General features: G+C 47.7%; 2 protein-coding genes across 7 annotated transcripts; both read left to right on the top strand.

Moving 5' to 3' along the window:
• Positions 1–44361: 44361 nt before the first annotated feature.
• LOC144101941 (uncharacterized) lies at positions 44362–124594 on the top strand. Of its 5 annotated transcripts, none has more exons than XM_077635183.1 (6): positions 44362–44714; positions 52358–52603; positions 89834–90200; positions 108530–108689; positions 115983–116095; positions 117654–117821. In XM_077635183.1, the coding sequence occupies exons 1-6, from the start codon at positions 44563–44565 to the stop codon at positions 117669–117671; spliced, it is 1056 nt and encodes a 351-aa protein (XP_077491309.1). In that variant the 5' UTR covers positions 44362–44562; the 3' UTR covers positions 117672–117821. The 5 variants fall into 5 exon arrangements, with proteins under 5 accessions (XP_077491309.1, XP_077491308.1, XP_077491307.1 ...); XM_077635182.1 differs by lacking the exon at positions 115983–116095 and adding an exon at positions 124407–124594 and having other exon boundaries at positions 44365–44714; positions 117654–117853; XM_077635181.1 differs by lacking the exon at positions 115983–116095 and having other exon boundaries at positions 44366–44714; positions 117654–118285.
• Positions 124595–136921: 12327 nt separating this feature from the next.
• Positions 136922–141991, top strand: LOC144100449 (uncharacterized). Of its 2 annotated transcripts, none has more exons than XR_013307657.1 (3): positions 136922–136988; positions 138612–138842; positions 141822–141991. XR_013307657.1 is itself a non-coding variant. In XM_077633404.1 (3 exons), exons 1-3 carry the CDS (start codon positions 137155–137157, stop codon positions 141841–141843), a joined length of 345 nt encoding a protein of 114 aa, XP_077489530.1. In that variant the 5' UTR covers positions 137120–137154; the 3' UTR covers positions 141844–141991. The 2 variants fall into 2 exon arrangements, 1 of the variants encoding a protein (XP_077489530.1); XM_077633404.1 differs by lacking the exon at positions 136922–136988 and adding an exon at positions 137120–137270 and having other exon boundaries at positions 138612–138818.
• The last annotated feature ends 2188 nt before the right edge of the window (positions 141992–144179 follow it).

The raw sequence follows: 144179 nt of genomic DNA, 5'->3' as shown, positions 1-144179 counted from the left end.
AGGGAATTTCCTTTGAGACCGAAACAGCTGCACTCACTCAAAGAGTGTCGGAGAGTGTACGCAGCAACGAGTGGCAGCATCGGTAATAAAACTATATATATTATTAACTAGTGACATCGTGTAATAGCAGCACCCCTCTGAAACTTCGGCACATTCCCCGGCTAACTCTATAGTGAAGCGAAAGCTTCACTGCGCCATGCATCAACCAAGGTCATTCTGTCCGGCCGCTTGACCTTCAAGAATGCGGTGGGAACTTTTTTAAATTGATTCAAGACAATAATACATCATTGTCTTTGGGGACGTGACTACAGGCAGGAAACTGCCTGACGCGGTCACGCCACCGTGTGGAAATCAGTGACCTGATTAAGTGTAGGTCTCCACCATTCCATGGTTTTCGCCCAAAAGTATACTGCCCTTTCCTTTCCCCAAAACATAACTTAAAGAAAAAGTATACAAAAGTGACCTTGACCTCATTAAGTGTAGGTCACCCGGCGCCGGTCCTTCAACGAGCTGCTATCAACTACCGAGGTCTGCTTTAGTGGCTCAGGCTCGAAATCTGCCACTGTAACCACTTGCAAGAGTGGCAGATCGGGCTAGTTGGTAATTCATTATGGGATACAGCGCGAACAGAGACAAGGACGAAGAAGGAAGGAAGGAAGGAAGGAAGGAAGGAAGGAAGGAAGGAAGGAAGGAAGGAAGGAAGGAAGGAAGGAAGGAAGGAAGGAAGGAAGGAAGGAAGGAAGGAAGGAAGGAAGGAAGGAAGGAAGGAAGGAAGGAAGGAAGGAAGGAAGGAAGGAAGGAAGGAAGGAAGGAAGGAAGGAAGGAAGGAAGGAAGGAAGGAAGGAAGGAAGGAAGGAAGGAAGGAAGGAAGGAAGGAAGGAAGGAAGGAAGGAAGGAAGGAAGGAAGGCCTCAGACGTTGCTGGAACATGCCCACTACGTGGGAGTGGCCAAGGCACAGGCGGTTAATTGCTGGATTCAGGAAAGTTATTGACGGGAAAAGGAGTGGTAATAGGATGTAATCTGATCGCTTGGAAGACGAAAGGACAGGGGTCCTGTTAACTTGGAGATCGAAGACGGGACAATGGCTTAATGTGCATAACAGTTACAATGCCTGTAATTTTTCAATGTCGTACTGACTGAGAGCGGGAAAAAGAAATTAGAATGGGAGGCGCTGCGTTTCTTGAAGAACATTTTGCACAGCAGACCGCACACTCCTGTCGCTTCGTCCAAGCAAAGAAGCGCCAATGGAAAGAACAACCGCGGAGGACACAGGCAAGCCCAGTTGATGAAATGGAATTTGCAAAAGACGCTTCCTCAAATGAGAGAAGCGGCGGCAGAACAGCAGGAAGTGATCTATTTTCTCAGGTTCGGCACAAAAAGGGCACAGTGGGGAAGCTGCCAGGCCATATCTGTGAACGTAGAAATTTAGAGCGGGAACCCGGCAACGCAAGCGTGTGAAAGAGACCTCTAGTCTGCGTGAGCGCCAGTATTTCCTACTCCAAGGATGCAGAGGATGCTGATATTCGGGAGATGATGTCAGAGACGAGGCAGCAAATCCCTGAAATATTGTGTAGCTGCGAAACCTCACCGCAGCTGTATACATACAGCTTGGCAGGACAGCAATAATTGGGCCGCAGAGAGAGGCCCTTGCTAAGGAATCTGCAACCTCATTTAAATGAAAGCCCATGTGACCTGGTACCCAAAGCAACCTTACTGAATTTAGATGGAGCGGAATCAGGAACCTAAAGAGGCGTAATGCCTGAAACTTGGTGGGTGAGGATAAGGAAGAGCAAATGGACAAAGAGTCTGTCATAACCATGACCTGGGAAACGGTAGTTTCTAATTTTCGTAAGGGTACGATTACTCCTAATAATTCAGCCAGAAAAATGAGAGTGAAGTCAGGAAGACGGCGAGAAAAAGACCAATCCAGTGAAGGCGAAAAAATTCCCACACCTGCCTTCTCGCGATCCTGCGAGGCGTCGGTAGCAAAAGAACTTGAGAGGGAAAGGACCTTAGGTGGTCCTGCAACAGCCCCTGAAAAAGCGGGAAGGGCTGCAGCTTTGCATTCGATGGGAAAATGTCATCGAATTCAGTCTGGACAGATGAGTTGTTGTACAATTTGCGGACGTCTGTGAAATGAATACTTAAGGGACCAAGGAGGGACTGCACGTACCATATCTGCGGGGTATGATAACGAGACCAGGCAGCACTAAAAAAGGCGGAAGGTTGACTAAGAAATATTATACTGGAAGCATGAAGAGGTGAGTCACACAATTTTAAAAATGTTTGAACTGTTAAAAGACGAAACCTAGCTGATAACAATGGCATTCGCGCCTCAAGGTGCAGAACAGCACCTATTTTGGAAGCCCCAGACAAAGGCGCAACGCCTCATGCTCCAACAGCACAAGAGGGCGAACTTTATAGGCAGGAGCTCCTGAGAATAAAACACACCGATCTTCAAAATTTGGCGGACGTACATTTTATAAATCATCAGAAGTGTATGCCTTCTCATGCCTGAGCTAGAACAGCAAAGCCTGCGCAGGATTCCAATGGCCCGAACTCCTTTTGCAGAAACTTGCTCAGTGTGTGGCCGCCAGGAAAGGGTAGAGCCGTATATTACTCCGAGATACTTCGCCGTCTGAACTTGAGGTATTATGTTATTTCTATAGACCAGGCAGATATTTACAGGAACAGAAACTGGAAATACTAACAATGCGCATTTCTTCACATCAAGGGACAGATGAATTCTTCCTAACCAGTTGTCAAGAACATTGAGGTAATTTTGCAGGGTTCGATAAAGAGTGTGAATGTCACCTGCTGATGCAAAAAAAATGCAATATCGTCGGCGTACACATAAGTTTTCACATTTTGAATGCATGGAATTGAGCTTAGAAAAATGTTAAAAAGAACAGGTGAGAGAACTGATCCTTGCGGTACACCTCTTGTCTGTATAAATCTCCTTGAGGAAACACCACAGCGCTGTGGTGTCTTGTCTTTCTTCGTCCTTTTCTCTGTTCGCGCGGTATCGCATAATGAATACTGCAACCAATGCCTCCGCACGCATTCCGTGGTGTCCACACAAAAGTATACTGCTGCTTCCTTTCCCCAAAACCTAACAAAGACGAAAATTAAAAATGGTTATTTTAAAGGTGGGGTTACATGGGGCTAATGCGGCTACTTCAAAGGCGAAGTTGGAGTGTTCTCACTAATTCAAACGTCAAACCATGCATAACCATGCTTAACACATCTTTCTCTCGTATCACTAGGTTCAAGCGATGCTTAAACGTCCACAATTTTATACATATCCCTAAAGCTCTTTCTCTGTGCTTTTGTTCACGTTTCATGTTTTTTTGCACCCCATCCCATACAGCTAGGAACTCTGTCGCCGCCACTATCCGGTAGGTGCCGCAAGTTTCACACGACCTGGAAAGCTGGGCCTGTCAGAATCGCTGAGAATCGACAAGCGACTGCTGCCTATTCCGTAGATGACGTCGCTTCTGCTCTGCTCACTGAAAGCTACGCCAGCGCTGCCGCTGGGAGCGAACTATTCGTTCGATGTCCGTACAGACCGCGGCACTTAGCACATAAAAGCGATCGCTGTTTTTGTTCTCTCGCTTTCGGTGCTGAACTCCTTGTTAAAGAAGAAATATACCAGCCAAAAAGAGGCGAACACACAAGCAGAGAACAACACAGGACTATGCCTGGACTAACAACTGGATCCTTTATTGACTACAGACCGCCTAGTAGTCTCAACGCATGCGCAAAGCCAGGACAGACGCTCGAACATTGTCATTCAAATAATCAAATTATTTTGTCCTCAGCGCTATCGATAGCGAACTGACGCAAGCATCACCATATTTAGCTATTTGAAACGCCTCAAATATTTCACGAGCTTTCCGTGTTTTTCCATGGGCCAGAAAAGTGACATCACCGAAACGTGGGGAACAGTTGCCGGGACATCTACTGCAGTGCCAAGCAAGATTGCCATCTTCACCGGCACCAACTTTTGTTCTGTTCTTGCGCATCCTCTCGTTCACACAGTCCGACCTATGTAAAATTTTCCACAGGTCCGAGGAGTCTTGTAAATCACTTCGTTCCGGCACTTTCGTACATCCATGGTTCTATGTTTGGTCGTGAAACGCTTCTTAATTCCGGCAGGCATAATTCGTGCACAACGGCCTGAAAGCTTAACGCGAGCAGAAAAAATCAAATTGACCCTTGGCGCTCGGCGACTTTCTTAACATACTGCGCCACTTTGTGCAAGTAAGGCAAGACGAACTTTTTTCTTTTGTTAGGGGCGTCATTCTTTTCCTTCTTGACCCCACCGTTCATCTCCTTTCATACGGACGCAGCGACCGCTCTCAATATCTGTACGGGGAAACCTGCATCAGACAGGCTTGCGTTGTGACACTGGTTGGCACGGTGAGGCAGCAACTTTTTTTCAGAGCGTTCTGGAAACAAACCTTAGCAATACCTCGCTTGACTAGTTTAGAATGATTAGAGTAAATGAGTAAGAGCCCTTTTTGTTCTTGGTGAGCACCACCAGCACATATGGCCTTCTCCAAAAAAGGTTAGTAACAAGTCTAAAAAACGGATGGAGTTATTAGTCGTGTTGCGTTGCGACTGCTCCGATAGCGGACTCAACGGGTAGCGAAGAGCCGAGTCAGAAGTCGGGCTGCAGGCACTCGGACATCGCGTTTGACGCCGATGCAGAGACGAGTCGAGCAATAGAGAGACTTAAGAGAGATTTATTTGCATGGTGGTCAAGGAAATTTCGGTCCAGAAAATGAGCGCTGCGGCTCGTTTTAAAGGGGTCCCCTGCCCCCAAATCCCAAGTTGGTGAATTAGTTTAATGAAAAGCGTCCAATCACTAGCGTTTGGGTCATGTGCCCTGTCCTCGGGAACGACCCACCAGGACGTCCCCGACACACTCTCGCCACTTCCGGCGTCCAGGCTGTTCCTGCAGCAGTGATGACGAGCAGGGAATGCGACCCAAGTGGGGGCGAAAGTAAGACACCGGCAGCACAGCTCTCTGTGAGAACAAAATGTAGAAGCGGCACTCGCTCATAGGATTCCGCACAGGGGAAGAGGAGACGTCCCTTCAGAATGGCGGGTATAGAAGCACCGTGGCTCGCTATAAACAACTTCGGCTGCGTCCGCCGTGAATCATTCAGAACACCGGCGCCCGACGCACGATACTATGCCACTGTGGCTGAAGTGGACGGCCGTGATGAGCTTTGCTACGCAATGGAGAAGCATCTCAACGCCGCTCTCTCGAAGCACATAAAAATTGGAAACGTAAGAGCACCGCGAACCCGTGGGAGGAGCCGGGAGGAATTCTCTCAGACCAGGGGATATCCATCCGAAAACCACTGTCTCCAAGCTCAGAACATTTCGAAACTTAACACTGGCTAAGGCGTGAGCGAATTTCCATTGGGACGAGCAGCACCTAAAGGCCCCCAAAACACGTTCAACTATCATCTGACAGGAGTCATTTGGTCCGGTGTTTAAAAGCACTAAAAAGTGAGGGTGCGCAAAGACAGACCAGAAGTTGGTCGCGCCGGTGAAGATGGCAATCTTGGCATTGCAGTAGATGTCCCGGAAAATGTTCCCCACGTTTCGCTGATGACCCCATTTTGGGCTATGGAAAAACACGGAAGGCTCGTGAAATCTTGGAGGCCTTTCAAGTAGCTAAATGTGGTGATGCTTCAGTTCGCCATCGATAGCGCTGACGACAAAAGAATTTGATTTTTTGAATGATCATGTTTGAGTTCCCGTTCTTCCTTGGCGCATGCGTTGAGATTACTCGGCGGTCTGTACTCAATAAAGAATCTAGTTTTTACTTCAGCCGTTGTCCTGTGCTGTTCCCTCCTTGTGTGTTCATCTTTTTTGGCTGGTTACTTCTTCTTTAACATGCCATACCAACAGGCCCACCATTCTGCCCTGCTTCAACTCCTTGGTCGCCTTGCCTTCCTGTTACTGCTTTTTCAGAAAGCCGTGAAGAGCAATGAACAATGCACAGATATCTAATCAAGAAGGACAAACCTCCCAAAGAGAGTGACGAAAGGACACGCGGCTCCACATCTACCACTGTAACCATTGCCTCCGCAGGCATGCAAATTGTTTGTGACGATGCAGCTACTGCTGCTAAAGCACAACAGGGTCGACGTTACCAACCAACGTGGTAAACAGCCGTATGAATGGCTTGTTTATGACGTGTCAGTGGACAAGGTATTCTGTGAGTTTTGTCGCGCTGCTTGTGCTATGAGAATCTTTCTCGCAAATACTTCCAGGGATAACGCCTCAACTGACGTTTGTGAAGAGTGGTTTTACTAACTGGAAGAAAACTTTTGCCAGGTTTAAGAGTCATGAGCCATCGAATTTGCATCATGCGGCCATGAGCGGAACCGCAGCTATCAAAACGGCGGTGAACGTATCATCTGCCTGTGTAATTGGGAAGCAAAAGGACATTAAGGATGCAAGGAAACCACTGATAACGACATTGCAGTACTTAGCGCGCCAAGGACTGGTAGTGCATGGCAATTATTATGCAGAAAGTAATCTAAGACAGCTTCTAGAAGTTCGCGCCAATGACATTCTAGAACTGCAATAATGGTTTTCTTGAACAACGTACAGGTGGCTTTCGCGTGGCATTTTAAACAAAATGTTGGAACTACTGGATCATGATGTACACCGCTCATTCACAAATGAGGTTCGTGAAGCAGACCACTATGCCGTGATCATAGATGGAAGAGCGGACATATCTGCCATGGAGCAAATCCCGATTTGCTTTCGTATTGTTCAAAAGAACTTCGATACACATGAGCTGTTTTGTGGATTTTATAACACTATACTGACATTAGAGCGAGCAGTCGTTTTGCTGTTCTTAACGATGGCCTCTGTCGCTATAATCTGATCATTCGCAGTTGTCGCGGCCAAAGCTATGACGGTGCTGAAAACATGAGAGGGCAGCACGATGGGTTGCAAGCCCTAATACTGCAAGTGGAGCCGCCAGCATGGTACGTACACTGCCTTGCGCACATACTGAATCTTGCGCTGCAAGATATGTCTCAGCAAATTGAAATGTGTCGTGATTTCGTGGGCATGATATCAGAAATGATAAACTTTTTACTCGCTCCTCAAAAGGCTTAACTTTCTTCGAGGCTTTTTAGAAAGAAGGTGAAAGCATAAACTTGCGAAAGATTTGTCCCACGACCTTGACGCTCAGGGCCGCTTCACTGAGGTCGGTTGTTCAGAATCATAGCCACCTCATCTTGTTTCTTCATGGCCTAGCATTACAAGAACGGAACAACGCCGGAGACAAAGCCAGCGGATTTTTGAAAGCGCTGTCAAAATTCGACACATACTTCATGCTCAAGCTTCTGGCACTCGGATATTTTCGATTAGAAACAGAATCATGGCGTCGCAGCAGGCAGAACTGAGATTTGATCAAGCGGAAAAATGGTCAACACTGTCAGGGAGAGTCTGAGTGAACTTACGAGGAAAAAATTTTGCCGATTTTGGAACGAAACTCAAGCAGGGGCGCGTGAATTGGAACTGCATGCTTAAAAAAGCTCCTGCAATAGGGCAAAGGAAGGCTCCACGACGATATGACGATGGGTCTCAACCTCAAGTATTTCCTTCGTTCGAGCACATGCACCATCAGCGGTTCTACGAGGTGGTGGACACGGTACATTCCTCGCTAAACGACAGGTACCCACCAGATATGTGGCAGCACATGGCCGAGATTGAGCAGTTTTTAGCAGGAAATGGTGATACCACGTACCAGTTACAATACTATGGGCATGACCTTGAACCTGAACGGCTCAGCCTTCACCGCAGTATGCTCACAGATATTGCATGTGAGCGCAGTACACCCTTGAGGACATCTCAGGACGTTGTTTACATTCTTTCTGGCGATAACGGTGGGCAGCTGCGAGATCTTTTGCCCGAGGCAGCTAAGCTTGTAAAAATTGCTTTGGAAATTCCAGTCACGTCATGCACATCTGAGAGATCGTTTTCGTGTCTTCGTTGGGCTAAAACGTATCTCAGGGCAGCAATGGGACAAGTTCAATCAAATCATATAGCACTTCTCCATGGGCACAAACAACTAACCCGCAAAATAAATCTCAGTGACATCGCGGAAGACTTTATTCAGAGGTCTTCTATGCGAAGAAGCACACTCTGGATTGTGCGGTGGAATTTATATAATTCGAAAGACAGTAAAGTTCATCATAGTATAATAAACCAGTTTTCTGCAAGCTTCCATTGACCATGAGCTCAAATTAGAGCCTCCCATAAAGTCGGCCCTCAATTCCCTGTGTTGCCACTTCGCCATTACAACTTCTGCTCTTAGACTTCTGTTTCTTACTACGTTTATATCTTTGAAAGATGCATGAAGAGTTCATATTCCTTTTTAAACCATACGAGCTACTGAAGGTTTTCGTTCCTTTAGCAAGAACGCATAACAGGCACTTTAGCACTACAAAAACCTTGCGGGAGAGAAATTTGATGCCAGCATGTCTGGCAACACCCATAAATTGGCTACGAGCTGGCAGCGTTTACGACGAGTTGCGTGATGCGGTGGGCTGAGAGGTTGCACTAGATGCCTTTCACGCTGGCGGCGGCTCACTGTTTATAGCATATCTAGAGCCACGAGCATCCTTGCTGCGTTGAAGCAACACGCTAAGCTTTTACGCAGGGGTTAGTACCTGTGAGAAGAGGTGTTGCTTTCTGGTGTTATCCCCAAAACATAGCCGTTTCAAACCTTTGGCTTTACTAAATACTTCATGGCAGGCCGCCTCGCATAAACGCACCTCCTCGAAATCAAGAAGCAGTGAATCCAGCGCACCCGTTACGATGCCGGAGTGACCGGGTTCAAACCCGACGGCGGCAGCCGCGTTTCACTGGAGGCGAAACGCAAAACGCGACCCTGTGCTGTGGTATGTCAGTGCACGTTAAAGATCCCCAGATGGTCGAAAATTTCGGAGCTCTCCACTGCGGCACTTCTTTCTTCCTTTCTTCTTTCACTTTCTGCTTTATCGTTTCCTTACGGCGTGGAGTTCAGGTGCCCCATTTCCTTTCCTCAAAACCAATTTTCATTTTTAAGGCGAAAGTCTTTAAAGGCTCATACTTGCGGCCGTGACCTTGTACGGTCTCATGTCATCTCCTGCCTCATGTAACCGATGACGAAATTAGCTCGATAAGAAAAAAATCCTTGCGCACGGCGGGAATCGAACTGCCATCCTTCCGTTCCGCAGCCGAGCATGCTAAAGACTGCGCCATTTTTTTCTTTATTGCGTGGGAATAGTGCCGAAAAAAATCTAATCATGCTTACGCCACAAAACACCAGCGTACTGTAACCCTGCACATCCCTACTTTCCAAAACACCAAAACTCTGGGAGGGACACACATGCATCCAGATAGGGGAGCCTGCTATGCGGCTCTTCCAGGGCAGCATATCCTCCCCGCACCCAAGCGCACTGCTTGCGAAACAAAGACTTTGACGACCACGGTGATTCGGCGTGGCGGTCTATCATCCGGTTCTTCCAGAGGCTAAATAGATCCAGCAACATAAATAGATCATATGCCACAACACAGTTTTTCTCCACAGGCAAAAAATGGATACAGTAGGGTGTGAACTCAATGTCCTTCTTTATAGTTCATTGTAATTTCCCAGAAGTACATAGCATGAATGCACAGAATAAAACAATGGTCAACTGTCTCTGGTGCACCGCACAGGCAGCAATTCACCGTCCATGGCACAAGCATCTCCTTAGCAAGAAGCGATGCCTTCACAGGCAGCGTGGTTATGTGCAGTTTAAAAAAGAATGTTTTTGCAGCAGAGGAAATACACATTCGCCTAACACGTTTTAAACGCTGGTGCCAAGAAACTCAAGAAAAGGTTGCCGATACAACGATACAGGAAACATTCTGTAAGTGCCTGAGTCATCTGCCTTTTGGAGAGACTAAAGATGTAGTCTAAGGAAAAGCGCACAGTGAAGAAATTAAAGGTGTCAGCTACTTCCTTAAGGAATTCCAATAAAGGCACCTCACGAGTGTGTCCAGTCGGAGCGAATAGGAAAGGCAAATGAGCACTGAGACGCCTAATAAGCACAGCTACTAGAAAACGGTGGTTTGCCGATTTGCAGAAGAAAAAAACACGAAACAAACTGATGCAGAAATAAGTGAACAAGGCCTATTCCACCAAGCACTAGAGAAAGAAATAGGTTATCGCGACGCATGGGTTCCCATTGGGAACGCCATATGAATGTGGCAGATATTCTGTGCATCACTTGCACTTCCTTCTTCGCACAGTGGAGAGCCTGCAACACATCGGCAAGTTTTGCAAATAAAAAAATGTTCCGGACTTGAGCCCGAGCAAACACTGACAGGTCCCTACTCATGCAAGCCTAGGTTGGTCGCCTCATGAAGATTATCTGTGAATCCTAGTGGGCTCCACTCTTGCAAGTTTCATGAAGAGGAACCCCTAGATACTGAAGGGTCCCGCAGTTCCAGGTTACGCCACCAAAATGACGTGCCGTTGCACCCCAATGACCAAATCAAAACCCCTTCGATTTATCTAAATTAAGAGCCGCACCTGATACCTCACAAAACTGTTCAGTCAAATGCAATGACTCAAGCACACTCTTTTTGTCAGAACAAAAGAGGGCGACATCATCTGCATAGGCTAACATCTTAATTTCATACTGCGCCAGGGAGAAACCACGGATAGTTGCGCTGTTAATAATACTGAGGCAAAGGGGTTCAAGACATAGGACAAACAACAAAGGCGATAAGGGACAGCCTTGGCGAACAGATAATATTGCCGCGAATATTTGCAGTGTTTGTTCGTTTTTCAAATCTGCCGCCACACCACCTTATCGCTTTCCTTGCGACGCAAGACGCGACTAGATTTATCTCGATTGATCGCAGCCAGGCAGAGCTGATTCTACGTTCTTCCGGAATGTTCCAGTAACTTTGCAAGCTTTGTCCCGAAAGTTCGCTATCAGCTTTAAATTGAGCACGGCCGACAGCGGCGGACATTCTATTCGACGACCGCCGAGCACCATTGTCGCTTCGCGGCCGCCGAGTGATTCAGTCCATTTTGGGTGCAAGTCAGCCCAATAAACAGTTTTCTTTTAGAAGACCCTTTCGTCCGTCTTCATCACTGCTTCGACTGCCGTCACCACTACGTGACATCTGGTGGAGGTGCTGGGTAGCCTTCCCTGTTCCGGACACCCCCTTCAAGTCGTGAAGCCAGCCCTCAGAGCTTCGCACCCGAGGACGAGCCAGCAGCTCAGCGAGCCAGCCGACGTCTCCAGGGAGAGGAGCCTGAGTTCGGGAAACTGCCGGACCGCACCAGACAGCGAAAACACGCTGATACGAGCACCGCAACCTCGCCGAAGATGTCGACACCGATCATACTATACCAGCCGCGGGTGCTGCCAACTTTCAATGAATCCCTAGCCGAAGACCCTGAAGAATGGTTGGACCAATTTGAGTGCGTGGCGTCATTCAACAAGTGGGATGATGCGGCAAAGATTGAACACGTGTTTTTCTCATTGGATGGCTCCGCACGTACGTGGTACGAAAACTACGAGTCGTCCCTTACGACATGGGAGCTATTCAAGAGAGAACTATTGAAGGTATTCACCAGTGTCGTGAGGAAAGATAGAGCCGAATGACTGCTCGAGTCCAGAATTCAGCTTCCGAATGAGCCCGTCCGCGGTTACGTCGAGGGGATGAAGCGCCTATTTCGCCGTGCCGACCCCGAGATGACCCAGGAAAAGAAAGTTCAGTTTTTAATGCGCGGCGTAAAAGAACAACTATTTGGCAGCCTCGTCCACCAGCCGCCAAAAACTGTAGAGGAATTCATGCAAGAAGCCTGCACGATTGAGAAGACCCTCGACGTCCGAGCTCGGCAGTACAATCGCCCTTCCTCTGCCTGTGCGATCCGTTCGGACACGCCGGCCATCATCAGCGACAGCTTGCGGGAAGTTATCCGCGAAATCGTCCGAGAGGAGCTACGCCGATTACTGCCATCCTCCCCAGAGCCACAAGCAGCGACTCTGATGGATGTGGTACGGGAAGAAGTGCAACGGGCACTTGGCACCCCGACGGCCACATAACCCCAGGCCATGACCTACGCCGCTGCAGTAAGGACTGCTCAGCCCCAACGACAACCCCCACGTCCTCCCCGAGATCAGCCACTTATTCCACAACGCCGCCTCCCAGCCCCCGCCCGCCAAGCCTATGACCGACGCTCAGCCCCAGGAAATGCGACGCCTGGAGGACTTCCTACAACCGGCCGTTGTGCTTCCATTGCGGTGATGAAAGCGATATTCTTCGTCACTGCCCGTACCGACGTATCAGTCTTCGAGGATTTGCCGTTAACGCCCCACGACCACGCTTCGGACAACGTCCGCAGGAAATCAACGAGTACCTGCGTCGAGAAGAGTACTGGCCAAACCGCTTTTCGAGCTCACCATCGCCGTCAACCTCGTGCTTTGCGTCGCCATGCCGCAGCTACGCAGCCGCGGTACGAGGAAGGTCTCCCAGCCCCCGTAGGGGAAACTAAAGGCAGCAACCTCTTGAGGTGAGGTTGCTAACGAGCGAAACGCCGAAGATCCTCCACCGACCACGCCCCATGAAGACGCTACACCCGCGACGCCGCATGAAGAACCGACACTCGCTGCACCGATGCCGCACACAATGAGAACCTCGACGCAAGCTGCCTTGAAAAAGACGCCGCCACCAGAAGAGCTTTGACCACACGCCACCCCCCCCCCCCCCCGCGACTCGCTTACGCGACGAAGCCGTGACCCGACGCCGAAAGAGACATGCAATGCAAGAGCCAGGACCTCCGACTTAGCAGTGACTATTGACGGCCGGAAAGTTGCCGCTCTAGTCGACACAGGAGCCGATTACTCGGTGATGAATGGAACATTCGCTGCGCAGCTGAGAAAAGTAACAACGGCTTGGGACGGCCCACAAATTCGCACCGCAGGGGGCCACCTCACTACGCCATCAGGACGATGCACAGCGCGAGTGACTGTCAAAGGACATACCTATCCTGCGACCTTTGTTGTGCTACCGCAATGCTCCCGCGAAGTGATCTTGGGTACGGATTTTGTTAATGAGCATCAGGCGATCATCGACCTCCGATCCAAGGAGATCACGCTTTCGACGGACAAAGCCATCGCTTCAATGAAAACTGGGGAAAATCACGTTGCCCTGAGTGTCCTGGAGGAAGAAGTGAGCGTCCCACCCCGATCAAGCGTTATCGTGACCGTAGGCGCCACGAAAGACATTAACGCTAAAGCCATCATCGAGGCGAACATGCAGTTGCTTCTAGACCGAGGAATCAGCATCGCAAGAGGCATCGCACATTTCCGCAGTGGCTATGCCGAAGTACTGCTGACTAATTTCAGCGAAGAATACCGGCACATTAACAGAGGAACGACGATTGCTTTTTTCGACGAAATATCCGACGTACGAGACTCTTTCGCCCTCTCCGACCCCTCCGCAGAAGATTCGCCTGACCAAGAGAAATCGCCCACTTTCGTCATCAACCCAGCCCTGCACCGTAACAGACAAGACCAGATCCGTAATCTGCTTCAAAGCTACAGTGAGTGTTTTTCGACATCGCCGAAGGTGCGACAAACGCCAATTGCCAAACATCGCATTATAACGGATCAACTCGTCCGACCTCTCCGTCAAAGCCCCTACCGTGTGTCACCGCGAGAACGACAAGCCATCCGGGACCAAGTCGAAGAAATGCTTCGCGACGACGTCATCCAGCCTTCAAACAGCCCATGGGCGGCACCGGTTGTTCTAGTGAGAAGGAAAGACGGCGCACTTCGATTTTGCGTGGATTACCGCCGCTTGAACAACATAACAAAGAAGGACGTCTACCCCCTCCCCCGCATCGACGACACACTGGATCGCCTCTGCAACGCCAAATATTTCTCATCGATGGACCTCAATAGTGGCTACTGGAAATTGAGGTCGACGAAAGGGATCGCGAGAAGACAGCATTCATCACTCCGGATGGGGTGTTTGAGTTCAAGGTGATGCCATTTGGTCTCTGTTCCGCACCAGCGACGTTTCAGCGAGTAATGGATACAGTGCTGGCAGGCCTGAAGTGGCAAATTTGTCTGGTATATTTAGATGATGTCGTTGTCTTCGCCTCTAACTTTGAAGAGCACCTCAAAAGACTTCGAACAGTACTAGACGCAATCAAGTAGTTTGGCCGAACCTTGAAAGCAGAGAAATGCCACTTTGCCTACGAAGAGCTGCTGTTTATAGGCCACATCGTTAGCAAGGAAGGAGCACGCCCAGACCCGCAGAAAACAGCTGCTCTTGAACAGTTTCCACCGCCGGCCGATAAGAAAGCAGTGCGCAGATTTCTCGGACTGTGCGCATATTACCGACGATTTGCGAAAACCTTTTCGCGCATCGCCGAGCCCCTGACCCAACTGACTAAAACAGACGTGCCATTTAAAGGGGAAGCGCTGCAAGCAGAAGCCTTTAAGGAACTTCAAGCGTCGTTTACAGTCCCCACCGCCCTTGCGCATTTTGATGAAAACGCCGATACTGAAGTTCATACCAACGCAAGCAGTGTTGGACTAGGCGCCGTCCTCTTTCAAAAACGTGACAGGCTGGAGAAAGTCATCGCATACGCTAGACGTTCCCTTTCCAAGGCCGAGGCTAACTATTCGACAACTGAGAAGGAGTGCCTTGCCATCATCTGGGCTACGTCGAAATTCCGCCCCTACCTTTACGGACGACCGTTCAAGGTGGTCAGCGACCACCACGCGCTCTGCTGGCTTGCCAATTTTAAGGACCCCTCTGGCCGACTCGCTCGATGGAGTCTGCGTCTCCAGGAGTTTGACGTCACCGTCGTTTACAAGTCCGGACGCAAGCACTCTGACGCCGATTGCCTCACGAGCCCCCGCAGATGCACCGCCGCCGGGCGACGATGAGGACGCCTTCCTGTGACCCATCAGCCCCAGCTCTTTTGCTCAGCAGCAACGCTCGGACCCCTATCTAAAAGGCCTCATCGAGTACCTGGAAGGCAAGGTTTCTTCACCCCGCTTCATTCAAGCGAGGACTGTCTTCCTTCTGTGTGCAGACTGATGTCCTTGTGAAGAACTTTACAGCGAGCAAAACAGCCTACCTCCTTGTTGTACCTGCTCGTCTCCGCGAAGTTCTACAGGCTTCACACGACGAGACGACAGCTGGACATCTCGGGTTTACTCGCACGCTTCGCCGCATTCAAGTCAAGTATTACTGACCCCGACTGTCTGCCGATGTCGCACACTATGTAAAACCTGCCGAGATTGTCAGCGACGAAAGACTCCTCCCACACGACCAACAGGATTTCTGAACCCCATTGAACCTCCCTCAAGGCCCTTTCAGCAGATCGGCATGGACTTGCTTGGCCCTTCTCTAACGTCAACATCTGGAAATAAGTGGATCACCATAGCGACCGACTACATGACCCGCTACGCCGAGGCGAAAGCCCTACCGAACGGAACAGCAGCAGAAGTCGCCAAATTTTTCGTGGAGTGCATTCTTCTTCGACACGGCGCCCCCGATGTGCTCATCACGGACAGAGGAACAGCATTCACGGCGGAACTAACGCAAGCCATCCTGCGCTACAGCCAAACCAGCCACCAGAGGACACCTGCATACCATCCGCAGACCAACTGGCTGACCGAGCGCCTGAACAAAACCATCGCCGATATGCTCGCCATGTATGTAGATGCCGAACACAAAGCCTGGGATGTCATCCTGCCTGACGTCGTCTTCGCCTACAACACCGCAGTGCAGGAGACCACCCAGATGACGCCTTTTAGGCTCGTCCATGCCAGGGAGGCCACGACCACGCTAGACGCCATGCTTCCCAACGTTACAGAAGAAGAGAACGTCGACGTTGCCGCCTACCTTCAACGCGCAGAAGAAGCTCGAAGGCTTGCCCGATTACGGATCAAAGATCAGCAGCGGTCCGACGCCAGACGCTACAACCTACGAAGACGCAACGCGGAATACAAGCCAGGAGACCAAGTCTGGGTGTGGACGCCCTTTCGCCGCCTTGGATTGAGTGAAAAGGTTTTGCGCCGCTATTTCGGCCCGTACAAGGTTCTTCGTCGGCTAGGTGAACTGGATTATGAAGTCATCCCTGACGCAATGACTGCATACCAGCGACGCCGCGTACGACCAGAAGTTATCCATGTAGTCCGTCTGAAGCCGTATTATGCGCGCTAAAGGTCGCTGCATTTCCATGCTCTATTTTCAAAAGATCCGTTTTTTTTCTCTTACTAGTCGCATTATATGTTTTAATGCATCGGGTCGATGCTTCTTTGAGAGGGGAGTAATGCCGCGAATATTTGCAGTGTTTGTTCGTTTTTCAAATCTGCCACCACACCACCTTACCGCTTTCATTGCGACGCAAGACGCGACTAGATTTATCTCGATTGATCGCAGCCAGGCAGAGCTGATTCTACGTTGTTCCGGAATGTTCCAGTAACTTTGCAGGCTTTATCTCGAAAGTTAACTGTCAGCTTTAAATTGAGCACGGCCGACAGCGGCGGACATTCTGTTCGACGACTGCCGAGCACGCTTGTCGCTTCGCCGCCGCCGAGTGATTCAATCCATTTTGGATGCAAGTCAGCCCAATAAACAGTTTTCTTTTAGAAGACCCTTTCGTCCGTCTTCATCGCTGCTTCGACTGCCGTCACCACTACGTGACAATATCAATGGAATAGGTTTCGTTAGCTATTGGTTAACAATTACCCCTGTATAGGGCTCCTTATAGTACAGTCTTATACCACTAAGCAAAACATATCCAATATTTTCATGCTCTAATACAACAAACAAGAAATCGTAACAAACTTTATCAAATGTCTTGGCGAGATCAATCTGAATTAGAGCTACTTGTCCGGTCTCATCTGCAATACTGAACGTGAAATATGAATATGGGCTTGGCTGCTGTGGCCACTGATACCGCAGACCTGATGCGTACCTATTAAGCCAGCGATGACTAGCTGCGGACGATTGCAAGGAACTTTTGTAAAAAGTTTGTAATCTACATTACGGAGGGAAATTGGTCGATATCCCTCAACTAGTATCAACCGACTTGTATCAGTGCCTTTTTGGAAATAATATAGTATGCCCAGAACAGAAAGCGGGGGCAAAAAACCAACATCGTAAAAAGCCTGGGAACCTGCTAACATCTACTCTACTTCTTGCAAACACATATGTAGTTCTCCTTGTCTAGCGTAAGGACGCTGGAGAGTGTGTGCGGAAAGGCGTAGAATCAGACTGATGCCTTCCAAACGCCCTCCAGTGTTTAAGATTCACAAACAATTGTGTACTTAATCAGCATCCTAACCACGCATCAGTGACACATGCACGAACACCGCGCTAAAGGCTTTCGCCTCAACGAGCATTAGGTCAACAAAGTGCCCCTCGAATTTTCATGATAAACACGAAGCTTCGAGATTTGCATCGCATGTGTCCACGCTGGAGAAGTCTCCTTGACAACATTTAAGCATTTAAATGCAGAATTATGTCTCCAATTCTTCAGCTGGGACGAGCGCTTCCGCATTGAAGAGGCCTACTCGGTAGGGTTCTGACAGCCAAATGCAAGATCCCATTTCGGATCCCTCAATGGCCACATTTCTGCGTTCTTCTGCTCGGCCAGCGCAAGTGGTAACTGAGCCAGCTCCAGTTGCTGGAATCAACTCTTCAATATCGGCGGTGCAGCTCATTTTACATTTGCTGTTTGCTGCAGTTCGAGCTATTCTGGAGCTATTCTGGTTTCAAAACTAAAAAAAACTAACGAAAACGTCACAAGCACGCAGAGTAGTCAATTCTTCAATGTCTTCAATTTTCTCTCTTTTTCTTTTGCAGCCTTTTCAACTAAAACTTGATCATTTTTTTCTTTTACAAAGGTTATTTAGAAGCGTGTTTGCTGCTGCACTTAGGACATGGTGCATTACCAACTGTGGAGTGTGCCCATTCTCAAACACATCAAAGTCAATGCCGTCGTTTAACACATCATGTGTGAGTGCCAAGAGAGCCTCCTTTTGATTTGGTAGTGCATGAAACTGTGTCGCATGCTGTTCGCTTCTCAGTTTGTCAAGAACTATCTCAGCAGTAAAAACAGCATTTACTATGGCAGGCTGTGGAAACTTGAGACTACCACGAGTCATGATGGCCTTGACTAACTCCCCACCCTCTACTTCAATTTCATCTTCTAGCATTAAATTTTCTTTGCAAGTCATGCATGACAGCTTTTTGAACGCAGCGTGGGCACAATAGCCAGCAACGTAAGTGGCTGCTGGGAGATTTGGCGCCTTCGCATAATCGTCGTCCGTTACCTCAATGTCAAACACTTAAAGTACTGCCACCGCATCTGTTGCAGCCTCAAACTCTGGGAGCTCCAAAATGTTCTGCAGACGAAGCTTTCGCTCCGACTCATAGACTTGTCTCATGGAAATGTGGTATTGCGCACCGGAGAGTTGGCGGTATTTGCCAAACCTCTCTTCCAAGCAATCAGTCTGAAACTTTCCTAGAAGTACATACTAGAAGTTCATTTCATCTAGGCAATACCTAGCCACCTTTACCAAGGTGTCTATCGTGAGTCGGAGCGCACTGTGAGTCTCTCTTGTAAGTATGCCTGTGTCAAATTTGAGAGACTGCCACAGATCTAGCCACTCCACTATACTTAACAGAAACTGGATATGTGGACTTGACGCTGATGTAATCGGTGACTGCAGCTCATCACGAAGTCGAGTACCCTTGTTGCATGTCTTTACATTTACAATGTTCCGCCACTTTGTTATTGTTTCAAGGAACTGTGCAGTACCAGACACATGATCTAGCTCAAGTCTGGGCCCACATGCTCGCAGAGCTGCTGCCGTAGACAGGCTGAAAATCCTTAGCGCAAGCTTGACGTTCTGTCGCTCAATATTCGATGGGTTCAGAGATTAAGACGAAAGTGTTGGTGCTGATTTAATCAGCTGACCCTGTTCTTTCGAGTGAAGTTCTCGAAGTGTTTTAAATGAAGCTGTAAGTATAGGTGGCTTTATATTAGGTCCTGTGGGGCTAGGAAAGAACATGCATGTTCCAGCATTTCGCTGATTGATCCAGTTATTCCTGACGCATTTTATTAAATGTACAGGATCAATCAGAAAAAAGAGAGGACGTTTAGAGTCTGCAGGGTGTGGATACACACTCTGAAGTTTGCAGGGGGCCTCAAAAAGTGACATTGTTTTCCGGTTGATTGAGTTATTGTCAGCTATGACTGCGATTATACGCAACCCAACATCATCTAGCTGAGTAATGATGCTATGCAGGATAGTGTGAAGCTGCTGTGCGTTGATGCGCTCTACTGGCAGTATGTGCACAACATTCTTCTGACGCGAAAGCAAGCTTTGCATCATAAAAACATGGGCTGTTATTGCTGCATTAGGGCTATTTGTAGCCGCACCAACAATTACTCCTCCCTTATAATCAAAATACGGCTGCAGGTGAATTTCGTCCATCATGAGTACAACAATTTTTTCATGCTCCGTCATTGCTGCTACAAGCTTCTTTGCATACGATAGGAAAGAAGTGCCTTGCTGTTCAGCTGCCGGGCTTACGCTGTAGGAGTTACATATACGACGTATTGTAGATTGATGGGGTAATCTAAGGTTTCCGGAACTGTGAAGGAACCTATAAGCATGCGGAGAAACTGTAAATAAAATGCTTGAGAATACCAGCAACTCTGCAGAATACCGGGATGACCTGCTATGCTTGACAAGAAGAAGAGAAACTTGCTCTTTCAAAAAACTAACTGCATTGGGTTGTTCAACATCTGCCAGTTCACTATATATGGCATCTTCAAGCAGGGAAAGTGCCAACTTAAGCAAACCATCAATTTTTTCTTCATGCTTAGACAACAATTTTCCGTGAAACGACTCTACAGCATCCAGCAGACCTATCAAGCAACAGATATCATGAACTGTGTGAGGGATGGTATCTATGCCATCAATCCTAGTCAGCTGCACATTTCAGTAATGAAATTTCACCGTGAGGTTCTCTAATACCGTGACTGACGACAAAACACGAGGGACGTCATCAACAGCAAGATTGAGAAAAAGGACGCAGGCAGGTCGAGAAATAACATTCCAAAAATCAGAAAGCTTTATTTGAGGAAGGCACTCCAGTAGAACTTGGAAAGTGTCAATCTTGTTTTTTGCTTGTTCCTCGTGTGTCTGGAGTGACATGGCGATGGAATCTCGTAAAGAAGCTGCTTCAAGACGCATTCTCTTTTTAGTCGGTGCTTCTCGGGGCGTAGTGGCGGGCGCAGAAAGGTACGCGGGACAGTTCGGGAATACACTGGGAATGGCGTCGGAGCTGAGACGAGCGATCTTCAATTTTGCCTCGACGACTTTGCCCGTTTTTGAGTCCACATACTTAGAAGAAGTCCGAATGTCTCATTCTTTAAAGTGCCGCTCGCAGACCTGCAAAGCCCAGTGCAGATAAGGTTAGCATATTTAAGATGATTAATTCCATGGGTGCAATAGCAATTAGCGCAGTGAAATATTTCAAATTTAGAATATTTCCAGCTCGCCCACTAGGCCATGTTGTAGCGCATTATGTACACACAGCTACGTCGCGGAATAAATATCACGCTTTTTCCACTTACCACTGAGCGCTTTCCGGGTTCGAAGTCAGCACGTGGAATGGCTTTCAACCATTGCCTCCTACTGTCAGCATCAGCTGGGAAAGTGAACACGCGCACAGTCTTTTCTCCATCGTAATTCCCGCGGCAGCCGGGAACACAACAGTGTCCTGGCATTTTAACAAATGGCTCAGGAACTGTCACACGCGCACAGCACTTTCACAGACGTTTCCCAGGATTGCACTTCGAGTATTCCCAGCCCGCAAGGAAGCTTCAGCAAATGACACAGAAAGAAAGAACGGCGGAGGAACAGCATGTAACACATGACACGTGCAGCACATGTTCAAAGACGACGGTAATGATGTTTACAGCAATCGCGATGTCTCCTTTCAAATGATTGCTTTCAACAATTTACTAGAAAAACTGCACAAAGTAAGCTTTTAAAAGATTGAACAGTTTCCAGAAATGCGAACGAAGATTGTTACATTGAACCAGATATCTTTCATGTCTTTTAAAACGGTGAAATTCATTATCTTCAATTTGCTATACGCAAATACGCCTCGGAGTACTCCGCACATCAACAATTTGAAACAGCGCGGGAGGAGAACGGCGGCAGCGGCCGCCAGGAGGTGCTGCCGCAGCGGTCGGCGGTGGCTGCTCCCGCGTCGTAGTGCGGTGACGTCACGCGTCGGAGGAGAAATCGTGGAGAGGCCTTAAAAGTCTAGGTGGTGTTGTTCAGACATTCCGCGTTCGTTGCCTGAAAAGTGTCCTTTCGTAAAGTCGGCGTTACTGTTACAAGTATTTAGTTGCAAGCATCTTGTCACTTCTCGATGGATGCTCTGCTTAATATCTTTAAAACAGAGGGCTCTCATTTACTGATTAGCGGTGATTTTAACGCTCATAATATTGCTTGGAGTAGTGATCACTGTGGCCACCGTGGAAGGGTCGTTGAATTCGCCGCAGAGAAATGTAACTTCTGTTCCGAATGACGGTTGTCCGACCTTTCTACGTGGTTTCGTAATTCGAGCTGTATAGGTGCGGCTCTGCACTCAAGATCTCGTATCTTACGCGGGGTGGGCTAGAAACATTGAGACACGCTGAAGTGATCACTGTCCGACACTGGTAACATATTGCCAGGTTGCGCTGAAGCAAAAAAGACGTTGACGCTGCTGGCACGCGGATTGAAGGACGTGGGGGAAGGACGTGCGGATTGAAGGACGTGCTCAGCCTCTCGCAGCTCGGCAGTGACTCGGAAGACGAGGGATTGGCTAAGTATTGGGCGGCTGGTCCTGTTTTCCTTTTCCCTCTGTGCCTTTGCACCTTTTTTCTTGTGTGGATAACGCACGCGGCGAGTTTATAAATTACAGGTAATGTCTACGCAGTCTCCCGGCCAGGGGAGGTCCCCTTGGTCGGCTTCCCTACCACCTCATGAGATGCCTCTGGAAGCTTTTCAACGCTCCGGCGTACGCAGCATTCCTTTGGCGCTGGTGCCAAAGGATGTGTGTTCTATCAGACTTAACAATCCAGGGCCTGTTCGAGCTGCTCTCCAGGCGGCCACTTCCCTTTATGTGGCAGTCACTGAGGTAAGGCAGTTTGGACGTGGCGGGATTCTGTGCCGTTCACCAGACCTGTCGTGCGTAAAGGATCTTCTAAACTGCTCATCTTTTGGGACTCTTTCGGTAAACAGTTTCACTGCGCCTCATCTGGCCTGTACAAAAGGTTTGGTTCGCGGTGTGGACTCTTGCTCGTCTCCAGTTGAGACCCTCGACCCTCTCTCTGCAGCGGATGTTGTTGCTGTGTATCGCTGTAGCCGGGAGGTGAAAAATGAGCGGGTGTCAACGGAAACGGTTATTGCCACTTTTGCGGGTACTGCCTGCCCCTCAGAAATAAAAGCATGACCCCTAATTCTCCGTGTAGATCCCCTTCATTCTAAGCCACTGCAGTGCAGCAATTACTAGCGATATGGCCATAGTGCTCGTGGCTGCAAGTCCACCTTGCGCCGTTGCAAATGCGGCAATGACCATCCAGGAAATTTATGCTCTGATCAACACGAGAAGTGTTGCCTTTGTGGTGGATCTCATGCGGCAAATTTCGTGGATTGTCCTTCTCGGGATCATGAATTGCAAATTCTAGAAATCACCGACCGCAAACGCTGTTCGCGGCGCGATGCAATATCAGAAATTAAATAGAGAGCTCACGGCTATGCAGGTGTGTCAGCCCGTTCAGGAGTGACACTGGATTCGTCTATCTCACAGGCAATAGTGACTACTGTGGACGCCTCTATGGCTAAGATGGTTGACGGGATAGTGTCCACTGTCACAGAGTGCATAACTAATGCTCTGGCAACGTAGATTACCCAGGCCATGCAAATAGGAATTACTTCTGTTACGTCAGCCATGCCTTCGTTAATGACCCAACACTCCTTGCCTGAGCAGTTTCAGCCCCAAGAACAAGTAACTGCTGTTTCTCAACTTCCTAGGTCCACTAATTCAGATAATGCTCAAATTATTCATGATCAAGAGATGATGGATTCGGATACGCGAATCCTCAAACACAGCAGATAGCCCATGTCTAACCCTCCTTCTTCACATCCTCAGCCGAAATCAAAAAAGCAACAAATTGGCTCTAAGCCGAAAGAAACTATTTTAGGGCAGGCAGTTGCTGCTGCCAGGATTTCTCAACCATAGGGGTGTTAAGAGTTCTCCAGTGGAACTGTCGGTCACTTCTTTCAGCTTCAACTGACTTGCTGTACTTTATATCTCAACATAATCCAGACATACTTATTTTACAAGAAACTTGGCTTACATTTGTAAAACACTTTTATTTGCGAAATTTTTCTTCATTTCGACAAGATCGTCAGTCAAGAGGAGGAGGCTTACTCATACTAGTTTCTTCTAAATTTTGTCACAGGGCTAAGATTACTTTTCAGTCCTCTACAATAGACTCTGAGTTATTGAATTCAGACATTGAAATTCCAGGGTGCTATCCGTTTTCATTAGTAAATGTTTATTTCCCCTGCGGTGTGCAGGATACCAGGCAGCTAGATCTCCTGCTCCCTAATTGTCAGAAGTCAATTCTCTTGGCCGGTGACTTTATTTCTCATCATGTGTCGTGGGACTTTAGGACAGATTTCGGCGGTAAGTGCCTTTCGGATTTGGTTGCTGGTAACAACCTTTCGTTTATGAATTTAGGTTCGGCCACATTTCTCCGCACACAAATTCGATCTGTGTTAGATTTAACTTTCACCAGCCCTAGCGTTCCTGTACTCAATTGGTCGACGGTGGATTGTGGAACATCTAGCGATCACATACCTATTTTTAGGATGGTAATTGCCGCTTAACTCCGGCGTGCTCTCAGCTGAGGTCATATATAAACTATGACCAGTTTCAGTCCTCTTTGCGCTCCACTCTTGCTTCAGCGGTTAATTCTGCTGGAGAACATACAGCAAAAGGCATATGCTTGGCCATTGAGGAATGCCGAAAGAACTCCGAATTTTGGTACGTACATCAAAAGGGAACACTTCAGCTAGATGGTGGAATGCAGATTGCTCGCGGGATTACAGACGCAGAAAGGCTGCATGGAAGAAGCTCCTACACAATCAGTGCCAAAAAAATTGGCATGATTATAAGTTCATTGTGGCTACTTTTAAACGCACAGTCTCACAAGCGAAAGAAAATTATGAATTCGAGCATTTTGATTTCCTATCAAAATCAGGAAATCGTCGCGCACTTTTCGGTTTCTTAAGATCGCGGAAAAAGATTCCGGTTTAAGAAAATTCACCCTCATGTGTTTTGACCCCGCAAGAAGCAATACAAAGAGTTGAGACAATTGCCAAAGCATTAGAGCAGCGCTTCGCCTCTGTACTTCCTTTGCGCTCCGCGTTTGTGGCGTCAGTGGATTAGTTTCAGCATGTCCCCCTATTACCCTTCCCGATAGTGTTGAGGTTACCAACTGCTGCTCCTGGCCCTGATAGGGTAACATCAAAAATGTTAAGGATCCTCTTTGAGGAGTCCCCTACATCCTTATCGCAGCTGGTCAATTTTCCAATCAAACATGCATGGATTCCTCCTGAGCGGAAAATCGCAAAAGTGATCCCTGTACCTAAAAACAATGGAGGTGGCTATTCTCTGAATAATATTAGACCCATTTCATTGACATCAAACGTGGTTAAGTTAATCGGAAGGGTCATACTCCTACGTGTTTCAGAGTTTGTGGACCATAATAATATCCTTAGTCCCTGTCAAATTGGTTTCCGTAAAAAATGTTCCATATGAAATGCTCACACCGATCTTGAGAGTCGCATTCGTCTTGCGCGGCACCAAAAAATGCATGCTGCGTTGGTGACATTAGATGTATCCATAGCTTGTGACAGCGTAGAACACTACATATTCTGGCAAAGATTATATACTCTGCAGTTTCCGAATTACTTTCTTGCGTCGATATCTGCGTTCCTTGAAAACACTACTAAATTGTGTGAATTCTGCGAGAGATAAACAATCCAGAGGGGTTCCACAAGGGGCAGTCTTGTCGCCTGTGCTCTTTAATATTCTAATGGTCTCCATTCCCAGCCATAAAAACATTCGCACGTTAGTTTATGTGGACGACATTGCATTTTTCACTGCTGCAGCTGACATTCAATATATATGCGCCTGCAATCGTACCTGAATTTTCTTGAAAGTTGGTTGCGTGACTTACGTCTCACCTTAAATGTAAACAAGTGCGCTGTACTTGTTTTTCAAATGAAAGATTCTGTTCATCTGCCTCTCAGTTAACAGCAACAAAATATTCCTCAAGTTAAGTCATTAATATATCTTGGTGTCATTTATGATGACAGCCTCACATGGCGCTCCCACATTGACCATGTCGCTGCGAAAGGGGCTCGTGCTGTGGGCATGTTGCGTAGATTAAGTAATCCCCGGTCTGGAATGCGGAGAGATGCACTTTTTCTGGTATGTTTTGTATGTCCGACCAATTTTAGAATTTGTATCTGTGTTGTTTTCTGGTACAGCTGCTCACAAAATTCGCCCGCTCGTTCTTTTGGAGCGGGAAGTGCTTCGGTTGTGCCTTGGCCTCCCCAAATGTGTGGCCAATAATGTGTTTTATCTTGAAGCCTGTATTCCTTCTTTATCATCTAGATTTCAATTCCCAAGTGTTCAGACGTAACTAAGGATATATGAATCAGATTTACACCGCTCCCTGTCTGTTTTTTGTTGCCAGCCGACTTCCTTTTTTGGAGTCCACTGGCCTAGATTTCATACCCTGCAGGTAGTTATGGTACAAAATTTGCTTGAACCTTTAAATGTTTTTTTGTATAACATTATTCCGATGAAAAACAGTGGGTACTCTGTAGAAATTGTCTGTGATGATATTTTCCCGAAAAACGCTAAGCATTTACCACCCCACATTTTGAATGGGTTATTAGAGGACCATTTAAAAATCCTACCTATTAGCTTAACGATACCTACTGACGCATCCCAATGCGATGAAAAGGCAGGGGCGGGAATATATTGCCCGCTTCTAGAATGGTCATTTTCTGTGCGGCTTCCAGACTACACCCTACTTTTTCAAGCGGAGTTTCTGGCTGTGGTGCTTGCTCTTCGCAAACTAGAGCCAGCTTTCTCTTCAGTGGCTGTCATTACAGACTCTCTTTGTGTTCGCCCCTTGCTTCGGCTGTAGATTCGCCAATTCTATACAACTTCCATTCCTTACTCCCTCCGCATTTGAGCCTTGTTCATATGATATGGGTGCCAGGTCATAGCGGTGCTAAACCCAATGAAGTTGCGGACTGCCTGGCAAAGGCGTCCCTCAGTGGCCCCGTGCTACCTATCGTTCCGACTACAGCGTACATTACAGCAGCGAGGTTCCGGCGACATAATTTGTTAAGAATGACAACTGGATCTCTTTTCAGATCTGATTACCTGCGCCTGAGGTATTCGTGGAGCAGGCAATCATGCCATTAACGGCAGGTTGAGGTATCTCTATTTAGGCTCCGCTGCCGGATTCCACCCTTAAATTTTTATTTGCACAAGTCTGGGCTGGCGCTTAATCCCGTCGGCGTATTTTGTGGTTAGCACGAAACCATAGACCATTTCTTGTTGTTTTGTCGCCTGTACACCATGATGCGAAGACGGTTTATAGAGAAACCTCTACAACAGCTTGGCCTTTGTTTGAACAGCCTAGTCTTGTTATCGTTTGGAGCCACCACACTTGGGTACAGCCACAAGTCTTTACTGCCGTGCAAAATTTTTTAATTGAATCAAAACGGCTACCTTGTTAAATATTTTAATTTTTTTCAATATTATTTTTATTCTTACAATTATCATTATCATTTAACTACTCGGCTATAAACATCAGTCTCGATCTCCTGCGTGCGTTATGCATTTCCCGTTACATTTCGTTGTTCCTTTTTGTTTACTTCTTCCGTCCTTACCATTAATTTTAATTTCGTCCAAGGATTATTTACCTCAAAAACTCTCTGTGCCCCCCAATTCTTGGCCAATCCCTCAATGTGGGCATGTGCCATACTATGTGAACAACAACAACAACAGCGTTGAAGTTCGCCGTTTTCTCCCACCGAAGGACGTGCTGCCGAGCCCTCTCTTGCCGGGTCCCTGTCTTGTCGCCAACACCGTGACAAATCTGGTGGAGGTGGGATCGATCTCATGTCCCGTACCCCAACGGTTAGCCGGAGCTCCAGTCCTATACCCGTCAAGACGCCCGTCCACCGTGCGCGCCGCCGGATTCGAGGCTTACCACCTGAGCCTGACCCATCGGGTATGTCCTCGGAGCAACTTGGCGCCGCCTGAATGCCTGGCGCGACAACCCCAATGCCTGCCGCGACCGCCCCAAGGCCTGGGGCGCCCACACCCTACTTCGCGCTCCGGACCCCCGCATCCCGAAGTCCTTGCACGGCGCCATCTTTAAGGACGTGGAAGACTGGTTGCAGCACTACGAGCGAGTTGCCGCATTCAACCAGTGGGATGACGCCGCCCACCTTAGAAACGTCTACTCCAGTCTAGACGACGGCGCTCGGACCTGGTTTGAAAACCGTGAAGATCAGTTATCCTCTTGGAGTGAGTTCCGGCGTCGTCTCCTAGAAACATACGGCAGCTCGGATCGTCGCGTACGAGCAGAACGCGCTCTGCAATCTCGCGTTCAGCTTCCAAATGAAAATGTTGCAGCGTATGTAGAGGACATGACGCGTCTATTCAGGCGCGCGGATCCTGCAATGTCCGAGGAAAAAAAGGTACGCCATCCCATGCGTGGCGTCAAGGAGCAACTTTTTGCTGGCCTTGTCCGAACCCCTCCGAAGACTGTCGCCGAGTTTCTCACTGAGTCGTTCACGATTGTAAGGGTTCTTCAGCAAGGAGCGCCCGCGTACGGTTGACCCGTGTCCGCCGCCTCCGTTTCCGGCGAGTTACCATTCCACGGCACCGACGCTTCTCTGCTACGCGATCTCATACGTTTGATTGTGCGCGACGAACTCAGGCAGCTGTACGGGGCCCCTCCCGCAGCTCCAAGCTCCATAGCCACCTTTGTCCGCGAGGAGGTGCCGCAAGCGATCCGGCCGTCCTTTCCTGCCGATGAGGCTCGTCCAACCCCTCCTCCTGTCTCGCCTGACCGTCGTCTCACCTACGCCGAAGCCCTGCGGTGCCCTGCTCCGGCTTCGGCGACCTTCGTTCCGGCTCCTGCTGAAGTGTCGGGGCCGCCTGCACCCGTGCTGCAGTACGTTGAAGCCCCCCGACCATCCGCGCGCAATGCCGACTTGTGGCGCACATCCGACCGACGCCCCCTATGCTTTCACTGCGGCGAACCAGGTTCCCTGTATAGACCCTGCCCCTACCGCCGTCTGGGCCTCGAAGGCTTTCCCGCCGATTCTCTTCGACCCCACTATGGCGAACGACCCCGGGTCATCGCGGATTTCCTTGAAGACCAACGTTGGCTTCAGTCTCGTCACCGGAAGGCCCGATCTCCATCCCCCAGGGGTCGTCCTTCACCATCTACCGCGAGTTTTTCCCGGGCGGCGCAAGGCCGGTCACCCAGCCCACGGCAGGAAAACTGCAGCCAGCAACCTTAGGGGGTGGGCTCGCTGGACATCGTTGTGCACCCCCCATCGACGCGGACACGACATGCCGACGCCTCGACGGTTCCGAAGTCCGCGGTCAACGTTCACTCCGACACAGCGACGCTTCGACGGTTTCGAGGTCCGCAGTACCCGCTCGCTTCGATACATCAACGCTGACACAAGACGGCGCCTCGACGATTACGACGCGCCTGCGCTGTCCGGTCCCTCCGACGCACTGACCCCATTAGAAAGCATACACCACGCCGACGAATTCCCGGTGCCAAAGCCTGCAGACAACGACGCCTGTGCCCGATCATCCCCTCCGGAGCCTCCAACTCGCTAGCGGCTTTCCTTAGACATGCCTTTGATACTGGACGGTCACCACGTTCGAGCGTTATTAGATACTGGTGCTGATTACTCGATTTTAAGCAGCCAGCTCGCAACAATTCTCAAAAAGGTGCTCACGCCATGGGCTGGCACACACGTTCGCACTGCGGGCGGTTATCTGATTACACCTCCCGGCATGTGCACCGCCCGAGTTCAAATCCGGTGGTCCACATTTGTCGTCTGCTGTCTTGTTCTGAATAACTGTTCGCGCGAGCTCATCTTAGGTGTCGATTTTCTGCGTGAATATGGGGCGATTATTGACCTACGCGATAACGAGGTCACGTTTTCAACTGAGAATGCTGTCGCCCTCAGCAATGCACCGCGACCGAGCCAGACGCTTCGAGTTTCTACGGACACTGTCACCCTGCCGCCTCGAACAAGTGCCTTCTTTACGATTGAGTGCCAATCATTTCATTACGGCGACGCCATCGCCTAAACCAACCTTTCATTACTGCTGACGCAACGCGTGTGCGTGGCCCGCAGTCTGATCCATCTTTATAGCGGCCAGTCACAGGTACTTGCTACTTATTTTACGCACGAGCATCGGCATCTTTTTCGCGGCACTTCCGTGGCCTTTGTCGAACGCATCTCCGATGTTTCCGAGTGCTTCTGCTCAGAACCAGTGCAGCCTCCTTTCTCCCTCGAGAACCTCGATGTCAACTCCGCGCTGTCAACCAGCCAACGGGAACAGCGGTGTGCACTATTGCTCGAACTCATAGAGTGTTTCGCCTCCTCGACGGAAGTGCGTCAAACTACCATAGCCAAGCACCACATCGTGGCGTACGATGACGTACACCCAATCCGTCAACACCCCTATCGAGTATCGTCTACAGAGCGGGAAGTCATTAAGTCCCTTGTTAAGGAGATGCTCGAAGATGACGTTATCCAGCCTTCCAACAGCCCATTGTCCTCGCCGGTCGTCCTCGTTAAAAAGAAAGACAGCACTCTGCGTTTTTGCGTTGCCTACCGGAAGCTGAATGCAGTCACGGAGATGGACGTTTACCCATTGCCGCGTATTGATGACATTCTCGACCGCCTTCGGCGCGCTCGGTATTTTTCGTCAATCGACCTAAAAAGTGGCTACAGGCAAATCGAGGTCGATGAACTGGATCGTGACAAGACGACCTTTGTCACTCCAGACTGCCTTTATGAATTTAAGGTTCCACCTTTCGGTCTTTGTTCTGCGCCTGTTACCTTTCAGCGGATGATGGACACTGTCCTTGCCGGTCTTAAATGGCAGTGTTGCCTAGTCTATCTCGACAACCACCCGCAGGAAAATGGGCTGACAGAGCGGCTTAATAAGATCATGGCGGACATGCTGGCAATGTACGTCGATGTGCAACACAGGACTTGGGACATGATCATACCACACGTGACATTCGCTTATAACACAGCAGTTCAAGAGGCGACCCGTTTCACACCGTTCCGCCTCCTCTACGGCAGGGAGGTTCAGACGATGCTCGACGCAATGCTCCCTTGCGCGACTGATGACCAACTTTCTGCCGACGCTGAGGAGTTTGTCCACGAAGCCGAACAGGCTCGTCAGCTAGCACGTCTTCACATCACACAGCAACAAGATAAAGACTCACGCCGATACAACCTCCGGCACAGACAAGTTTTCTACAATCCCGGTGACCAGGTTTGGGTATGGATACCTGTTCGACTGCGAGGCTTGTCCGAAAAACTAATTTGCCGCTATTTCGGACCTTATAAAGTCTTGCGGCGCGTCAGCGACGTTAATTGCGAAGTACTACCGGACGCGGCACTTTCACAGCAGAGAAGCTGTCGGCTACCCCGTCCAGAGATCGTCCATGTTTTACGCATGAAGCCGTATTACTATTTAGCACGGTGACCCCCCAGATACTTCAAGCCTTTCTTGTGTGTTTAAATGTGCTTGTGTGTGCTTGTGTTCGCGCGCTCTTCTGCGCGCGTTTTTTTTTTTTAAGAGGGGAGGAATACAAGGGGGGCACTGAAGCAAATAAGACGTTGACGCTGCTGGCGCGTGGATTGAAGGGCGTTGAAGTTCGCCGGTTTCTCCCATCGAAGGAAGTGCTGCCGAGCCCTTTCTTGCCGGGTCATTGTCTTGTCACCAACACTGTGACAATATCAAAGCTTACGATGTCAGGGAGTCCGACGTAAATCCAAACTTAATAAATGGGAAGGTTTTCGTCACAGCATAACTCAACAAGTTTCCGTGCACATCAGTATCGACGACCTCACTTCGCTGGTGCAAAGTAGCCTTAGTCGTTGCACCAAGGAAGTACCCATACCCGATAGGTTCACAAGTATTGATAAAGAGAATGAGCGAATGAGGGCACTTCGAAGAAAAACACAAAGGGCTTAACCTCTGTCCGTGTCTTTAGAATAGTATCGGGAGGCTCAAAAGATTATTCACAAATGCAGCAATTAGGAAGGAAAAAAATGACGTGACTTCTGCATTACATTTACCCCTCACACTCCAGCGCCTGGAATATGGATGATGGCCCGCTTCTTCAGCAGGCCCATTAATCAGAATAACCCTTTAGGTGCTCTTGCAATGACACGGGGAACTGTAGAAAGAGACCTGGCTGATGAGCATTGGCAGCTTGTTTCTCGTCCTGGAGGTTCATTTGACCGCGAATAAATTTAAAACTCAGCTACTTATGCGCAGCAAAAATTTAGAGCCTGCTTGAATGCGCAACATGCCTATTTGGATTCTGTATTCAAAATCGGTGAACTTAAAAGTACTCTTGCGTTGTGCCGTCCAAACAGTGCTGCTGGGCCTGATGACATTTCTTATAGAATGCTTTAAAATCTTGGGCCCGAGGGCACCGCAGTACTTTTGGGGACATTTAACAATGTGTGAATTAATCACTTGATTCCCCAGTCGTGGAAGATTGCGCGGAATTCCTGTTTTAAAGCCCTGCAAATCTTCTTTGCTTCTCGACTCTTTTTGCCCAGTGAGCCTGAGGAGCTGCTTATGCAAATTTATGGAGAAGGTGATTGACGCCAGGCTTCAGTGGTGGTGTGATGAAACAGGAGTGTTTTCGGAGTTCATTACTAGATTTCGTAGACGTAGATGCACTATGGATGCAATTATGAACCTAGTAACATGTGTAGAGCATGAACAGAGCAAATACAATATCACCATCGCAGTATTTTTGGATATCAAGCGTGCATTTGATACTGTAAGTCATATTCAGGTGATCTCAAGTTTGCTAGACCTCGATGTGATTGGAAGATCGCTACGTAGGGTTTCCTAGTTTATAGATGGCAAGAAAATATTCATGCAGACAAGTGTCGCAGGGCCATGTGCTAAGCCCTATTTTTTTTTAACCGCGTGGTGGCGGAAAGCTGCCTTCTGCATTGCGCTGTTCGCTATGCGCCGATGATGTCTGCATTTGCGTTTCTCGCAAAACTGCAGGCCTCATCCACTCTATCTTGGAAGAAGGCCTATATACAATTGACTACTTTTTAAAAGAGTGGGGGGATTATGCTCTCTCACGGAAAAACAACCGTTCTGCCTTTTACTCGAAAGAATCTGAAGGCTTTCCGACTCTACCTCAACGATCAACCTTTAGCGTCTGTCAAGCAACCCTATTTTTGTGTGTAGTTCTTGACAGACAACTCTCTTGGGCTCCTGATATAAAACCTATCGTGTACCAGGTGAATACTGTTGTGAACGTGCTTCGCAGGCTTGCAGGTACGCCTTGCGACTGTTCTTCTTCATCTCTGCTCACAGTTCACAATGCACTTGTATGCCAAAAAGTTGCGTACACCTCGCTGATTCTTTACGGTCTGTCGACAACCTCGGAGAAGCGCCTGCAAAGAATGTTAGCTAGGAGTCCCCGTGTGTGTTTTGGTAAGTTCTTCAAGCGACTTCCAGCGTTCTGGTATTTGCTGAGGCACGGCCGCCTCCGGTTGAAGTGTTACGAACAGAGACCTGCAGGCACATTTTCCGCCTGATAACCCAGCATGAAAGGCATCCATTAGCTTCCGCGCTTCATGAACGGGATGGAAGTCATATACATCAAGTTTTTACGCACCTTCGCGATATTCTTTCAAATTAAGAATTTTGGAGAGGAGACACAGAAAATCCCTCATGGCTTTTAGCTACCCTTACATTAAATTGTCGGCCTAAGGGATAATTAGGAATCGTGACATGACGATATTCGTTGCTCGGCAGCTAGCACTAAACCAGATATACATGCTGCATTTCGGTTAAATTCATATGTATACTGACAGCACCAGTGTTCAAAATTCATCAGCGTCCGGTCCGCATTTGTGATGCCGCACTTGAGTGAGCGACGGGTATGGAAACTGGCTCACGAGACAGAATCAACCACTGCTAAGACTTACGCTATTTATTTGGGTCTCCAGTGCACCTCATTGGTGCGAGACCCTCGTATGTGAGAGTCCGCAGTGCAATCTTTTGACAGCGCTAGTTTAATACCATGTAAAGCTAGACTGGCCTACGAACTTCCTTAAGAATTTTCCAATGATCACAAAAAGCAGCATAATATCGTTTTTGGAATGAATACCCATTAATTGCTTTATTCCTGGAAACACCGAGACGGATGCAGTGGCTACGCAAGCACACTCCAATGCCATCACTTCTGGCATTCCGTTTGTAAGATGTGCATTGCGCCATTTCTTGAATTCCGTGCGTAAGAAATTTAACGAAAAGAAGCGGTTTGAGCTAAACTATACAAGTTCTCATCCACATTTCGACCTGTGGTTGCAGTGTAATTCTCCATTATCCATCGAGCAGAAGCTTAGATACGCTCCTTCACCGCTTGCGTTCAGGAACGGCCTGCACGAAGCACTTTCTGCATCGAATTGGCCGTGCAGAGACAGCCCATGGTGTGTGTGTGGTCAAGAAAATGAGCATGTGACTCACCTATTATTAGACTGCCGAGTGCATGACAACTTCAGGTCTCGACTGAAGAGAGGCTTGACCGCTCTTTACAAAAGACCTTGAAGTCTACAAGAGCTATTGGACCCATGGCCGACGTGTGCATTGCAAGAGCGAGCACTTGTGGCGTTGATATCAATCCTTGAGGATACGGGCATCCTTGGGAAATACTAGTTTAGTAGAATTGGATTAGTCAATGTTAGAGCTCTCACCTCTCTGTGAGTGTGCGCTTCAATATCGGGCGCTTGTTCATTGTTTTGCATGATGTGTACTGTTTGTGTAGTGATAAGTTGAACGTACAACTGTATCGTCGGACCAAGTGGTTTCTATTTATTGGTGAAAAGGAGTAGCAGGAGCTGCTGTGCGGCAGCAACCGCTCCTTTATTTTTTATGTAAATAAAAACGGCGTTACAGCAATCTTACAGTAGGTAGGCGTTAGCGAACACGCCCAGCTTTCCGGGACATGGTCGTTTAGTTCGGCAAATTGCCACCACGGGCTTCATCACACTGATCTCCTTTTTTCTCTTTTCTTTTCCCCTTTCCTGCGTCGCATAGCCGTACACAGGGAGACGGGAGGGCGCACAGCGGCGGGGTTGGGTTTGGCGGTCGGGTTACAGTAGTCGGGTTACAGTAATCGGGTTAACCATTGTCCGGATTACGTTCCACACTGTGGGAAGAGGGGGGAGCACGAAGGGCTTTTTATGGGCGAAAGAAAACTATCAACGCGGCGTGAAGCCTTCTGTGCACCCGAAGAATTCCTGTTGAGTAGTAGGATTTTGACAAAGGCGCCCAGTGAGAAGACAAGGAGGGGACAGAAGTGGCAAAATGGTTGAAGGGCTTGTTGAGGTTGTTTGAAAACGCTAGTAAGTCAGCGGCCCTCGAGAATGATGCGAGAAGGCTTTCCGAGGATTTTTTTTTTTTTGACGAGTTGTAAGGTAGAGAAGGGTTACATCCCGGGAGAAACAGGACGCAGTGATACATTGTGTGCCATTTCTCTCGAGCGCCGTTTCCTTTCGTTGTCATAACAACCATCCCAAAGTGCCACCTTTGTGAACTCCAGGATTTATAGTCGTGATATGAAGCCAAATTAAAATTTATATAAAAAAAGAAATAAAAAATCAAGGACGTCGAAAGCAGGGATATAGGATGCTTGGAGAAGAATTCTTTGGGCGAACGCAATGGAAGCGCCCAAAAGGTCAATCTCAACAATCATTTGGGGAGTTGCAAGGTGCCGTCCTGGTTCTGTAATTGCTGCCGCCTGTCTTCGCGGCGGATCAGTGAACTAGCTCTTTCATCGGCGTAATGCTATGTACAGTTTTCAAAAACGCGTCGAACTCCTCATCACCACGATTATATTTTATCGTCCGACTGGAATGCGTTCCCTAAGAGTGTGACATCCGTTGGTGATTTTCTGAAGGCCTTTCATGATGTAGTTTGAGAAACTGTAGAGGCATATTCTTAAATTTTATTTGTCGTGAATGCTTTTACCACTGATTGATTGTACTTGTATGTTATATCTCTGTGCCCTTCCTGCTTGCACCTAATCAAAAGGTCTGCAGTATTGTGTAACTAAATAAATTATTAGATGACTTCGTGTCCGGAACATAGCGTATCTGACATCAACTGTCGCGACCACGAATAGCGGTGCACTCCAGGTGTTTTTTTTTTTTGTGACGGTAATGAAATTCCTGTGCAATATGAGGAGACTGAACGTTCTCTTGGACGCCGTCCCTCACATCGTGTACCCTTAGCGTTCATGAACTGAGCGGCCAACAGCGATAAAAATAATTGAAGTTTTTCGAGAACACTGGCTATGCGGTAGGCTAGTACAAACACACTGTTTAAAGGAATCACATGGAGCAATTGCCGACTGACCACAGTAAGAGTAATCCCGCCTCTACGTAGAAACCACCACCACTGCTCTCCCAACAAGCTGCAGAGAGCATGAGTAAAATTGTTTCTTTGTTCTTTTACGTAGTTATGAAACAAATCCATCCCTACTGAAAAATGTATGTAGGTTTGAACGGGTCAGCAAATAGGATTATGGCACGTTTGGTTTGGCTTTATAGGATGGACGCCGCAAAGCGGTTCAGTCTATGAGGGACGCCGTAGTGGAGGGCTCCGGATAATTTCGACCCCCTGGGTTTCTTAACGAGCGCTAACAAAGCACAGTACACGGACGTTTCACATTTTTCCTCCATCGAAGTGCTACCATAGCGGGCGGGTTAGAACCCACGACTTGCATGCACTGTGTGATGTAAGTGCACGGTAATTAACAACGGGTAATCAAAGTTATACGGAGCCCTCCACTAAGGAGTCACTCAAAGACTGAACCGCTTTGGAAGTTTCATCCTATAATGTTAAACGAAATGTGCCATAATCCTATTTGTCGACCTGTTCGAACCTGTACAAATTTTTCAATAGGGATGTGCCGTTGTTTGCACTTCTTTGTTCAATTATACTAGCCCGAAGTAAAACAAAAAATCCAAACCGCAAAAATGCATTGTCAGGACGTTAAGTTCATTCACTATTCCCGCAGGACATTTTCTAATTGCTGTGCTTTGCTGAAACAAAATACTTCGTTTGTTTAAGTGTATGCTGCACTTTTCTCGACGTGAGTGGTGTTGTTCTTAAGTTTACAATAAAATGTTCCTGTGAAGCTAACCGCACTCTTCTAGAAATGACAAAAAGCAATTAGCAAGCTATTTACCGCGCTGACTCGCGTAATGGACGCCCTTCTTTTCCCGAAGACCAAAAGTTCAGTGCAAGTTCTGCACTTTTGCAATCCACTTATAAGCTTGCTCAAAACACACGTAGTGAGCGAAATTCCGAGAAATGCAATCGTCAAACCTGCCTCACTGTTTTTTTTCTCCGCCGTATACTACAAGAAACGAGAAGCCAGTCAACAAGTAAATCCATTGTATGGCACACGACAGCACTAGACGTCGTTAGGCTCCTTCAAGAGCCTCTTCCCCTCCCTCCCGCAACCGGTCGCCCCTGCACCGCGTAACAATTGCGCCATACAATATCCAACGCTCCTTCCTTTCTTAGATACCTCCAGAGACGCCTCTGTGTGCTAGGAAATGTCAACTTTCAATGGACCTCTCTCTGCATATGTCACCGGCGCACGTGTCCTGGTCTGGTTTGCAAAGCATGTGCCTTGCGACCAGGTTGGGCAGCAAGTGCTCGTCACGTGCAAAGCCAGTTTAGAAGAAAAAGCTGACGATTTTGCCCATCGGGCCTTTCCCTTTTGACGTCACGCTGCTTACACCAGGGATAAGTCCCTCCCTGCTGTAAAGAAAGTGACGAAAGCCTTGGCTCACACAACAACCTATTGCGGCATAAGGTAAAGTAGAATTCCAGAAATGCAATTCTGTCATGATGTTTAGTTTCCGACAGGCGTCTCGTGTCATGACGACCGGGGAAAAAAACGGAAGCGTGCCACGCAGACCAAGTGGTAAGCATATTCAGGAGGGTAGCGGTAAAAGGGCGAGGACTAAAAGAAAGGAATCTCCTGAGAATGTCGCAGGCGTACGTAATAAGTCGGATCTGCTACGCGACGCCGTACCTAAACATGAACAAGGCAGAAATAGAGAAGGTAGACAGAATATTGAGGAAATGCGCCAAGCGAGCTCTGGGACTCCCGACATCTACGTCGACGGAGCGGCTTGAAAAAATGGGGTACACAACAGATGGGTTGAGCTGGCAGAGGGGGTGAGAATATCCCAATTAGAACGGCTCGGCCAGTCTGAAACGGGCAGGACAATACTCGAATGGGTAGGAATCCGGCCAGAAAGTAGCACGCACAAGATGGTAAACATCCTGGCAGGAATCGGGGCCAAGATATGCGTCCCACCTATGCCGCGGAACATGCACCCCGTGTATAACAAGGAAAGGCGAGAACATAGGGCTAAGGCCTACGAGAGGAAGCTGAAGGAGCGACCGGCAGACCAGGTGGCGTACGTAGACGCGGCGTGCGGACAGCACGGGGCGGCTGTATCCGCTGTGGTCCACGGGGCAGGAGTACCAACGGTAGCGGCTTCGAGCCGCACAAGAGATGCCAATGCGGCGGAAGAGTTGGCGATAGCGCTCGCTTGCGTCGGTACCAAGGCCACGACGATTTTAAGTGACAGCAAAACTGCAGTAAGAAACTTCGCGAAAGGAAGAATCTCGGAAGAGGCCAAACACGTCCTCGAGGCGAGGCCGATAGAACGTAACATAGAGATAATATGGATCCCAGCGCATGAGTCTATTGCAGGAAATGAGGCTGCACACGAGCTTGCCCGAGCTCTCTATCACCGGGCGGCCGCAGAGCAGCCCTCTCGCATAGACATGAAAGATGGCCTAATTTCATACCACGAGATCACGGAACATTATAAGCTGAGCAGGAGGGTCTATCCGCCGCCCGACCGTTCCCTCGCAACAGAGGAGGCAATTGCATGGAGAAGATTGCAAGGGGGGGATCATATAAGCCCCTTCTGGGTATACATCACAATCTCCAAAGAGGAGAAATACCAATATTGTATAACGTGCGGGGAGAGGGGCACTCTCGACCATGTCATATGGGAATGTGCTGGAAGCCCAGGCGCCGAGCAAAAGATAGAAGATAGAGAAGCCTGGGAGACCTTGCTGCGGAGCGAGGACCCCGCTAAGCAGCGACAAGCCATCCGCCTGGCGGCTGAGGCCGTGAAGCGACAATGTGTCTTCACCAGACCTTAGTTTGCGAGGCTCTTAAGTAGGGCTCCCTTAGGCCTGCTTGCCGGGGGGTCCAAAAAGGAGTTTCATTTCGGTGGAAATAAACATTTTGATGATGTTGATGATGAAGCGTGCCACGCCACGTGAGCCCGGATCCTTGACGCTGTCTTTATGCCGGCTTATTCGCTGGCGTGCTTACTGGCTGGCATGCTATAAATACAGCACCATGGATATGCTGAACCACATTCGTCCATACTCTGCAACTACAGCCTCACTTTTCTTTGCTTGTCTTTGCGTGATTTAGCAAACGCTGCTGCTGTCAAAGTATGCGATATTATTGTTCAGTGCCGTATAATTAGTTTTTCAGGCGAGCCCAGATATAAAAGCTGCTGCAGTCAGACTATCATGGGAAATGGGAAAAATTACAATGAAATAGAGGTAAATTCGTTCGAGTACAGGCTATGAGGGCCTGGAGCGCTTCGAACTAATTCGACACCCTGGGGTAAATAGCCCAGGCGTTGCTGCATTTCGCGTCCGCTGAAATGTGGGCATAGCGGCTGGGTTCTGAGCCGGAATTACATCACTCGGCGCCCTGTGCAAGACTTTGCCGCCGCCGCCCCCCTATCTCTCTCTCTCTCTTTGACAGTATTTGTGGGAAGTTTCTCTTTGATTTTTATTGCCCGTCCTAACGAATGCATTGGTTGGGGAAGTTCTAGTTTTCATCACTTTACCAGTCTCAATGCATTGTGTATATTAGCGTCGGCAGGACACTTAGTTTATCTTTATTTTACTTCCCCCCCCCCCCCCTAATTTATGTCCCTTGACATCCTTTGACCTAGCTCATCGCGACCAATTTTTTACGCGTTTTCATAGGATTTTGAGAAATAAAATTAATCGTAAAATCAAGCTGCTCGAGGTAACGCAAATCCTATCTTATACTGGTAAAATAGAAACAAATATTTATTCCTTAAAATGATTACAGCACAGCCACACAGGACAGATGCAAACGCTCCTCGAAGGAGTCTCCCAAGCCAGGGGCGTCAACCGATTGATAAGACATTGCGGCAAAATGTTGTTAATCCGTGGTTAATCCTCTTGCACCTGGCAGCCCCCTGTGATGTCACTCTGGGAGGTGCGGGAGAATTAGCTGCGATGTCATGACAATTGGCCGACGCAGCAGCGTAGCTAAAGGCAGCGAAGCAAAATGCTACAGCGACCATATTTACCATTTATATCAACCATCATGAGCTGCTTCCTGGATGAGGTACATATAAAAGCGCTTTTTCGTAGGACAGAAGTGGACAAAATTAAAGTCCCAATTTATTCGCAGAAACGGAAAAAAGTCGGTGATATCTTGTGGTATCTTTAAAAGGGAGGTTTCGTACCTCAAAAGCGAAGCCTCATTTCTGCAGTTGTACCCCACAGATAGTATCCTGGCAATACATCATACACGCATATTACAGAATTCTGAATGCAAGAACACCGAAAAGAAGTCGCCAATAGTTGTTGTAATAACAGTACGAATAGTGATCATGCGTGAAATTGTTCATTGATACTAATATAATATCTAGGTTTTAAAACGAGCACATTTATTAAAACCAGTACACAAAAACAAAAGGTTCTGAACCCAGGTTAGAACCGTGTGGGCAAACTCCAGTCAGCATATTCGCACAACGCTACGAGTCATTAATTTGAAAACATTACAGATGGACTTGACAGTAGCAACCTGACCTTCTGACCAGAGGCCATCTGCTTCTAGACTCCGAATTCTATGTTTTGGCCGACGAATGCTAAACAGCTTCTGATTGTTTTTGAGTAAAGCCAAATCAAATCGTCTTACATAAGAATTAAAAGAATAAACTCGAACTCTTATATCCGCGATTACTTTTCGATACCGGCTGTATGAATGCCGCTACGCTGTTTCAGACTAACAAGAATAGCCTAAATTCTAAAGAGGTAGCGCTCATGACACATTATATCGTGCTCACACACGCAAATAAACTTTTTGAATAATAACACAGGGCTGACAAATTGCAAATTTGCTCCACGACAATCATATATGAACACCCGTCAAGTACTTTATGAAGCTGCGTTAATGTTCATCGCAATAACCTTCTTTATTTAAAACTCCGGTCGAGACACTGGGTTCGAGCTCTGACATGTGTTGTTTTCTACAAGCCATAAGTCACCCGACTAAAAAGTAAGCATCAAAATGGACGCAATTTCATCAGTCCGAGCCATTCCTGCAGTGTAGCTCTGCACCCGACGCCATTGTTCATATCTTATGTAATATCAGGTTTCAGATTAAAAGGCCTCCGGAAGCTTCTTGATCAAAGTGCTATGCCAGACCGTCGCACACAATTTTAAGCAGCATACGTCAGGGTACATAAAACCGGGAAGCATTTTCGATATCAGTCCGTGTTACGACGCTATACAGTTTCAAAGTCTGCAAAAATGGCCAAAATTTGCCCCCCCCCCCCCCCCTCCCCTAGGCAGCATCGTATAATATTCGAACGTGCTCGGAAGCTCGTGTATTAATAGCACAGCACTGAAATTTCGGCACATTCCTCAGCTAAGTGCATATTATATAAATCCGCGAAGCATTTTCTGTAGATGCTTTTATCCACGTTTTACGATTTTTTGTGACCCTTCACATTCAGTTACGCGCCCTGTCGCCGCCACTGCCGGAAGATGGCGCAAGTATAGTAGATGTCCCGGAAAGCTGGGCAGGGGGGTTGAAAGGAGCCAATATTTACACAATTTTTACGCTCGCTCTAAATAAATTACGAAGTTTCACCAAAAAGCGTGCACGTAGTGAATTTTTTACTGCGAGCCTCATTAAGTGGTGTTCAGAGCGGTTCATGTAACAAGAATGCGTAGCGTCTTCAAACATTTACAACTTCCACCATCCTCCAATCCAAGCAAGCTCGCAACGTTCCGGAAAGGTGAAATTCGATCGTAGGAGATCACATGCAAAAAATATTCATAGTCTATAGAATACCCGCAATTCATAGTCTATATTCATAGTCTATAGAATACCCGCAATTGTACATTACTCAAATATCACACACGCTTAGCAGCTTATGACAGTAAATCATTGGCGCTAGCAGCACGCACCTTGCCATTAATTTGCAAAACGCGCAAAAGCAAGTGCTGCATCTCGAAAAGTGTGCCCCGATTTGTCTGGACGTCGAGGAAAGCATGCGTGTTTGCGCAGGCTTCTTATACGCCTTGCTCACATAGCCATTTGCTGCGTATATTTATTCTGAATTGCATGCCACATATTGAATGCATTTTTTTACTCTAATTTGTTTTGTGGCCTCTGTTCACTGCGGTCAGTATTTCGGTTTCTTGCAAATACCTCCTGCAGGATTAGAGTCGCACGTATTCTTTGTTAAAAAAAAACCGTAATTGCCTACTTGGGTATGTTTCGTTGTTCCTAATAAACATTTGAAAGTGAGGCTTAATTCGTCGTCACGCTATTTGTGTTCTGCATGTCGCGCCTCGTTCTAACGGTCCACCCAGAGCTGTCTGCACGTTTGAGCGGTGATTGAGTTCCATTTTTTTTTTGTCTGCCACCGGATGTCACCATTACCGACATCACATGCGCGAGCCAGTTCTTGCATGCAAAAGATTTTGCGAACTGCGCCATTCGTAGCACCAGCACTACAAACATCAACCTAATAAGTTACAATGCGAAGAAACTGTGAGAGAAAGGCAGGGAGTAAAGGAAAATATAAAAAGTGATGGTTGGTTTGCGTTTTAGGCCAAAATGCGAATTAGTTAGGTGCGCTAGCAGTTCGGTTTTCCCTCCGGTTCCGATGTTCAAATTCAGTGTTCACGGACAGCAGTTGTTCGGATAACGCTAATGCGTCAATTCCCATATACGGGGCGTCCCAGCTAACGTGAGCCAAGGGTTAAAAAATCAATTATTAGAGGCAGGCGATCAAAACCAGTTGCATATCGGTGACTGCCATCCTGCGCACCACAGGCAATAGTTTGTTTCGCAAATAGTAATTTAATTAAGTTTGATTATCTAAACTATAAGTATTGACTTTAGACAACAAATTGCATTTGAAGAGTTGTCGAGCACCTTCAGACACCACCATTCCCCCATACGATAAGGAAATCCTCACGTGCGTCTTTTTTTTTCCCGGCTCCAAAGAAAGCCCGAGAAATACAAAATAAACCACGTGACTAACGCACTAGCGCGCCACGATTGTACTGCCTTCAAGCGTGGTTTGAGCACACGAAATCGCCTGCAGCCTTGACTCGACGGCCCCGCAGCAGGGGCAGGCCGATATGTTGGCGGAGGTTTCTCCTCTGTATCAGCCAGTGGTACACATGACGGTGCGAGTTGCCGCCGCGAACTTGCTGCGGGGCCGTCGAGTCAAGGCTGCAGGCGACTTCTTGTGCTCAAACCATGCTTCAGAGCAGCACGATTATGGCGCGCAAGTGCGCTAGTCACGTGGTTTATTTCGTATTTCGCGGGCTTTTTTGGGGGCTCGGAAAAAAAGACACGTGAGGGTTTCCTTATCGTAAATGATGGAATGGTGGTGTCTGAAGGTGCTCGACATCTCTTTGAATGCAATTTGTTGTCTAAAGTCAATATTTATTAATTTAGATAATCCAACTTAATTAAGCTAATAATTAACTGCGAAACAAAAATTGTCTGTGGTGCGCAAGGTGGCTGTCACCGATATGCATTTGGTTTCACTCGCCTGCCTCTAACAATTTATTTTTTACCCCTTGGCTCAAGTTAACTGGGACACCCGGTGTGTGCGCAATTGGCCATTCTCTCCATTTATATATACTTGCCAGTCTTCCTACCATGCAGTGGTCAAGCGATGCGCCGCTTCCCTTCCATGGCATGCGCTGCCATCGGTGGGACTCGGGTTGCTTGGGTTGGTTTGCGATCCAGGTTGCTTTTCCCGTGCAGCCTCTCACGATTAATTGAGCTGTCGCCTGCCAAAAAATAAGCTTCAGACAGACAGACAGACAGACAGACAGACAGACAGACAGACAGACAGACAGACAGACAGACAGACAGACAGACAGACAGACAGACAGACAGACAGACAGACAGACAGACAGACAGACAGACAGACAGACAGACAGACAGACAGACAGACAGACAGACAGACAGACAGACAGACAGACAGACAGACAGACAGACAGACAGACAGACAGACAGACAGGGTTAGATTGGGCTAAATAAAAAATTAAATAAAAAATGAAAATTGCCCTGCCCGGAAAGACAACCACGCACGCACACACACACAACGGCTAAATATGGGCAATGGACACTATAGGTGCAAACGCACTAAAACGGAATAACCACAGTATCTCTGGCAGCCTAGTACTGTGTGGTGCCTGCACTGATGCTTGAAATACATGCAGACAGCTGACTCGAGGTGCAGTGCAGGCGACGGAAGTAGCAGGGTATGAAGGACTTGATCCCTCTGTTTTTCTCGAAGGAAAAACCACAACACCAAGTAGGGAGGAGCGCACTCGTAGAATGGCGATAAGATTTGGGTTATCTACCAACAGCTTCACTGGAACTCGCGGGAGAGACACAAATAATGATAGAGGGCGTAGGCGCTTCATGCGTTGGCTCAACAAGCGGTCGTTGCGATGCGGGTAGACCGACAGCCAATGGTGCGCGCGTGTTCGGGGACGTGCACTGGTGAACAGATAGCAAAGGGCCAAAAAGAAAGAAAAATGCTGTCAGGCGCTCCGCCACAGACAGGTAGCGGACGAGTGGAATCTCTCGTCTGGCTACATCGCATGTAGAGGGGGCACAAACCTCTTGCAGCTCTGGACGCGATAACTATCGGGCGATGTCCCAGATAGCAGTGGGGATCCTTGGCCGGACTCGTGTAGTACCAACTGCATTTGAACGCCGCTGTCACCGCGCCGCCCAGGAGACGCAGAGCACGGCGCGTACGTGGCATTCGTCGGCCGGACACCAGGTGAGCCATCTTCGCGGAAGGTTTCGTGAGCCATATCTCCTTGCCTTTGTGGATTGTGTATGTGGCCAGATACAAGCGCACATTAGGCGTCTCGATTGCGGCATTCCCTGCGGCGTCCAAACGCCAAAATACGCCCGTGGATTACTCTCCGGACATAAGAGCACCACCACGAGGCTTACTTCGGCGGCGTGAATTCATGACAGTTCACTATGAGTTTGTTTAGGGCTGGGTTAGTTGAAGGATAACTCAAGTTTTATATAGAAGCATTGAAGACAGTTTGTTTTTGCTTAGGGTTAGCCTATAGGGTTGAGACATTTGATTGGGTTTTAGTTGGAGGCGTTAACAGACGACTCCGTGAGTTCGTGCCAGTCTTAGGTAAGTTTGGTTAAGATTGCATATAGGGTGCCGGTTGATATTGCGGCCGCAGCTTGCACAGGACAGGGTTAATTGGAGTAATATGTTGGATGCCTTTGTCCTGCAGTGAATATTTATGCTAATGATAATAATCGCCATGTTTGTGGCGGTTAGGCTAGGTTTTAAATGAAGTTAACAAATAACAATTAACAGCTAGCTGGGCATGATTATGACGATTTGCAGTAGGTTTGGTTAGATCTGAGGCTATAATACGTTTTAAATAGTCGTTCCCGCCTAACTTCAGAAACTGTTGACTATTTTCCTGCACTCTAAGCACGAATACTCCTCTTTGGGAGTAAAACGGGAGTGAGCTGTCCTAATATAGAGTGCGCCAAAGGACAACTTACTCTCTTTTTACACTGTAGGTTACGTTTAGAACAGCAGCGGTTCCTACAGGGGCGCGGTCAGCAGACAAACGCAGTCCTCCCTCTTCCTACCCTTGGTGTTTTGTGCGTTGCTAGCGTGCTGAGGAAACGAACAAACCGCACCGCCTAGCGCAAGAGGCCTCTGGAAAGTTGGGGAAAAATCTCTTCACCCCCCTCGTCGCGACGTCACACAATCTTGGAACAGGTGGGAGTTTTCCGCACGTGTTGTCGGGCCGACGGTGCGCATTCAAATACCTTTGTTTCCCCTGCATTTCTTGGTGGAAACAGCAGAGCGGACTGCAGTGACCGACAACTCTCGAAAGGCAAACCAGCCCCGTACGCTGGCTTCATTTCATTTCATCGCGAAGCAGGAGACATCCACCGTTACGCGTACAGGCACTGCTGCTCGTGATGAGGTCTCTGAAAAATTTGAGAGCGAAAATTGATATATTTTGGAGCGCAGAGCAATGCGTCCCCAGTGTTGGAGGTGTTTGTCTCTGCAAAATAAATACAACTAGGAATGCCAAAGTATTACGGCGCATTTTACAGAAACCTATCAATTAAGCGATATTAAGTTTATCTACATATAATTTACAGGTATATATAGATATATAATGCTGCGAAAACTGTAAGAGAACACGGCGATTAGGATGACGATTAAGATGGTGGTTAAGATGGCGATTTAAAAAAATGTGGTAAGGTTTTAACGTAGTTAAACTGAACAGACGTGTTAAATCATGCGTTTCGCATGGTTGGGTCATTGTTTCGTCTTCGGCACGTCTGGCGACGAAATTAGTTCGATAGTAGTGAAGAGTTGTTTATTTGAACGCGGGGAGGCGCCGGCGACGAACACTCTAGCACAAGTAATCGACGAAGCGGCGGGGCATGACACTGGGTCACAAGGAGCAGTTCTCCAGCGCGAGCATCAGCCTCAACAGCTACTTCGTCGTTGTTGGCAGCGGCTCACGATCATCTTCTTCACTCTGTTAGTATTCGGTGAAGACTACAATGTGCAATACACAGCGCCACAGTTTATATATTAGTTCTGTAGTAGTATTAGTGAATGAAGGCGACCATGAATGGTCGGCGAAATCTTTAGCTAGCGTGCGTGATGGCCGCTTTTTCTGCGCTCATGTGCTTTACAACGAAGAAAGCTCGCGGAAAGCTTAGTATTAAGCACGGGCATAGTTAGCCTGTGCTTAGATTGGATATTTTCGCAAGTCTGCTCCGTCATAAGGTGCGACAGCACGGAAAAAGCGGCCGTCGCGCGCTCTAGCTAAAGATATGGCCAGCTGTACAAAGCAAAGCGCGAAAGTTTGTCGCAGTTTGGCACTAGGCGTGGTCGGCTAGGGCGATAGCACAGCGCTGTCATGCAGCAGCCAGCAAAGCTGATCTGTTCGCACCTTGCGAACATTTTTTTTTTTATGCTCTGGCCAAAGTCACTCTCAAGATCAAGTTTCGAACAAACTGGGTGAGCCGGTTTGACCTTGTGCAGTTGTGCTTTTGCACTAAAATTTTGACGTTTTGATAATCTCTTCAGGCATCGTAGATAGCTTCATGTGAATATGCAGACGCCTGAGATATTTTGCACAATACTGAGGGGATGCATATTTGTCTACATGGGTTCCTTGACGACAGTCCACCGACTAAATGGTAACCAGATTAATAACAAATATTAACTAAATAACAAAGGAAGCGCACTTCGGAAGTGTACTGTGGCCCCACCCACGAAAGAAAAAGCCCCCCCCCCCCCCCCCCCACTACTGTGGGCCCGTGGATCCGCGTCTGGTTTGGGGTATGGTTAGGTTTCAAGTAGAGGCGTTCAACTAGAGACTGGCATTGCTTCAGTGCGGTGAGGTTTCGTCCGTCTGAGTCCAATACTTGTGAGCTATTGAGCGGCGACCTTTTGTCCGGAATCCCATGTTGTGAGCGTCGCAACAGACACCACGAGCGATGTGGAACAATCGGATTGGGAAGTTCCTGCTGGGATCCGAAATGTCGCAGTACTGAAATGTTATACTAGTTTACTTTTCTGCAAAACTACTGCAAGCCAAGATCTGTTCAAGCAGGAAGGAGACATACTGCAGTCGTCAATAATCACACTGTGTAGTAGCAACAGTCACGTCCAGAAATATGCAGGCTTGAAAATGAGGCATGCACTACATAAAAATGCAGAGGATATGGAGCAAGGCGCTGCAAGATAATAATTTGAGTTTTCGCTCGAAAGGTTCCTCACTCTAAAGGCTCTTAAGTCGAGAATACCCCTAACGTTAGAAAGGAGAGAGAGATGAGTATCATGGCTGGAGATTCCAAGCGGATATTAATGCGAAAGCATTATATGGCTCATCGGTCAGAAAATAAGGTGTTCCGTTCACAAAAAATGAACACAAAACCCACGATAACTAGTGTCATTGATAACGTCATTGATACTAGTGATAACGTCACTGGCAGCGCCTACTTTATCAGGAAACAAATAGAATTGGAATTTTTAAAATAATATTTATTCCTAAGTGGGTTACAACCAAAACAGTAGTTATCGAATTTGAAAATGCTTTAGTTGTGTAGGTTTCATTGAAAGTAGAAATATTTTTATAAAAAAAATTCAGGGGGGCACTTAGTTGACCTAAACTGCTGTGAGGCGGAAGCCCTTAGTGAGATGCTGCTGTTTGTGTCACAGATGTGTGGTTAAGATGTTAATTATGTACACAATTGTTTGTGAATGTTAAATGCTGGAGATACTGGAGGGCACTTAGGAGGCATCCATCTGATTTGACGCCTTTCTGCATACATCCTCCAGCGTCCTAGACAAGAACTGCATATGCATCGACAAAAAGTAGCGTAGCCGTTAGCACGCTCGGCTGCGGAACGAATGGGTGGTGGTTCGAATACCAACGTACACAACGATTTTCTTTTCTTATCGAGTTAAAGAGCGTAACGAACGGACGGACGGACGCGAGCATGAGCCATTAAAGGCTTTCACCTTAATATTTATGTTCGAGTTCCCTGACAGCAGCGAGAAGCGAGTCTTATGCCAACCATTTTCACTGTTCTGCGTCTTGCTCTCCGCTAGCTGCTGGTGTACCTCGTCATCCTTGTGACTACGTTGCGTGCGGCTCCTCGCCTTGCGCGTTGTATCAGCGTTAGTTGCATGCCCTTGGCTACTTTCTTTTTCCTCCTACGTTCTCGCCGGCTGTGTTTGCGCGCTGACTTTTTGCCACACGAGCAGCAATTCCAGCCGTACTTTTTTTATTTACTTACTTTTATTTTGTTTTATTTTGTTTTTATCTATTTTTATTTACAGTACACCCTGCAGCGCCGAAGCATTTTAGCAGGCTAGTGGGTACAGCATGAAGTGACAAGTATGTGAATATAATCACATCAAAAAGGAGGGATGACAAAGGAGAGCAATGCATCAAGATCAGTAGAACTTAAAAAAGCACTAAAAAACTAAAACATGCATGCGCTTCAGGACAAAGCGTACTGTCAACTTTTTCAAAGAGCAGTGCCATTACAAATCACTGAATAGATCAAAAATACATCTCGGGAAGCACCTAGAACTTCAACCGACAACTTATTCCATTCAGAAATGCTACGGGGGAAAAAAGAATACTTCATGTAGTTTGTTTTGCAAGTAATTTCGCGTATTTTGAAACCGTGTTCTCATCTGTTTGAAACATAATCGGGATGTTTGAGGTATGTAAGCTTGTCAATGCCTGTGGAGTCGGTGTATATTGCACTTCACCCCAGGCGCTGCTTCAGGCGTCTCATGTGTAGAGATTCCAGCCCAACGTAATTATTTCTGTGGCGCTTAAGTGTCCGCAGTTCTGCCTTGATATAAATCTGGGCGATCGGTTTTGTAGGCTGCTTCCTTCGAAAAGACAGAAGTGGTACGAGACAATGAGCGCAGAGCGTGCGAAAAACAGTTTCCCCGCAGGAAAGTGGCAAAATGAGAACTACTCCGCTGGCATCACATTGCAACGGGAGGGTGTTACAGTCGTTTTGCTTCTGTGGCATGGCGCTGCCCCTGAGAGCCCACACCAGCTACAGAGATGTTTTATAACATCTCTTAGGGAGGTGTCACATGTGACTTTCGTATGATCGCTGGGTAGTTTGTACGAAAGCGCATGTGTTGTAGTGAGTTCTGTTAATTTACTAGCACTTGCAGTTGGACTGAATGAACGTGCTTTGCTTTAACTCTACTGAATAAAATACTGCATGAGAACTATTTGTGTTCATGGTCGAGAAACGCAAGAATAGAAGTGCACTTGGCAGTGATTTGAATAATATATACGCTTTATATCACTCTCAATCAGGGGGAACGCTTTGATAATGCAGAAATTTATCGCCCTCTCCTTAGAAAACAAGAAGGGAATGCTGCCCTGAAGGTTTATGGTGCACACATGTTACTGAGGGCTAAAAATTGCAGCTAAAAGAATTTCGTATAGATTCAGTTTTTTAGATGTTATTTTTATGGTATACTCTCCTTTTATATTCTTCGATTATCATTGATCCGAGAAGAGAGAGTTGCATGTCGCACGTTATGGCCTTTTACAAAATCTGTGATGCTCAGGTGCTATTTCCATTTGTGTCTTAGGCACAGAGCAGTCTGTAATGATGTCACTCGTTTTACTGAAATCTTCCTCAGTGCAACACACCAGAGACTATTGGACACCTTCTTTGCGTGTGCCCGAAGTATACTTCTGAAAGAACAACATTGGAGGCGACCGTGAAAAACCTGGACTCTCGCCCTCTCTCTGAGGAAACTCTTCTGGGCGCAAGGACGAGACGTTCTGATTGGTGGCGTGTGACAAAAGCCCTGCTCAACTTTTTGTGTGAAACAGGCCTGGGTACTCGTTTGTGACCGCCTGTGCACAACCTACATGGTTAATGACATGTGTCGGTGTTGTGTTGCAGACACCAGTTTTGAGTTTTATGTGTGTCCAGTAACCGCGATGCGAGCGCCAGCCAGTGTTGTGTGTGTGTGTGTGTGTGCGTGTGCATAGACATCACCCGTGAAACTCATTGTATTATGCCATCATCAGCCTTCATTCACACTTTCCTTTTCCTCCTCTTCCCTTTCCCCTGTGTGGAGTAGCAGGCCAGGGCCCTGTTACCACCGGCCGACCTCTCCGCCTTTCTTTCATTAAAATTCCCTTTCTTCTTCCTCGGAAGTCTCCTGGAGCGTATGGTTGCTTGGCCAATACCTGCGACTGCAAGGTCCCTTCCGTGTTTGCTCGTTATCCCGTACTTCCCTAAATTTCTAATTGTGATCTGGGCTGCGTAGGTTTTGATTGTCCTTTATATGAGCTGAAAGCCATTCGTAACTGCTCTTGGAAAGTCAACATTATTTACGGCACTCTTATGCCATTTATCCACAAGAGGCAACTAGCTTATTTTCTGCACGCGCAGTACATGTCTTGTGGGTTAGTCCAAGCACTTCTCATTGCGTCACTATTCAAAGTATGAGTATGTGCTGTAGTTTTCAACAGTTAAACGCACTTTTTTAACACAAATCTCACTGTTGTCTCTTTATGGGAGCAAACCCCCACCAACACATTTGTGTCACAAAGCATTGCTCTCAAACTTAGGTGCCGAAAAACAGCTCCGAAACAAGAAGCTATAAATAAACCTAAAAATGTACCTCGGGAGGGTAGAGACAAACAGCTGACCCTGCTGGTGCGTTGAAACCTTGCAATTCAGCGTGACACACGAGGCTATGGCAAAGCAAAAAGGCACGACAAGAACTGGCCACTGGAAATATGGTTTGTAGTCGGCACTCGTCCAGTCTTATTTCTTCGCCCTGATATTGTGCGTCGAGGTGTTCGAAGATTTAATTTTACCGCCAAAAAATATGTGATAAGGATGCCACGTGATCTTCTCTTTGTTTTTTAGAGTCATGAAGTCATTCTTTAGTTACCTTCACCCTTCAAAGACGGCGCTGGCTCTGCACCATAAACCACCATGTTCTGAACGTGTGGGCTTCTATGCAAACCGCGCTACCACTCTGCAGCTATCTTGGCGACACTGCGTTCATTGCGAAAAGACCGAGGCAAATTGTACTCACAACCTGTACTCACAAAATGTACTCTCAATACAATCCGCCCCGGGGCGTATCGTGCAGAGTGACGCCAGGCATCACCTCAAGATTTCGCTTGTATCTTTTCGTTTATTTGAAACGAAATTGCATATAACTGTGGCTATGCTCTGTCAACATTTTTAAAAGACCGCAACGGGGTCCAAGCGGCTGAGCACACGCCTCGCATGCGGGAGGTGCGGGGTTCCATCCCCAGTGCCGCCGGGTGCCCACCGGTCATACAATGGGTACAAGCTTTCCCCTGGTGTGGTGCTCGGCTTTTCAGGGGTGAAATTCTTGGGTAGTGGATCTTTGACTCCACCTTGAGTAATCGAAAATGCCCTGTGTCATGGCGCTCTTTGGCCATATATGCCCTTGCGCCATAAAAATTTATCATGATGATTATCGTCACCATCACCACCTTTTAAATAGACATGCTCCCAGTTTCCTCGGCCTTTTATAAAAACACGCTTTCAACTACATTCCAATAATTTCCGGCTTTTATTTTTCGAAAAAATTTTGTAACCATAAGTTGTAACGCATCACGCTTATTCGTTTATTGGCGATAATGCTAATCACTGTATAAACCAAAAACAATGACGTCACCCTCGACGTCCTTTTGTTCGGGATGCATGGATTGATGCACATCCATATGAATGGACGAGCAAGCGGTGGTGCACGACCGCGCGTGACTAGTACCCAGAGTTACTAAGCATTCCGAGTGGCATCAATATTTCCTACCGTCCAGTTGTAGGTAAAATTCGCATTACCTCAACGGTAAGCGCCCCGTCTGTCTTTCCCCTCTTTCCAGGATGATCGCATCAGGGGTGGAGAATCGAGTTGCCGGCGCCGAAGCTGGTGGGCACAGCGACATCTACGGCGTAGAGAAATGCGTGGAGCTTTACGACGCTGCAATCGCCCCCGTCGTGCCCGCCGTCGCAGCCTTACTGGACTCCTTCCAGACCGCCTTTCTCGACCTGCCCATCGACGAGGCTACGGAAGAGAGCGGAGTGAGACACAAGCGCCAGTTCATCGACGTTGGATGCGGTCCTGGCAGGTGCTCCGACGCGTTCACACATTTCTCAAGTAGTTCGTTTTGTCTTTTCAGGAGGGGAATAGCTTTCGAGCCTATCATTTTAACGCGATAGCGTTAGGGGGGTCATGTATCTGATAATCCGGCGTCGCCGTCGTTCACCTTGAGCGAAAAATCCACGAAAAATCGCCAGCGAAGCAGCCCAGGACACAGGTGGCCACCTATATCATAGTACCTTGTGGCGTCATTACAGCTTGTCCACCGGAATAATGATCAAACTGCAGACCATGGCAGGTGGCAGTTAAATTAATTATTAGTCGCGAGAGGTTGGTCGGCAAGAGCAACCTGGATCGCACAAGCCCCACCGGTGGCACCACCTGCCATATAAGTGTCCCCTCCATTTCTCTTATAAAATTTATTTTGAATAAATTCAGTCGAAGCATATAGGTGCGGGCACGCTTCAGTTCTTGGTTTTATCTGTGCGAAAAAAGACGAAGACGAACGATGGAACAAGTTCCACATGCGCTGCCCTGACCACCTCCTATGAAACTATTAATACAATCCTTCCTAGCTTCCCAGTGCCGTTATACCTAAAGTGAGCAACTACTATTCCCTCTCATGCTAGGGTGTGCACCAAACACTGACCAACACTCCGCCGTGGGTGTGCGCCATTTCAACACAGGCCACCATTGAGCGCAAATCTAATTTCAACTTTATCATTGATCATGCTACCACCCAGACAAGTCTTCTTGGGGGCATGTCTAAGCCGCTTGTCGGCTTGTGTGGCAAATCCCGGCAGCAGGGGACGTGTTTAATCAGAAGAAACTAAGAGAGAAAAAGAAGAAATACATACTGATAGAACAGAAACATGAACATCACTGTAAGTTCAATTCATCTAGAAAATTAGCACACATGTCGGTTCATCAAGGTCCAGAATGGCCGCTCTAAGTATGCCTTAGAATTTAACGGTATAGATAAGCTTCGAAGTTCATTCTTTTACTCCACAACAGGTGTCCCACCGTCCGAGGCGGTATAACAGACGAGATCAGGTATTACTTGACTTGAGGGAAGGGAAACTGAAGCTTTATGCAGGAATTTGCATATTTACAACTGACTGAACAACGAGCACAGAAACATGGAACTGGCTTAGCGAAAATCTTTCCTCCATGGCACCGCCATAGATGCAAAGCATAGAAATCTAGCTCAGAGCAATTTTCCAAGCTCCGGGGCCCAGTTTTAACGACCTAGGAGCCTGGCCCACATTTTGCATCACCCAATCACAACAAACTCAACACTTGATTGGTTTACAAACTGCATGCCACACCTTTCACTTTACGCAACGTTAAAAACCCTGTCCCTAAAATACACACTGCGAAAAGAACACAGAAATTTATTTTTAAAAAATCTGCATTCTGGGCATATGGCCTAATTGGCTACCCTTTCGCTTTTTTATTAACTTTGTTAGCTCTACCAGTTTTATTCTGTCTGTTGGGTTTGTCTCTTTCATGCTTTGATGTTTCTTAATCAGATTTTTCATGCCCTGAGATAGCTTCCCGGTACCCTGTAAAACCAAACTACCGCCTGCCTCTGCTGCGCACTCCATATTGATAACTGACATTATAGTTCATCGTTTGAACACGAAGAACGTCTTGCTCAGTTAGAGCCGCATAGCTGTTCTGCAGTGAAATCCTGAATTCTAATCATGTACAAGAGCAAAAACAAGCACAAAGGAGTAATGGACAGCTGTCCAGTCCTTCTTCAGCCTTGTTTTTGGCGCTTGTACATGATTTTTTTAAGCGGGATTTATTGCCTTAGGGCATCAATGATGGGCGAAGGTGTGATGAAAGAGGCAGTAGTGATTAAATTAATGGAAAAAGGCTAGCTGATTTTGTGAAGTCCAGTAGAGAACGATGGTGTGGTTCCTGCATCCAGGCAATATATGAAGCAGGGTTGCATGGTGAAAGACCCGCTGCCTTCAAGTGCCGGATCCTTGTAGGCTTGAGAGCTGTGCAGTCCCACAGTAAGTGATGAGTGTCGGCTTCAATGTCCTCGTGTTTACACATCGGACACCCAGACCGAGGAAACAAATCTCGGTACTGAGGCCACTTCCGAGTGACTGCAGGTGTGAGGGCAACCCCGATCCGGATCCTCCTAAGCGAAACCTCCTCTACGAGGTTGCAATGCACCAACTCGCCCAAAGATCCGTGGTCCTGAATTCATCTACTTTTCCTCTTACCGCTAACTCGTTAATGGGCTTCTTCTTCACTAGCTTCTTCCACTTGCTCGTGAAGTCTAAGCTAATTCGAGACCTTACCATTCTGTGGTCGCTACAACGCAGCTTTCCGAGGAACTCCACATCCTGCACGATACCAGGGTGGGCGCATAATATGAAGTCTATTTCATTTTTAGTTTGGCCATTGGGGCTTTCCCACATCCACTTCCTGTTATTTCGTTTCCTGCAGAAGGTATTCATGATCCGTAAATTATTTCTATCTGCGAACTCTAGTAATAACTCTCCCCTGATATTCCTAGAACCTATCTCATAGTCGCGTATCGCCTGGTGGCCAGCCTGCTTCTTGCCCACCTTCGCATTGAAATCGCCCATCAAAACAGTGTACTGTGATTTTACTTTGTTCATTGCCGATTCCACGTCTTCATACGAGCTCTCAACAGTCTGGTCATCATGGCTTGATGTAGGCGCGTAGGCCTGCACCACCTTCAGCTTGTACCTCCTATTGAACCTAATTACGATAGCTACCACCCTCTCGCTAATATCATAGAACTTATTTAATTTGCCAGCGATGTACTGATAGGAATCCCGCACCTAGTTATCGTCTATCCGCTAATCTGCGATAGCACAGTATGTGCCCGTCCTTTAGTACTGAATATGCCTCACCTGTCCTCCTACCTTCACTAAGCCCTATGGCATCTCATTTATTGCCCTCTAGATCCTAGAACAGCACTTCTAGGCTAACCTCACTAGATAAGGTTCTAGAGTTAAACGTTGCCAGGTTCAGATTCCAATGGCGGCCTGTCCGGAGCCAGAGTCTTAGCACCCTCCGCTGCGTCACAGGTCTGACCGCCGCCTTGGTCAGTTGCTCCGCAGCCACTGGGGACTGACCAGAAGTGTCGTTTTGCTCTTCAAACAAAACAACCTGCGGCTGCTACAGGCTGATAAAAGTGGAGGATCTGTCATATTGTAACAGTTGTTACGCTGAAAAGGAACTGCAGCGGCTGAACGAGGGCACCAGAGAAACGGACCTACACTTCAGCGTCGTCCACTTCTAGAGGCTGCGATCTCTTTCTTCTTCTACTTCCAATCCTCGTGTCACTGCCCCCTCTTCAGGAGCATCGCCCCGATGCGGTGTTACCGTCAGACCAAATAGCGGGGAGAAAAAAGTGTTCAAGAGGTACACCACGAGTCTGACATCAGCCGGAAAGTCACTCGGGGGGTCGCTCGTAGTACGGCTTCATTCGCACCACATGTACAACGTCGCTGCGCTTGCCGTTGTGCGATGAACGAGCTGGCGAGGCTGGTGCAACTTCGTACGTTACGTCGCTGAGGCGGCGGACAACAAGGTAAGGGCCGAAGTAGCGGCGCAGTAACTTTTCGGACAGCCCGCGACGACGAACGGGCGTCCAAACCCACACATAGTCGCCTGGGTGGTAGGTAACGTAGCGGCGTCCAAGGTTGTAGCGGTCAGCATCGATCTGCTGCTGACGGTGAATGCGGTTTCTGGCCAGTTGCCGTGCTTCTTCCATGCGCTGAACATAGGTGCCGACGTCGACAACAAGTTCATCCTCACTGTCAGGGGGGTTCACGGGTAGCATAGCATCGAGGGGGGTGGTAACCTGTCGACCGAAGACTAATTCGAACGGAGTGAACTGCGTCGTCTCTTGCTGCGCGGTATTATACGCGAATGTTGCGTATGGGAGAATTTCGTCCCATGTCTTGTGCTCGATATCAATATACATGGAAAGCATGTCGGTCAAGGACCTGTTGAGGCGTTCTACCAAGCCATTTGTCTGCGGGTGGTAGGCTGTTGTACGTCTATGGCTGGTGTGCGTGAGCTTGAGTACAGCCTGAGTGAAGCGGGCCGTAAATGCAGCTCCACGGTCAGTAATGATAGCTGCAGGAGCGCCATGACGCAGGACGATGTTGTGGACGAAGAAGTCGGCGACTTCAGCAGCAGTACCGTTTGCAAGTGACGTGGTCTCAGCGTATCGGGTCAAATAACCTGCCGCGACCGCAATCCACCGGTTTCCTCTGGTCGACTTCGGAAAAGGGCCGAGGAGGTCTATGCCAATTTGGTGAAAAGGGGTCTTTGGTGGTGCTATGGGCTGTAGAAAGCCGGCTGGCTTCAGAGGAGGAGATTTGCGCCGTTGGCAATCCCGGCATGTTGTTACGTATCTACGCACGGATGGGAGTAAATTGGGCCAGTAATACTTAAGCCGAATCTTTGCCAGTGTGCGACTAACCCCCAAGTGGCCGGCGGATGGTTCATCATGACAAGCGCTTAAGATTTCGGAGCGTAACTGGGATGGCACAACAAGCAGAAACGTCTCTTTGTTGCTGTCAAAGTTGCGCTTGTAGAGGACTCCACGCCGCAGAATGAAGGTCTGTAGTCCACGGCGAAACACACGAGGTACATGAGAATTCAAACCCTCCAGATACTTAACGAGTGGCGCCAACTCAGAATCTGCTCGTTGAAGCTGCGCCATACGGGAGATGCTAATGGCACAAAGAACAGGGCAATCGTCGGGGATGTCTTGCGTAGCCGGTTCCACGGGCGCTCGTGATAAACAGTCCGCGTCCTGGTGCTGCCGACCCGATTTATAGACGACCGTAACGTCGTACTCCTGTAAACGGAGGCTCCATCTGGCCAACCGGCCAGAAGGATCTTGAATGCTGGCCAGCCAGCATAGCGAGTGATGATCGCTGACAACACGAAACGGTCGGCCGTAGATGTAAGGTCGAAACTTGCTCAGAGCCCAGACGACGGCAAGGCACTCTTTTTCGGTCGTCGAATAGTTCCGTTCCGATTGAGAAAGTGTGCGGCTCGCGTAGGCGATTACTCGCTCTGCGCCGTCCTGCCACTGTACGAGGATCGCTCCGAGGCCGACATTGCTGGCGTCAGTGTGGACATCAGTCTCTGCATTCTCGTCAAAATGAGCTAGTATTGGTGGACTTTGAAGGCGGCAGCGGAGTTCCTCGAAGGTTGCGTCTTGGGCACTTCCCCATACGAAGGGTGTGTCATCTCGAGTCAAGGCAGTCAATGGCTCAGCTAGGCGAGAAACATCTTTAACAAAGCGGCGGTAATACGAGCAGAGGCCCAAAAAACGTCGGAGGGCCTTCTTGTCGGTTGGGCGTGGGAAACTGGAGACGGCGGAAGTCTTGTCGGGGTCTGGAAGAACACCTTGTGCGCTGACAACATGTCCTAAGAAACGGAGCTCCTCGAAGGCGAAATGGCATTTCTCTGGCTTGATCGTTAGTTGTGCAGACTGAAGAGCATGAAGGACAATGCGCAATCGCTGCAAGTGTTGTTCGAAGCTAGACGAAAAGATGACGTCGTCGTCCATGTACACAAGGCACGTCTGCCAATTCAAACCAGCTAAAACAGTGTCCATCATGCGTTGAAATGTGGCCGGAGCGGAGCAAAGTCCAAACGGGAGCACCTTAAATTCGTACAGACCGTCGGGTGTCAAGAAAGCCGTTTTCTCGCGGTCTCGCTCGTCCACCTCGATCTGCCAATATCCGCTTTTCAGATCTAAGGAAGAAAAGAACCTGGCGTCCCGGAGTCGGTCAAGGGCATCATCGATCCTCGGGAATGGGTATACGTCCTTTTTGGTAACATTATTCAGTTTCCTGTAATCAACACAGAATCGCAACGTATTGTCTTTCTTTTTCACCAGGACCACCGGCGACGCCCACGGACTTGTTGACGGCTGTATAACGTCGTCTGCAAGCATTTCATCGACTTGCGTCCTGATAGCTTCGCGCTCTTTAGTCGAAACGCGGTATGGACGCTAACAAACTGGTGGCGTGGCCGAATCGGTGACAATGCGATGCTTGGCTACCGGCGTACGTCCGACCTTGGAGCTCGCCGCGAAGCAATCTTTAAAATCAAGTAGCAGCGACGACAGAAGGTTCTTCTGATGAGGTGACAACTCCGGGTTGATTTTAACCTTCTGAAGGGCGTTACTTGATGCGGCATCGTCGTGAAGATTCACCTGTACGGGGCACAGATTCGGCAACCTATCCACGTTGTCGAGGAAGGCGACGGCCGTTCCCTTGGCGAGGTGCTGAATTTCGTTCGTGAAATTCGTCACAAAAACTGTCGCACAGCCGTCATTCAGTTCAATAAGACCGCGCGTGATAGCCACACCCTTCTCGAGCAACAGCGAAGGGTGACTGTCCGCAATACCTTCGTAGTCGTGAAACGAGTCGTTCCTCACTAACACCAGCACACTGGACCGTGGTGGCAGCATTACGTCGTCTTCGACTATACGCAGAGCGTTGACTCCTGGGCCTTCTGTGTTAATGTGCGCCACGGCTTGCTTCGTCGAAAATGTGACTCGCGCCTCGTTTAGATCGATCACAGCACCGTTTGCCTGTAGAAAGTCGAGGCCCAGGATCAAATCTCTCGAATACTCGCTCAACACGATGAATTCACCCACGTAGACGAAACCGCGGATGCCGACTCGGGCTGTGCACCTTCCGGCCGGGCTAATGAGGTGACCTCCAGCCGTGCGAATGCTAGAGCCCAACCATGGTGTCAAAACTTTGCTCAATTCCTGGGCGAGGGTGTGGCTCATCACGGAATAGTCAGCCCCAGTATCAAGTAAAGCGATGGTGTCAGTTCCGTCAATCGTCACACGCAAATCAGAAGTAGCGTGTCGGATGCTGTCGCTACCCTGCCCCGATGAGGAATCAGCGTATCGGTATATCGGCGGCGGAGGATCTTCAGTTCTCCCGACAGCAGCGGCCTTGCCCCCGGAGACCGCTGGAATTAGTTTTCCCGGCGTGGACTGGGAGAACGCCGCTCAGGGTAGCCGGCGTCTCGGCGAGGGCTTGGGGAACGGTAACGCAGCGGAGATGACGACCTAGGATCGTAGCGACCGTATGTCCCAGGCCTCTGACGGGCCGACAGATGAGCTTCAATTTCGAATGGTCGTTCGCCATTCCGGGGGCAAGGGTCGTCAAGCGCGAAACCACGCAGACCCACTCGGCGGTACGGGCAGGCCCTGTAAAGATGTCCCGCCTCACCACAGTGGTAGCAAAGGGGCCGCCGGTCCGGTGCACGCCACACTTCACACTTCCGTGGCCGCTGATAAGCTGTTCGAGCAGGCACACGGGAAAGACCAGACTGCTGCGCTGCGTGAGACGCGGTATTCACGTCGTAGCCTGGCGTTGGGGCCCGGCAGAGGACAGATGCATAGGTTGGTCTGACCTCAGTCTGCCTTGGGATCTCAGGCAGTTGTTGCTGCTGTGCTGCTAAGCGCACCTCGTCCCGGACGACTTCAGACAGCGATGTAACAGACGGCGCGCTGGGAGGCAGCTGGAGGGCTTGTAATTCCTCCCTGACAAGATGGCGGTGTTCGCGGCGTGTGGTAGAGGATGGGCGCCGGGAACCTACTGTCTGTGGCCATTTCCGGTGGGACTGTCGGTCGAGGCTGCGTCTTCCTCGTCGGGTTGTCAAGAGGCCCGAACTCAGGTTTCTCACCACGGAGGCGGAGGCTTGGGCGCTGATGGACCGGTGTGAGTGCCGTCTTTATCTCGTAGGCGTACGCAGGTCGGGTAGCGTACCCAGCACCTCCACCAGATGTGTAACAGTTGTTACACTGAAAAGGAACTGCAGCGGCTGAACGAGGGCACCAGAGAAACGGACCTACACTTGGAAGGAAGGAAGGAAGGAAGGAAGGAAGGAAGGAAGGAAGGAAGGAAGGAAGGAAGGAAGGAAGGAAGGAAGGAAGGAAGGAAGGAAGGAAGGAAGGAAGGAAGGAAGGAAGGAAGGAAGGAGGGAGGGAGGGAAGGAAGGAAGGAAGGAAGGAAGGAAGGAAGGAAGGAAGGAAGGAAGGAAGGAAGGAAGGAAGGAAGGAAGGAAGGAAGGAAGGAAGGAAGGAAGGAAGGAAGGCCTCAGACGTTGCTGGCACATACCCACTACGGGGGAGTGGCCAAGACACAGGCGGTTAATTACTGGATACAGGAAATTTTTGACGGGAAAAGCAGTGGAATTAGTATGTAGCCTGATAGATTGGAAGAGGGAAGGAAAGGGGTCCATTAACTTGGAGATCGAAGACGGGACAATTGCTTAATGTGCATAATAGTACACAATGCCTGTAATGTTGCAATGTCTTACTGACTGAGATCGGTAAAAAGAAATTAGAATGGGAGTCGCTGCGTTTCTTGAAGAAAATTTTGCACAGCAGAGCGCACACTCCTGTCGCTTCGTCCAAGCAAAGAAGCGCCAATGGAAAGAACAACCGCGGAAGACACAGGCAAGCCCAGTTGATGAAATGTAATTTGCAAAAGACGCTTCCTCAAATGAGAAAAGCGGCGGCAGAACAGCAGGAAGTGATCTATTGTCTCAGGTTCGGCACAAAAAGGGCACAGTGGGGAAGCTGCCAGGCCAGATCTGTGAAGGTAGAAATTTAGAAGGGGAACCCGGCAATGCAAGCGCGTGAAAGAGACCTCTAGTCTGCGTGAGCGCCAGTCTTTGCTACTCCAAGGACGCAGAAGATGCTGATATTCGGGAGATGATGTAAGAGCCGAGGCAGCAAATTCCTGAAATATTGTGTAGCTGCGAAACCTCACCGCAGCTGTATATGCACACGATGGTAGAACAGCAGAAATTGGGCCGCTGAGAGAGGCTCTTGCTAAGGAATATGCAACCTTATTTAAGTGAAAGCCCATGTGACCTGGTACCCAAAGCAACCTTACCGAATTTAGATGCAGCGGAATCAAGAACTTAAAGAGGCATAATGGCGAGAGTCAGTGGGTGAGGATAAGGAAGAGCAAATGGACAGAGAGTCTGTCATAACCACGACCTGGGAAACGGTTGATTCTAATTTTCGTAAGGCTAAGATTACTGCTAATAATTCAGCCAGAAAAATTGGAGTGAAGTCAGGAAGACGGAGAGAAAAAGACCAATCCAGTGAAGGTGAAAAAATTCCCACACCTGCCTTTTCGCGATCCTGCGAGGCATCGGTAGCAATAAGAACATGAGAGGGAAAGGACCTTAGGTGGTCCTGCAATAGACCCTGAAGAAGCGGGAAGGGCTGCAGCTTTGCATTCGATGGGAAAATGTCATCGAATTCAATCTGGACAGATGAGATGTTGTTATATATTTGGCGGAAATCAGTGAAATGAATTTTTATGCGATCAAGGAGGGACTGCACGTACCATATCTGCGGGGTATGAAATCGAGGCCAGGCAGCACTAAAAAAGGCGGAAGGTTGACTAAGAATATTATACTGGAAGCATGAAGAGGTGAGTCGCACAATTTTAAAAATGTTTGAACTGTTAAAAGGCGAAACCTAGCTGATAACGAAGGCATTCGCGCCTCAAGGTGCAGAACAGCATTGGCGACATATTTTGGAAGCCCCAGACAAAGGCGCAACGCCTCACGCTCCAAAAGCACAAGAGGGCGAAGTTTATAGGCCGGAGCTCCTGAGAATAAAACACACCCGAACTCCAAAATTGGGCGGACGTACATTTTATAAATCATCAGAAGCGTATGCCTTCTCATGCCTGGCCTAGCACTACAAAGCCTGCGCAGGATGCCAATGGCCCGATCTCCTTTTGCAGAAACTTGCACAATGTGTGGCCGCCAGGAGAGAGTAGAGTTGTATATTACACCGAGATACTTCACCGTCTGAACTTGAGGTATTATGTTATTTCTATAGACCAGGCAGATATTTACTGGAACAGAAACTGGAAATACTAACAATGCGCATTTCTTCACATTAAGGGACAGATGAATTCTTCCTAGCCAGTTGTCAAGAACATTGAGGTAATTTTGCAGGGTTAGATAAAGAGTGTGAATGTCACCTGCTGATGCAAAAAATGCAATATCGTCGGCGTACACATAAGTTTTCACATTTTGAATGCATGGAATTGAGCTTAGAAAAATGTTAGAAAGAACAGGTGAGAGAACTGATCCTTGCGGAACACCTCTTGTCTGTGGAAATCTCCTTGAGGAAACACCATTTTGGCAGCAGTAAAATTCTCTATTTTCTAAAAAAACAGAAATCCAGGCTACAAAATAGCTTGGGAAGTTGAGTTCCTGTAATCTTAGTAATAGAGTCGAGTGCTCCACGCTGTCGTATGCTTTACTGACATCCAAGGTGACAAGCGCAGCAAACTGTTTTCTATTGCGAGATAATTTAATACGACTCTCAAGGTCAGTATGAGCACACCAAATTGAACAACCCGGCCTGAAACCAATTTGACATGGATTCAATACAGCATTTTCTGAAATGAATGACATGACACGGCTGAGAAGGACCCTTTCCACCAATTTCACTAGGTTCGGTGTTAACGAAGCAGGGCGTATATTGTCTAAAGTTAAGCCCTCCCCTTGCTTTTTAAGCAATGGAACTATTTCAGCAAGACGCCACTCATGCGGTATCCAAGGACCTTTAATAGAATGGTTAATTAGAGCCAACAGGTCTGCAGGAGATTCATTGAACAAAATTTTGATCATAGATGAAGTGACCTTATTGGGGCCAGGAGCCGCTGGGGATAAGCGCAGAACAATTTGCGACAGCTCAGGCATAAAGACCTCAGTGAAATCACTTGAGGTGCATGTGAATATAGTAGGAGAAGGTAAAGCAGATGTAAAGCGAAGCTCTAGGCCACACGCAATATCTTCTAAAGCCTTTGCGATGTCAGCAGGGGACTAAACGAGGGATTCAATGTTTGGCAGTCGGAGGAATCACCTTGTTGCGCCTCATGAAATTAAACAAAGCTCGTTTACTTCCTGATTGGGAAAGGAAATCATAATGATTTGTATTATACTCCTCCTTTGCACGGGCGACAGTGCGCTTAAATGTTGCTGCAACATACTTATAATCCAGCCAATTTGTTGGGCATTGATTGATGAGAAGTTTCTTCGAAGCTGCTTTCCGTCGTCTATATGCACGCGTGCACTCAGCATTCCACCAATTGTTCGCGATTGCACCCTTTGTTCTCTTAACCAAAAATTCAGACTTTTGCCTTGCATGGTCCAGTACTGAACATAGATGTGCAGCCTTGCTTTCGGCACTTATCTGAGCGCGAGTGTCTGAAGGGATTTGGAGGGCTGATTTTAGAGTGTCTTTAAAGCAATTGTAATTTATTAACGTGCGCTGATGTCGCTCAGGAAGAGTTAATTTACACGCAAACTTGAAACTAATCGGTAGATGATCACTGTTTGTTGCACAGTCAACAGGCGCCCAAGACATAACGGAGACTCCTGGGGAGGAAAAAGTTAAATCCAAGGCAGAGCGGCATTGACTGCGAACAAACGTAGGCAATCCAGAATTGTTGCAGATCGAGTTGTTGCCAGAAGCCCAATCAAATAGCCTAGAACCAAAGCTGTCTGTTTTAAACCCCCAAGTCACATGGTGCGAATTGAAGTCGCCAAGTAATAGAACCTGAGATCGGCTACTAGACATGAGTGAGTCAAGGGGCCGAGTGTCATGCACACCAGACAGGAAATATGCATTAGCTACCCTAAAGGGCTGTTGACCTGGGACACTGAGGTCAACCGCAAGGATTTCACATTCATTGTTCGCATATTGAAAAGAAATGCATGCCCTGTGGCAAAACTTTGTAGATATGAGCACTAAGAACCCTCCCTCGTGATGACCGGTCAAGCCGGAGCGGATGGTAATCCTTGAGATGATAATTGAAATTTGGAGTTAGCCATGTTTCCTGTAAAGCAACTAAATCTGGTAGAAGCTGATTGCATAGGCAATTTAAATCTATTGAAGTTGAGAATATTGATCGACAATTCCACTGGAGTACACTTAAGAACCCTATCTTGGCGGAAGTGCCGCAGCCGCGACTGCCTTTTTTAGAATACTGGTCTTAGCGTTTTGACTTGCGTTACTTTTCTTTGTCTTTGACTGGGGGCAAGATGGACCTGCAATATTCAGAGGAGACCCACTTCGTTCCTGGGCGCGGAAATCAGACTCCATATCAATACAATCCATAGAGGATGCGTCCATAACGCTATTCGAAGGAGAGGGCTGAGAGGCCTTTTGTTGCTCACATTGTTTTTGGCCCTGTGGAGTGGAATCGATTACTACAGAAGGAGGGGTAGCTTCCGAAGCCAAAGAAGACAAGAGCGGAGTGGTGGACGCCTGCAGAAGATTGGTCATCTGAGCAGCTATGACCTGCGAAATGCACGTGGACACGGTTTCCATAATGCGATCCATTGCATTTGCCACAGCTTTCTCAACTGCCGCAGTAATAGCCTGGGACAAACTAGAATCCATTATGGGTGGGCATTTGGCGGCCACACTAGAGTAGGCTGAGGCTCTCTCCTTGACTGCGGCAAAAGCCTCTCTCCGCGCGCATCTGCGCTTGTCTATAATCTCGAGCACCTGAACTTCTTGTGCTCGTGCAGGACAGTCAGGCGAATCAGCAGGATGAGCACCGTTACACAAACAACACTTCTCTTGCTGTTCAGGACATTCCTCTCTGCAGTGACGTTCCCCACAGGCACAGCAGCGTAAGGCCGATTTGCAGGCTTTGCCGCTGTGGCCAAATCGCCAGCAGTTTTGACGCTGAAGGGGCCGAGAGTTAAAGGCATCTACTCGAAAAACCAATGGCCACACCTTAATCTCTGACGGGCAAAATAATCCTGCAAATGTGGCAATGACGGACTCCGTAGGAATTTTTACTCCGTCAACCAGCCTGCTGCATCGATGGACAGCAATCACTCCCGCAGGCGAGAGGTTCTCAAGCGTTTCCGCAGGGCTCAATCGAGAGTCGACCCCTCGGACCAAGCCCTTGGAACATGCTAGATGAGGCGGAATGAATGCGCTCACCGGGTGGCTGGCGAAGGTCGTGCACTTTAGAAGATCTTCAATAGAGTCTTTATCCGACGACCGGCACAAAACACCACCCCTGCCGAACTGCCGGACATCGGTAATGTGCATAAAGTGCTTCGATGTGGACTGAAGGGCCGCCTGCACTGCCTCCGGGTTGTTCAGTCGGATAGCGCCTTCATCGGAAGGCACTAATGCGACTGGAATGCTTGAAACACCGCTGCGGAAAAAGAGATCAAGTGGGAGCTGGTCTTTAGGAAGAGATGCCGACCAAGGGGAAAACCCCTGTCCAGGAGAAGAAGTCGACATTAAGCTCTCGTCCCGCACCCAATCGCCCCAGAACAAGAGCAAACAGGCACAGACAAAAAGAAGGAGAAATTTAGCAAGCTAACGCAACACCGCCAGGTACTTAGCCACTGCCCCGCAGCCTGGGTAGCTGAGCCACGTCAACAGAACAGCAGCAATGGGCACCGCAAGCTCTTCCCAGAGCGAACGATGCCGGCGGCGTGGAACGGCGGCGTGGAAAGACACTTCAGCGTCGTCTACTTCTAGAGGCTGCGATCTCTTTCTTCTTCTACTTCCAATCCTCGTGTCAATATGGGAAGAAGAATGCAACGAAAAGGTGGACCACGCAATCGCTAAGAACTTTCTGCGTGTAAAACGTAGTGCCACAAGAACAAACAGCAGGGCTGCAGCACAATGCAAAGGGTCTTGAATTGTCTAAGGAGGAGGAGGAGGAAAAACAATATTAAAGTGAAGGGGAGTTGGGTGATCTTATGGGTGGAGCCCTCATTCCAGGGCACTACTGGTTTGAGCTGCCCTGCGGACCTGTTGGAGGAGGGCGCGTTGTTACTCCAGGTTATCGCTGGGCAGCAGCGCCTACCACCGCTCAAAACACGTGGTTTTCGTCTGTAAATTGTCTGGTTCGGCCTCACATCCCCACGAAATGTGGAAGAGTGTAGGGCGCGCCTGGCACCAAGGACAGGTGTCGGAGTATAAAGTTGGGTGTATGAGATGTAGTCTATGGAGGTTTGGAAATGCGTTCATCTGTACCTGCCGCCAAGAGACGGTGTCTGGGGTGTCTAATTTGCTATGAGGTGGAGGGAAGTGTCTTCTTTGAAGACTCTGAACTCGGGGCGTTCGTTATGCCTCGAAGGTAGAGGGGTAAAAGCGGGCACGGTTTGTGGCCCCGCTCGGTTGATGATGCCTCGAGCTAGACCACGTGCCCTCTCATTTCCCTCCAGTCCCTCGTGGCCCGGAGTCCAGGTGATCTCGTGGTGCTTGGTGAAGGGTCTGACTGACGTGCTTGGGAACTCGACCTTTCAGGAAGTTTCTACACGCGTGTGGCGAGTCTGTGATCACATGAGCGCTTTGGCCTTGCGACTAGTAATGCCTAACGGCAATGGCCACGGCTGTGGCCTCCGCGTCCGCTGGTGTTTCGGCTCTTACAGAAGCAGTGAATAGAGTGGAGAAGCGGCGGTCCACTGCCGTCACTGCGTACTTGTCATGGTTCGTGTTTGTTGCGGGGTCCACATACACCACGTTCGGAGAATTGGCTAGGCGTCGGCGTAGGTAGGATACTCGCGCTCGTCGTCTGCCTGTGTGAACGCCTTTAAGCATATGTTTCGGTACCGGGGCCGCGCTGATGTATTTCCTGTGCTGTTTTTCTAGAGATGATTGAGCATCTAGGGCGCAGGTGTCCGCAACTGTGCCTACTCGGCGTAGGATAGCTCGTGCAGCTTGGGTGGTCTCAATTCTCAGTGTTTGAGATAAATGCACCGAAGTTTGGGCCAGTTGGTATTGATCCATCTTTAGAAAACGAAGCAGCACGAAAAAAACAGCACGCTGTTTTAATGACAGTTAAGGAGCATTATAATCTGGTGAAAGAAGGAAAAAGCGGTCATCTTGCTATCCAATGCCGGGATGGTAAGTGTAAACCCATATTTCCGAAAGCTAAAATTCCTGGGCGTGGAAGGGATCGGATGGAAAGAGAGATTATTGAAGCATATCACATCAGAAAAGCAGGTGGTCAGTGTGTCAGCACCGCTTCCTTGTCTCTTCTTGATAATCAAATGGCGTTTTTGGACCATTGCGGTTGATTGCCACGAGGCGATAGTAGCGCTGTACTTAAGCTTTGGTATTCTCAATAAAAATCAGTTGGAAATGCAGCATTCGTCCTGTCGTATGCGTGTCTTATTCGTCCCCGTTTTTTCGTGCTGTTTCGTTGTCTCAAGATGTTTGAGATAAGGCTTGCGAGATCAATAACTGATTGTAGAATCAACCCGCTGTCGGTTTTCTTCACAGCAAAACCTTACAAGGACTCTGCCGTTTAGAACAACTGTCAGTGAGAAGGGGTCGTGGCAGTCCTAATAAGCCACTCTCTGCAGAAACATCTGAATATTAAGGGTTGATGACCAAGTCGCCACAAAAAAACTGTGGTTGTGTTGTACGCTTCTTGAGTTGCAATGACCATACTGGCTACGCTTTTTCTGTTAAAGTGGAAGATTTTTTTCTATGCAGTGCTCCATGCTGAAGTGTTCGTAGCCGTCAGAGAATGCACTGAAAGAAATAGCGAAATGCGATTTGAAAACTCAACCGGTGTGCGAGCAGCTAGACAGCTTCATTTTTTGCTTGAATTTTATTTGCAAGCCACTTTTACCTCTTTCAGCGACGATTTTACATCTAATGGCAAGGATATTTGTATTGGCTTGTGTGTCCCCCCGACCCTTTGCAATATATTATTCGGTGCTACTGACCGCTCCCTGAATCATGAGTTGAGTAACTAGAGATTTTTATGACTTTTATATATCTAGACGATTTTTCAATTGATTTATCTAAACCAAAATCTTTGACCCACACTGATTCAGTGAATAATATTTTAAATCCCTTTAGACAATACGGGTAAGGCTTGACGTTTACGGACGAACTTCGATGCATTAAACGCTTGCTTCTATAATAAGAAAAACTCACTGCAGAGACTGCATTGGAGAAATACGAAAGCAGTAGCGTCTGCTGCTACCTTCGTGGCTCCCAGTCGTCGGCTGTCTACGCGTACTTACCCACTTCGTTAACATCCGACCGCCATTCTTCGATATCCATTGCTACCACTCTAGACGATGTGCACTTTTTTGTGGCTGTACTCTTATTGGTTGCAGGCGTGACGTCATCAGACGTATTGCCGGCGTCACACCCTTATGGCGTAACATGGTCTCACTTATTAGCCCCACTAATCAATTCATTTACTTGCCCTAATTAATTATCAGCAATAATCAAAGCCATTAATTCATCTCAATATTTGTGAATATTAATTTTAGTCATGCTTAAGTTTAGGGTTGATTACCGCTTAACACTCATACGCCAATTTTATACCAATTGTCACACGCGTCTGGGTCCATATTCCAAGTTTGTGTCATAATAAAAAGCGTCATAATCTGGCACTGCAGCCACACCTGTTTGGTCAAAACGTTGGAAGCGGATGCGGTGGTTTGGATGAAGCGAAAAGAGTCGAAGAAACTGGACAGGTGGCGTCAAACACATAGCAAGACTTTCTGACCGGCTAGTTCGTACATATTCATTTCTGAAGGCTGTGCGCTAAAGAAACGTTCACGGGAAAAGAAGGAGACTACAGGAAAGAGGCGCAACTTTCAAATTTAATGCCGACAAAAGAAGCCTGGCGCACTTATATATCCGCTGTTATCCAAAGATCAGCTGCATGAGAGCGACAACCTAACAACCAAACACGAGAAAGAGCAATGGGGCATATCTAAGTGAGATTAAAAACCTAAGATGGTGAACATATCAACACATGCCGGGGTATGGTAATATAAAATTCACTTGGGCTAACAAAAATTCATAACAATATGAAAATACAGTGCTGAATGAAAGATGACAGTGAAAAGAAGTGCGTAACAGCATGAAAAATATGCATAACGATATGAGAAAATTCTGACATTGAAAGGGAACAAGAGAAACGGAGATAAAAGCCGTGTAAATGGCGGCAAAAAAAGAGATAAAGGCACGTTAAAAATTCTAAAAGCAAACTAAAATACAAAGCAGCGAACGGGTTGAGAGACTAGATGTAACCATCCAAAAGGGATAGTTAATTCCTAGAAAGGTTAATAGAAGGCGTGCTAACGCACTTGTCTTTTCGTAGGTCGAAGAAAAAGGCCTCAATTATTTCTCTCTCGGTCTTGTCCTGAGCCTTAGCCAGAAACTTTGTTTCATTAAACTTAGGGTAACAGTTTTGGCAACTGCTGCAGTGTAACGGAAGGTTATCTCCAGATTTGCTCTTCAGGGTGGCGTTGTGCTTGCAGGCGCGCTCATTGAAACATTTGCAGGTTTTCCCCACATACACTTTGCCGCACATCAGAGGATTTCATGCACAACATTGGCAGGGCATTGTGTGTGTACGGTTTGATGCTTGATATTGCAAGCCTTCTTAGCACGCTTCTTGGTCACCATCGAACATAATTTCACCAGTTTCCGGGAACCGAAAAAACAAGCTTAACCCCGTGACGAGACGCACCTTTCTTCAAATTGTGCGAAAGACTGTGAAGATAAGGCGTTACCTGCACAGGTTTCTGTTTATGTCGGGTTTAGCTTGGTCAGAATTTTTTATAATTTTCAAAAAGTTTTCACACGTGTCGGTGACCATGTGGGCTGGGTAACCTGCAGGTAAAATTCAGTCAGTCTGAGACTGAAAGCTTTCACCTATCTTATGGGCGCATGATTTTTCTAAAGCAGATTTCATGCAAAGAGATACTATGCCACGTTTTACCAGCTTGGAGTGGGCACTATCATAGGTCAAAAGTGATTTTTCTGAGCGCGGCTGATAAGCCCAACACACATACGCATTTGTAAAAATAAGTTGTAGGTCGAGAAACTGGAATCGATCATTATCTGCCCGTTCATGTGTGAATTTCAGGCTCCTCCATAAAGAGCCAAAAGCTGTGAGAGTCTGATTTACAAGTGTATCTGCGGCACAGTGTGTTGGAACGTTAAGGACGATAAGATAGTCATGAACGTATCTGAAAATACGTGCTATCCCTGTGTCCTTCAAGCTGGCTTCAATGTGCCGGTCAAATGACGCCCGAAAGATTTCACATAGGACCGGAGCAACTGACGAATCTATACATATTCCCGACTTTTGTAAGTAAAAATCTTCCTGGAAGCAAATAACAGTAGAATCCAAATAAAACTTTAGGAGGTTCAGAAATTTATCAATTGTGACACCAGTGGAATTCTGAAACCTGACTTCGCCATATTCTTCCAAACGTTCACGGACAGCATCAAACGAACCGCCGTGAGGCACTGAGTAAAATAAGTCCTCAACGTCAATAGAAGAACCAGTGGCGGCCGACAACTTGCCTCCTTCCAGGACCTGCATCACTTCCGTTGAGCTTCGAACGCGGTGAGGGTCACCGCCAGCTATTTTGTCCAGTTGGCGCCGAAGGAAGTCACTCACAACTTTTTGCCACGTATCTCGTTCGGACACAATGGCACGTATTGGGCATGCAGGCTTATGCGTTTTTCCTGAAAAGAAAATTTCGAGGCACCCGGTCTCAGCCACTTTGACTGACCTTCCTACTGATTCCAGGTTCATCCCTGCTAGCAGTTTTAGTGCGACACTTTTTTGTCTGGAAGGGCTGAACTCAACTGGTCGGAAGTTCTTCTTGATGGCTTCAGTAGCTTTTTTGTTGAAGGCATCATTCGGCATTACAACCCAAGGTATCATTCGGCATTACAAACACATAGCGGAACATGCGCTTCGGCAACCGGAACGTAGTGACATCCTGCCGCCGCTCACAGTCGCAACCGAACCGACATCCGCTTCCGGCGTTTTGACTAATCACGTGTGGCCGCTGCGGCAGATTATGACGCTTTTTATTCTGACACAAACTCGGAATACGGACCCAGGCCATGGCTGCTGAAGCCACCAGCTGATCACGTCACATCAGGCGACAAATTCTGCGGACACATTTTCTTCCATGTTTTGCGGACACTTCCGGTGCCGACGTAGCCCAGTAATGCTTTTCGCTTTAATAACAGGCTGCTTTCAGCCGGCTCCCTCTGCGATGTCATGTGACCTGTTGCGCAGAACATTCTGCAGGAGGAGAATAAAAAGCGACATGGCAAGTGCAATGAGCGCGTGCCCAGAAATAAGGCCGCGTTTGTGCCGTACATCCACAAAGTCGCTCACAACGTGAAAAAATGGCAAACAGGCTTGGCATCGGCGTTTTTTTTTTAATCAAAATTTGTTGCTGGGCGAGTTTGTGACAGAAAATTTTGACAAAAGGCAGCGCAAGAAGACGAGGCGAAGAAGGAGCAGACACACACGAACGCTGAATGTCAACTGATTGTATTAATGCGTGAGCGCATAAATACACACACCGACAGGGGCGCGGATACAGGGAAGAAGGGGGAGAAACAATGCCAACAGCAAAAACAATATGCTCCTCTTCATGAATTAAAATATGCCAACTTGTGGCGAGGCAAGGATATCCAAGGTTTCCTTCCTCATCAAGCTCCTTTGCGTGCAACGACAAGGGCTTCGTATATATTTCTCCATTTCCCTCTTGCGTTGCTCGCAAGAGCATTCGAGGATTGCGCACAGCTCAAAAAGTGGAACGCAATTTTTGCATGATTTATAGTAGAGCGCTAGGTTGCTTTTGGGGGCAATAGATTCTGGGGACAATGCACGCTCCCTGTGGCGATCATTGATGCATTGTACCGTATGACCAACGTAAGAGGCGCCACAGGAAAGAAGGCACATCGAAAACTACGTGGATGCGGCAAGCGACAAAACGCTTTTCATGCCTCTTGCCGCGTACTGCCTTTCTAGATGCTGTGAAGTTCACTTATCTACAAACACGCTGCAGTTTGCATGGTACGCTAAACAAGACATGTACACCCACTCTGCGTGCGACACGCTTAAGGTTATGCGAGACCTAGGGAATATATGGCACGACAGCAATGTTTTTGCTATCATATGGTTTCAGTTCTATGCGACCTATAGCGTTGCGGCACCCTCTTAGTAGTGCCTCCACAACACTGAACAGAAGTGATTCTGAAAATCCCGCTGACTTCAACCGGCCCCCCTGAGAGTGGAAACTATTCTGCACCTGGTGTTTGCACGACCTGGTGATGGCATTTTTGAGGACACCTGAAGCGACTGGTCGCTTGACGGCTCCGTCTTTTTACCTGCAGGCGACACTGATCAAGTTCGAAGAGTCGTTCTACGTATACAGAACGAAGCAGTTTGAATTAGAGCATGTATTGCCCGCTCGGCTACATCCTACTGGGTCACTATCACAGCAACCTACAGGATTCTCTGATTGGCCTTGACGTGATAAAATTTCTCAATACGTGGACGGCTTCTTCATAATGTTCAAGCGTGACCGAACTAACGCTACCTCTCGTGTGGGCCATCTATTCGCCCTCTTTGAAACTCATCTTTCACCTCTTCGTCTGGCCAAGCAAGTACCAAACGAAGGGCTAATAGGCTTCCTGGATTTGTCTATCATCGTTGACACCAACCACCTCTGCTGGTGCTACGAGCCCTGTGCACGTGACAGTTTCGTGCCTTTCAAGTCCATCCATTCCAAGGTCGTCAAACGACAAGTTACCTCAGGAGCCCTCGAAAGTGCCATCACCAGGTCGTGCAAACCCCAGGTGCAGAACAGTTTCCACTCTCAGGGGGGCCGTTTGAAGTCAGCGGGATTTTCAGAATCACTTATGCATTCAGCGTTTTGGACGGATTACCGAGAGGGTGCCGCAACGCTATAGGTCGCATAGAACTGTAACCAAATGATAGTAAAAACATTGCGGTCATGCCATATATTCCCCAGGTCGCCCATAAGCTTAAGCGCGTCACGCGCAGAGTGTGTGTGCATGTCTTGCTTAGCGCACCATGCAAACTGCAGCGTGTTTGTAGAAAAGTGAACTTCGCCGAATCAAGAAAGGCAGTACACGGCAGGAGACATGAAAAGAGTTTTGTCACTTGCCGCACCCACGTAGTTTGCGAGGTGCCTTTTTCCTGTGGCGCCTCTTATGTTGGTCAGACGGGACGATGCATCAATGATCGCCACAGGGAACGTGCATTGTCCCCAGAATCTATTGCTCCCAAAAGCAACCTAGCGCTCCACTATAAATCACGCAAAAATTGCGTTCCACTTTTTGAGTTCTGCGCAATCCTCAAATGCTCCTGCGAGCAACGCAATAGGGAAATATATACGAAGCCCTTGTCGTTGCACGTAAAGGAGCTTGATGAGGAAGGAAACCATGGATATATCCTTATCTCGCCACAAGTTGGCATATCTTAATTAATGAAGAGGAGCATATTGTCTTTGCTGTTGGCATTGTTTCTCCCCCTTCTTCCTTGTATCCGTGCACCTGTAGGCCTGTCTATTTATAAGCTCCCTCATTAAATGCAATCAGTTGCCACTCAGCGCTCGTGTGTGTCTGCTCCTTCTTCGTCTCGTCTTCTTGCGCATGTTTTATCAAAAGTGGTTTTCTCAGCGCCACGCAAGCTCGTGGGGTTATGCCCGATGATCTGAGGACGAAAACATTCCTGAAATACGGGCGAGATACATCAAATCTCGCTCAAATGTGGTCGCGTGTCTGTTGACCAGACAAGCCGCTGCTTGAATGAATGCGCAGGGGACCTTGCGCAGTCAGTTCCGAAAAGAGAAGGAGCGAACTTCCCGCTCATTGCATTGCATGCAAAGGTTGCCTGCCACCGCTCAAGAGCATTGAGATTCTAGGCAGGAGCCGAGACAGTGCGGTTCTAGAAGCGCACTACATCAAGGTAAAGGTCGAGGACTGCATTGGTGACACTCCTGTTATCCTGCATGATGCGAAAAATAAATTTCGGAGGGCACCTAAGGCTGCTTACGTGCTTAGTGTGTCATCGCGAGCGTTCGACCTCCAACCAGGCTGAGAAACGTACGCTACATGGAACAAGAAACTGTAACGATGTGCGACGAGCGGTTTAGTCACAGTTTTAATACGAAAATTGGTTTTGAGGAAAGGAAGTTGCGCCCTCTCTAACCTCACGGTTTACACCTCAGCTGCGCCATAAGGAAGGAAGGAAAAGAACTTTAATGAAATAGGAGATGTCTGCCTGGTTGTCGGCTTGGCATGCTACTCCAGATGAAGGTGAACGAAGAGAGTGGTAGAGAAGAGGATGATGAAAAGAAAAGGAAAAGAGAAAAACAAAGGGTGAATGGTGAAATCAAGCACACTCGCGCACTCACAAACACACACGCACACACAGAATTGTCAAAGAATGTCCACCAAACCCGTGTCACTTAAGAAAACTAAAAATGCTTTTGTCCCGCGCACACCCGAAGCCGCGTTCCTCCAATGCCCAAGGACACGCTCGATGAGCACGGGGCCGTCCTGTCAGAGTCCTAAAGCACTTAAAGGTGCCTTGCGATGATTGTTGAAGCGTTTGCAGCGGGATATAAAATGTGGCAGATCCTCAGGCACACCACATGTGGGGCACAGAGGGCTATTTATTGCATCAATTTTATGTCAATAAAATTTAGTGACGGCAATGTCCAGGCGAATTCGGTGGACGCAATTTTGATCACGTCTAGTTATATTGCGTGGTATGCGGAAGTCACAAGTGGGGTCAATACGAAGAAGGGGTCTGTATTGATGTTCCGGATCGCACCGCAAACAGCGTTGCGTGTGCCAGGATTTTATAGATAGAAGTCTCGCGCCATGACTGCGAGAAAGCGGTATAGGTAGGAGCAAGGTGGTGTCGCCATGCGGAGACCTCGCTGCACCATCAGCGTGATCGTTGCCTGCAAGGCCACAGTGAGCGGGTAACCACTGCAACACAACACGATGTCCAAGCTCACAGGCCTCGGAGTGGAATCTGTTTAAGTCATCGATGATCAGCTCTTGAAGGCTTCCTGATGACTTTATGGATTGTAATGCCGCCCGAGAGTCACTGAAAATAACCCACGCTGTTGGGGGTTGTTGAAGAATGTAAGTGAATGCTGCTCGCAGAGCAGCCAGCTCGGTAGCAGTAGTCGAGGTGCGATGAATGAGTAACGCCGAAATTGCGGTGCGCGTTGACGGAACCTAGACGGCAATCGCTGATGAGACGGATGTGACAGAGCCATCAGTGTAGATATGACGGTACGCACTGTAGCATCCATAAATGTGTTCAAGGGCAAAATGTTTAAGTGCAGGACTGGCGGTGGTTATTTTTATTTTGATGCCAGGAACGGTTGTCTTGATTTGCCATGCTGTGTACCTCCAATGTGGGGAGGAGGTTGTGACAGGGCGCTGGTAGTGTAGTGGGAGGATGTCAGAAACTTCCTCTATGCAGTGCGCTCCGAGTGGATGGTGAGGTACACGAGCCACGAACCGCATCTGGGCCCGAAGCAACTCCTGGGTTAGCAGTACTGATGCAGATAGACGTCTGCTCTCTACTAGAGTACCCACTGTGGAGGTGGTCTTGGGAAGACCGAGGCAGATTCTCAAGGCCTTAGCTGCCATAGCTTCAAGGAGTTTGATATTTGTTTGTGAGATACCCTGAAGAGCTGGGAGACTGTAGCGTACGAGGCCTTCACACAGGACACCATACAGCCGTAGTAATGAAGGTGCAAAGCAGCCTTTTTTGGTAGTGGAGAGCATACGAAAGATATAGGCATAAGAGCAGAGCTTGATTTTAAGCTGTTGTACATGTGGGGACCATGACAGTGACCAGTCAAATGACACCCCTAGGAATTTATGGCTTGTAACGTATGGTATTGGGGCACCAGAAACTTTCAGCACGTAGCGTGAAAGATCGCGCCTCAAAAATGCAATTGCTTAGCTTTTATCTGGCGACATGACGAGACCGCGCTTGCTTAAAAATGATTCTATGCAACCTCTTGCCCTCTGTAATCGGGCATGCACAATGCGCCTGTTGCGCCCGGAACACCATATAAAGATGCCATCGGCGTAAAGGGAGATTTCAACTGTAGGAGACAAGCATTTTTCCAAGCCAACAAGTGATATATTGAAAAGGGTGGGACTTAAAATCCCCCCCTGAGGGACTCCGCGAGATATTTGATGCAGAGCTGTGTCACCTTCACGTGCTGACATCAAAATCGATCTTTCGTGCGGACAATCGCACAGCCAGTTATACATCCGTCCACCAAAGCCAATTGACTGCAAGGCTGAAAGAATGGCTTCATGTGTGACGTTGTCAAATGCTGCCTTCACATCGAGAAACACAGAAATCACCATAGACCGCTATGTTTTGCTGCGTTTAACACAATTTGTGAGGGCAATAACGTTGTCAATGCTACTGCGTCTTTTTCGGACACCGCACATGGCCGAAGGGCAAATATCTCTCTTTGTCAGGTCCCAGGTAAGGCGGGGGTGTACCATTTTCTCCATCATTTTTCTGAAGCAGCTTAGAAGCGCAATGGGCGGTAAGCGTTTAAGTCAATTGATGGTTTTCTAGACTTGAGGATAGGTATCACACGCGCACGCTTCCAACACGTTTCAAGGCGGCCGGTCTCCCAGGAGGTGTTATAAACTGTGAGCAGCTGAACCTTGGCCTTACTTCTCAGATGAGAAAGGGAAGTGTAGCTTACACCGTCCAGTCCTGGGCACGATTTTTTATTGGGCGCTGCCAAAGCCGCCAGACGTTCTTCCATGGTGAACGAATCATCAACGAGGGCAGTATTAGGTGAAGGGGTAAAGCTTTGGAGAGGCAATGACACCGATAAGGACCTTAATCGAGCAGTGATCTTAGAACAGAAAGCCTCCGGTGCATCGAGACGGGAAATATTCGGATTTACAGCTACGCAGTCAAAAGGATTTAGTGGGGCGGGCTGACTACTGAGGCTGCGTACAATGCTCCATATCTTAGAAAGAGGCTTCCTGGGGTCAAGCTTCGCACAAAAGGATTGCCATTCCCGTCTTGTCAGCTTGTCCAAATGACGTTGAACATGTTTCTGTGCGCGCCTAGCAACCCTGATGTCTTCCCTATAATTTGTTCGGCGTGCTCGTCTCTCTGCTCTGCGGCGAATTGCTCGAAGTCGCTCATATTTAGCATCTGCAGTTGAGTGCACTTTTGATAGCGTTGTAACCTTAGTGCTGGACGTTTAAGCACGTGCTACAGTATCGATTAATCTTTCATAATTGAGGTTTGAGAGGTCCACTTTTTCAACTCTGTGTCAGCGAAAAGTTCCCAATTCGTGTAGCGTGCTACACGCTGCTGTGAACTTAAGGAAGCACCATCAACCTCTATATACGTAGGAAGATGATCGCTGCCATGAGATTCTATGTCAACACTCCAGGTTGTTGAAAACGACAGATGGTTAGAAATCGTGGACATGTCAAGGGCACTGGATCTTGTACATTGATAAAAGGTTGCCTGGCCGTTGTTGAGGAAAGTGAAACTGTTGCACTGTGCGAAATCAAATAACTGTCGTCCTCTGGCTGTTGATCTGATGCCTCCCCAAGCAGGATGATGTCCGTTGAAATCACCCGTAATGATGTGCGGCGCAGGGGTACTGCGTACGATAGCCTGAAGGCGGTCGACGTCAAAGTTGACACGGGGGGGGGGGGGGGGGGGGGGTATGTACCCGACGATCACTGTGAAGGACAGGTTCATGATCTTGACGGTGGCCGCAACATATTCATTCCGTGCGTCGGCAGATATGGGTTGTGGAATGGAGGTGACGTCTTCCCGAACAGCTAAAAGAACTTTGCTGTGTCAGCACCTGTCATCGAGCTCAGAACGGTATATCCTGAAAGACGGATAGTAGTACGCAGACGGGATTCTGAGATGGCAATGATCGGAAAACGGTGCTTCGAAACAAATTGTCGGAAATCAGACAGTCGTGGACGAAGGCTGCAGGCATTCCATTGGAAGATGGTGGCCTTGTTACGGATGATTTGAACGCTAGGGAGAGTAGCTGGTCTATTGAGTGCTGCCGCCATTATGCAAGAAGAGGTGCAATGAATTCAAGGATTGTTAGGATGGCCTTCGCCACCGGCGAGGAGTGGGGTGTAAGGAAAGCGCGGACAGCCGCAACAAGCGAGCACAGTAGGGAACTGGTACTGTCGGAGTTTTGGCGAATAGATCCTTCACTTGGGTGGTTCTAGGTTCCATACTGCGGCTGCCGTGGGGTGTTCACTTTTGTACTCGCTGGATCAACATTTTGGCGCGGTGGAAGAGGAGGAAATTCAACCACGTCCTCAATGGTCATGTGAATAGCTTTGTCTTTGTCCGGCGATTGAGGAGCTTTCTTCCCCGGTGATGAATTTTTCCTGTGGCGACTTCCCCGGATTTGGTTTTGCTCAAGTAGAGCAGTTTCTGCTGACTTATAGTCTGTGTTATTTGAGTTCTTGTACCTGTAGATAATTTTCTCCTTTTGGTAGGCAGTGCAGCGGAAAAACGTCGCCTCATGCTGCTTTCCGCAGTTAGGACAAAGGGGGTTATCACTTGCACATTCATTGCGGTCATGGCTACCACCGCAACAAGAGCAACGCAAGGCAAGTCGGCAAGCGCTAGCCACATGGCCGAAGCGTTGACATCTGGTGCATTGCCGTGGTGTTTGAATGTACTCGTACACACGGTACCTTGTATATCCGAGAATCACGTGTTGCGGAGCATATTCTGTCTCAAGTTCAATGCGAATGTTTTGTGAGTTTCCAAGTCGGCGGACGCATTTAATAGGAGCTCTCTGCAGCAGTGCTGAATAGATATTGCCGCGAATATTTGCAGTGTTTGTTCTTTTTTCGAGCCTGCCGCCACGCCGCTTTCTCGCTTTGTTTGCGACGCGGGACGCGACAGGATTTATCTCGATTGGTCGCAACCGGGCAGAGCTGGTTCTGCGTTGTTCCGGAGTGTTCTGGTGGCTTTGCGCGCTTTGTCTCGAGGGTTCGCTAGGAGCTTTTGATTGGGCACGGCCGGCAGCGGCGGGCATTCTGTTCGACGACCGCCGAGTACGCTTGTCGCTTCGCCGCCGCCGAGTGATTCAGGCCATTTTGGGTGCAAGTCAGCTCAATAAACAGTTTTCTTTTAGAAGACCCTTTCGTCCGTCTTCATCGCTGCTTCGACTGCCGTCACCACTACGTGACATCTGGTGGAGGTGCGGGGTAGCCTTCCATGTTCCGGACGCCCCCTTCAAGTCGTGAAGCCAGCCCTAAGCGCTTCGCACCCGAGGACGAACCAGCAGCTCAGCGAGCCAGCCGACGTCTCCAGGGAGAGGAGCCTGAGTTCGGGAAACTGCCGGATCGCACTAGACAGCGAAAAGACGCTGCTACGGGCACCGCAACCTCGCCGAAGATGTCGACACCGATCATACTGCAGCAGCCGCGGGTGCCGCGAACTTTCAATGGATCCCTAGGCGAAGACCCTTAAGAATGGTTGGACCAATTTGAGCGCGTGGCGTCATTCAACAAGTGGGATGATGCGGCAAAAATTGGACACGTGTTCTTCTCATTGGATGGCTCCGCACGCACGTGGTACGAAAATTACGAGTCGTACCTTACGAAATGCGAGCTATTCAAGAGAGAACTATTGAAGGTATTCACCAGTGTCGTGGAAAAGAAAGAGGCGAACGACTCCTCGAGTCAAGGATCCAGCTTCCGAATGAGCCCGTCCGCGGTTACGTCGAGGAGATGAAGCGCCTATTTCGCCGCGCCGATCCCGACATGACCGAGGAAAAGAAAGTTCAGTTTTTAACGCGCGGCGTAAAAGAACAACCCTTTGCAAGCCTCGTCCACCAGCCGCAAAAAAACAGTCGAGGAATTCATGCAAGAGGCCTGCACGATTGAGAAGACCCTCGACGTCCGAGCTCGGCAGTACAATCGCCCTTCCTCAACCTGTGCAATCCGTTCGGACACGCCGGCCACCGCCAGCGACAGCTTTCGGGAAGTCATACGCGAAATCGTCCGAGAGGAGCTACGCTGATTACTGCCATCCTCCCTGCAGCCGCAAGCAGCGACTCTGATGGATGTGGTACGGGAAGAAGTGCAACAGGCACTTGGCACCCCGACGGCCACAGAACCCCAGGCCATGACCTACGTCGCTGCAGTAAGGACTGCTCAGCCTAAACGACAACCCCTACGTCCTCCCCGAGATGAGCCAATTGTTCCACAACGCCACCTCCCAGCCCCCGCCCGCCAAGCCTATGACCGACGCTCAAGCCCCAGGAAATGCGACGCCTGGAGGACATCCGACAACCGGCCGTTGTGCTTCCATTGCGGTGAGGCCGGCCATATTCTTCGTCACTGCCCGTACCGACGTATCGGTCTTCGAGGATTTGCCGTTAACGCCCCCTGACCACGCTTCGGACAACGTCCGCAGGAAATCGACGAGTTCCTGCGTCGAGAGGAGTACACGCCGAACAGCTTTTCGCGCTCACCATCGCTGTCAACCTCGCGCTTTGCGTCGCCACGCCGCAACTACGCAGACGCGGTACGAGGAAGGTCTTCCAGCCCCCGTAGGGAAAACTAAAGGCAGCAACCTCTGGAGGTGAGGTTGCTCACGAGCGAAACGCCGAAGATCCTCCACCTACCACGCCCCATAAAGACGCTGCACCCGCGACGCCGCATGAAGAACCGACACTCGCTGCACCGACGCCGCACAAAATGACAACCCCGACCACGACGCAAACTGCCTTCAAACCTACGACGCCACCCAGAAAAGCTTCGACCACACGCCACACCCGCGACTCGCATACGCGACGAAGCCCTAACCCGACACCGAGAGCAACATGCAATGCAAGAGCCAGGACCTGCGACTTAGAAGTGACTATCGACGGCCGGAAAGTTACCGCTCTAGTCGACACAGGAGCCGATTACTCGGTGATGAATGGAACATTCGCTACGCATCTGAAAAAAGTCACAACGGCTTGGGATGGCCCACAAATTCGCACCGCAGGGGGCCACCTCATTACGCCATCAGGATGATGCACAGCGCGAGTGACTGTCAAAGGACATACCTATCCTGCGACCTTTGTTGTGCTACCGTAATGCTCACGCGAAGTGATCTTGGGTATGGATTTCCTTAATGAGCATCAGGCGATCATCGACCTGCGATTCAAGCTGATCACGCTTTCGACGGACGAAGCCATCGCTTCGATGAAAACTGGGAAAAATCACATTGCCCTGAGTGTCCTGGAGGCAGAATTGAGCGACCCACCCCGATCAAGCGTTATCGTGACCGTAGGCGCCACGAAAGCCATTAACGCTGAAGCCATCATCGAGGGCAAGATGCAGTTGCTCATATACCGAGGTATCAGCATCGCAAGAGGCATCGCGTATTTTCGCAATGGCCAGGCCGAAGTACTGCTGACTAACTTCAGCGAAGAATACCGACACATTAACAGAAGAACGACGATTGCTTTCTTCGACGAAATATCCGACGTACGAGACTCCTTCGCCCTCTCCGACCCCTCCGCAGAAAATTCGCCTGAACAAGAGAACTTGCCCACTTTCGACATCAACCCAGCCCTACACCGGAACAGACAAGACTAGATCAGCAATCTGCTTCAAAGCTACAGTAAGTGTTTTTCGACATCGCCTAAGGTGCGACAGACGCCAATTGCCAAGCATCGCATTATAACGGACCAACACGTCCGACCTCTCCGTCAAAGCCCCTATCGTGTGTCACCGCGAGAACGACAAGTCATCCGGGACCAAGTCGAAGAAATGCTTCGCGAAACGTCATACAACCTTCAAACAGCCCATGGGCGGCACCAGTTGTTATAGTGAGAAAGAAAGACGGCACACTTCGATTCTGCGTGGATTACCGCCACTTGAACAACATAACAAAGAAGGACGTCTACCCCCTCCTCCGCATCGACGACACACTGGACCGCCTCTGCAACGCCAAATATTTCTCATCGATGGACCTCAAGAGCGGCTACTGGCAAATTGAGGTCAACGAAAGAGATCGCGAGATGACAGCATTCATCACACCGGATGGGCTGTTTTAGTTCAAGGTGATGCCATTTGGTCTCTGTTCCGCACCAGCGACGTTTCAGCGAGTAATGGATACAGTGCTGGCAGGCCTGAAGTGGCAAATTTGTCTCGTATATTTAGATGACGTCGTTGTCTTCGCCTCGAACTTTGAAGAGCACCTCAAAAGACTTCGAACAGTACTGGACGCAATCAAGTCGTCTGGCCTAACCTTAAAAGCAGAGAAATGCCACTTTGCCTACGAAGAGCTGCTGTTTCTAGGCCAAATCGTTAACAAGGAGGGAGTACGCCCAGACCCGCAGAAAAGAGCTGCTATTTAACAGTTTCCACCGCCGGCCGATACGAAAGCAGTGCGCAGATTTCTCGGACTGTGTGCGTATTACCGACGATTTGTGAAAACTTTTTCGCGCATCGTCGAGCCGCTGACCAAACTCACGAAGGCAGACGTGCTGTTTAAATGGGAAGCACCGCAAGCAGAAGCCTTCAAGGAACTTCAGCGTCGTTTACAGTCCCCACCGATCCTTGCGCATTTTGATGAAAACGCCGATACTAAAGTTCATACCGACGCAAGCAGCGTGAGACTAGGCGCCGTCCTTGTCCAAACAAGTGACAAGCTGGAGAAAGTCATAGCATACGCTAGCCTTTCCATTTCCAAAGCTGACGTTAACTATTCTACAACTGAGAAGGAGTGCCTTGCCATCATCTGGGCTACGTCGAAATTCCGTCCCTACCTCTACGGACGACCGTTCAAGGTGGTCAGCGACCACCACGCGCTCTGCTGGCTTGCCAATTTGAAGGACCCCTCTGGCCGACTCTCTCGATGGAATCTGCGTCTCCAGGAGTTTGACGTCACCGTTGTTTACAAGTCCGGACGCAAGCACTCTGACGCCGATTGCCTCTTACGAGCCCCTGTAGATACACCGCCGCCGGAAAACGATGAGAACGCCTTCCTGGGACCCATCAGCCCCAGCTCTTTTGCTCAGCAGCAACGCTCGGATCCCGACCTAAAAGGCCTCATCGAGTACCTGGAAGGCAAGGTTTCTTCACTCCCGCTTCATTCAAGCGAGGACTGTCTTCCTTCTGTGTGCAGAATGAGGTCCTTGTGAAGAAGAACTTTACAGCGAGCAAAACATCCTACCTTCTTGTTGTACCGGCTTGCCTCCGCGAAGAAGTTCTACAGGCTTCACACGACGAGCCGACAGCTGGACATCTCGGGTTTACTCGCACCCTCCGCCGCATTCAAGACAAGTATTACTGGCCCCGACTGTCTGCCGATGTCGCACACTATGTGAAAACCTGCCGAGATTGTCAGCGACGAAAGACCCCTCCCACACGACCAGCAGGATTTCTGAACTCCATTGAACCTCCCTCAAGGCCCTATCAGCAAATCGGCATGGACTTGCTTGGCCCTTTTTCAACTTCAACATCTGGAAATAAGTGGATCATCATAGCGACCGACTACCTGACCCGCTACGCCGAGGCGAAAGCCCTACCGAACGGAACGCAGCAGAAGTCGCCAAATTTTTCGTGGAGTGCATTCTTCTTCGACACGGCGCCCCCGATGTGCTCATCACGGACAGAGGAACAGCATTCACAGCGGAACTAACGCAAGCCATCCTGCGTTACAGCCAAACCAGACACCGGAGGACAACTGCATACCATCCGCAGACCAACGGACTGACCGAGCGCCTGAACAAAACCATCGCCGATATGCTCGCCATGTATGTCGATGCCGAACACAAAACGTGGGATGTCATCCTGCCTTTCGTCGTCTTCGCCTACAACACCGCAGTGCAGGAGACCACCCAGATGACGCCTTTTAGGCTCGTCCATGGCAGGGATGCCACGACCACGCTAGACGCCATGCTGCCCAACGTTACAGAAGAAGAGAATGTCGACGTTGCCGCCTACCTTCGACGCGCAGAAGAAGCTCGAAGGCTTTCCCGATTACGTATCAAAGGTCAGCAGCGGTCCGACGCCAGACGCTACAACCTACGAAGACGCAACGCGGAATACAAGCCAGGAGACCAAGTCTGGGTGTGGACGCCCATTCGCCGCCGTGGATTGAGTGAAAAGCTTTCGCTCCGCTATTTCGGCCCGTACAAGGTTCTTCGTCCGTTAGATGAACTGGATTAGGAAGTAATCCCTGACGCAATGACTGCATACCAGCGACGCCCGGTAAGACCAGTTGTCCATGTCGTCCGTCTGAAGCCCTATTATGTGCGCTTAAGGACTCTGTGTTTCCACATTCTCTGTGTTTATTTTCGCACGATCCGTTTTATCCGCTTTCTAGCTTTGTTTGCGACGCGGGACGCGACTGGATTTATCTCGATAGGTCGCGGGCGGGCAGAGCTGGTTCTGCGCTGTTCCCGAGTGTTCTGGTGGCTTTGCGCGCTTTGTCTCGAGGGTTCGCTGTCAGCTTTGGATTGGGCACGGCCAGCAGCGGCGGGCATTCTGTTCGACGACCGCCGAGCACACTAGTCGCTTCGCCGCCGCCGAGTGATTCATTCAATTTTGGATGCGTCAGCCCAATAAACAGTTTTCTTTTATAAGACCTTTTCGTCCGTCCTCATCGCTGCTTCGACTGCCATCAGCACTATTTGACAATATCTGATTGAGAGAGATCCAGGGGGACATCCTTAATGACACCCACACCGCAGTTGCTGGGGCGAGGCTCGTAGGCTTGAACTGCAACTCCAGCTGTGCTTGTTATTTGCAAGAGGCGTTCAGTTGCGTGCGCTGTACGGGTGTCAACTGCCAGGAAGTTTAGGCGCTCTTTGGGACGAACATGAAGAACGCCGTCTGGAGCCACAGATTCTAAACCTTGCCTCAATGATAGTGGATTAATGCAGGTAATGCGGTACCCGGAATCTAGTGGCTTGATGACAACCATAAGGTTGTACTCAGGAGTTTGAGGTATATGCGGAGTATCTGCACTCATAAATGACCGCTTTGAGCCGCGACGGCGCTTTGGAGGCACTTGAATAAATCTGTCAGACCTTTCTCCGGACTTCGCAGTAGTGTCCACGTAGATGATAGTAGAAGAACCCGACGAATCAGAAAAATCGTCATGACCTGAAGGTAGTGGCAGATCACGGCTTGAGTTGTAAGCATCAGGAGTTCGTTGTCCATAAGGATCTGGAAATCCTGGTCCAGATGCAGCTGGAGCAGAAAAGTGGTTGCAAGACACCAGGCTTGAGGCAGCAGGTAGGGCTTGCACAGCAGGTATGGCCTGCTGAGTTAGGCCTGACGGAATGCCAGGCGAACAATCCGGCGTTGAGCCAGGGTGCGGCACCGGCGGAGCCGCACCCACCGCAGGAATCACACCAGGATGTAGCAGTGCAGGTTATCTGAATACAGATGTACAGCACCGATGAGAAATCTTTCACAAGGAGTGGCAGAGACGAGCGGGCAAAGCCCGACAGCTCTCTTCGTCTTCCTGCTTGAGGGGTCACATGCCATAAGGAAAGGGGTAAAATCTGATAAGGCATACAATAAATGTGCATATGTCCTCGGTTCTAATCCCTGCAGGAAGCTAGCCTCCAACTTGACTAGAATATGTAAGCTATATGCAAAGATAAATCGTCTGACACCATCAAGAACACTGTATGATGACTGGTTCCGCACAGTTTTGGTACGAGTGTAGTAGGGAATACTGCCATCATATTAAGGTCGGCCAGTGGGGGATATATAACACTAATCAAGTTTGTACGGTTGTCTGAAATTGCGGCACTCGGCATGCTGTGTGCATCCTATGGCTGCTTGATGATGTCGCCCTATATTTATTGTCATCGCTGGGATTTTCTGTACCATCCGCCAGTACACACACTTTCACACGCCGCCTGATTTTCTCGTGATGGGGCTAGTAAGGCTTTCGCCTTTAAAAAGCTTCTTGCTCGGATTTTGTTGATTTTTGCACAGTTTTGATTTGCCCTCTACCCTCTTTTTTAGGCACGTGTACACATTGCCTATATAAGTTGCAATGAACTGAAGAAAACCAGTCGATAGTTTGATGATGATGATGATGATGATGATGATGATGATAATGATGATGATGATGTCCTCAGGCTGAATGGCACGTACCCACGGCAGGGGACTGGCCATGGTGCATTGCTGATAGTGTGATTGATTGATAGTTTGAGCTCTTTCCGTCTTCATCGTCTTTCCTGTGTTCGTCTTTGATGTATGCGTAACTCTTTCTTAAGAATAGCGTATCTCCTCACATTAGAAGTGCATTTGACTGTGTAAGCCATACAATCTTATTACAGAAGGAGGCAAATGTTTCTATAATTATCTTACTAATCGCCATGCTATTCGTTCGAATTTCCGACAAGAGATCTTCAATGGGCGAAGTAAAGACAGGTGTTCCGCAAGGGCGGGTACTAGGCCCTCTACTTTGTTCCGTTTCTTATTAATGATTTTCCCGGTAGGAAGCATGGAAAAACAGTCTTTTATGGGGATGACGTGGCTCTAGTACTATGGCACCAGCCAGCACAAGAGGCCGAAGCGCTCGCCTTCGTAGACCGCTAACCTGGTCTGATAATAACAAACTACCACTGAATGTGAAAAAAGGTGTATCGTTTTTGCCTCCTGTCGAAAAACGACTGTAACATGCTACCTGCAACGTAATGGAAACCTACTGAGAGTGCAAAGCTAGAAATTCTTGCTAATAACCATTCATCAAACGCTTCAGTGGCGCCTCACGTGGATGACTCATGGAAGAATTTAACCTCTGGCTGCTACGCAATAAATAGTGTGCGAAACTGTTTAGAGAAGCACACGGTAAGAATGATGTTACCTTTCCACGTGGTGATCATCCTTACAAAGTTAAACGCATTAACTGCCCGTCATCCCATTATGCATACTTTTTTTTTACCGCGCACAATAACAGAATGAACGCTTTTCCTTAAGACATTGCCACAGAATATGACCTAAATGAGTTTCAACATCTTATTCACTCACGTTTCAGGAGCTAAAATGTTTGTTTCTTTCAGTTGTACTCCAGCGTACTTTTTCCAACGTTGTCCTTTTCTTGCGGTGATGTGTTATTCGTTCCTGAAGCTTTCCTGCAACGTGTCTTGTTAAGACTTTTTTTGTTGACGCCTATTTTTGATATTTGCGATATGTATTTGCTTTATTTTGGTGCATTATTAACTGTACCGAATGCCTAGTACCCCCTCGCCACCCCCTCCCCCCCCCGCTCATGTAATTCCCTCGCGATGGAGGTATTTTGAATAAATAAGTATACTTGAGTGTTTTCCATATTCATTTATTACATTCTATTGAATCTTGGGGTTTTATCTGCACTTAATACCTGACAAAAGTTCGTATCTTCCAGAAAAGTCCAGTCTGAATTCTGTCATCTTTACCCAGAGCAACACCACGAAAACCACTGTATAATGAGTTAAATATAATGCATTTAAACGTAGTCCGCGACAACATAACCGCCGCCATTTTATTCCACCTAATAATTAGCACGACCACTGCACACCCTTCATTCATATTCATCTTTCCCAAACATGACGCCAGGCAGGCACGACCAAACAATGTTCACTTTCCCCTAGCTCACAGCATTTACGGACGCGTGGATTACTGAACATTTAGTACAACCTCAAACGCTCGCCGTACTTTGTGTCCTCATTGGAGCGCTGCTATTTAGGCACTGCTCCTGAAAACGATCTCTTCAAACTCTGATATTGTTTGTAATGGATACATTCACTAGCCAAAGCGACTAAGGATCCAGATGACTCAAGACTGCATGTTGTTGGGCGAGTCGGTCGTACATCGTTGAGCAAAGGTGCTGCGCAAAATAATGCAAACACGGACGAGAAGGGCACAAGGACGGGCGCAGACTCTCGACTGGGTTTATTATTATTATTATTATTATTATTATTATTATTATTATTATTATTATTATTATTATTATTATTATTATTATTATTATTATTATTATTATTATTATTATTATTATTTTGCCCAGTACCTTTGGTCAACGATCCAGATTACTAATCAGCACCTCCCGTATAATTTTTTAAATAAACTGTCATGGCTCTGCGCGCCACCGATAAGGCACAGTTCTATGAAACTACGTTAGCGCAAAATACGAGACATTCACAAACAAGGCGGACAAGACAACGCGCAAGAAAACAGTTGCTCATGAGCTCCTGTCTCTGGATAGGCGAGTGGCTGGCTAGGCGCCGCCGAAGGATCGTGAGCGATGCCTGCAGGGCGGAGCGGACACGCTGGCTATGACGGCTTCCAAGCGAACCACTGGATATGCGTCTACGGTCTACACGGTGGTGAAACACTTCAAAGAGAACGACATTCGTTTGCTGCAAGCCGACAAGGAGGGTGGCTTTGTGGTGATGCCGGAAGGGGATTATAATGAAAAAACTTGTCGTGCCGTTGAGAACTTTAAAACTATTAAACTCAAGCCCGTGAAGGCGAAGTCAAGAGCCATTGCCCTCTGCAACGAATTGGAACTGCAAAGGTTTTCAAAGTCTATGTTAGCGACTGCATGGGCAAAAGAAAGAAAGAAAGGGAGAAAGAAGGAAAGAAATAAAGGAAGAAAGAGAAAGCAAAAAATAAAGAGTGAAAGCAAGAGGGAAAAAGAGGAAGAATGAAAGGAAGAGAGGAAGAAGGAAAGAAAGAAGACAGCTTTTCCATTCCATTAAAACGTGTAAACTTTAAACTGCAAAATGACGCGATCACGTTGTCACATTTTGGTCTAAACAGCTGACTGCGCTCCTGAAAAGGCTGCCATTTGAGAGTCGTGCGTGATTGCTGAAAAAAAATGGCAGGAAAAATCCCACAGGAACTGTTCCCAAACGCCATGCACGAAAATTGATAGAAGGAGCACATAATGAGCGTCGCACCATCCAAACTGCGGCATACCGCCTTCGGCGTTCCAATTTGAAGTGTTGATTTATACGTGCTGTCCTTTACATTCTCCAACCACACAGTGATACCGCAGGAATGGGTTCGCGAGCTATGAAATGTATCATGTGCACCGACATTAAACAGCATAATAAAAAAAAAGATGCCAGATACCAACAAAGTACATGAAGTACTAACGGTGTCCCCATTGGTCAAAATGTGTTTAAAGTGGGAGAATGAGTGGGACCGGGCGAATAATATCAGTGTTCGATTACGCGTGGAAGTAAACAGCAATAGAAATGAGCTGTCCTTGCTGAACTATTTCTGTGCAAACCTGACCGGCTAGCGCTGCAGGCGAGTTGAGACATATGTCCTGATTGGAAAACTTCCACGCAGCTTCACATTGAAGCATCTGCTTCCCCGGCTGCCTCCTTGGTGTGAGAAGCTGGTGGCCGTCGACAACTCGGAGTCCATGCTCAAGTTTGCCCGCGAGAACCGCTCGGACCCGAAGATAGAGTACCAAGGCCTCGATGTGCTCGCGGACGAAGCCGTGGCAAGGTTCGTGCGGGCCGAGGGTCGCTTCCAGAGGGTCTACTCTTTCCTGGTCCTGCACTGGATTGCCGACCACCGCCACGCGTTGAGAAACATCGAGGCGCTGACGGCCCCGGCGGGAGAGTGCTTCCTCGTCTTCAGCAACAACCTGGCCGTATTCGACGTCTTCACTGCCATGATGAGATCGGCCCGATGGAGCAAGTACTCTGACGTGAGTTTCTGGGAGAATGGCGGGGGGGTACACTAAAACCTTCCAAATGAGCTGTTCATTTCCTAGTCAAAAAGTACGACCGAGTCGGGCCCCAAAATATTTCCTGTCCTCCCATAAAGACGGATTTTTCCGTCGTAATCTGACGCTGTCTGCTGCCGCGACAGACAGGTTGTGCTCTTAGTATACGAGCGCCTCCACAATACCACCGAAAGTTCGTTGTTACTGCAAGGCTTTGTACCAAAATACTACAAAAATATCGGTTTTGAAGACAGAAAACTTTGTGTTGTCTTTTTGGTTCCCGATGGAAATATAGGAATAGGAAGTCCATATGCTATGGAAGTATAAATATGAAACCGCACACTTCCACAGTTTCCACATGGTTTGTATATCATGTGCTGAACGTCATACAATGTCTTTATGAATTAGAGTTTTCTGTATGTGTTGTCCTAGCAGGCTCCGTATGTTCCATCTGGTCTCTTTATGAGCTGCTCGGAAAGCATGGGATTATAGGAATCGTTACATGGAAGACATCTCAAAGACATGGGGGGGAGGGGGTGAATGAGTGCGCAAGCTGCTGCGTATTTTGAGTGCCTACGCCTGTTCACTTATAAATATTCATCATCATCAGCCTAACTACACTCACTGCAGGATCACGGCCGCTCCCACATGCCTCCAATTACTGCTTGTCGCCGGCCGCGGCAAACTACCCCGCCCACCCCCTCCCCATCCCCGCAAACCTTCTAATCTCATCCGCTCATCTTTCTACCGCCTCCCACTACGTTTGCCTTCTCTTGGTATCCACTCCATTACCCTTAACGGCCATCGGTAATCTTGCGTTCGCATTAGATGCCCTGCCCAAGCCCATAGCTCTTCCTGGTTTCGACTACGATCGATATTGTCACGAAGATGTGACTGCGATCCGGAGAGCAGAAGGGCAGCTAAAATAGCGTCTAGACAAAACACTATTCGGGCTCACTTGCGCTCATAATAGACTGCATCACTCGGCGGCGGCGCAGCAACCAGCTTGCTCGGCGGTCGTTGAACGGAATGCCCGCCGCTGTCGGCCATGCTCAATTTAAAGCTGATAGCGAAGTGTGGAGATGCAAAGTTATTAGAACATTCCGGAACAACGTAGGATCAGCTCTGCCTGGCTGCGATCAATTAATATAAATCTGGTCGCGTCTTGCATTCACAAAATGTTAAAGCGGCGTGCCGGCAGCTTTGAAGAATTAACAAACACTGCAAAGATTTGCGGCAATATCATTAACCCGCGTTTGCTCTCTGACCCAATCTGCCCTCTTCCTGTCTCTTAATGGTACATCCATGACTTTCCTCTCCATAGGTTGCTACACTATGCTCAATTTGAGATGAACAATTTTCGTCAACCTCCAAGTTTTTGCCCCGTAGATTAGTACCGATAAGATACAGTTGTTATACAGGCTGTGTCATCTAAGATTTTACGCAATTTTTAAAAACAGGTTTTTTGAGTTAGAAGAGCGCTTTTCGTCATAGCATTGTCAGCCGTATAGTACATCACAATACAGCTAATGCGTGCTAAATAGCAGGATGGTTAACGAATATTAAATACTTAACTTTTTAACTATTACTGTTAGTCTCCTTAAGTAATATTCATATCAGTTTTTATTCCTATAGCGCAATTTCCCTCAATGCTGTGCCCATCAAATTTAGGCAACATCGCGACAAAACAGATGCGCTTTCGAGAAGCTTGCAGGCAAAGCAAGTGCTCCAGTGCACATAACTCGTAGTTGGGCCACAGCACCGAAGATAACAGCGTTTTCGAAATTCTAAAAACTGATATGGATATTACTTACAGTGGGCTACACGCCTCTCAATAATTAAGGAGACTAACAGTAGTAGTTAAAAAAACTTTTCTATATTAGTCAACAAGCCTGCTAATTAGCACGTTTTAGCTGTATACCGATGTACACCTCTAACAATGCTGTGTCGAAAAAAGCGCTTTTCTAATTCAGAAATCCGGTTTTTAAAACATATTTAAAGTCATAGGTGAGATACCCTGTACACTATCCTCTTGAGGGATATTCGTAAACTACTATTCATCCCCCGAATTTATATTTCGCCGGGCGCCCACAACAGCCGCTTTTGCAGTGCGCTGTATTCATTTAGCGACAGGACACTACGTGCGCTCCGCATTGTAAATGCAGTGTTCCTCATTTTAAATATGTTCAGTGTCACTCGCACCGGTTTGTAATTTGGGCAGAGCTCTGACTCCCGCTTGCGAAAGGCGCAAGCCTGTTCACTGTTTTATATTTTTGTAAATATTCGAAATAATGCACAAAACTTCCCCTGGTACTTTCTCTCTACACGGCTCCCCTCTGCATTCTTCTCCTTGCTTTCCTCTCCCTGTCCCTTTATTTCCAGCGGCCGCAGCTCGCGTGATATTAGAAAGCAATGGCAGCGGCTGCCAGAACCTTTTCCTTTCATTTTGTATTTTTTTGCAATAATAAACCAAGATCCACTACTAGGGCTTGCCATATGCGCACCGACCCACTCTTATTCTCCTGTTACTTCACTCTCGTGGCCCATGTCTGCAGTCAAATACCTGCTCTAAGTAAATGTATTCTCTCACCACATGTAGCGCTTCGATGTCTATATGTAAACAGCTGTTGCCTTCCCAGACCGTTGAACGTTACTTTAGTTTTCTGCATATTAATTCCCAGACTAACTGTTTTGCATTGCCTGTCTATATCCTCGATCATGCTTTGCAATTCGTCCCCTGAGTTACTTGGCAAGACGTTGTCATCTGCGAACCGTACTTTACTGCGTATTCTTCATTAATATTTATCACCAGTTCTTCCCAATCTAGTTGTCTGAATGCGTCCTGTAAACACGCGGCTTGGGCAAATAGCATTGGCAAGATCGTCTTCCTGCCTAAAGGCCTTTTTGTAAGAATTTTATTACTTTCTTTATCGAGGAATACGGTAGCTGTGCAGCTGGCATAAATATATTCTAGTATTTTACATATGAATCTTCTACGCCCTGATTCCGCAATGCCATTATATCAGTTTGCATAATTTCGAAAATGTCATAATTTACTTATTAGATTGATAAATTTAATGAAACGAAGGCAAAGAGGTCCGCCAGATTGATTGATATCTGGCCTGCTACTCTGCACTGGGGAAGGGGAGGAGAAGAAATAGGGTCGTGATGGGTGGCAATGTGGTGAGAAGGGAGATGAGAGTATGTGCTCGCGCATTTGATGGCATCACAACCACGAGTCGAGGCCCATGTCACTCAAAAGGAGTGAAAACGCCTGCACTGCCGGGGCTGCTTGCCAACTCTGCGGCCAAGCGCCTAGCAGTACGTTCTCCGAGAGTGGCCTGCTGTCCAAACGCTGCATGGAAGTAGGCAATGTGATTTGGTGCGCATATACTGGGAAAACCACTTGTGCATCCGCCACAGTCTCCGTTATGCTACACGTGAAATAATCCAGAGATTAAATGTACGTACTTTCGCGTGAAAGCGACGTCTAAACGAAGTCTGTGTATCAAACAAGCATCAGGCCGCGGAATTCCACGCGGTGCCCAAAATTGCACACTCGGATCTAGTCTTTTCAGGCAGATGTTCCGAGTGTCTGGCTGGGCCCAGTAACTCGCCGTTTAAGTCTTCATACAGTTCGAGAAAAGGCAAGCGGAATCTGGTCTAGAGAAAGGAACAACTGTACAGAGGCCATTGCTGAGAGCGCCCTTTGCTTAAGCATCTGCCCTCTCGTTTTCATCCAGCCTGTAGTGTAAATTCAATTCGGAGACTTTTTTTTCTTGAGCAGATGAAAGGAGCTCAGCGCTCTCTATTTCCAGATACTGATAGGTGGTGTGGTGTAGAAACCGCCCTAAAATTTGTAGTCCAGGCTTGGAGTTCGTAAATATGCACCACCTTTGAGGTTGCTCCCCGCGGACGAGCCGAATCGCTTCCCCAAGACCAACAAGTTCAGCAGCGGTTGATGTTGAAACATGACCTAGAATGAAGTCTAGAGTTACCTGCCGATATGGTATCACCGCACCTGCTGTCGATGCCATTGGTGACACAGATCCGTCAGTGTATACATCAACGTAGTTCGGATATTCTGACCAGATATACGCCACAGCAAGTTTCTTCAGTGTCCGACTGACATCATGGATTTCTTTAGTATTCCGAGAACATGCAGCCATGCCGAAGGCTGATGCATCACCTACGGTGGCTCGACCGGATGATATGAAAATGGACAGCCTGATGGTATTTTAGGCTGATGGCAGGGCAGTGGACTTGAATAAGTGCTATCCGGCCGGTCATGCAGAATCTGCTTCCTCAAGCGTGCCATAGTTAAGATGCACCGCGTAAATCCAAGGCGTGCCTTGAGCGCCGGCGCTTGAACGCTATTTAAAGACCGCAAGCAAGAAATGTCCATGTTAGACAGTGCTTGGAGGCTGTATCGGATGTAGCCTACGAACACAGTCTGGGGTGGTCGTATATCAGCTACTTCTGGTAAAGTACGCAACTTGAGAGTCCCTCGACTCCCTTTACATGCAGCTGCTCGGATAATCATGATGTGACGTTCCTTGTGTGTGCTACGAGGGTCCGCGTTCGACGGCGCGGCGTAGACGGAGCCCCCAGTGGCGGCGAAAGCACAACCGGACCCCCTTTCATGTTTCTACTGTATATGGCTGCAAGCAACTTGAGTGAGATTGCTTTTGGGCCTGCCGCCGTGGACCGCACGGAGACGACCAGAACGAAGGGGTTTAAGCACAACCGGATCCCCTTTCCATAGTGTCGGCACGAGTCGAACGGGATGAAAACGCGGAGGATGCTTTTGGGGCCCTGAAAAGGAAGCTAATGAGTGCACCGCCGTTGCGCCACCCGGATTTTAATTTGGCCTTCGTTATGGCCACAGATGCGTCAAAGTTCGCAGTTGGTGCCTCGCCGTTGTCTGGGCAGTAAAGCACTTCAGATGCTACCTTTACGGCCGCAAATTCAAGCTAGTCACAGACTGCCATCCTCTGAAATGGGTGATGAGTGTCAGGGACCCTAGCTCGCGACTCGCTAGATGGAATCTACACCTGCAGGAATACTGCTTTGAAGTTGAGCACAAGTCAGGAAAGACACATCTGAATGCTGATGCACTCAGCCGCACAGCTACCGTGGCAGCTATAGATGAGCTTGTCCCCGTAGTCGACCCCGCCGAATTACGCACAGAGCAGTGCAAAGATCCTGACCTGAAGCGAATAATCGAAAGCTTAGAGGGCGCACCGTCTCACCCCGAACAGCTAGGTTATTTCATTGGCAAAGACGGCACCCTGTGTCGGCGCACGAGGCCAACCAGGAAAGGGAGACCAGAGAAAACCGCTTGGGAGAGAGTCGTCATACCTCGGTCGTGGACAGAAAGGGTTCTTCGCGCGTTTCACGATGCGCCATGCGCCGGTCATTTTGGCGTAGCGAAGACACGCAGGCGTGTGGAGCGTTTATACTTTTGGAGTGGCATGCGACAGGATGTTAGAGACTACTGTGCGAAGTGTCATTCCTGTCTCGAAAGAAAAACACCCAAGGGACGAAGACCAGCTCCAATTCAGCCGTTCCCTGAGGTTTCGGCTCCCTTCGAGCGGACAGGTATGGACATAATGGGCCCATTGCCCACGACCACTTCCGGAAACAAGTACATTTTAGTATTTGTCGATCACCTTTCAAAATACGCGGAAGCGGTAGCACTCCCAGATCAGAAGGCAGACACGGTTGCAAGAGCATTTGTCGAACAGATCGTGCTCCGACATGGACCCCCGAGGCAACTCTTGACAGATCGGGGAACGAACTTCGTGTCGCAGCTAATGAGGAGAGTTTGCGAGCTGCTTAAGATCGCTAAGAAGCAGACAACACCGTACCATCCGGCTTGCAACGGCGCGGTGGAGCGACTGAACCAAACCGTGGCCGGGTTCCTGTCGCATTTTGTTTCGCGCGACCAGCGGGACTGGGACTTGTGGCTCCCGTATGCAATGTTTGCCTACAATTCCGCAGCACACGAGAGCACGGGCGAATCGCCATTCTTTCTTCTCTACGGCCGAGACCCGGACCAGCCTAGTGAAGTGCCAGAGGGCCCCCGTCGTGTCCCATACGCTTCACCGGACGACTATAAGGTTGAGCTAGAATCGCGCTTGCAAGTGGCGAGGGACATCGCAAAGGAGACCTTAAAGAGAGCGGCGAAGCGCAGGAAGGAGGTGCACGATCGCAGTACTAGAGACGCGCCGTTTGATGTGGGGGACAGCGTGTACATTGAAAACTGCCAAAGGCAGATTGGGCTAGCTCGTAAGTTCCAGACGAAGTGGAGAGGACCGTGCGAGGTTGTCGAGAAGCTTTCTCCGGTAAACTTCAGAGTCCGAGACGTCAACCGGCGCATGATAAGGATACACGCAAATCGCCTCAAGTCGGCACCGGTTCAGTATTCACGAAATGAGGAAAGGGAAAGCGCGGATTTTGATGGGGACAGAAGTGAAGCGGAGCGCGCAGATAGTTCGCAAGAAACGCCCTCTCCTGCATTTGTTCGGCAGGCGCCAGAGGTGACGGCCGGAATGCCACCGGATTTACTTCAAGCATTGCTAGAAGAAGAAGCGCGCGAGGTTGCCGCGCAGATAACGCCAGGAGAGGCTCCTGCCACGAGCCCTCGCGAGTCTCAAAGCAGACAAAGGGTCACAGACTTACTTGGTATGACTCATGAAGGCCGATATCCGCTGCGAAATCGGAAAGCTAAGTCGGACTAATGGCGTAAACAGAGCGGAGTTGTGAACTGGTTAGAATTGTGTAATGCCGCAGCTCATAACTTTGCTATGTGCTTATGTGTTAAGATATCGGAGTTGGTAGTTAAACCTTTCTGTCATTAAGTAACACCTTCAGAGGAGAGCATGCGGAGCGCATGCAGAACCTGCCCTACTTCCTTTCGTTATCTATATTTTTGTCTGCGCCGTGATCGTGCTAGAAGTGGGAGCTCCTTTGTAACTGTGGTAAATTTATTTCGTCCAGTTTGGACTAGAAAGGAGAGGCTTGGGTGCTCAGTTTCATGTTTATCTGTAAAAGAAGATCAGTGCTGCCCCTGGAGACGCCAGTTATGACAGCGGAGGCATATGGTGTTGTGCAGTGGTGTTGAGTGCAGCGAAAAGTGTTTTGTCGGACGCACTGTGCGAGGCGATTCAGAAAGACAAGGGGAGCTGCATGGACTCAAATGTTCGGAGAACATTCTTCTGGAGGGTGAGCGAGTGTGACGTTCCTTGTGTGTGCTACGAGGGTCCGCGTTCGACGGCGCGGCGTAGACGGAGCCCCCAGTGGCGGCGAAAGCACAACCGGACCCCCTTTCATGTTTCTACTGTATATGGCTGCAAGCAACTTGAGTGATATTGCTTTTGGGCCTGCCGCCGTGGACCGCACGGAGACGACCAGAACCAAGGGGTTTAAGCACAACCGGATCCCCTTTCCATAGTGTCGGCACGAGTCGAACGCCGCCGCCGCCGCCGCAGCGGGGAGACGGGCGTTATCTTCCCCAATTGCCGTGGCCGTTCCAAGGGGGCCTCGTTTCGGCGGGCCTGGCCCCGTGGCAAGACGGCGGGCATCATCAATCAAGCCTCCCGAGCACATCCCAGGACAGGGGACCACTTTCCCGGCCTTTTAGTGACCTCGCGTTCCGGCCTTGAGGGGCGAGTGTCATTTGATGGAGGCCGGTGACCCGCGGGAACCGACAGCGGGCCAGAGCGCGCCTTACCACCGCCGACGCTATGCGCTACCTCGACGACAACCTTCTTTCCCTCGGACTCAACACGTGAGGGGGGCGAGACCATAAGTGCGGTGGTGTGTTTGTGCGCCCAAGTGAAAGCCCTAGCCCACCCCCCCCCCCCACTCCGGCGTGGGCGTCCTCACCCTAGGGAGTGTGGGGATAAGAGGATATAAAAATCGACAAGGAGTACCGAAGACGGCACGCACAGGACGACATCGTTCGCCAAGGGGGCCTTCAGCGCCGAAGCCCTACGGCGTGCAGCTTCTGCCAGCAACCGTTCGAGCTCAACTCCGGAGCCCCTCCATCGTCCCCATGAAGTCGTCGGCGCGTAAGCTCGGACGCCCCAGCCTCTGATGCATAATCATAATCATGTGTAATTATTGAATATATCTGTTTGTTTAAACTGAGCCATACGGTGTCTCTTTGCCTCTCCGTCCCGTGTGGACCTGCGCATTATGGGGGGGGGTCATCACAATGACATGCAAAGTATATTGTGACGCTATCACAAACAGGTTCCAGGTTCCAATAACGATAAGTTCAATATGTAAACGTTGAACATGGCATTGCGCAGAGGCTGCCTCTCCTAAAAGAGAAGAACGTGAGGGCACAGAAGAGGAAATGAATACAACTATATATAACAGTTTATGCAGTCATACATAAGTACAGGAGCATATGAAAGCCTTAAATTTTGAAGGGTCCATACTTCGGATATCAATGCCTATTTCATTTGCGGTATTTAATAATCCGGCAAATTATTCTCAAGCACTTGTTTGCCGTAATATGTCATCACGTCCTACATTTCCGTGCGGCGTGTATTGTAGGCGTGTACATTATGATTTAGGTAGCTGACTTCCGCTAACATAAATTATGTTTCTTTCTACTGAAGTAAAACTGCCTCGCAAGTCTACATGTGTAAAGGTCATTAATTTTTGTTATGTGGTACCTCTCGACGATAGCGTCAATTTGTTCAGTGTGGGATGCATTGCCAGTATATGCATAGCAGCCTTTGCTGCCTGACTTGTGTATTATTAAGGCTTATTCGCGTTGTTGTACCTTATATACTGAATGACCGTAATTAATATGCGAGGCAAAGAAAGCAGTGTGTAGTGGTATTTTCAGTGAAGTAGAAAAAAATGTCTATTGCGACTTAACAGATGCTCTGCATGGCATCCTGGGGACTGAGCCTGTGTGTTCATTCCATTGTAAGCTGCTGGAGAACATTACATCTAGAAATTTAATTGTGCTCGCGACCTCAATATCCATAGACTCAAACATTACCATCTCATGCTATGTGATTTATTTACTTTGAGTCGGCAAAAATTACAGCTTTAATTTTGTATCAGTTACCTGCAGGCAATTTTTTTGCCCAATTGGAAGCCTTCAAAGAAGTTAATTTGACATTTTTATTAATTCTGTCTAATTGTAGAACGATAAAAAATGCTTGTGTCATGTGCATACTTTGCAAATTTGGCTTGTTGATAAATACTGTATCATTAACAACGAAGTTGAAAACTAGCGGCCTGAGGATAATTCCCTGTACACCTAAGAATATTTCTTTGGTCCACGATTTCATTTCATTTATTGAGGTGTAACTGGGAACTGCGTCGCCGCTGCAGCGCAGGGAATTCTGGGACGCACATGGTCAGAAGCGAAACCTTGCGGTCAGAAACGGCTCGAGCCGCAGGTTCGCGTGATGCAGACGTCCATTCACAGCTCTGGACAGGAAACGAGAACGTGTGATGGGTGGTGCAAGCGTTGCTGCAGCTCGTTGTGTTTCGGCCGTATGCGACCCTGAAATTGCTTGCGCTGCAGCGGCGACAAGAATGGCATTTACCCAGATTACAAAACCTGATATGGATGTTACGGTGAGCTACAAGACTCTCAGTAAATGAGTAGCCCAAAAGTTATAGCTAAAAAGGTAACAAATAAATATTAGCTAATCACCCGGCAAGCAAGCGTGGCCATTTATGTGGACTAGAGGACCGCGGTTCTTCACGCCATGTTTTGTTCTGTCCCTAGCACGATGCGGGCGCTTGTATTTCGGCTGTTAATTTCGTGCGCCCGGCTGATATTGCGATCGTGTTCGAGGCCTTTCACTATAGCGTCCTCAGATTCCAGCTCCGAGTACGCGCTCAGACGCGCTAATACATGTATGTGGCGAACGAGATTGGCAAGGTGCTAGCTGAGCGCGTTACGAGAGCGTATACGGCATTGATTGCGTTCTGCGCAGAAGAAAGGCGGATATGCCTTCGGGAATACTTGACATGTCCTTCATTAAAAGCCCTCACGAGCACATTGCTCGAGGCATCTGTGCGGACATATATACATGTGGCCACACAGTTGTCGCTTATACGGCACCCGATCTAGACGTGTGCTGATTCGGTCGTTGCCGGCCACCGTACAGCTTGATGCTCGGGCCTTCTGCCCCAAATGCTTAAAATAGCTGAGAACAACCGTACGCATGCATCTCCTCACATAAAAAAAAAGAAATTACAGCGCGGATCATCATGCATACACACGCGGTACGTGAGGCGCCGACACGCAAGTACGAATTGTAGCGCCTTTCATTCGATGCAAGTCCTCTGCGGTAAAGCTGTAGCATTACAAATACGCTACGCAGCTAAATTTGTACAGTACACCCGCTTGTTCAAGATTAGCGTTCATTCAGCTGATCGCTTTTGTCGAGATTATGCGTGCATGAATTCCTTCCCGGCAGCAAAAGCCGGCGGCCGACAGACTACAGTTGAACGGAACATAATAATAATAATTGGTTTTCGGGCAAAGGAAATGGCGCAGTATCTGTCTCATATATCGTTGGACACCTGAACCGCGCCGTAAGGGAAGGGATAAGGGAGGGAGTGAAAGAAGAAAGGAAGAATGAGGTGCCGTAGTGGAGGGCTCCGGAATGATTTCGACCACCTGGGGATCTTTAACGTGCACTGACATCGCACAGCACACGGGCGCCTTAGCGTTTTTCCTCCATAAAAACGCAGCCGCCGCGGTCGGGTTCGAACCCGGGAACTCCGGATCAGTAGTCGAGCGCCCTAACCACTATGCCACCGCGGCGGGGCGAACGGAACATCTCCCGATTCTTTTCTGAGTACAGCCCCCAGGAGTCCACGAGCGTAGAAATCCCAACGACCAGAGAGCAGAGTATCACCATGCAAGGTCTGTCGTCTGCGGTCATGCGTCAGTAACACTTACTGCGTAGTAAAAACACGCGATAGTCAGAGGGTACGGCGTGTCGTTTGATGAGCCACGCAAGGGCAGTCTTTTTCCCTCCGATGCGGTGTCGACTGAAAGACGTTAGATTGAATTGCTGGTCGCATGCTTTTGAGCATTTCTCAAAGCTTACACAGCACACTGTGCACCGAAGGCACACGCTAGCGTTGTCGTCGCCGATGTGTACGGGTGCGAGCACGATCAGCTGTTTGTTCCGCAGTCTGCGGCAGCCCTCAATAACTTCAGGTCGCTGTTTTAGATCTCAGGCAGCCTATTAATTTCTGCCGTACGCGTACGTAGCAACGAGACGCAGCAGAACGCGAAGCTACGGAGAGCATATGCCCTCCGTGATCCGTGTGTTTGCCGCCGTGATTGCCGCCAGCATAGAGAAAGGAAAGAACTCCATGGACGGCAGGTTGGTTCTGGTGGCCGACAGCCATGATGCGCTTTCATGTCAGGAGCGAACTTTCTGCCAGCCAGTGGGCTACCCATATCGAAAGCGTTACGACAAGGCCGCCGAGACTAGCGTTGCAAACAATATTCTTTGAAAGGTAAAGCTTCGTTAAATCAGCTGTTCTGATATTTTTTCCCCCGCTCAGTTAGCCGAAAATGTTGTAAAGCGCTTCAGTTGAAGCAGACGAAACGGCCGGAACGGCATATTCAAAGGGCCCGCGCTTCTTGCAACTGCTCTCCTCGACCAGGCGCTGCCTCGACGGTCTCGTCGTGACGCTTTCCGCTACCGAAAACAGATGGCGCCACGGCCGCCCTTCAGCCAAAAAGCGTCGATTACGGGTGTTGGTTGCCGATATCTACGTAGACGATTATGTTTTCGCATCATGCACGGCTCAACTAAGTAAGTAACATTGTCAAAATAACTACGATACAAAAGTTACCATAATACGCAAGCTCTGTGTGCAGTTTCACGGCAAATGAGCTAGCGGTTGAGGCAGGAAATTTTTTAAAATCTTCACGATAAAAACGCACAACACCGTATAGAGTTTTATGTGCGCCGAGTCGTACAGCTACACTGCAACAGATTTGTTTTTAAATATGTGTTTCTTCTACAGCACATTTAGAGAAGACTGTCATGAAAATCTCAATTGAACCAAGTGCATATGTTTACGTAAATTCTGTGAGCACAATGTGCACGCGCAACCTTTGCAGAACACAGCATCACTCGAAGCCATGTGTAACAAGGGACGTCTTGGGATAGCGCTGCTGAACACACATGAGCTATTTCACTCATGCGTATTCATCACATGCAGGGCACATCCAACCTAGCTCACTTTCCCCCTAGTTCCAAGCACGGTCACCTATTTTCTCCTGGATATAGTCTAACGAGTGTGACCAACATAATGGGAAAAGTCTTGGTCTTTGCACTGCATTGGTTGTTTAATATCTTCAATTGTCACAGCAATGCATTAACACCACAAATGCATTTGGTCAGAAACATTTATTACGGCTCTCTGGACCAACATAAGCAACCACTGAACACATATGGAGCGTATTGCTACGGTAGCAGTGTGCCAATAAAAACACCGGCACCCCACACTGATACCAGAACAAATGTTTCAGATAAAAAAGTGCTTTGTGTCAATGTTAATTCCTAGCTGTCGTCTGCAGATATTACGGTTCCACAAAAAAGTTTGTTCATAAGACTGGCCTGCACAGGTTACATAATTTGAAGAGCAAAATTTTCTACCATCTGCAAACACAGGATGTCCTGCTGCTGACGCAGTTTAAAAATTTAGACCATGTATACTTCATGCAGACAGGACATAAATTAGCACTAAAACTAAATATGCAGTGTGCAATCAACCTATGAAACCAAATGATAGTGCAGAGTGAAAAACATCTACAAAGAAAATCACAAAAAGCATGCACATAAATGCATTACTCGATATGAAAATAGGGGGGGGGGGGGGGGGGGGACACATTCTGCGCTTTGAGAGAATAAATTTTGCTACCACCTGTACACACAAGATTCTCTGCTACTAGTGCAAGAGACAGAAATCAAGCAGGGGTATACACAGAAAGGAAATGAATTACCACTGGAATAAAATATGTGAAAACGCAAATACATGTGCAAAGCAATAAAGTGCACGCGCCTGGTTATATTCTCCTTATTTGCTCGAAATGCTTCACAAGATTGTTAAAGAAAGCCAAACACTTGTTCACTGGCTGTGGTGGTGCAGAGGCTGGAGAATTTAGCTGCTTAGCATGAGTTGCAAGTATTATTTCACCTTTAGCATTCACATTTCATTGGGAACAAGAAGCAAAAATGTCCGAGTGCTGAGCGCCAGTGTTAAGGAGCCCAGGTGGATGTCATCAGTTTGTGACAGGTGTTCAGTGTGGCATCTCCTGTAGCTACAACACAGCTTCAGGACATGAACTCCACAAAAAAGTCGCCATTAATAATATCAGATTACACATCTGCACATAGATCAATTCTTGCGTGATCACAATAAGTCATGGTAGAGAGTGGGCAGGCAGGTGAGTTTTTTTGGCAACACAAATTGAAGACTAAGACAAATCACCTGGTCCAAACGCTGTCAAAAGCATTGAGGCTTTCCTCGCTAGTTCATTTTGTGGTGACCACAGTCATGCCACGCTAGCTTGAAAGAATGGACGAGGGTTCTTCAAGCATTCTCTAGCACAGCATGCAAGAGAGCACACAAACACATGAAGAAAACAGTATATCTGTGATGCAATAGCAACATATGCAAATTACATATACGATACCCATCTTCCGATCTCAATGAAGAACCTGAATTTGAAGACAGACAGATGATAAATTTATTTGAAAACTCTTACTATATAATCAGCCTGGAGATTTACGCAAAATACAAGGTTGCAATGTAGAATTCTTTAACTGCAAGTAATGGTAAAGATGTTGGTCTGATAGTTTTATTTATTTATTTATTTATTTATTTATTTATTTATTTATTTATTTATTTATTTAAATACCCTAAAGGCCCAAGTGGGCATTACATAGGGGGGGAGGGCATGAAAACAACACAATACAGATTATTGGCACACAGTAGTTAACAAATACAAAGAATAACTATATATACAAATTGCAAGTACACATCACTGCAGTCGCTGAAAGATACATAGGTTCAGCGTATAAGACTTAATGCTTCAACAATACTGAAAATATCACGGTGAATTTTGTAGGCCAAGGTGCGATGAAAGTTTTGTTTGGAAATGTGATAACTCAGTTTCAGAAACTATGTCAGCCGGTAACGAGTTCCACTCTGCCATAGATAATAGTAAGGGTGATGTTTGATATTTCAGTGTTCGTGCGAAGATGGGTTGCACTTTGTGGGAATGATCAGACCGGGATGAAACATGATGGGCAGGGGCGATGCGATCAGCTGTGAACGGGGAGCCATCGTAGTACAAGGAATGAAAAAACGATAAACGAGAGAACTTGCGTCGAGTGATAAGGTCGGGAATACTGATAGTTTGCTTCAATAATGACACACTTTCATACGGTGAGTATGAAGAAAGGATGAACCTCACAGCTATATTTAGCACAGACTCAAGACGGTTAATTAATGAAACGCTACTTGGACTCCATATTAAAGATGCATATTCTAAAGCTGACCTTATGAGTGTAGTATACGCGCGAAGCTTTGTCTCGGGGTTGGCAAGATATAGACGACGTTTGATGAGTCCCAGTTTCTTAAATGCTTTGTTTGTGATGTGATTTATGTGGGTGTTCCAGCTTAAATCAGCACTGAGATAAACACCTAGGTACTTAAAACAATCCGTTCTTTCAACTGTATTCTCATTAATTGTGTAGACATTAGAAGGTATATTAGTGCGCGTGGAAAAGTTCATCAACATTGTTTTTTTTATATTAATTTCCACCTGCCATAGCTGGCACCATTCATTTAGGCGCACTAAGTCAGTCTGTAGAATAACTGCATCAAGGGGGGGGGGGGGGGGGTGACTATCCTTCTATAGATTACGCAATCGTCGGCGAACAGTCGCACGTTAGATGATATGTTAGATGCTATGTCATTAATGTAAATTAAAAATAGTAATGGCCCTAAAACGGATCCCTGTGGGATTCCCGATATGACTCGTGAACTGCTCGATGAATACTCTTTCATTTTGACGCTTTGGGAGCGATTACTTAGGAATTCTCCGATCCAACGGGTGATATCGCGGTGCAGTTGTAGGTTGTTAATTTTCTTCATTAGTCTTATGTGGGGAACGCGATCGAAAGCTTTTGAAAAATCTATAAATATGGCATCAGTATATATTAATTCGTGTACCGATTCATGAAGATCTGTTAAGAGCTCAAATAGCTGTGTTTGACAGGACTTTTTTTGCCTAAAGCCATGCTGGTTAGCAATAAGCAAGTTATTGGCGTTTAGGTGGGCCATTATGTTTGAGTAGAGGATATGTTCAAGCAACTTGCAACAAATCGATGTTAGTGATATGGGGCGATAATTTTCCGGTGACGTGCTATCACCGGATTTAAAAACTGGGCTGACGTTTGCGGTTTTCCAGTCATCGGGAATGCATCCTGTATCTAAAGACTGCTGAAATATTAAAGTTAGTAAGGCAGCCGACACGTGCGCGGTAAGTTTAAGAAGTTTGGTATTGATACCGTCTGGACCAGGGCTACAATTAAGTGGAAGTCGCTCAATAGCTCGGACAACACCAGCTGCGCTAATGATGATTGGTTCTGATGGATGAAGCACTAACGGTTGTTGAGGTTCACGGTAATTAAAAGGCACTGATTCGGTTGTAAAGGTGTCTGTAAAATGCTTGTTGAATAGGTCAGGCATTGCCTCTGGAGGTGCCACACGTCCGTCCGCATCTTTCAATACTGGTATCTCATGGCTGCCGTTAGAGTTTATCACTTGCCAGAATTTTGCAGGGTTGGTTCTTAACAAGTCGGGTAAAGTGTGGTTAAAAAATTTGTTTTTAGCCTTCTTTATGGCGATTTTGGTCGTAGCAGATACGTCTTTGTACTGTTGCCAGGCGCTGTCAGAGTTGACTTCCTTAGCTCTGCGGTACACTTTTTTCTTTTTGTTTAGACACTTCTTAACATCTTTTGTGAACCAGGGGGAGTCAGTTCTTGTTTTGATGTGTAATTTTGGGATGCAGGCATGCTCGATTTCCTTCAACTTATCGCGAAATAACAACCAATTTTCGTTTGCCGTGCGAGTTACAAAGGTGGTTTGAAAAATATGCGCAAAGTCTCTTAGCATGCGGTTTATTTTTTCATGATCGCATTTCGGGTAGTTTAGGATGCATTTGGTCGAAATATGCTTGGCAGGAACGAATATGGGTACTAAACTGTGGACGAATCTGTGATCGCTTATCTCTTCGAGTACGTAGGTGCGGGAATGAGTAGGAAGGTTTGTAAATAACAGATCTAGAACGTGATCACCTCGGGTGGGCTCCTGTACCAGCTGAGTTAAATGAAACGCTGTCATTGTATCAAGCAGGCGGGAACATTCATGGCGATTCGATAATCACAAAGGGAACAAGGAAGGGAAACCATCAGGGCGCAAGATACCTCAGGTTTTCCCTCCCTTGAACACTTTGTGATTTAACTGAGCAAGATTCATTAAGATTTTCGATAAACAATTGCTATCAAGCTTTTACTATCGTGCATCCTCAATCGCTGTCCCTATCAATCATTTCCCACTCCGTATCTAGCGCGAGCAAAGCAGGGCTTTATACAAGGTATGAGTAATGGTACACGTATTCGCACCACGGTGTTCCGTACTGAACTATCAGCACATAGATTTCGTCCTCATCGTCATCAACCTGACTACACCCACCGCAGTGCAGAGTCCTTTCCCATGTCTTCCCAGTTAACCCTGTCTTTTTTCCAGCAGCGCCCCCTGTATCCCAGCAAACTTCTTATTCTCATCCGGCCACCTAACTTTCAGCCGCGCCCTGCTACACTTGCCTCCTCTCGGAATCCACTCCGTTACCCTTAAGGACCAGCGGTTATCATGCCTTCGCTTTACATGCCCTGCCCAAGCACATTTCTTCCTCTCAATTTCGACTACGATATGATTAACCTGAGTTTGTTCCCTCTTCCACTCAGCCCGCTTCCGGTCTCTTAACGACACACATGTCATTTTCTTTCCATAGCTCGCTGCGTTGCCCTTAGCTTAAGCTGAACCCTTTTCGTTAGCCTCCACGTTTATGTCCCATAGGTGAGTACCGGTAAGATACAGCTGTTGTACACATTTCTCTTGAGGGATATCGGTAAACTCCCATTCATGGCCAGAGAGAACAAGCTCAATGCGCTCCACACCATTCTTATCCTTCTAGTTATCTCCCTCTCATGATCCGGATCAGCGGTCACTACCTGCCCTAAGTAGACAAATTTTTTTACTACTTCCACCACCTCGCTAACAATTGTGAACTGCTGTTCCCCTGCAAGACTGTTGAACATTCCTTTAGTTTTCTGCATGTTTATTTTCAGACCCACCGTTCTGCTCTGCCTGTCCAACTCATTGATCATTCTTTGCAGCTCATCTGCTGAGTCACTTAGCAGGCAATGTGTCCAGCGAATCGCAGATTACTTAGGTATTCTCCATTAACTCTTATCCCCAAGTCTTCCCAATCCAGGCCTCGGAATCACTCCTATAAACATGCGGTGAATAGCATTGGCGATATCGTGTCTCCCTGCCTGACGCCCTTCCTTTTGAACGAGAGCTGTAGCCAGTTTGCTCGATAAGTTCTCCCTCAAGTTTTCAGAGGTATGGAAATGCGCGCCTGTAGCAGAACATTTCTTTTTTTATGTGGGTTTAACTGCCCAAAGAAACTCATGCTATGAGGGACGCCGTAGTGGAGAGCTGCGGAAATTTCGATCACCTGGGGTTCTTTTACGTGCACTGACATCGCACAGTACATGGGCCACAGCACAGCCGAGCGCCTTAACCACTGAGACACTGCGGCGGGCGAGGGAAGAAATCTGATCATTTCTGCAGCGCAACTTCTTACTTCTGTCTTCATTTCGAGCGTTGCAGCTTTCCTTGTGAAAAACGACTAAAGTCATCCCAATTCCAGGGCAAGTCTGTGGCACGTATATACAATGCTCTTTCATTGTTAAGCAGCGGGCAGACGAAAGAAAGAATGCGCAACACAGCGCTTGTGGTGAGTGTTCTTTCGTCTGCTCTGTCTCCAACAGTGAATTAGCGCGAACTTGCCAAAATCGCAGCCTTAACAGTGCTATTGGCCCACGGCACCTCGCGACTAGGTGTACGCGACGCGCAACGCACCTATATTAATGCGAAGTTGGTGCACCGCTCTCTTGACGCACTTGCATTGCTTAAACGGACTGTTCTCTGTTGGACAGGTACTGCTGCGCGTGCTTCCGGAGACCAGAGACATGGAGGACGTCATTTCGCTACGCTCTCATCTCGTAAGCGTCGTGCGAGCGACAAGCCTACTGCCTTTGGCTTGTGAAGTCTTCCGCCTCACTGGAGACATGGGGCTGAGCAAAGAGAGAGCGCTTGGCAAGTATTTTCGTTTACAGCGAAATCTCTTATACGTTGCCCTCCCCGACGCCGGGAGAACACAAAGCATAAACATTCGGTCACGTGACAGGTCATGTGACCAGTCAAGTTTCGTAATGTATCAAGAGCTGCCCACTCATAGATGAGGGCAAAAATGTATGAGAGGCCGCTACGTCTCCTTATTTGAAGCCGGGCGTGGGGGCGCTCCATCACCAGTTGGCAGCAGACGATCTCGCGTCGACAGACGCACCGATGATGCCGACGACGACGCTGCGCCGCTGGCCAAGTTTCCGAGAAAAGGCGGGAACACATGTCCGGCGAGCGCTCCGAATCTGGTCCGGCCCGCCGCGTCCAGCGAAGGTCCGGCGAGCCGCTCCGGCGGGCAGCAGCAGCCATTACGAGCGCGGAGAGCGCCAACGTCACGATGACGTAGAGGTGCTCTTCTGGAGGCAGGCCGGCCTTCCAGCCCGGATGCCGGCCGCGAGCGCTTGAAAAAATGCGCTAGTGTTGTTTGTTCTGCTTCATAACACGCCCTGGGATAGAGGAATGTCAGAAATAGGTCATTTTTGACGATCGTTGGTTAATACCGATGCTGGTGGACGTGATAATTGCGGTACAAGCCGATTTCCTATAGCCGCTTTGCTGTTGCTGCTCGCCTAGCGTCTGCTGGCTCCTCTGCTGAAGGCGGCGTGGAAATTATGAGACGGGATTAACAATAAAGCGGAGATTATAGTAATACCTTGATAATAGAGCGCTGGCCATTTCCCATACGCCCTCAGCTGCAGCATCGATGCGAAACTGGCTAGGCTTATCGACGACCAGGGCAGCCAGGCAGCAGACAAGTTCGTCGCCTGCGGGCGGCGTCGTTGTCAAAAGCTCGGCTCTTGCGCAGGGCATGCTGCCGTTGGTGGAATATAGCAGGCAGTTTCTATGATTTCTTTCCTCCATGACTGCAATACAAGCAAATTTCGTGCCACAACAGCTTTGCAGCGGCCGCTGCCCGCCGCGGCGGTGCGGCTCGCCGAGCGTTCGCTAGCTCCGCTGATGAAGCCGAACTTATTTTAATTTTATTATAAGATAATGCGATGAACAGCTAAAGCAATGTGAAGAGTACAATAAGGCTTTTCTTATAGCACAGGTGACTCCCGAAGCGCAGTCCGCTGCGGCTTCGGTGCGAAACAGGCTATAGGCCTAGCGACGACCAGGGCCGCCAGGCAGCGGCACCGTTCGTTGCTCGACGGCCCCCCGGGTGGCTGCTTTGCCGAAACCTCGCTACTTGCGCAGGCATGCTTTGTCCCTGCCCGAATAGAGCAGTCTTTCTCATAGCTGGGCTGTTTTGTCGTTTCTGGGCGGATGTGAACCGAGACACTGCTGTGCGATGGCAGGATGACACCGGCTGTGGGCCGAGCTTGAGAAAAGCGACGCGCCAGTGCTCACCGTTCCGTGTGTCCCTGCTAGTAGTGGGGCGACAGTTGGCAAGCGGCGACCGGAGCGGCGCGCCGGACATGCTGCCGGACATGTGTTCCCTGCTTAACTCTGGAAAAACAACACAATACTTCCGGCAGACGTTTGGTCATGCAGCTCGTATAGCGAAGGCCTCCCTAAGCTTTCCTTCCTCCATGTGCCCACTTGGCCACCGCCATTCAGGTAGCCGTTTACCCGTTTCGATCTTTTCTGTAGCCCAGGATGCCACAAGGTCGCTATGTCTTATGCGTTACCAAAACACAGACAGCAGAACAGCGGCAGCTTTCGCTGAGTTTTGTCCGTTGCTCAGCAAAGCACAAAACTTTGGCAAGAGCGCAGTGGAAGGCGAAGTTAGCATATTTGCGAATATTCTTGTGTGTACGTGGAAGAATATCCATCTTAAAGACCATGAACATCGAATTCGCCATTCGGAGAGAAGTGAAGAAAACTCACACTCTTCACCGTCAATCTGGACAAAAGAGCGCAAATAATGCGTTGCTGACAAAACAGGCGCTGCGCCACAACGTCCGCCCAAGCGGATTACAACCAAATTTATTGAGAACAAAAACATGAAACAATGGTTACAAAAAACCAGCCAGTGTTACAAAAAACAATTTCGGTTGCTGTAGCAACAGATACCCTCAATGCCCCTGCCATGTTCCGTGTTTTGTCTTAGAAGCTTACGAAGGCCTCCAAGTTCTTTAGTGACTCAGGGACAGAAACACAAACACTACAAGCACCTGCGAGCGCGGAGAATATAACGTGCGAGGGAGGCCGCGAAATCTGCTAGAGCGCAGCAGTGGACGCAGGCCAAAGAAAGACAATGTACGCGTTAAATTTCTCCCTCATCGCTAACTTTTGAGCGGCCGCTGAACAAATGACCAAAGCGGCGGACAGAGCTGTGATGCAGCGGAGGATGTTAAAAAACTCGGACAAGCCACCATTGGAGGCTGAACCTGGCGTGGTATAAATGAGTGAGGGAACAAACGTGGGTTGATGTCAACCTAGTCGAAATCAACAGGTAAAAATGGTGTTGGGCAGGGCATGTGGTGTGAAGGCAAGATAATCGCTGGCCCTTAAGGGTAACGGAGTGGATTCCAAGAGAACGCAAGCGTAGCAAGGGGCGGCAGAAGGTTAGGTGGGCGGATGAGATTTAGAAATCTGCGGGCATACGGTGGGCGCAGCTGGCAAAGGACAGGGTTAAGTGAAGAGACAAGGGAGAGGCATTTGTCCTGCAGTGGCCATGGTCAGGCTGGTAATGATGATGATAATACAAAGGGGCATTTACTCATGTACCAGTTAGCGTACACAAAGTGCGACATTAACAACAATAGCTTTGAAAAAAAACTAATTTCGCACGCGGCGAAGAACAAGGAAACATAATATTTATCATATTTGTCAAAATTTCCTTTCTCAATTTCCTCCTTTTAGTGCTTCTTTCATGTTGTGTCAGATCCCTACATTTGGCATTGTATAACGATGGTCCACTCTATGATTCCCCACTCCTGACTGCGCCTTTTTTGGCTTTATGTACTGTACAAATAAAAATGAATGCAAAAACACCGTTCGAGAGATACTTTACCCACTTATGGATGCATAGTATCCGCGCGAGATGACGAAAAAGAGACTTCTTGAAAGCGTTCCACTGAGCTATTCAGGCTATTGGGACGCGCAGAGTGCCTTTCTTTATGATGCCTTCACTCCTGCGTCTGACCAGGCTCAATCGCCTCCCTCTCAGGCTCTATTCTCCGCACTCGCAGCAGATTGTAGAGTCCGCCTCGCACTCTTCGCCCGCCTGAAAAACTTGGGGACTTCGTAACCACATTCTTAAAGGAGAAAATACGATAGCATTTCGAAGTTGACCCACCAAAAAAAAATTCCAAAGAATCTCAGAGATGTTGGAAGTAGGCCCAACCCAGAAAATGTATTAAGGTGAATTATTTGGGATTAACGGGTGGGTTAAGGCGGATTAATGGGTTATCGTCATCATCAACCTCGCTGCACCCACTGCAGTGCAAAGGCATCTCCCATGTCTCTCCAATTATCCCTGTCTGCTAACTTCTTAGTCTCACCCACCCAACTAACTTTCTGCCCCTCCCCACCCCTCCCCCCTGCTGCACTTGCTTCCTCTTGGAATCCACTCCGTTACCCTTAACGACCAGCGATTATCTTGCCTACGCATTACATGCTCTGTCCAAGCCTATTTCTTCCTCTTGATTTCGAATAGGATGTCATTAACACGTGCTTGTTCCCTCACCCACTCTGCCCGCTTCCGGTCTCTTAACGTTACACCTGTCATTTTTATTTCCATTGCTCGCTGCGTAGTGCTTAACTTGGTCTGAACCCTTTTCGTTAGCCTCCACGTTTCTACCCCGCAGGTGAGTACCGGTAAGATACTGCTGTTGTGTGCTTTTCGCTTGAGGTGTATTGGTAAACTGCCATCCTTGTATATACGTCCTTGTGTTCTCGCTAGCACGCCGTTTTTCAGGCTCGACCCCATTCTTATTCTTCTAGTTATTTCCCTCTCATGATCCGGATCAGCGGCTACTGCCTGCCCTAAGTAGACGTATTCCGTCACAACTTCCAGCGCTTCGCTACCAATTGTGAACTGCTGTTCCCTTGCGAGACTGTTGAACATTAGTTTGGTTTTCTGCGTGCTAAGTTCTGGACTAACCGTTCACCTCTGCTTCTTTCTGCTTCGTACAAGGAAAACCGCTATATTTTTACATTGGTCGCCTTGGTAACGCGATATGCTGACGCTATACTTTTACCTACGATCGACTCGGCCAATGTCGCAGAATTGCTTCTTGAAATGTTTTCACGGGTTGCATTTCCATGGGAGGCCCTGCAGCATGTGTTATGGAGCCTCAGGCTTTTAATCGTCGTTAATGAGAGAAGTTAATGAAATGCTCGCGATCAAGCACCTATCTTCAACACCATACCATCTTATGTGCAATGGCCTAGTGGGCCGATTTTACGGGACATTGAAGAACATGCTCCGTAAGTTGACTGAAGAGCAGCCCAAACCTTGTGACCGGTACGTCACGCCCTTGCTCTTCGCGTACCCGGAGGCACCGCAGACTAGCTTGGGCTTTTCCCCGTTTGATCTGAGTGTCTTAGCAAGCCAGTGTCATAAGTGAATCGCAATTTGCTTAGCTATTTTCTATTAGCTGTTATGCCCAACTGTTCTTAATCCATGCCTGGGAACGCCTCCTCTAAACAGGCGGTGAATAGCATTGGCGAGATCGTGTCTCCTTGCCTGACGCCCCTCCTTATTGGAATTTTATCGCTGACTTTATGGCGGACTATGGTAGCTGTGCAGTCGCTTTATATATCTTCCGGTATTTTCACATAAGGCTCTCCTACACCCTGATTCCGCAATGCCTGCATTGTTTCCACTACGTCAAATGCTTTCTCGTAATCAACGAAGGTTATATGTAGGGACCGGTTATATTCTTCGTATTTTTCTGTAACCTGATTTATAGTCTGAATATGGTCTATTGTCGAGTATCCGTTACTAAAGCCTGCCTGATCACTTGGTTGATTAAAGTCTACGGTTCTTCTGAATATATTACCGTCTACCTGAGTAAATACCTTATAGGCAACGGACGGTATGCTGATCGAACCGTAATTTTCCAAATCCTTGAGGTCTCCTTTGTTAAAGACTAAGATAATGTTAGCGTTCTTCCAAGCTCCTGGTGCGCTTGAGGTCGTGAGGCATTCCGTATACAGAATGGCTAGTTTTTCTAGCGTAATCTGCCCTCAGTCCCTCTACAGATCTGCTGTTACTTGATCCTCACCAGCTGCTTTCCCCCTTTGCATTGCTCCTAAGGCTTCCTTTACTTCCTCTTTCGTTACTGGCGGGATGTCCCATTGCTGGGCGCTACCGCCTCTCTCATTAACGTCCTGATTGCATTCGCTGCTGTATAGATTAGTGTAGAGTGATTCGGCTACTTTACCTATCATCCATATTTCTATGGCATTGACCTCTTTGCCTCATAATGCATACATCTGGCTTTTATTTATGCCTAGATTGCTCTTCGCCGCTTTTAGGTAACCTCCGTTCTTAGAGCATACTCGATTCTGTCCATATTACACTTCCCAATGTCGGCTGCCCTGAGCTTATTTATAAACATTGATAGCTGTTCTGTCTGTGGGGTTAGACGCATTCATGCTTTGGCGTTTCTTAATCAGATCTTTCATTTCCTGAAATAGCTATGAATAAATAGATGCGGGATGAATATAATCCCAAATGAAAATTCATTCCAAAGGACTCGAACGCTGTAGTCCTCAGATTTTCACATTTGGATGCGCTGATGACGTCACGACCCTCTCTAGCAATCAGGGAGATTCATTGCGGAGAAACCCGGTGCTTTTTGCAAGATGACAAGCTAAATGCCATTGCATTAAAGCCCCCAGAGGGTAGAGCCCTTAGAACAAGCGCCGATTAGCTGCTGCAGTCCGGCCTACCCAGTCGTCCAGCTCAAGCTGGAAAGAGCGGCTTCCCATTGGAAAGGCAGGGGTCGTGTATGGGAGGCTTGGCGTGGGGCTCGGGACATTCCCACGTGTCATCATAAAGGTATGGGTCAACTCCGCCGGTAGGGCATCACTCTGGGTATCTGTTCGTGCTTGACCGAAAATCTAGGGAAGGAGTTTTTTGGGAGCTGGCGCGATTAGGCTGCTTCATCGCGGCTTAGTATCGCGTATGGTAAAGGCGGTGTTCCTAGGCGCAGCACGTGTTGCACTGCTCTTTTTTTATTTTATGAGCTCTGTGTTGTCGAAGCAATGAAGGCGGCATGAGGGAGGGAAGCCGAGGACAGCTCCATTCTATTTTCATGCTCAGTAAAAATGGAATCTACGCCTCTTTCTTTGGCCGGCAAAAGAGACGCTCATTGGTGAGAAAACAGGGAATTAAAAATTTTCCGTCATTCGACTCAAACTCGCGGCGTGAATCCCGAAAGGAACTTCGTGATCAAGAGCATAAAATACTGATCTAGCTGGTTCCTAATGCACAGAAGGTGCAATCAGCGGACGCAAGACAAGACCGAAGGACACACACACTGTTGCGTCGCAAGCTTCTGCTGACCTTTGGGCCGGCGAGCTCTGGCAACTGTTTGTGCCGCGAACGCTCCGGCCTACCCTCGGCGCCACAGGGTGCCGAACTCGTCGAAGACGCGGGGCTCATGTTCCACCCCAGACGCACCCCTCTCGGACTTGACATGTTTGTGAGCGTCGTGAAGCGTGGCTGTTCCCCACTCCTCTCGCGTTGGAACTCGGGTCGGTCTGGATTCGGCCACCAAGAACGCTTCCTTCCTAAAGACCGCGGCTTGGTCACGTGAAACAACCGGTAAATGTTGGTTTCTTCATCAAAATAAATCAGTTGAAAGTCCAGCGGCGTTGTGTGTGTGTGTGGGGGGGGGGGGGGGGATTTCACCATCGATCCCAGATTGAGAGGCACGTGGTATCGGAGCTTAATGCACGAAACGTTTGAACCCCAAGTGCTGTGCGACTCGATATAAGCAACTCCACGGCAGCTGTGCAATTGGTTTACCGGAAAAATCGGGAGCGATTTCCTTGCAAAGTTTTGCTTTTCTGAATATTTCGAAGACAACGGAGCGGGTGCATGAAGGTAGCGAATAGAGGAGCGACATACTGTAGAAATTATACACCCTCTAAATCGTGAGAGGATTTCTTTCAGTCACTGGCCACAAGAATTCGGGTTTCCAAGTGCGTTCGCACACAGAGCACCACCTTGGCATCGGGCGGCCTCGACTTCCGCTGCTGGCCGCTTAACTATCGTTTCTTTTTTTTTTCACATGGGTATACAAGCCATGGGCCGCCCTGGTGCTCGGATCTCCAAGGTGCGTGGCTTGGGACAAGTAGCCTTCGAATCCCGCCACTGTGGGCTTGAACAGCCACTCCGAAAAAGTGGTCACAAACGGGTTAGTTGTTTGACGAATCTGTGGTCTGTCAACACAACGGTTCGGTCCAAGATGCTTTTCCCAAGCATCTCACCCTATAGAAGAGCCGAGCACCGGGCCGGGGAAACCTTCTACCCATTAGAAAACCGGTGGGTACCCGGCGGCACTGGCGATCGAACCCAGCACCTCCCGAATAAGATGCGGGTGCTCCACCACAACGCCACCGCATCGGTTCATCACTGCCTTTGGGATCGAACTCGCACACCACTGACTTGAGCCATACGATAGAATTTTTTCACGATATGCTCTACTTAGGGTGACAGCGAGGCTTACTATCGCGAACCAGGCTTAATCAAGCGACCTTAATAAGAGGTCCCGTTGCAGGATCTCTTTCTGTAAAAATATTTTGCATCCAATTTATGCTTGACTTCCTCGGTTCCTTCCTTTGTTCGCAACACAGGGCAGGAAAAACGCACAGACAGAAAGAGCGTTACGAATTTATTTTCATTCCCGCGCAATAAAAAATCGCTTTACAGTTCGCACTCTGAATGGGTTTTTAATGCGACAGCATTAGATGACTCATCAACCACAAAACTCGGTGCCGCCCAAGAAATGGCGTCTTGAAACTTACGACGAATAAGAGGTTGGATTAAATAGGGGGGGAATTAAGTTCGACTGATATGTATGATTGAAGAGATTACGTCAGATTAAAACATATTAGTGGACTTACTATTCTTCCACCATGAACACTTCAGTCGTGTACCGAGGCGCAACCAGAATCAATCAGGAACGCATCTTTGAGCGCAACTCAGAGCTTCGAAAGTTGCGGTTCGGTGGCCGACACCCGTAACCTATACATGGAAAACAGAAGTAGATTACGCACACAACTTTAATGCAACTCCAGATGAGCCATCAATGTTCTAGCAACGCCAGCAAGTAAATTCCTGTAACTTTTTCGTGCTTTGTTTTTTTTTTAATGTGAACGCATTATATGGTTATGTCGCTACAGCAAAAAGTGTCCACAAATTTTGTCCGCATGATTATATTGTTCTGTGAAGAAAAATGTGAAAAAGTTTGTGTTAGGTAGTGCGTGCGCGAATCTTGAAATGGGAAAAGTTTGCTTGATGTTAATTGTAATAGGTTAATTCATTAAATTTAACTAATGAAAATAAATTCTGTGTTTGAAGCAGGTTTTCTGTGAGTGATACGATGAAAAACGATGTAACTGCGTGAGAAGGCTTACTTAGTATAAAAATGAAATGGAAAAAATCAAAAATTACAATAAAATAAACTATAAAGGCAGAAATAAAAATAAAAACGTAAAAAAATTTGAAATATAAAAAAATAAAAGTAATATGTATATTGGAGAAAGAAAAAAGAGGAAAGGGAAATGCTTTCGCATTTCCACTCTTAAGCGGATTTAAGTGCTATCCTGTAATTTTGTCACCAGAATAGTCAAGCATGAGAAACGAACAAGGCATAAAGTGCACGTGAAAAAAGTAGTTCCGCTAATCCTGTGAAGAGAGAAAGTGACGCCACCTGTCGTCTGCATCCTGATCTCGCGTCCTCTCGCTTGCAGACTTCTTCTGCCTCGTGAACCCGGTCTACCCCTCGCTGGACGACGGCGAAAGGGCGGAGCTGCGGTCGTTCACCGATGACGTCATGCGAGATTTCACGAGGCGGCGCAGCGGGAGAGCAATCGGGGAACACAAGCTCCTCGTTATACACGCGTGCAAGCCGCGGGAGTAAGCGGCGCTCAGCGAAGAAAATGGAATCGTGGTGAGGCCGCTTCGTCAATTCCACACTCAGCGGCGCAGCATCGTGCACACGTTAAACGCATGCCATTGTAAAGGCATTTACTTGTTAAGAGCAGCTGCGGCATTCGGCAGCTGAGTTCAATTAATGTGGCGGTATTGAATCCCGGTTGCGACCGCCTTAGTTAGAAGAATGTGAACTTGAGGAGGAGGACTTCAGGAGAGGTCTGCCTGGTTGTCGGCCTGGCATGCTACTCCAGGTGAGGGTGAAAGAAGAGAAGAGTAGAGAAGAGGAAAAAAGAAAAAGAAAGGGTGAATGGTGAAATCAAGCACAATCGTCGTTCCTCCCGTGTACGTACAATAAACCAATGGAGCCGGCTGCCAGAATGTGTGGTCGCTGAAGACACCTTTCAGTCCTGCTGATCCAGCAGCTACGGGCTCCAGTGTGATAATTGTACCCCAGTGTGTTTTCTTTTTTTTTTTACGCTTAGCTTGGCGCTGGTGAGTTATCTGGGGTCACCTTCCGGCCACGTATCGTTTCTTTCCGACAGTTTTCCTCTCCTGCCTTGCCTCTTTACCTTGCCGATCGTGCAACTGTTTCGCATGTTCACATGTCACATTTTTGGTAAAATAACCCCCACTGTAATGCCCTCAGTGTTGAGCGTAGATACATGAATAAATGAAATGCGAAAATGCCCGTGCGTTCTGCGATGTCAGTGCATGTTAAATAGCCCTATGTGGTCTCAATTCAGCCGCAGCCCTCCAGCGCGATCTTCATTCTCAAAACCTACGCGCAGCTTGAGATAGTTAAACCCCACACAACAAAATACATCACTTTTTTCATAACCGCAAGCCGATACTGTTTTTTCTGCTCTTTTTCCGGGAAAAACACAGGGCAGCCGGAGGCTATCGCTATTGGTTGAAAGAGAAGAAACCCTTATATATCTTTTGCACTTCGTCGCAACTCGGAGACCTTTATCTCCTCGTATGTTATCCAGATTTTATATTTCTGCCCGCCCGTCCTGCCTTGCAGCTTCAATCTGAATCACTTTCCGTGGGCAGCTGCGTCTGATACATCACAAACATTACCCTGCTGTCTTGTCTTACGAAACTTCAGGCATTTGACTAAAGATAACAGAGATTGCAGTCGCTTGTTTCGCCGCAGTTCGATCCGTGCATGCAAGTCCAGCCTTCTTGAACATCACTTTTAATTGTGAGGCAAACGAAGAATGTTGCAAAAAATTATCGCTCCAATCAACGCTGTGAAGGTGGTTGGACAGCGAAGCTGTAAAACGACACCCGATTACCCATTGCGACGTCACTTGAAAATTCACACACGTGGCTCTACAGAGAGTGAAACCAGCGACAAGTGTACTTATATTACGCTTTATTACTTCACAACGACATTCAGGACTGCTTTATGATGAGTATGACATACACTGAGATTTTCAGTTCTATTTGTAATATGTTCTTTGCTAATGTTAAATCAGTGCATGAACCATGAATGGTGGTTGGCTGGGTTGCATTGGTGAAACGGTGCTCCCATTGTTCACATGCGTCTTATCATTCATCATGCAGTTTTGATGCTTATTTTGTTCTTTCTTAATGAAAGCGAGTACTGAGCTGTATGCTGTATGCCTGTTTTCAAAGGAGATTTACACTTTATATATTTTTATTTCTTTTATTTTTATTTCATTTTTATCCTTAATTCGTTCAATTTCTTCTCATTTAAAATTTTCATCTTCATGGCTTACTATTTTTTATTTATAATGTTTGTTTTTAATTTTTATTTGTTGTTTCTATCTATGCTGTTGGGTACTTTTCCACTCGGAGTAGCATTCAAATTTTAGCATGGCGTTTTTTGCTGACGACGCCGACGACACGCAACTTTCATTGGAAGGTAGACGCATACAGCTTCGGCGTAAAATGATGTTATTTTTATACTGATGGGAATGGTCTAAGTTTGCGATGCGTACTTGCTTTTAAAGTTTATCCTGTACTCACACCGAGTAGTTAAGACCACCATGAAAAGGCAGCGGGGCGATTTTGACAATAAATAGCAGAAGACTACAAGCGTCCCGAGAAGGGATCTCCAGACTGAGTGTTATGGTGCAACCCTCGAAAAATTAAGTTCCTACACAAGTTCGAGGTGAAAAATGCACCTGTTCAGAATATCTGGGTATGAGAGTTCAGCTGAAACTATGTGTGGTATCATCGCTGTGTCACACAAAACAGTGCCTCGGCTTACCCAGAATTTCCGGATGAGTTATTTCTTTTCGATGCTACGGAACTATTTTTGCGCATTAGTAATGGTATTAATTATGACAAAAAAGTTAAGCTTTAACCAGCCAAGTGTAACCGTGACCTGTGGAGCTTCTCTGAAAGGTACCGGCGGCCGCCTGTCTCCTCGTTACACTTATGTGCACACAGGATGTTCCAGTAAACTTCAGCCAGAGGCACTAAAAATTTCAGGGCACCTAAGACTACTTATATGTGTGATTGCCAAAGCAGTTATGTGTCACCGTGGGCTACTAGTTAACTATATTTGTTTGTTAGCTATGACTAGTTACTCAGTAGAACCAATGTCTGAAAGGCCTTTCCGGTGAAGGTCTTCATTTAAAAAGCAGTTAGGAAAAATCACAAGACATAGGCGTGCATGTAATGCGCCGCTTTAAACGAGCCACCTTTTGCTGCCGCGATGGCTCACTGGTTATGGCGCCCGACATCTGACCCGAAAGACGCGTGTTCGATCCCGGCCACGGTTGTTACATTACATAATCACCACCATCATCAGCCTGACTACGCCCACTGCAGGGCAAATGCCTCTCCCATGTCTCTCCAATTGCCAACTGCGCCCACCCTATGCCTGCTAACTCCTTATACTCATCCACCCGCCCAACTTTCTGCCACCCCTGGCTACGCTTGCCTTCTCTTGGAATAAACTCTGTTACGTCTAAGGAGCAGCGGTTATCTTGCCTTCGCGTTACATGCCCTGCCCAAGCCCATTTCTTACTCTTGATTTCGAATAAGATGTCATTCACCCGCGTCTGCTGCCATGCACTTTGCGATGTGAGTGCACGTTAAAGGTCCCCAGGTGGACAAAATTATTCCAAGCCCTCCACTACGGCGTCCCTCATATCATGATTCGATTTGGAACGTCAGATCCCATGAAACCAAACCGAGCCACTCGTCACATTCGGTTCAGTTGACGTCCCTTTCGGTGTGATGACATCACTTACGGTCCTGAAACCATGGTGAAGTCACAATGAACTGTGGCAGCCTCGGTTCAATACCAACTTCGGAAGAGATTTTATTCTTCTTTCCTGATGATGTAGGCGCTGCGTGACGTCATGAGGTTACGTGGGTCTTCGGTCAACTCTGGATTTTGGCCGATGAGCCACGCAAGGATTTCGCCTCAACGACGCTGAAGCATTAATTGTCGACCATCGCGTACATACATACAACACGAGTAGACTTTTCTTGCGCAGTAACACAAATAATTACCTTGCAATAATTATTAGCCCTTGAATTTAATTTTATGGTATCCATAATTAAATCTGTAATCATAAAATCTTTATTCTCTAAGCATCTCAACTCCACGCTGTGAACAGAGATCCGGAAACCTTGGAGAATAACTGTAGTTCTTGCCCAAACTCATGAGCTGCTCCGCCGGCCCGCACGTTTTTTGTGCTTTTTCTTTAAGCATGTCGACATTTGGCAGTCGTCTTTCCTGTATGCAGAGCAATGCGTCTTAAAGTCTGCACTTGAACTGTTCTGTGTGCGAGCAAAATTAATACGCCGGGGAACGCTCCGGAATAACAAACAAGACGACTTTCAAGTGCACGATGAATGCAGCTCGGCTGCGTTCTAAAGAAAAAAATTACGAGGGCACTGAAATCTGCTTCAGCGGAGACGTGCGAAATCGTCGCGTTTGTTGCTGATGCTGCGTAAGACTCGACACCACTTCGGCAATTTCCGGTTACGACATACTGAGACACTTTGTTATATCAGGTCTGGTTCATTATATCCAATTTTTGGTTACAGCATACTACGACACGAAGAACCGTTGCGCCACAATTTTAATACGAAAACTGGTTTTTCAGGAAAGGGCGCAGTAACTCGCATCTCGACATCTCAGTGGACACCTCAACCGCGCTTTAAGAGAAAATGTAGTCTCAGAAAGCATATAATTGAAGGGGTGTATGTCATTGGCTCGAACCCCAGTCGCAAGCTAGCCTCCAACTTGACTAAAACATGTAAGCTAAACATGTAGGCAAAGAGAAATATGATACCAGTCGAAATATTTTACGACGAACGGTCGGTCAAGATTTTGGTCAATGTATCCGAGAATACTGCTACGACTTTGAGGTCAACTAGTTTTTGCCATCGCTAGGACTGCGTCTGCATCTGCGACATCTGTTGCTCATACCAGTCTCGTCGCTTCGGCATATGCAGTTTTGCGCCGCGCGTCTCTGTCGCTATCCCTCTCTCCTGTTTGCATGTGGCGGCGATTGTGACTCAGCTCGGGGGTGACGTGATCAGCCTCTAAATTTTGCAAGTCACCTTTTCATGTGGCCTCACCACTCTGACACGTGACTTCCATTTTTAAGTCCTGTCATGTGAGTTTGGCTTTTTCATTTTTTATAATTAACTTAAATTAACTGTATTAATTAGTCTTAAATAACGATTGGACTATCATTCTGTATCGCGACTTAATATATCACTCTATTTTTCATTTTGTTAATTATGTTTACTTAACCACCTTTATTAGAATAAACTAATTACGACTCGACGTCATCATTATTCATTACGACACATTACACCACTCATTAATTGATTAATGAATTAAATTGCACTCATACACGATCACCAGTCTAAAGTGACGTCATCGTGCGGATAGGTTTTTTTTCGCATGACCTTGGCACTGAGCTACATATAATGATTTGGCGTTATAAAGCCAGCTCACGCGATGGTTTTGATTTTGCATTTTGGGAGTGAATTATAACTGCATTGGATGATGTACTACGGCGCCTCGGTGATCTAGAAAGGAAACAGGAACAAGTAGTAAAACGTAAGGCGCCACCTGAAATTATTGGAAAGCAAACTGGAACAATTCAGCTTACTGAAGCTTCGATAGGACTTTTAAGCTCTAAACACGATGAAATTCTGGAGTCACTTGGAGGCGATCTGGAGTCACTTGGAGCCATGGAAGGGTGTAGCTGAACATAGGTTCACTACAACTTCCCGCATTGCTTTCCTTTGTTTCATGACTGTTGGCTTCCTTCATATAGAAGTTAGCAAGTTTGTCATGGTTTCGCCACACACGTCTCCGTCTTTTTTCTTCGAAGAATAAGCTTCGAAGATTTCCCTGCTTAACTGATTGCTCCTCTAGTATAGATCCAATACTACAACAGCAATCAGCCACGCAGGGAAATCTTCGAAGCTTATTGCATCGCTAAAAACAAGGACACGTATGTGGCGAAACCATCCGTGGCTTTACAGGAAAATGAGATAGCCTTCCTCAGTAAGAGCCTTCCATCCGAAGTATAATCTTTGGTGTGTGTGTGTTCTTTTTTTTGGTTTCGTGCGTTTTTCACCTTATATATTTCACGTGTTTTTCTAATAAAATTTCGTTACTAGATAGCGCCCGTGTCGTTTTCTCTTTCCTTGGTCTGTTGTCCGTTTTGCGCTGGTCCACAAAACGAGTTACTTCCAACTTGCGCAACACAACGTACTGTTAAGATGAGGGCACTGACATCTGATTGTTGACAGCAGTATTGTCCTTAAATTAACCCATAAAAGTATACGACAGCTGTATCTTACCGTTACTCACGTATGGGTCAGAAACGTCAAGGCTGGCGAGAAGGGTTCAACATATGGACAGCGCAGCGAGCTATGGAAGGAAAAATGGTAGCTCATGCTGGTGATTTTTCGCCGGCAACGCCGACGCCAGATTTTCTGCATAACGGGGTCTTTAATCCTATTTTAAAACAAGAAAAGGAAAGGCGGCCTCACAGTGGGTGGATGCCTGGACCGCGCCGTGAATGTAACAAATAACGAGGCCGATCCAAGAAAGTACCCAAGTATCTTGACTTACTTATTACTAGCAATCTTTCCTGGAACATGCATGGTGAATATGTCACTAACAATGCTGTCCGAACTTTAGGCTATCTAAGACGCAACTTTATATGAGCACCCACCTCACTAAAACTTGCTCTGTACAAAACACTCGTCCACCGAAAACTAGAATATGCCTGCGTCATATGGGGTCGTGTTCATTCTAATTTCATCGCTTCCCTTGAAAGCATCCAGAGTCGTGCCGTCCCTTTTATCTTGTCTAATTATTCACGTCATTCCAGCGTCAAGTCCATGAAAAATATTCTCGTTCTGCCTGACCTCTCACTACTCAGCAAGTACTTTTACCTATGTCTTTTTCATAAAATATACTAATTTAAGGCATTCCTGAAAGAAAATCTTTTCACTACACCCAGCTACATATCATCTCCCATCGACCATTCTACAAAATATTGAAGTGCCAACCTGCCGAACAAATTCGTGCCATTCTTCTTTTTTTTCAGGAGCAGCTACTGAATGGAACTGCTTTCCCTCCTCCACAGTGTACATTTGTGATGCCATTCAATTCAAGATCGCGGTTTAAGTGCCTTATAGTATTTTTTGTATTGTCCTGAAACTAATGTAATGAACTCACCACTCCTTTTTGTAGTGTTTATGGGCCTTGCAAGTATGCATAATAAATAAATAAATAAATAAATAAATAAATAAATAAATAAATAAATAAATAAATAAATAAATAAAAGTGTCCTGTGCAGTTGTCTCTAGAACTGGCTTGTGTGTGCATATGTTCAGAGGAAGCCACAATAATTGTGTCTTCCTCTGAACGGTATGAGTGCGCGTTGGGACTCCGATGCCGCAATTTATTGAAGCTGGATCTGATCCTGTGGTTGGGTGGACCCAGCGCAGGACAAGAGGGCGTCCTGTGCACAAACAAGCGAGATGAAGAAGAAAGAGTTCCTTTCGAGAGTACATAAAATAAGGTGGCTCATGGTCACGGGTCACAGAGCGCAGCACAAACAGGATGCAGTTTCCGGCCCGGGGAGTAAGGCACTAAATGGTTGCAAAAAATACATTGCCCCCAGTTATGTCGTAGCCGGTTGCGAAACGTGGGGCTGAAGGTAACAGCTGCTGTCATATAAAAACGAGCTCTTGAGGGCTTTCACTGTCCGAATCTCTCGGCACAACACATACACCTATCCTTGAAAGAAACGTTATTCGGCATCAACGGTCAGAAATTCTCGCCCTGGAAGTTCATAAAGCATTCGACAATATTAGCCACGACCATATCCTTCGCAAAAGGGAAAAACAGTTAGTGAAGATCAGGCAACAGCAGATCTGTTGAAGGACGATGAGGAGATTGTGCTAGAAGAACTAGCCACCCTCGATACGGAGCGCCTTTGGCCTTCAGCGTACCAGAAGCTTGAAAGAACGCTGAAATCATCTTAATCTATAAGAAAGGAGGTGTCAAGGACTTGAAGAATTACAGACCGATCAGCTTGCTCTCTATTTTACGAAGTATTTACTAAGCTAATCGCTAATTGAGTGACGGTGGCAACCTTTCACTTCGATCAACCAAGGCATCAGGCAGGCTTTCGTAAAGGCTACAATGAGATTACAAAGTTTGGGGGGTAGGGTGGCCGCGGCCGGCAGAGAGCAGTAATTGGAGGCATGTGGGAGCGGCCGTGATCCTGCAGTGGACGTAGTCAGTATGATGATTATGATGTCTTTTTCGGTGACCCACGGGCGGCGGGTCGCGCATAGATCACTGCATCCAAGCCTTCTTAACACAGCCAATGGCCTAGATCCTACTCGGCACCGTATCATCACCTCCATTCTCCCTCCCCAGCCGGGACACTCCACAAAACGCCGTTCTCTCCCCCCCTCCCCCCTCCAATTTCACGTAGCCCTAGCCCCGCTGGCTAAACAACTCGCTAACATACCTTACCTCCACGCGGCAATATACGCCGACGTCATCACCTTATGGATGGCTGAAGGCCCCAGAGGAGAGGCCCAAGGCACTTTACAATTGGCAGTTGATATCATCACCTCTAACGCGACCAATATCGGTCTGAAGGGCTCCCCGCTCAAATAAGAAACGCCCCAGAATCAGACCACTTCTCCGGGATCCATGCATGCATCCCGAATTTACCGCGACCACGTACTCCTGATCAAAAAATTCAAGGTCCTTGGCCTCTATATTATTACGGGGTTAGTTCAGCAGCAGGCGCGACAGGCTGAAGACAGAAGGTACACCAAAAGCCAAGTCGCCCAAGCCCTAGCTGCAGCGTCTTCGTCGTCGTCAACTGCCAAGCGAAAGAACAACGTCCTCTTCGCTTCGCGACTGTGTACCGTAACACCATAAAGGACACTTTGGATGCAACCTTGACTCAAGAACTCCTCAACAAGCAAACAAAACAAATCGCGAGCCTTATCCGCAGTGTGACCACGTGCAACCAAGGCCTGTCGTAGATGAAAACCCTTAATATGACAAACGCCCTCATCACCAGCCGCTTGACTTATCGCCTTCCCTACTACTTGCTCACCAAAACGCAACACTACAAAGCTGATGTTCTTAATACAAAAGCGACCATCCCAGCGTTTCGAGATCCGTTAGCACAAATCATTCACTCTCAACGGGCGCTTAAAATCTAAGCTCAACGTAGCAACGAGATACTCGGACTAAACCGCACAAACACAGGCCAACACATCCTACGGCATCTGCACCTGACCCCCATCACCTGCGCACCTGCCCTCACCTATCAAATCATTCTGCCTGACATCCAGGGCCAACTGCGCATCCAACCTCACGAAATTATGAATCCAGAGCTAGACAGGGACCGACGTCTGCCCCTAACTGAATATTACATCAAACACTAAGATGCAGACCAGACATCCTCTACGTGGATGCAGCTCAACACACCCTGCCTGGCTATAATGCCACTGTACCTGCCTACGAGGATGGCACCATCGGGGACACAGCCACCCTTCATGCCAACAATCCTACGGTGGCTGAGATGGCAGTGATCGTCACGCAGGGAACTTCGCGGGCTCTACTCGCGTACCACAAAATCACCACTCATTACAAAAACAACCGCTTCCCTCCCCCCCACCCCCCACCTCACCGTACACTGTATTAAGAAATTGCTGATGGACTAGCTTTGTTAGGCCAGGATATACGTAGCGAATGCGTGGCGACTTCTGGATCGGAAGAGTTAATATATGAATCCCGTGCATGCACTATAGATGCGCCTACGATGAAACCTTGAGTCATCGTGGCAGAAGAAATGCACATTCGCCTAACACGTTTTAAAACACTGGTGTCAAGGAACTCCAGAAAAAGTTGCCGATACAACGGTAGAGGAACAAATACTCTAAGTGCACACATCCACGCTGCCTGTGAAGGCATGGCTTCATGCAAAAGAGACGCTTGCGCCATGGACGGTGAATTGCCGCCTGCGCAATACACCACAGACAAATGACCATTGTTTTATCCTGTGCATTCATGCTGTGTTCTGGGATAAATTACAACGAGCGATTAAGAAGGACATTGAGGCCACACCCTACAGTATTCGTTTTTTGCTTGTGGAGAAAAACTGTGTTGTCCCATATGATCTATTTATGTTGCTGCGTCTATTTAGTCTCTGGAAGAACCGCATGATGGACCGCCACGCTGAATCACCCCGGACGTCAAAATCTGTTTCGTAAGCAATGTGCTTTGGTGCGCGGAGGATATGCTGCCCTGGAAGGGCCGCATATCTGACTCTCCGATCTGGATGCATGTGTGTGTCTCCCAGACTTTTGATGTTTTGGAACGAGCAGTCATGCAGGGGTAAGGTGGCACGGTGTTTTCTGGCGTAAGCACGCTAAGACTTTTCTTTTCGGCACTATTTCCATGCAATAAAGAAAAAAAACAGCCTTCGTGACGGAGTGGTAGTGTCTCCGCCTCAAACGCCAAAGGTCCTGGTTCGATTTCCAGCATCGTCAAAGGGTCTTCTTTTATTCAGTGAGTCTGCGGTGATAGATTCCGCCACCGAATACGTTGGTTAGCGGTTAAGCGAGTGAGGGCGGGTAAGGGCGCCTCCGCGGCGATGATGATGATGATAACAACTTTAATATTCCACTAGATAAGGAGGCCACCTACTCCCCGACCCCGGCACACAGGCCTAGAGGACGGGGAGGGGACGACCTCCGCGATCACAAGCAGGCAAAAAGGTCTTGACTCTTCGCGGCTTCTGTCGCCAGGCGGATGGCTTGTTGCTGTTGAGCAGAGACTTCGCTCCGCAGCAGGGCTTCCCAGGCTTCTCTACGATTTATGTTTCCTTTAGACCCTGGGGAGCTAGCGCATTCCCAGATTATGTGGTCGAGGGTCCCTCTCTCCCCACAGTGCTTGCACTTATCGTTTTTTCTATCTCCAGTCTGAATATGATAAGCCCAGACCGGGTTTAAGAACTTCCCAGCTTGAAGGCGCCGCCATGCGACTGCTTCCCTATTGTTTATATTTTTGTCCGGTGGTGGCACCAGTCTCCTGCATAACCTATAATTTTCAACAATCTCCGTGTAATTTTGCAGACGCTCGTCCATATTCCGGCAGTCGGGCGGCTCCACAGCCACCCGGAAGTAGAGAGCTCGGGCTAACTCGTGGGCCGCCTCGTTGTCAGGAATGGAGGCGGGTGCGGGGGTCCAAATTAGACTGATTTTTCTGTTGAGGCGTCTACCGGCCAGAATCCTCGCCGCTTCCGGCGTGATCCTACCCTTTCCAAAATTCCAGATGGCTGTTTTGGTACCGCTGATTATTAAATTGGCTTCCGTTCCAACGCAAGCGAGCGCTATCGCAACTTCTTCCGCCGTTTCCGTGTTTCGGCTTCTAATGGTGGCAGCCGATACGGGGGCACCTCGGCCGTCGACCACCGAGGCGACCACCGCACCCCACTTGCCACTTGCCGCGTCCACGTACGCAACCGACTTGCTGTCCATCGAATCGAAGCGTCTGATTAGTGCTTCTGCTCTCTTCTCTCTCCTGTCCGTGTTGAATATGGGATGCATGTTACGAGGGAGGGGGGAAATGATTAGATTTGCTCGGCAGTCCTGCGGGATGCTCGATTTGCCTCGTAGTCCCCTATCTGCTTGCAGGCCTACCATTTCGAGGATAGCTCTGCCTGTGGTCGTTCGGCTTAATCTTTCGAGCTGCGAAATTCTGACAGCCTCCGCTATTTCGTCCCAGGTATTGTGCACTCCCATAGAGAGGAGCTTCTCTGTGGGGGTGCTAATTGGTAAGCCCAGGGCCCTCTTTATGCATCGCCGAATGAGTGAGTCTAATTTCCTCCTCTCCTCTGACCTGATGTTTAAGTACGGCGTGGCATAGCTCACGCGGCTTATTACGTATGCTTGGGTTAGTTTAAGCAAGCTCCTTTCCTTCAGACCTCGTCCTTTCAGCGCGACCCTTCTAAAAATGCCAAGGGCTTGGGTGGCAAATCCCTCTAGCTTTTTGATTGCCCCATCATTATATCCATTCATCTGAATGAATAGTCCTAAGATTCTGATTTTATCTACCTCGGGAACTGGTTTCCCCTCTACTTTAATGTTAAATTCCCAGCTGCGCTTGCATTGGAGAGATGTTGGGTTATAGACGAGTAATTCCGATTTTTGCGGAGAGCATGAGAGACCCCTATTGGCAGCGTAGTCCACGACAGTGTCCGCCGCCGCCTGCAGGCGTTCCTCGATGCTCGCATCGCTCCCCTGGTAAATCCAGACGTTGATGTCATCCGCATACATACTGAAATTTAGCCCCTCTATACTCTTCAGGGCTTCGGGGAGGTTCCGCATCGCCACGTTGAAGAGGAACGGGGAGAGAACCGAGCCCTGCGGCGTGCCTTTGCTCCCTAAGTTCAGTGTGGGAGACTCAATGTCTTGGAACCTCACGCAGGCAGTTCTGTCTGACAGAAAGTCCTTGATGTAGTCGTATGTTCGCGCGCCTACTCCAATATCCTGGAGACCGCGGAGGATCGGTTCGTGTGTAACATTATCAAAAGCCTTTGTCAAGTCCAAGCCGAGAATTACTTTGGCGTCTCTAGAACGCGAGTCGATTATGTCATGTTGGAGTCGGAGCATCACGTCCTGCGTGCACAAGCCCGGTCGGAAGCCGACCATCTCGTGCGGCCACAGGCCATTTTGCTCCATAAAGCGCGTCAGTCTTGTCTGGACTACGCGCTCCAACAATTTCCCCATGCATGAGGTTAGGGAAATTGGTCTTAGATTTTCTAGTTTACGGGGTTTGCCAGGCTTTGGGATTAGAATTACGTTTGCCGCCTTCCACTGTGGAGGCAGGTGGCCTTTGGCCCAAATTTCTTGCATATACTCCGTCAGAGCGCTGATGGAGTCATCGTCCAGGTTTCTTAAAATTTTGTTAGTTATCCCGTCAGGGCCCGGGGCCAATTTCGTTTTTAGTCCCAATATTTCAGCCCTGACCTCCGCCTCCGTGATGGGTGCGTCGAGCTCCACGTTGCGAGGTCCGTCGTATGCTGGGAGGGAGGTACAATGGGTATCGCCAATGTACATGTTGATGAGTTTGTCCATAAATTCCGCGTCTGTACCATCAAACGCGTGCCTAGCTTTTGATAATATAATTCCCGATTGGGTTTTCGAGTTGGTCGGGTCTAATAGGTGTCTCAGCAGACCCCACGTTTTGGAAAGGCTCATGCATCTCGTCGCATCTGCTGCACCAATTCTGTTCGCATAATTTGATCGCATAATTTTCAATTTCTTTGTTGTGTCTAGCGATCCTCCGTCTAAGATTTCGGTTCCATTTTTGTTTCTTCAGTCTGCGCTCCGTACCATGCTTTGCCTCCCACATGTGAAGCAGTCTGTTATCTACTATCTCCGGGGCGTCGTCCCCTTTAAGCGTCTTTGTTGCCTCTCCAATGTGACGCTTGAAGGCCTCCGTCCATTTCTCTATGTTTCTGATCCTCCCTGTGGCAGCATTCTCTCGCTTCTCCCTAAATAATTCCCATTCCGTAACCCTCGGTTGACGCGCACGACGCGTCTTCACCCCTTTTTTAAGGATCGAGGCCAGAATGAAATGATCGCTGCCCAAATTTTGTTCCGAATTTTGCTAGTTCAGATCTGTCACATTTTTGGAGAAGGTCAGGGGAGGTGTCCGCGCACACGCTGTTACCCACCCTGGATGGACTACTAGGGTCCGTGTGTAGGGTGAGTCCCAGCTCGTGCGCGTCCTCCCATAGCTGCCTGCCTTCCGGGTCTTGTTTAGCGTAGCGCCATTCTGGGTGTGCTGCATTAAAGTCACCGACTATTAGCAGGGGGTTAGTTCCGGCTGCCTTAATCGCTTTGCGAAAGAGGGCCCTGAACCTCACATTTCTCTGCTTCGGGGTACTGTACAAATTTAATAGGAACACGCTCGCTTCCTCTTTTCGCCCCGTAAGAATTTCCAATAGCACTGCCTCAATTTCTCTCGAGTTGATTTCGTGCTCGATTGCCGCAATGTTCCTCTTAATCAACGTTGTGACGCGAGATTTCTCACCTGTCACTTGGAAAAGCTTGGTATCCCGATAGTTTTGCTGCTTTGCCCGTCTCCTGCAAGGCTATAGCTAACGGTTTCTCATCTAATAGCGTCTATTGTTGCACTAACGCCCGCTTGCGCTGGAAGCCGTAGACAGGTCCACTGCCAGATTATAGACTCACTTGGCCCTTTTGAAAATAGTCTATAGACTGTCTATAGACTTTTTATATACTCTATAGACGCCCTTTAGACATTGATTTATTTCAATAGACAGTCTATAGAGAATTTATAGACTATAGTCTATAACCGCCCTAATTTCCTTCTGTCTATAGATGGTCCATAGGCTACCTGTAGACTGAAGTCTATAACCGCATCAATTTCCTTCTGTCTATAGATGGTCCATAGACTATCCTTAGACTAAAGTCTATAACAGACATAATTTTCCTTTGTCTACAGACGGTCAATAGATTATCTATAGACTAAAGTCTATAACAGCCTTAATTTCCTTTCGTCTATAGGTGGTCCATAGACTATCTATAGACTAAAGTCTCTAACCACATTAATTTTGTTCTGTCTTTAGATGGTCCATAGAATATCTGTAGACTAGTCTGTAACAGACAAGTTTTCTTTGTCTATAGACGGTCAATAGATTATCTATAGACTGAAGTCTATAACTGCCTCATTTCCTTCTGCGCATAGAAAGTCTAAAGACCATCTTTAGACCAATGTCTATAGCAGACAATTTTACTTTGCCTATAGGCGGTCAATAAATTTTCTATAGACTAAAGTCTGCACCTGCCTTATTTCCTTTTGTCCATAGACAATGTATAGACCATCTATAGACTAAAGCCTATAACCGCCATAATTTCCTTTTGTCTGTAGACAATCTATAAACCATCTATAGACTAGTCTATAACCGGCTTAGCAGCCATTTGTCTATAGACGACCTATAGACAATTTATACATTAAAATCTCTAACCGCCTTAATTTCCTATCGTCTATAGACCATCTTTAGACTGCATATAGACTATTGTCTATAGACCTATTGTCTATTGTTTATAACAATCCTATATTTATCTAACAATGTATACACTGCCTTTCGACTAAGTCCATAAAATATCCATTTCTTTTCGTACTGCATGCTGAGTAGAACTGCACCGGGCCTCCGCGGTGGTTAAGTGGTTATCGCGCTCGGCTGCTGACACGAAAGACGCGGGTTCGTTGCCAGCCGCGGCGGTCGAATTTCGATGGAGGCGAAATTCTTGAGGCCCGTGTAGTGTGCGATGTCAGTGCACATTAAAGAACCCCAGGCGGTCGAAATTTTCGGAGCCCTTCACTACGGCATCCCTCATCACTGAGTTGGCTTGGGACGTTAAACCCCCACGAACCAAACTGCATCGGGTGACCGCAACTATTGTCAGAGTCCTCCGCTTCCTTTGCTATTTCAGGGATAAAAAATATTGTCCAACGGCAATGCAGTACCCTCCTGCGTATTGTTCTCAGAAGCTTTGAAGAGCTAATTTTCCTTAAACCGCGACGCATGTTGAGAATATAATTCAATAATATTTAATGCTGACAGGTAGAGCGAGGAAAGGCACCTATTTCTGAAGTAAGGGCGCTGCAAAATGTTCTACATCAAACGAACACACTCTCCCTTAAAGGAATCGCTCGAGAATATACCATTACATCGTTCTATCGTTACTGTCCAACGCGCATAAATTAAGAAGCATTTCATCTATGACTGTACATTTATTTCTCCTTAAAACCTCCTGTAAAATAAGGGGGAATAACGGGGTGAGAATTCAAGGATGTGCCCATCTCTCAGAAACATGGTTAGAAGAGTCTCAAAGATTACGGTTCTCTGCGGAATTAAGATATGCCATTTATACCATTGCAGTTGGCATTCACGTGAAAAAGTGCTGCAACTCAACAATCAGAAACCCAGTATATTTTCGTTCTTCGCCATACACCTGCTGCATCGGAGGCGATAACACGCTGTTGTCCATACCGGTTTTCCAAACACGAGCACACGCCAAAAAGACGTTATGCTATGCAGCATTATAATTATTTGAAAAGGGAGCCACATAATATTCGATGGGAGATGCGGCGCACATGGACAAAGTAGTAAGGTTTCGGTTTTGGTTTTCGCGAAATCTATAAGGTTTTTAAAGCTCGAGTGGAGAATTTATGCTTTAAACCAATGGCCCTTTGTGTTCTTGGATGCTAGAGCAAGCTACACTTGGCAAGAGTGTAACCAATATAGATATGACCGTGAAATTGGTTTCTGTTTCACTTTTTATCCATTTTGCCCGGAGGCGACGGAAAATCATCCGGGCAGCAAACAACTGTGTTCGCCGGTGTGTCGGCGTCGGCCAGTGCTGCCAACCCTAGGGATTTTCCCCTAAATCTAGGGTATTTGAACTTTGTTTAGGGGAAAAGGGATTATTGTTGTAATCTAGGGAAATTTTACCTTCCGCATGGGTCTTTTTTATTTTTCGATGTGAATCGGTTCCATATTCACTGTTTCTTCACCACCTTGATTTTGAGAATCTGGCTATGCGCCATGTGCACGAGGGGAAAGCGTTGTTGGGATCGAGATGGCGTGGTCGGGCCGGGAGGAGGTACGAGGATGACGGGACTCAGGGAGACTTTGGGGGGACAAGACATTCTATTTACATGGTGAAGGAAATGCACGGACTGTACAGAGATGATGAGGGAAGCGCTGGTAGAGACTCGATGGGTAAGGCGGAGGGGCGCCCTGAAATAGGGTTTGCCTCCGGTTCCCGCCTTCTTTACCCGTTAATAAACAAGTCTGGCCACCGCCCTTGAACAGAGTCGATGGCGCATCTGCCCAGGCAAAAGTTGGGACGCTTCCTTTGCTTCGAATTTCCTGGTCGGTTCCTGGAACAGTCTAGCTTTAGCAGTACCAGAAGCACGCTGTCCAAGAAGCACGATTCCTCGAAATCACGGCTGAAGGTAGTTGGGTGTGTTTAGAGGAAACTGACGCCAACCAATATTTTTAACTTTAGCCAAGGTTTCTGGACCTACGCGGTCTCTTCTTCAGGGGTGACTAAAGTGTGCCAGAAGCAGCGGGTTGCTGCCTTCGTTCTCCGTTTGTTAGCGCGTGGCGCAGTCCATGCACTAACGTACGCGGAGGAGAGTGTTGCTAGAGTGCTATTCATCGACACCTTTGTGAGCCGGATGTGCCATGACTCCGCAGTCGCCTCTTGAACCGGTTTGGCTCCACGGCCAAGACGCTCACCTCCTCGAAGGCTATCCTGTGGTCGGCGCGCTCGCAGTGTTCGGCGAGGGAGTTAGATTCTGAATTCATTTGCAGGATGTCATTTTTGTGTTGCCTTATTCTTTGGTGGAGGTTTTTTGTTTCGCCAATATATGGTGCCGGGCACTTTGAGCATGAGATTTTGTAAACGACACCTGGTTGTTTTTCTCTTGGACGCGGTTTTTCGGTCGTGGCAAGAAGCGGCTTGTTGTCGAAACAGGTTCGTGAGCCTATGTAGATTCCATGTTTTCTCGGAATGCGTGCGAGTGCCTCGCTGGTTCCCCTCACATACAGAAGCACAACGCGCGCGTTTCGTTGTCTCATTGTTAGCTGGTCCCCCTGTCCTCTGAGCTTGACTGGCGACCAACGCGCTGAATAAAGCCACGTGTGTAGCCATTCTTCTGTAGGCCGGCGAGAACGGTGGATTCTGCTTTTTTCTCCGCTTCAGAGGAGCAGATTGACTTTGCTACTCCAGTCATTCTGCACCGCACATTCTTTGTCACCACGTCATCATCATCATCATCATTTATTTTTCCGTTAAGGCCCCGCCCCTTCTCAGGGTATTACGTAAGGAGGAGAGGGCTTCGTACATAGGAAAATACAGGAACAAAGCCATGGAAAGAGGTTCAAAAGAACAGATCTAGTAAAACATATTTAAACATACAAAGAGGGCAATTAGGACAACGATACAAGCAGTAACATCAAATGAGAACACAATTAGAACAGTTAAAAAATTCAATCGAGCAGAGAGAGGAAATTACAAACGAATTGTTTCAGCACTTCAAACTAAGGGTGAGCTGCTTGTTGGAAGGGCTGGTATAGGTTGGACTCTCTTGGCTGGGTTCCGGTGAAATTCCGTAGAAAAATTCCTGACGAGTCTCCTTAGAACCAGTCCCCGTGACTCGCCAGTTGAAGGTGAAGTGGTTAGTCTTTTTGAGGACCAACTCGACCCGGATGCAAGCAGAAAGAGTCGTTGCTCTTTCACAACAGCTTAGGCGACTTCATATGAAGTCTCGCAGGCGTGTGTCACCACTTCGCGCACTTTTGCGTGCACTCCCAGACACCCTTAGAGCGTGTGGGGGTAGCGGTCTCGGTCACAAAGGAGATGCCCTCGACTCAGCGTGACATAAAGCCGATCTGTTTGCGGGATGTACCGTTGGAGCGTGTACCGTACAGAGACCCAAAGAACTTCATACCTCTTGAGGAGATATACCTCGGCGGAAAAGTGATGTCGGCACTGTCGGAACCTCACGGCATAGACCGAACCATTACTCATAACTTCCGCCTCAGACGTTTGGAATTTTATATTGAAGCGGCAAGCCAGATATTAACCAGAATCCCATTGGACAACGTCCAGATGAACATACTGGAGGCAATCGACCCGCAAGTTGTCATCGAAAAGCGGATTTCTTCAATAGCCCCACTTGCCACATCATTCCCTTCTCTGGTGCCAGAAAGAGAAATGAACAAAATTGACGCAGAATGGAGACTGCTCCGCAATAGAGAAATAGACCTGCCTGCAGATGCGAGCGTTCAACGCTTTTGGAAACGAGTGAGAGACGCCAGGCAAGGAGACGGGAGCCCAATGTTCCCTCTCTTGTTGCACTCCAGTGCAACAGTGGAGAGAGTTTTCTCTCAGATCAACCTGATGAAAACAAAGACCAGAAACAGCTTGGTGACGCAAACCCTGGCAGCTACGCTTCACGCCAAGCGTGTTCTAGGAGGGGCCAACTGTTATGACTTTGCAGTGAAAGAACGCTTAATTGACCTCATGAAAAAAGAAATGTATATGCAGGAGTGAAACTCAGTCGGGATGCCACCCGAATGACGTGTCCTATGTTTTAGCGTTTGTTTGTTCACACCAACATTTGGGCACAAACTGGATTTTCCCTCGCTCTTTGACTGCAGCCGGTGAGCGTAAGTGTTCACTGCGACATTTTCGTTCATTTCAGGGCTTAGGCCAGGATTTATTAGGCTGTGATATTAACATGTTTTCTTTACCCGTGATCACGTGGTACGCGAGTTTGCATGGGAAATCAATGTGTTATTGTATTCAAATTTGCTACCAAAGTGTGGTAAGAGGGTCTCTGCGAAATAAAGGAGTTCACAATTCAACTACGCACCTTTTTTCCATGCCTGAATATTTTTTTTTTCTGATCTAGGGAAATCTAGGGAAGTTTGAGTGAAAATTTGGGGGTGAAGTGGCTTTCGAGGTTGGCAGCACTGGCGTCGGCGGCGTTTTCTCTCGTTGATTACGTTTTTATTGAAATTCAACTTAATCGTCCACTTACGGTAAGTCTACACGAATATTTTTATTCATTTGGTCTCCTTAGCCACTCTAAGCAGTGCTGTGTGTGCGGAGCAGATTATGTGCGCAGCGACAAACTTCCTATCCACGTTTGTAAGCGGTGTTTAAGCACGTTTGTGTGAGCAGCGGCAGCCGCCATGTTCTCGAATAATGCACTTACGTCTGTGCCGCTATGTCTTTCCTGACGCGCGGAAAGGCACTCGGTGCGAAACCCGGGACGGTAAGCCCTCCTCGCGAGCTCTCTACTGGCTTTTCCGTGTTGAAAGGTAGGTGCACAGCCAGAAATATCGCTTAGCCCGTGAGTGAAGGCCGAAATGAAACTATGCGTTAGAGGCGTTTGTCAAAGTTTTAGTGAAGCGGCGGTGGAGGAATGCTAATAAAGTGATGGTTGAAAAAAATGTGGTTGCCGGTGCAAATGGCGAGCCTGTACAAACACCGCGACGAACCTACGAGCTGCATCCCGTCTCCCCTTTCGTTGCACACGTATGGATTCGTCCATCCCTGTTATCCGAGCGGTTGGCCGCCGCCGCTGGCCTGCGGGCAATTCATTTCGAAAGCTGAGTAAAGGTCAGACTGCTACATTGCTACATTACAGAAACGCCAATGTAACTTGGCGCTTATTTGCGCCACGAATGCAATTCTGCTCGTGCTGTTTTATTATGGCTGCGCCTTTTGATGAACACGTTAATTGTTTCAATGAAATAATTTTTATATATACTTTGAGCGTGTTCGTTGCTTTCGTTGATTTTTCTATCAGCGTTAGGTTAGGGTACCTGCATGCAAGTCTCCTTTTTACTGCTCTGTCCGGGCTGCACTTGAAGTAAAAACTTAACTGAATTTGAGATGGTATTTCATCCTTAAAATAATGAGCTTGTTGTCTGAAGCTCACGTATGGTTCTGAAATGGCGCTGCTGCAGCCACTATGTGCTGTTTTTTTCTGGATAATGAGCACGGCATGGAATCGCTGTAACCCGCTTGTTCCAAAGAGCGCACTCTGGTGTATGAGTATGCTGTTTCGTCTTAGTGTTTTAATTTGTGGGCGCAAAATCGTGGTGAACTGGTTCGCAGTCTGCCTGGTAGGTTTTGCATGGCTTGTGCCCGTTTCAGTATCAGCGTACGTACCAGGCTTCATACAGGGTATTTTGGTATTTTGAAGCGCGTGTATAAGAATAAATGCTTGAATATTCTCCAGTTGGGATTCTTTTGCAAGGAGCACTGAATGTACGTTTTATGGAGCAGCATTCTCAACAGCTCGTAGCGAGTCAATGATAAGTGGCACAAGTTTTCTAAGTATACTATTCCAGTTATGTAAAGGGAATGCATACAGAGGTCAGTATTCGCAGTAGGTATTTAGTGTAGAGGTAGAGTGCTGCACGGAATGTGGATATTAGTTACAATGTTTTATGACAGCCACATAGAATTTGTTATGCATATTTACTGAAATGATGAATCCGGCGCGATGGCTCAGTGGTTATCGTGTTCTTCAGGTGCTCAAGTTAGGCCAAGTCGTCAGTTATGTTATGTAAAGCTACGTCAAGTTATCGTCACCACTGCAAAGTAGCGACGATAACTGCGAGCATCACATAACCGTCTCTGCCTTTGTGCAGATTACCCACTGTGCAGCCGTACATCTCACTGGTCATCGCACGTGCCCTGAAGACGGACGGTAGTCTCGAGCAGCGGACCAGGAAGGCATGGTCGTCGGTGTCACCCGGAAATCCGGCACAGCATCAACAGTTCACTGTGGGCTATAAAAGAAGATTTCTTCCACTGAGACCTCACTTGGCAGTGGTGACCGTAACTGCGAGCATCATGTAACCGTCTCTGCCTTTGTGCAGGTTTGTGCATAATTATACCTCACTGAATGTGATTTTGTTTTCCTTTTATGTCGGCGCTGCTCCTAAGTGGATGGGTTTTTTGTAAAAGATCTGAGCGTACTATAGCTCGTTGTTGTGCTTGCCGTCTTCCACACACTGATAGCATCTTTGCAACATGCTCAGAGTGCAAATTTAATTTTCATCGTGGTGCATGTGCGGGAATAACAGAAGAATCTTTCAATGCTCAGCGCGAAGCCAAAAAGAAAGCATGGAAATGTGACTTGTCGAGGCAACCACAAGGGCACAAGCACCACAGAAAATCCGCAACATGATTCCGACGTGATACTCAGATTACCGCAGACTGAAACGAAGCTTGATGCTCTTTTGCCTTTGTCAAAAAAGTTTGATGCATTTGAGACGCAAATGCAGTTGCTCTCTAAGTTTGACGACTTTCAGAACCACCTGACTGTTCAAGAAAAAACTACATAACAACTAACGAAATGAGTTGGGCTGGAATCTATCAATGTAGGTAGTGATATAACTCAGGTGAAGCAGGACCTAGATGATCTGGAGTGGCATAGTCGCTTTCTAGCCCTAGAGCTTCATATATTGACTGAAACCCAGGATGAGGACTTGCTAAGCAAAGTAAAGGAGATTGTAGAAAAGCTGCAAGTTAAGGCTATTACACAAGACGACATTACCGCTGTGCATTACCTACACAAGGCTGAACTGATGAAAACATTGCAAACCTTTTCAACATGCACTTTGTAGAAGTTGGTGCCTGAAATGATATTTATGGTACATTATCATGTGAACAATACATAAATGTTTAATGTCCCCAAGCTGTATTTCTCACTCCAACTTGCACCGAAGAAGTCCTCAACATAATCAGGACGCTGAAGGACAACTGTGCATCAGCCTACGATGATGTGAAAGTTTCCCCCATGAAAGCTGTAGCCGCACTGATAACTCCAGTCATTACGCATATATGCAGCTGCATACTTCAAGTAGGGATATTTCCAAACCAAATGAAGCTTACGCATGTTCCAGCTATTCATAAAGGTGGTGCTTTTGAATACTTGAACAACTATAGACCAATGTCAGTGCTTTCAGTCTTTTCAAAAGTTGCTGAACACATAATGAACAAAAGAATTGTCAATTTCCTCACTCTGCATAACTTGATAGTAAACAAGCAGTTTGGATTCAGAAAGAATAAGGCAACTGAAAGTGCTTTACTTTATATTAAACAGAAAATTCTTGACAACATTAAGAAATTTCTAGATTTCAGGAAAGGCTTTGATTCTGTCCATCATGATATATTATTAATAAAGCTACCATTCTATGGAATCCAAGGTACAGCACATGCCCTGATGGAAAGCTGTTTAATTTGCAGGAAGCAATACACCACAATGAAGAGCACCGAATCTGATCGAGGCACTATTAAATACGGAGTTCCATAGGGATCCATTCTAGGCCCCATATTATTCTTGATGTATATGAGTGATATTGTAAACACCCCAGGCTGCGCTGAAATGGTATTACATGCAGATGACACTAATGTATTTTTTTTCAGGTTGCAATAAAAGCTTCATTTACAGAGAAGCAAATGAATGGCTTCACTATTTAGACCTTTGGTTAACCTTTAATAAACTAGACCTAAAGATAAACAAGATGGAATACCTGATTTTCAAGCCTAAAGGTAGCAGAAAAGATAGTGAGTTCAAATTAAAGTTCGAGAATAACATTATCAACCAGTCTAAGAGGATTTGCTTTCTAGGTGTTATCTTTCATGAAATGTTTCTCTGGAATTCGCACACAGAAGCTCTCCGAATTGAACTTAACGTGTTTTTGGCATATTAAACAGGTTGCCAGTGAAGCAACAAACTTACTATGCTCTCTTTCATTCACGTTTAACGTACTGCGCCCTGGTATCATCAGGCACAACACAAAGAATCCTTGATTAGCTGCACCCTCTTCAACAGCGCTCAATATGTGGTATTCGAAAATTCCAAAAATAGAACATTGCTTGCCATATGTTAAGATCTATGACATACTACAGATCAGTAAGCTATTCAAATATAAATTATTTCTGAAAATCGTGCACCAGTATATGTTACACCATTCAAATATTGAGGTTCAATACAAAAAGAGACACTCCACATCTCCTTAGGGAAGACAAAATACAGGTGCCCCGATCTCGCACCAACTATGGTGATGTGAGATTATTTATGCAAATAGCAAATTTATTGAATCAATATCCAGCCATCTTTGAATTATTACCAATCTACCCATCACTACCTAAAGAAAACACTAAGACATATGTACCTAATGGAATAATAAGTCAAAGAATTTCTTTTGTGTCATGGATGATATTTGGGTGTGTTGTAGGTGTAAATAGTAAATAGTATTCGGGAATCTGTAAACCTTTTTTTTTCCATATACAGAAAGAAGCATGCACACAGTCCTCAGGGTTGTCCATTTGTTTTGTTTTGTGTGCTTGCATACATATTGATTGTTGTACGATGTACTGTACTGCAAATGTGTTCGAATATGCCTATAGTGGTTGCCACTGCTATCAGGGGTGGGATGGCCTCATCAGGCAAAAATGCCATTAGCCTTCTCACCCAGGACAGATTTTGTAAATTTTTTGTCCCATATAAACTGTACTACTACTACAACCTGAATGATGCAAGTTCGATCCTGGTCTAGCCTGTCACATTTTGATAGAGGCAAAATGATAGAGGCCTGTGTTCTACGCAATGTCAGTGCATGATAAGAAACCGCAGGTGGCCGAAATTACTCCGCAACCTTTCACTACGGCGCCTCATAGCCTGAGTCACCTTGGGTTCTTGGACCACATAAAACCAAACCAAAACATCGACTAGCTTTCTTGAATGGGATAGCCAGGATATATATGCCTTGTGTTGTAAAGCACATTTGTAGAGATGGAGTGGGAATTTTTTTTTCAGTTCCTCTTATTTTTTTTTTTCATTTGTACAGGTCAACATGCCCGGATGACTGACTGTAGACAACAGGTCGCAAGATTGCTTCTGAGGAAACTATATTTGGACCATTATTTTCAACATTTATTTTTAGGTCATGCATTCTTATGATGCATGTATTGCATATTCCTTGCCTGCATAGCTTGGAAATAAACTAAATTGTAAGTATATTGATCGTCATGTCATTTGTGAAGACCGTGTGGTGACCTTTTTCTACAGTTGTAGACTGTCTATAGGCAGTCTACAGACAATGGTCTATTAAGGTTTTTTAGACAGAGCTCTATAGACTGTCTATAGACAAATATCTACAGCATTGCCAGGCCACATAACTGTGGAATATATATAGACAGTCTATACCAGTAGATTTTTGTCTATAGACAGAAATCTACAGGAAGTGTATGGCCTAAGTCTATAGATCATCTATAGACTGCCTATAGACCTGTGTCTATTATCAGTAGACATTTGTCTATAGACGGTCTATGGATAGAAGTCTATAGGAAGTGTATGGCCGTAAATCTATAAATTTTCTATAGACTGTCTTTGGACATGTGTCTATAGACGCTCTATGGACCTATCTACTTTCAGTAGACATTTGTCTATGGACTGTCTATAGACAAAAATCTACTAAAAGTGTATGGCCATAAATCTTTAGACTGTCTATAGATTGGTCCAAAGGATTTGTCTATAGACAGTCTATAGACTTTTTACACTAAAGTCCATAGACAGTCTATGGACTGTCTAGAAATTTTTGAAATCTAAGGTTCGACGAAATCTCGTCTGGTCGGGTGAATACATTGGCGAAAATAACGAAGCGCCGACCAAAAGGTGTTGTCAAGATGGAAGGACGTTTCGACTTCCACACGGAAGTCTTGTTCACTGATGGAAAAATTTCGCACACAAAGCTTAAGTACGTTGTGCTAATCGTCGCAGGCATCTAGCGTATGAGGGCGGTAGATTGCCGATGTTACGGTTGAACGTCTGATCTGTTGTCTGGATAAACAAAGACTCCAGATATTGGCGTGACATCCAGTTTTTCTCACGGCCGATAATTGCCGCTTCTTCCCAAGCGATATCATGCTTCGTGTTTTCAACGTGTTCAGCCAGTGCGTTGGAACAAGCCTTCTTTTTCTTGACATCATTCTTGTGCTCATTCAGCCGTGTTTCAAAGTTTCCGCTTTCACCTATGTAGGAGTGATCGCAGTCTGAGCAGGGGATTTTATAAATTACTCCGGGAAACTTTTCCTTTTTTAGCTTGTCCTTTACGGACACCAACTCGTGACGAAGCTTGCACGCAGGCACGTGAGCTATATGAACATCGTAGGTGCGAAAAACGCGGGCCAATGACTCGCTCACGCCTGGCACATAGAGTATTGCAGCTCGGGCACGGCAAGGCAGACAGTGCCCCGAAAGATGAAGTACGTGTTCTTCAAGCAAAACTGCAGAAGCTTCAACAGGTCCGATGGATCGATGGGTGCCCAGACAGTGCCCCGAAAGATGAAGTACGTGTTCTTCAAGCAAAACTGCAGAAGCTTCAACAGGTCCGATGGATCGATGGGTGTCCTAGCACCCATCGATCCATCGGACCTGTTGAAGCTTCTGCAGTTTTGCTTGAAGAACACGTACTTCATCTTTCGGGGCACTGTCTACAAGCAGGTTCATGGCACTGCCATGGGAGCATCTATCTCGGTCACAACCGCAAACCTCACAATGGAAGCACTGGAAAGCCGCGCTTTGGCTTCGTTCGAGCCGCGCCCGAAGGTCTTCCTGCGGTACATTGATGACTGCTTTTGCATAATCAAAAAGAATGCCTTGGCTGCTTTCACGAACCATTTGAACAGCATTGAAGATTCCATCCAGTTTACCGTCGAGGAGGAGATTTCTGGCCGTCTTCCTTTTCTGGACGTCATGGTGGAGCGACGTGATGACCGCCTATCATTCAAGGTGTACAGAAAGGACACGCACACAGGCCAATACCTTCACTTTAATTCAGTCCATCCTACGTGCCATAAGCGCTCCGTCGTTTCTACCCTCGTCCGTCGTGCGGAAAGAATATGCTCGAAACCCGAAAAAAAAAGCCTCTGACATACGCCAAGTGCGACGCGAGCTCAACAATTGTAGCTCCCCACAGCACTTCGTGAACGCTGTAATACAGCAGACAACGAGACCAGCTCAGCCCGTTCGCCTACCTTGCCGTGCCCGAGCTGCAATACCCTATGTGCCAGGCGTGAGCGAGTCATTGGCCCGCGTTTTTCGCACCTACGATGTTCATATAGCTCACGTGCCTGCGTGCAAGCTTCGTCACGAGTTGGTTCGTCACGAGCGCTATCTAGAAGGAATGCAGCCAGGCGCAACTATT

This window comes from Amblyomma americanum, chromosome 8 (assembly GCF_052857255.1).
Source record: "Amblyomma americanum isolate KBUSLIRL-KWMA chromosome 8, ASM5285725v1, whole genome shotgun sequence".
Taxonomy (NCBI): Eukaryota; Metazoa; Arthropoda; class Arachnida; order Ixodida; family Ixodidae; genus Amblyomma; species Amblyomma americanum.
The sequence above is the reverse complement of the archived record's forward strand: the minus strand, read 5'-3'. Positions and strand labels throughout refer to the sequence as shown.

Coding starts and splice junctions, on each gene's coding strand:
- LOC144101941 (XM_077635182.1), top strand. CDS start 44,563: ATGTCCCAGATAGCAGTGGGGATCCTTGGCCGGACTCGTGTAGTACCA. Junction 90,201..108,529: donor GATGGAGCAAGTACTCTGAC/GTGAGTTTCTGG, acceptor TCTGTTGGACAG/GTACTGCTGCGCGTGCTTCC. Junction 108,690..117,653: donor GAGCAAAGAGAGAGCGCTTG/GCAAGTATTTTC, acceptor TCTCGCTTGCAG/ACTTCTTCTGCCTCGTGAAC.
- LOC144100449 (XM_077633404.1), top strand. CDS start 137,155: ATGCACTTACGTCTGTGCCGCTATGTCTTTCCTGACGCGCGGAAAGGC. Junction 137,271..138,611: donor TGGCTTTTCCGTGTTGAAAG/GTAGGTGCACAG, acceptor GCCTTTGTGCAG/ATTACCCACTGTGCAGCCGT. Junction 138,819..141,821: donor ACCGTAACTGCGAGCATCAT/GTAACCGTCTCT, acceptor TCATTTGTACAG/GTCAACATGCCCGGATGACT.